Below are 143,325 nucleotides of genomic sequence, written 5' to 3'. Positions count from 1 at the left end.
CTACCCCCTTATGTATTAATAATAAGTGTATAATACATAGATTTTGGTGAAGCAATCTATGAAGTTGAATTTCTTCTTAAATCATATGCACGAAAGTATTTACTAACACCATACAACTTGTATCCTGCATCCTTTTAAAAAAAAGTTTTAAAAAGGTATATATTTTAGTATTTATTTTTCAAATGTTACAGTATTACAGAGAAAGGAATCCATGTGTGGTAAAATGACATTCCGTTTTAAAATTCAGCAAATTCTGTGTCAGGGACTGAATGCATTCCTGTTTGTAATTGTATTTGAGAACAATATTGAAGTCACTGTGGATCATCCAGACTAGCTGGACCGTGGATATACACTGTTTTATAGTGTTTTGTTTTTAGCCCATATTACTGTTGATAATTGATGTCTTTATTCATGTTATTTTTAAGTGTGATGTGATGAATGTAAAAGCGTGCCAGTGCCTGTCTCCCTCGTTACTAAGCTGTTGATATTGAATGTATTCTTCTTTATATGCAAGTGGTTTTATTTGCTTTTACAGTATTTGGCTGTCCCGTCCGAGCTATGGCAAGATCTTAACTAGGAGTTCCAATGTAATTATTCAGTATGTTTCTACTGTATTCCACAGCTGCTACTGTTTGAATCAAACAGTCTGTATTGCAAGCTTTAGATAGTTTGGTGTAAGCTTTTGATAATTATATAACAGCCAAATCCGTTCTGTAATACATTTTACCTATGAGTTAATATGCTAATTATGTAGATCCTATTTTTCTTACTGAAAATAAAACTCAAACCAATTCACAATTCTCTCCAAGAACACATTGATCAATAGGACCAGTGCACCATCAAACCACTCCATGGCCACACATGAAATACACATTCATCCACAAATGTGTTCCTGAATAGGGGGAAAGGAATAAACACAACCATTCTGATATATTTTTAATAAAAAAGTGTTTATAATAAATGAAACAACATATATTTTAGGGTTATAGGATGGCGAACATCGTATATGGCAGTAAAGTGATCAGATCAAGGCCGAAAGCCGAGGTCCATTTAATCCCTATGAGTCTCAATATAACCCACACACAGATGTTCAACGTCCTATAACTATTATATACTGCTTTATTATTAATACACAAGGTACAAATCCAGCTATATTTGATTTCTAATCATTGCCCACCTTTATTTTAATCCATTGTCCATTTCATTGAAAAGGGGGAAAAGGCTGAAGAGAACAGCATTAAGTTGGTGAGGTACTCGGCCCACTGTGACGTCACTGTTTTAAATGGACTTTGCTGTTGAATGAAATTCTGAGTGCAGCTTCAGGTATGTTTTTTTTTTTTTTAAAGCAGTTTACATCAGCTGTGCTGATATGAAGAATACAGCAGGGTAAAGAATGAAAGTGGCATGGCTGATGTCATGAATAGGGTTTCTCTGTGATGTGTCGTGGAATACAGAAGGCGAAACGTGTGCTCTGATTGGCTGAAAGGTCCTGAACATTCTCTAATAACAATTAAACCCAGAAAAGCTTATGATTGCTTCTGTTTGATATCAGTTGACATAATCCTACTGTACCCATAACCACACAGGTGGAATAACAGAGAGACTCAGGAACATCAGAGGAAGACTATATAAAAGAATAATAGGTAAGAAAACACCAGTGATGTTTCCCATTGCTAAAGTGAATAATCAAACACACAGCACCCAGACGAATAATGCCTTTTTTTGCAGTCATTTGCTGCCTTAGATTGAATACCACCTACTTGCAATTAGAACCAAGAAAACAGCAAATCTCCTAAATCATTATTATTGGCTTTCTTGTTCTTGATCATTTCCTTCTTCAGTGGCTGGAGGCAATAGAGTGTAATGAACTTTCAGGCATCGTGTGCTTCATAGAAAGTGGATCACAATGTAGGTGTTAAGAGATGCCAAACGGGTTATTGGATTATTCTGATTGAGAGCCCCCCACAGACCCTAACACTCAGATGAGGCCCGTTGCCATTGATTAGGCTGATTTCCCATGCCAATTGAAATAATTGAGGAAACAGCTGCTTGAATTCAGGCTGGTTATCGCGCTCCATTCAGATAAGCAGACAGATAACATCAATCGGCACAATGCAAGTAGTTGTTCCTTCAATGGTTTTAATTGGATTGGTAAATAAGGTATTTTTTGGAACCCCAACCTGGGTGTCCGTGCCTGTCTGCTGCGGTGAGAGTTTCGAAATCAACAAATAATGGATTTGTGCAGCTCTAAAATCAAGAAAACACCCAAATCAAAATGAGCTTGTCAAAAGATTTGCGATTCTCATCCACAACTCTGACATACAACCTAAATAAAGTACAATCATCATATGATTGTGCGTGAAGTGAACTGCAGTCAAGGCGTTTCAATCACACCTTATTATTAAAGGTACTGTGGATAAAGACTCAATTACATTTCAAAGGTACCTCCTTCCACAGTGCGGTCTGGATGATTTGCATCTCCAAAACCATGCTTTGAAAAATTGCAATACAAATTACACGTGCTGGACCTTCAAAGGAGTCAGAGCATTCCCATTCTAAAAGACTGCTAAATGAACATTTGAGTTTTAACAGCAGCAATTACAGTTGTATTGTAGGTTATCTCAGTTTTAAAATCAATAGAATCCGTATTATTACAGATAATGACCCCATCATGCACAGTGAAGCAGCTCTGCTATTCTCCCATATTCACTATATCATCTCCCATCCTCACGCAAACCTCTATTTAGAGTGTTGTATGACAAGTTTGAACACAACCCCGTCATGCAAAAAGCACTCTTCTTCACATGATGTTCAGAACATCATAATACGCATCATCTAAACAGGGATGGAAATAAGACTCCACTTGCAGAGCAGTTTGATCAATTTCTTGTTTTACTATGAGTTTAATAAGACATGCTTGTTATCTATACACTATGGCTAATCAAGCTTGTACTAAAACCTGGAATGGGTAAAACTGCATCATGAGATAAATCCTGTGAATCCATCATGACTATCAAATGTTACTTTGTGCAAAAAAAATAGACTTTCTTTCAATAAACTCAGTCTCATTTATTTAAATGGTTTCCCAGCTAGAGGGTCACAGGTGCATGGTTCCTATGGAGATGGTGGGCTTGTGAAAAAGAATGCAGATCAGAGTGTAATTATACATTAGAAATTGATGCTGTAAAATAGCCACAGTGTCAGGGATGGCTGTCAAAGTGGCTACAGTACACATTCTGCATATCCATTGGTCTTGAACCCTTAACATTCAACCAGGACCAGGCAACAACTTTTAATTACCATCAATCTGCAAAGCCTATCCAAGTTATTAGAGCTACTAGAGTATTTTTTGGTTGTTCGGATTGAGCTCCACATGTCATTGATTGGGTTCATTTACCATCACTTTTAAGTTATTAGTGTGGGCCAGTAGCCTATTTATGTGGGCATTTCTGCTACAGAAATTGCTACACTAAAATATAATCATAAGCCCTTTTTATCGACTGTATTAGATTAGACACAGGTTAATTTAATACATTGGGGGGGGGGGGGGGGGGGGGGGGGGGGGGTTGGTTGAGAGCAATATTTAATAAATCTATATTTATTTAGATTCAAGGAACATGTTATTCTTATACGTTCCCCAAATTATTTTCTATTTTTTCCATTACATTTTTTCATGTAGACTGTATTAAATTATTCTATCGAGTTCAGGTGAAGTAAATCTGCCATATAAATATTTTAAGAAAATAAGCCTTGCATTCTAGCTTCAACCAAACATGTTTTTCTCATGTTACCATAAAAATAAAATACAAATACTATAGCGCCACCTAGAGATTTGCATATTCCACTGGCATAAAAACCAATGATAATCCTGCATGGATAATATATACATATTTAATTCACAAAAGCCATTACTAATTCAAAGCTTAGGCTGTACAAATAGGATCTCTGCATTATTTAATAAGCAAGCAGGTCAGGCTGCAAAAAGACCAGTTGTCTAGTTTTACCTTTCATCTCCGTGTTTATTATTCCTTCATGGCCTGATGCACCTCACTTAAGTCAATAATATAATTTATGGGCAGTCTGTTCGATTATGATTGAAAGCTATGGGAAACCAAATATTGGTTTAGGCACTTGCTGATAGAGAAACTGAAATATTTACAATATAGCCAACAAAAAAAGTCATATTGACAGCTGCTTGAAAAATATTCTTCTATCTTTTTTTTTTAACAATTCAGATTGGAAGTTTATTAATTAACAGACCGAGACAATCATAGTATCTCGCTTTATAAATATATTCTTGAACTCCTAATAATCAAAGTTTGAGAAACCTATCAGGATCCCATTATAATAGTAGCAAAAAGACCTGAACAGAATCTTTTACAAACAGGTCTTGATATAGCAGTACTGTAATGCATTAGCATTCAGATCCTTTTGTGATACCATTTGTATGTGAAAATATGAAAAGGTTGATTGTGATATCATGCCATTTATCACTGCCCTTGTGATACAAACACTCCATTCCTATTGAAATTCCACTGCTGAAGATTTGATAGGGGTAGTGTTTCATAGGTCTATAAAATGGTGATGTATTTAACTTTGTCGCAATATGGATATTGTAGTACTGTAGAGCATTATAAATCTAGTGGCAGCAAGTCTCCCCCTAGTGGACATTTTACCTCATGCGCAGTCTATAACACTGTTATTAAAAGCCCTGCATATTGAAAGTTGTTGGTGTGGTTTTTTTTGTTTTTGTTTTTTGTTTTTTACAGTTGCCTTTAAGCTGTTGTACGTTATAGCAGACAATCTAAGGTGGGGGTTCAGAACAGTACATAGTTGGGAAAAAATGCTGCTAACATTTTGCCTGGTGGGGTATTACCTAGGGGTGTTGCCACCTGTTTTGGTTTTGACTGGATCGTTCTCTTTTTGAGGCAGCTGTCCTGGGAAATCTGTAAGACTTCCCAGGACATTAAATGTCATAAAAGTACGGTATGCGATTTTTTTTTTTTTTTTTTTTGTACGAAATTACTCTAGTGTCCTGTTTTTTGTAAATCAGAGGTGGGAACACTACTCCTACCATGTACTCCCCATATAACCTTGTGCTGTGATTCTATAAAAAACATACGGCAGTTCAGTTATATTAAAAAGGGGCTACAGGTAATTGTGCTGTCCTAGATAGGGTTGCCGCCTGTTCCTTTCCCAGGATCGCCCTGGTTTTGAGAAAGGTATCGCGGATTTCGCGGAAGACTAAGGTCTTTTTTTATTATTGTTATTATCACGTTTTTAATCTTATGCTTCAAGATCCATGAAGATAAGGTAACTACAGTAACACCGCAATGCCAGTCCCGTAAGTTGAGCACAACTTAAATAAATCAAGATAATACAACACAGACACACAGTATTAATTGGTTGCCAGCACTATAATATTAATATTAACAGTGTTACCTATTTCATTTCTATACGAATTCTAGAGTATTTGCAGCTACCCTTTGATCTTACTCAACTTGTGACCTGGGCTGTTGACAGCTGCGTTCATACTAATTTGACTGAAATGATATTCAACCATTATTTGTAAAATATATAGTTTTCTGATTTGGCAGGAGAAAGGATTCATGGGGTGTCGAGGCTTAAAAGTTTCCCATAGTGAAAGCATGGTAAAGTGCAAATTAGGGTTGTAAAGGTTAAAAAGACTTAAATGCTGCTTGAAGAGCTGGTTGAGCTGGTTTAAGCAAATCAGTTTCAGTAAATACATTGTTGTCAACACTCCTAAATAAATGTAGTTGCAGCTATTTTATATACCTCCTGGCTAATCAATAAGAAACTAGTAAACGTGAGTTCCATCCAAACTCTTCAGCTACGTTATAGTACTGCCAAAGAAAATGCAGTACTGTTTTAGCAGAACTGTGGGTTAAGTCGGCGCCAGTTATTTCAACCAAAAAACCTGTGTATTCGCATTTAACCGCACAATTCTCAGTAACCTAGTTCTCTATGACAAAAACAGTTTACTAAAAAGAATAGACGTTTTTCAGACGTTTCATTGAAGCTTGCATGTTTGCTTGCTGCTGTTTTAACTAACATTAGGTCAAGTTTCTTAGAAACAATGCCAAAACTACAAAGCAACAACCCCATCTACTGGATATAGACAGAAGTAAATAACAAACAAACAAACAAAAAAATGCTCTCTTGTCATGTGATTAGGGAATGCCTCGCCTTCTCCAATCAGCTTCAAGATCCTTCTTCCTGGTTCCGGTTCCAGGTTGTTGTTACAGTGATGGCGGCGGTGCCAGCTCAGTCGCTCCGGGTGTCGGAGATCAAGGACCTGGTGGCACTTTTTGAGAAGTACAGCACCGATGAGATCCGCGGGGTCGAGCGCAAGGTGCGGGGGGAGATTGAGCAGAAGAAAGAAGAGCTGCGGCAGATGGTCGGGGAGCGGTACCGGGATCTGATCGAGGCGGCGGACACGATAAGGGAGATGAGCCAGTGTTCGGAGAGTGTGGTGCAGTCGGTCCAGGATATGTACCGGTACTGTAACAAGCTGAAACAAAATAAAACCGGGCCTGCCATTGCCAACAAAGTGGAGGTAAGGAGATACAACATGTTTACACATGTAACGTGAATGTTATTGTTACCTGCTTTTAAAAGTGAACTCCGGAACTGCAAATATTCCAACAACTGTATGCAAAGGTATTAGTTTACCAAGTATCGTATTTGTTTAGTTAGTTACTTCAGTTTAAACGGAGCAAACACGATAAAGCAACAGACGATGGAAAAATATAGTACTGTATGAAAAATTAATCATTTTAAAAATCGCCAGTAATGTAGGGTCTATAGGGTGAACAGCTTTCTCAAATAGATCTATTACGCAGATATACCAACAGGAGGCAGTGCAGGATAAAGCCTGGGATTGAATTAGCTACTGTCCTGAAGTTTAGAAAGTACACTATTTAAATGTGCCATGTCTATTGTGGTACACTACAGTAATGTAAAACAAAAAAATACATATTATGTATTTTCCCTTTTTAAAAAAAATGGAATGTGTACACAAATGATTTACCATTGAGGACCACCTTTTGTATGAACTATTTAAAACTATAATTTAATTAGAAATTGTGCTTTGAGACATTCTGTATTATCACCATTGCTTAAAAAAATAAAATACTATGTACGGTGATTAGAATGCCACTTGCCTATAAGAATGTAGTTCATTTAGCTCCAGTTCCTGAAAGTCTGTGTCTTAAGTCTTTCCGTGCCCTCAGAGCCAGCGTCCCTCCCAGGAGAAGTTCTACAGCATGGCTGCTCAGATCAAGCTTCTTCTGGAAATCCCGGAGTGGATTTGGAGCTCCATGGAGTCGGCTCAGTACCTGCGGGCCACCCAGCTCTATCTGCTGTGCTGCCACCTGCACAGCCTGCTCCAGCTGGAGTCCAGTGGGTCCCACTACAGCCCAGTGCTCTCCCGCTTCCCCATACTGGTGCGGCAGGTTGCAGCCGCGGGGCACTTCAGGTACAGCCTCACACAGTTAGGGAAATAATTCATAACTAATCAAACAAATTACATTGTATGCCTGAGTACTTAAACAACAGAAACAACAGGGCTAAAACAGAACCGATATTCAAGATGAAATCCAAAAGCAAAGCAGATGTATTGATTTGGCAATGCTAATTATGAGGGATTGAACTCTGAATTGACTTGCATACTGCTGGGCCCACTCCCAGGTCGACCATCCTGCTGGAGAGTAAGTCCTTGCTGAAAGGCAGGGCGGTGTCAGACCAGGCCATCGCCGAGGCGCTCACGTCCATCATGCTGCTGGAGGACAGCTCCCCCCGACAGGCCCTCGCTGACTTCCTGTTGGCCAGGAAAGCCTCCATCCAGCAGCTTCTGAACCAGCCACACCACGGTAAGGCATGCAGTGGAAACAAAGGGACTGAACATTTGTGGTGGTTTGACTGCTTAGTTCTATTTGCTGTAGGTACAGGTTTTTATCTATTTAGTTACAATTACAATGAGATTCACTGTACTACAAAGCAGTTTTCCTGCTACTGTTGCATTTGCATTGCAGACAACTAGCAATCTGCATATATAGCCTGTTTTTAATAAATAACCATAGAGGACCTGCACAATGCTTTTCAGGTGTAGTGCAGTCCCTGTCCAGGAATGTTGAATATTACAAACTCAAGGAAGTATAAACCTGACATGGGTCTGACTCTCTTCTCTTCCCCAGGCTCTGGTATCAAGGCCCAGGTGTGCTCTCTGGTGGAGCTCTTGGCAACCACCCTTTACCAGGCCTACGCTGTGTTCTACACCCCCCCTGAGGGCCAGCTGCCAGACCCCGCCCTGACCATCGGCCTTCTCTTCACCACACTGGAGACTGGCACTGCTCCAGCAGGTACAAGGGGGAACATTTCTGACCTGGTGTAGCTGTGTATCACCTGCAGTATTTGAAATTCAGATAGAAGGCATGTAATGCATGATCCAGTTGATGGTGTTTGTATAGCCACTGCTCCCTCCCCCAATCCCCAGGTAAAGGCGTGAAGGTCCTGCACAATGAGGTGAAGTCTGGCAGCTGGTTTAAATATCTGCCGTCCTCCGTCACTGACTTCCAGCCAGTGCTGCGGACCCTCGCTCACCCCATTAACCAGGACCACCTGAGAGACACCCTGCTGCAGTGGATCAACATGTGAGTGGAATCTGACCGCACACAGAGGCCCTGCTGTGATCACAAGAAAGAAATGGGACTACCACAAAGTCCCTTTAGTTATTTCATTTACTTTAACACATAGACTGTAAACTATTCCGGCACATATCATTAATCATTTCAGTAAATATCATTGATCCAGGAAACATATTTTTCTTCATCCATAACTTTCCAAACTTAAACTTTACCTATTCATAAACAAATGGTTACATGTTGTATCACTTTTAAAGCAGCACAGGTAAATGTATGGAAATGCCAGCTGTGTAAAAACTTAAGTAACACTGCCCTCTTATGTCCACAGGTGTAAAGAGGATATCAAGTCGGGGATCTCAAGCCTGCTGGTGTATGTGAAGAGCCTGAAGGGGCTGGCGGCTATCCGGGATGCTGTGTGGGAGCTCCTGACCAGCGAGTCGCTCAGCCAGCACTGGAGCTTCGTGTGCCAGAGACTGCTGGAGCGCCCCCTGTCCTTCTGGGAGGACTTCCTACAGAAGCTCTTCCTTGACCGCCTGCAGGTAGGTATCTATGTAGGCTCAGTGGACAGCCGTCTTGTATCACAGAAACAGCATTCGCAGTCTCAGCTAGGGAGAAGCTAAACAAAATGCTACTTGGAACACCACACTGATGGTAAACATGGATCTCACTGTGGTAATGCTCAGCAAACTCTACTTACTGTTTCTGTCATATCTGTCTCAGGCGTGGCTAATGGTAAAACATAGCTCATTTGCTCAAGTGACACTAAAGGACCTAAGCTTTCGTTCAATAGAAAATATGACAAGCATGTCAGTTATCTATCGCTTTGTTTAATTCTTTTCCATACTGATTGTTCATTTTTCAACCCCAAGGCTCTGACTAAAGAAGGGCTGGATGAGATCTCAAGCAGCTCCAAGCAGCTGCTGGTTTCAGCCCTGCAGGAGCTGGCAGCCAGGCCAGTGCCGGGGGCGCAGGGTAGAGCAGTCCAGTTCGAGTATGACATCGCCTCGTTCCTGTGGTCCGAAGCCCCTGGCGACCTGCTGAGTGATGCCGCCTGGGTGAGCGTTTCCAACCGCAGCCACCTTCTCAAGAGCGGTCTGTCCATGAAGGCCCAGGCCCTGACGCCCTGCATCCAGAGCTTCTGTAGCTCCCTCGACTCCAAACTTAAAATCAAGCTGGACGACCTCCTGTCCTATTTGCCCCCTGAAAAAAACCTGAAAGAATCCGCCGACCCACCCACTGGCTCCCAGCTGAGAAACTCTGCCTTCGACCGCTACGCAGATGCCAATACTGTGGAGGAGTCTCTTCGGGAACACTGCCTCTCCTGTGTGCGCTATATCCTCTCCTGTGTCCAGTCGGAGCTGACAGCTGCCCAGGATAGGCTGCAGAGCTCCAGCAAGTACTCTCCGTTAGACAGCAGCCTCAATTCGGTCCTCTTCATGGCCCGGCTTTGTCAGTCCATGGGAGAACTCTGTCCCAACCTGAAGCAATGCATCATGGGGAAAGCGGGCGATCATGTGACCAGGGAGATCTCGCGTGTGGGGAAGAAGCTGGGGAAGGGCAGCAACAAAGCCCCTGAGGTGAACCCTGCCCAGGCCAGATGGCAGGAGGTGAGGGAGGAGCTTCTTAAACACTGCATGGAGGCCTATCGCATCTGGAGCATCACTGTATCCAAGGTCAGGCCCTGTAGTAAGGGGTGCATCTGCGTTTCTTTATATTTTTTTTATATGTCTTCTCAATCTCCTGCTGTATAGTGCGTCCATGTACACTATCAGGCTGAACAGTGAAAAGTGCATAACGTACATAGAAAAACCTCTTACAGTCTGATTTGTCATACTTGCCTTCATAACTTAGCTGAAAATCACAATGGTGTTCCTGCCAAGGTGTACATTGTGTGCACGTGATACAGACAAATCCCTTGGAGGTACTGTAACAGCTGTGAATGCTGAAGTGTTTTCTCTCCCTCTCTTGGCCTGCAGGCTCTGGTTCATCGCTTCACACTGACACTCCACTCAGACACTGCAGGCTCCATCCTGGCTACAGCCACGAACTGGGAGGAGTTAGAGATCCAGGAGGAGACAGAGACAGGGAACAGCGTCACTTCAAAGATCCGTCTGCCTGTGCAGGTGAGGAGTGGCAGGACCTGGTTAAAATTTACGCTGCGACAAGAGCTGTACAAATAGACAGAATTGTATTTGCATTTTTCACATGCAACCAGTTTCCCTGGCCCTTTTAAAAAAATTGCTTATACATTTGTTTTCCCCCAGCCATCTTGGTATGTACAGTCCCTGCTCTTTCATTTGTGCCAAGAGGTGAACCGGGTCGGAGGTCATGCCCTGCCAAAGTTAACCCTGCAGGAACTGCTCAAGGGCTTCCTGGATGAGCTGATCCCAGCATACAACGAACTGATTTCAAACAAGCACAACAAGGTTGGTGAATTCGTACTGCAGTGGATGAATTAGGAGTGTAGCATTGATGTTACAAAGATACAAAAGGTGGTCGGTAGAGATTGAGATTCTGAAGACACTCAATCTTGAGTTAAAGCTGTACTTACACAAGAAGCTGATTGTGGGTCTGTTTTATGGTGCATCTTACACTTTGTCCTCTGAGGGCTAAGTTTATATCCCCACTAATTTTACCGGGAACCTATTTCAACCCAGGGCTCTTGAGCTGGTTATTGAAAACTTGTGATAACAGTGGTCTTGATTTTGTAATCCTATATTTTGTGATCCAAATTACTAGCTAGCTGATTCCAATTGCAAGTTTCTCTCCTGTCCCCAGCAGGACAGTGCCTTCCCGATGACACAGAACCGCTCCCTGCAGCTTCTGTTTGACCTGCGCTACCTCGCCATGGTCCTGAGCGCACGGCAGGAGGAGGGCAAGACCTCCCGCACACAGCAAGACCCCAGGTACCGCTCAGCCCTCTCAAGTCAGGGCAGCTCCTCACTCGGCAATGTGTAGCCTAACCTCCATTCTGTCTGCTCTGTGTCAGAATCCAGCAGGTCATTGATGCCTTGGAGAGCCACATTGACCCCTTCGATCTGGATGTTTTCACTCCTCCCGTCAACAGCAACCTTCACCGCCTCTCTCAGAGAACTTCGGTGAGTTTTCTCACCAGCCAGCAGTTGCTCTTTATGGCTCTGCCTGATACTGCCTTATAAAATATACAGCAAAGTGTAACTGAAAGCAGATTGCATTCTGTACTAATCAGTTCCCTGCTTGAAAAATATTTAAATAGGAACTATTATTCTATTCTTAAGCATTGCACTTCATAAAAATGCCATTTCACTGTATTTACGGACGTATTTTGTTTTCAAAGAACTAGCAAGTAAAGGAGCAGTTCCATTATTTGTTTTTGTCAAATAAGTTATATACCAGTCCAATATTTATTATCCTCTTTTTGCACTTTCTTTTGGACCCTTAGTTCTGGTCATCTGAGTCACTATTCACTGTTAAAGCATAACTAGAATGCATGTGCAATCCAGTGCTTTTCAGTAGCACAGAAACTGTAGGTGGTACCAGTTCAAGCAGGTTCTAATATTTAGCCAAAATAATTGCTGTAAATTTACACGCAAAGAGCAAACAGCTAAGTTTGTGCACCTAGACTGAGCAATGAGTTTGTGTTCCTGTGTTTTGGGCAGGTTCTTCTGGGGCTGCTCACAGGCACGGAGAAGATGTTCACGAGCCGGAGCACCAACATCAACTCCCAGGAGCCTTACAACATCCTGCCCCTTTCCTCTAGCCAGATCCGGTGAGTGGGGAACCAGCTACCTCATGTACCTGAATTGGTACACAAAGGGGGGAAATCACAAAACCTTTTATTTTTTTCTTCAAAGAGAAACAACTTGAAATAAACAACTGGCTTTTTTATTGTGTCACTTCAATTGGCGTTTTTCTCCTTTCAGAGGGGGTTTAATGGTTCACTGGCACCCTTTGTGCTAAGGCTTTAGAAGGAAAGCTGTTTTTAAAAGCAGGTATTATTTGCAACTAGTATCAATGGATAGCAGGTTAGTTCAGCGTTTTTCTCTTAAGTCTGTATTGTAATGTTCTTTTTTCACATTAATGATCATGGCCTCGACCTTCTGACAAATCCACAAATGAGTCTGTGGCCAAAAAGCTTAAGAGGACCGCTGGGCTAGGAGGTACTGGGTTAAAGCACTAAAACGATTTCTCTCCCAGATTTGGACTCTTGCCGCTGAGCATGTCCAGCAGCTCCCAGAGAGCCAAATCAGCCACCAGGGGTTCAGAGGTCAAGAAGTCCCAGGTTAGTACCAGTTAAGAGTGGCTAGCAATGTGTTTGTGTGACTCACTACAGAGATTTGAGGAGGTGTATTGTTTCCAGATGTATTGTTTCTGGATTCAAGATAGTAATGTGTTGGTTCAGTTAAAAAAGACCACAATGTAAAGTGATCAAAGTCATAAGGTGTGACCTTTCAATTACCATTTTCAAGTTACGTCATGAGTATTTTGCCAGTGAAATGAGTGTGATCGCTTATGACTCTGCACTCTGTATTCAGTTTTTGCCTTCTGGGTCCTGTAGCCTGAACTTAGAGCACATACAACACAGTGGAATCTAAGTCTGTGTGTGAAAGAGAATATTCAATGCTGCTGTTTTCCTTTGCTTTGTTACATATCTGGTTGCAGCTCCATTGAGATGCCTCCTTGTGATCTGCCCTGGATTCTTATGTTGGTATGATGAGCTCTGTGCAGTGTGCTTACGGCATTGGGGGGCAGGGGGAGAGACCCTCTCGTGATTATGCACTCTTTGCATGAAGCTGTGGTTTTTTGCACTATACTGTGTGGTTTCTTTGCCTTTTAACCCTTTGCAGTCCATTTATTCAGCGCTTGTCAGGCACGTCAGGTCCAATTTATTTTCACACGCGCCGTTTATTTTATATGCACTGTTTTCATTTTTTTGTTTCAGAGTAAAACAGATTTTAAATGCATTGAAATGCAAAAGGACACTACTGTATCTACAGCCAAGCCCCACCCCTTGTTCGCTATATTTTTCACAGACCTCTTTATAGACATGCTTACTGATAAATCATCTCCTGATCACTCGTTTTATCACCAAACTCCTGCGATCCAAGTCATTATTTTATTACTATAACATCTCCAAAAAGCTCTGCAAATGTCTGTGATATTCTTTGAGTGCTGGATGCAGAAGGAGCTACCTCCTTTGATATTTCCGTGTTATCTCTGTAGTGGATGGTGCTATGAGATACGCCCCTTTTTTTTTTTTTTTTTTTTTTTCAGTTTCGTTTGGCTCCTATCGGTCTCACTCAGCCATTGAAAGGTTTTCTCTGTGCTCTCCGGAGAAAAAACGACTAGAGACCTGTGCTTTATGTCTTTTTGATGATGTCGGACAAGGTCCGACATTGGACTGGAAAGGGAAAATTGTAATGTCGGACCTGGTCCGACAAAGGACCGCAAAGGGTTAAAAGTTAGTCTTGGTCTTGTAGGAGCTGATAGATGCCATTCTAACGTAGTGAGTGCGGTAGCATTTTGTTAACAGCTGATGGAGCTATATAAACAGCTACTTGAGGAATTTACTCAAGAGAACAGTAAAGACGGTAGACTTGGGGACAGAGTTATGAAAGCACCGTGAGGATGTTTGTTTGATTATTTCAATCTGTACAAGAAGATTTTGGTTTTCGGTTCCGACTCTACTATGCTCCCTGTGTCAGGAAAGTAAAAAATAAATAAATAAATAAATAAATAATGGTTGTCCTTGCGTACAAAAAAGTCGCGTTTTATAGTAAGTCTCTGTGGATGTTTAGCTCTATAAAGTTGCTTGGCTGTAGTTTGTCCAAATAAGTCTGTAGTAAAACACAGACTGAAAGTCCCACCTTCAACTGGGGATGTATAAAGCAGTGACTGACTAGACTTTGTTGCTTCTAAGCTGTGTGATTCTTCTGTCTACTGATGTTGTAGCTCAGCCTTCCCCAGAGTCCTATGAAATTCATACTGACTAAACCGCAGCGAATCCTAACCCTTAAGTCACAAACCTTGCTCCCTAATGACCTCATCTGGAGAAGGCTGCTGTCCTGTTGTTGCTACACCATCATGCACACCCCCTTAATCTTGGGCAGTGCTACCTGGGAATTAAGTAACAACGTTATGTCTCTTCACAGAGGGCACCTGTATCTGCTCCCCGAGTCGAAGAAACATTCAGACCCGGAAACCTGTTCCGCCAGCTTGCATCCCAGGAAGAAGAGCCGGTCACGCCCTCCCTCTTTAAAATGGGCTGGCTCTCCAGCATGACCAAGTGAAGGGAAACGTTTCCAGTCCACCACGAAGGTTTTAATGAATGTACAAAGTGTCTAATAAAATGTTTATTAATTGCAGAGGTTTACCTTGTCTTTTTGTGTTTAGCATCGTTCCTGTCTGTGATAACCAAGACTAGACTATGCTTTCCCTCTGAAGAATGTAAACCAAAAAATCTAAGTGCAGAGATCAGGGTTGAGGTCGATTCTCAATTCCAATTCCTTAGAGACAATAAGAATTAATGTGATTGTTCAACTGCTTTCTTTTGAAGCCAATTTAATTGACTAACAGCGACTTCATGAAGTAATTTCTTCACATTGTAAGAAGCTCATTTTAAAAGAATGCTGCTAATTACAATTTTGATCAATGATATGTTGGAATTGATAAAAAGGGAATTGGAACTGGAATTGAAAAATAGTAATTGACCCACTCCTGGTAGAGATAATTTGTCACCAATAAAGCAGTCTTCAAAGAATATTTTTTGTTTAGGCACTTGCACTAACCAGATGTTTCAAATTCCTCTTGAATGTATCATGGAATTTGTCATGGTACATAATTTGTCTGACTTCCTTTACGTTCAGACAGTTATTATCCTTTGTTTCCTGACAGGAAAATGATATGAAAATAACAGTTCATGTCTATAAGGAATGTCACAGTAGTCTTCAATACATAAGTAGAAAAACATCATACACTTATGTAAACAATAAATACTAATTTTCATTTCCTACAGCCGAGGGTTAACAGTGTATATTTACAGAATTTAAAAAACTGATTACAATCTTCGAGAGTCATGTGCGTGAAAATGACACATGGTGGCTCGCCATACATTACGGTAACAGAAGCTACCTTCAGACCCCCCTTAGTCAATCAAGTAGAAGAAAATAAAACAGACTTGATCCAACCTCACTAATACTGTAAGTGCAAAGTACAGACAGACTATAAAAATTACATTGAAGGATGTAATCCTACTAAGAATAATTAAACAATGACTGAAATACATTCTGCCCTGCATAATCAATATTACATTTGTTTCATGCAAAAGTATTTATTTCTTCGAGTCTAACATATAAAAGCACTTCTGAACGGAACACACATGAATATACTGGACTTTATGCTTGGCATTGATTTGTAGCTACTTATTTGTATTTAGTTCTTTAATGGCCTTTACTAGGAATAAGTCCTTGAATGGTGGTAGTGGATCCCCAGTGTGTTGTGCATCAGCCAGCCTTGCCTTCCTCTGTGATGGTCTCCCAGGGACAGATCACCTCTTTCACTGTGTTCTTCTTCACAGAATTGGAACAGTCCTCCTCCTCGTCCCCAGAGTCAATGGGGTAGATTCTGCACTCGGATGGGGTGTCCACTTTGATCTGAAAGAAGCTGTGACCAGTAACAAGAAGATGTTAGTAGCCCAAAAAGTATTGGCTCACACATTGTAAGTTAGCTGATCAAACTTGACAATCAATAATTAGGTGGTCTGCTACCACTGTGCTGCAGTGTCAATATAGCACCGGGGTGCCTACTTTACCCCTGAAAAAAAACCTTGGAGTTACGAAGTTTAGAATCTAAGAACAATATTCAATATGAGGCTGTTTGGTCCTCATTTGGTTCCTAGTGGCCCAAAAACTCTAGTCAACATCATGACTTGCTAACCCATTCCATACCCTCACTGCTCTGTGTAAAGTGTCTCCTACACTCTGTCCTAGGTCTGTGGACGTTCTTATTGTATCATCGAAAGCAGCTATCAGGACTTACTTGTTAGTCTTCTTTGTTTTTTGTTGCCCTTGACGATGACGAGGATGATGATGATGTTGAGGCTGGTGTTGTGGCTCGCCATTCAGAGGCTGCACTCTGCCGCTGTTGACGGCTGGGCACTTGGGTGAGAGCGTGGCGAAGATGGGAGAGTTGGAACAGCCACGTTTCAGGAAACGGCTGAAGGAGAGAGCCACACGCGATTTGTGAGAGGGCTGCTTGGTTTCCTCCACCACGGCCGTGCTGGAATCCGAGCTGACCGACATCTCTGTGCTCTCGGCGATGGAGAGGAACCGAGTCGAGATGGAGCTGGGTTCAAACCTCCTCTCGGAGGCAGGGGTGCTCTCGATGGCCACGCAGATGGGCGAGGGGCAGGCAGTGCTGTTTGGCAGGGTCATGAGGCCAGGAGATGGGGGAGGGAAGTCGCACAAAGCGGTGCCAGTCGGAGAAGTCGGCTCACAGAAACCAGTATACACAGTAAGATGAGGAATAGGGGCGGTGAACTTGCACAGCTACAGGGGAGAGGGAAAGGGTCTAGTCAGGATACACAGAGAAGAAAGGATACTGGAACAGTTTTGTGCAGTATTTGTGCTTAAAAAAGGCTACTAATATGTATCCTGCTCTGGCTTGCTGATTGGTGGTGTTGGAGGAGTACTATGTTGGTATCTCTGCATCGATTATAGATTAAATACGTTCAAAGGGTTTAATAAGAAAGTTGTCTCCCAAGAACAGTGTAATCTGTTTTCTAGGACTGAAGAAGAGGGATCAGTTTCATTTGAGATAAATGGGCAATAAATGTTCTCCCTCCAGTTTTACCTTCCTAGAAAATAGATAACATTTCGGAGTACTTAATAAAACAATTTGTGTCAAAGTGTGTAGCAACAGAGGTAAAAACACAGATACAGCATGGAGACAGGGAAATAAAATGGCATAAAATCACAAGACCAGAGGACTGCTTTACAAAATGGGCTTTATTTGATGGATGGAAACAAAACAGGCTAATTGTTTCAGCAACACCAGTTTCATAAGCACAAGTGTAGGACACACAGTGTTACACAATGAAGACACAGCATACATACAGAAAGACAGCATACAAGCGAAACAGGTCTGGTGAGGATTTTCAATTATGACTGGAACAAATTGCATGCAGATGAAAAGAAAAAAAAAAAAAAAAGGCTGAAGCAAACCGAAGTCTGTCTCAGCCTGCATCCAGAAGTTATTTTCCCAGATGGGTTAACATTTGGATGCTCTGGATGAAACTGATATGCAATAAAACATATTCCCCGCTGATCCTATTAAAATGCATCAATAAAAAAAGCCATTTGTTGCATACTTTTTTTTTTTTTTAATAGCAGTATGCAGTGTTCAATTAATGAATATATTAATTAAAACAATGATTGCATACATGTAAATTATTTGACGACTGTGCTTTAACAGTCATCAAACTCTTTAATTTAAATATTTTTTATTATTTGTAAGCATTTTAACTACAAACATTGGAAAAACATTAAATTACCTTAAAAAATAGTGTATCAACAACCCCCCCCCCCCCCCCCCCCCCCCCCCCCCCCTTTTTGAGACAACAATTTCAGGAAAAAGCCTATAGGTCACACCAGTGTATAAGTCACGCCCTCCTTTTTAGGACCCCCTAAAATACTTAGAAAATAGACTTATACAAAGATTTTTAAAGTAATTAAATGAAACCATGTGGGTTAGCTTCTAAATCAATGGGAAAACCAGTTTGCATAGTTTTTTTTTCTTCTGAATATACTATACAATATATTAGCATATACCATAAAGACAAGCGATAAATATGTAATATAATTGAGCAATACTGTATATGTTATGCCTAGTATATTAATCTATCTTTTTTGTGATGTGTGACATATCTTACAGCACTAAAATTATTAGACAAGTTACATTCTTGTGGCCGGACAGGGCTGTTCCTCATGGGGAAGTGCTCACCCTTCTTTGAATAGACTGCAGTTACAAGAATGAACTGCTTATTTCTATGGAAAGCAGCACCCCCTACAGCCTCCAGATCTTAACTGCATATGAGAATTATAATACTGCCCCTTTAAAGCTGTGATACTATATAGTCTGAAGCGCCAGCAATTACATTAATAATCAGAAATGTATTAACAGGCTTTCAAATAATATTCCAATGGCTCGTATACAAAGCCGTACTGTGACCCAGTGAGAAATGTAATTAGAGCATTACTGCTTCAAATCAAAGTCACTCAAACTGTCAAGTATAACTAAATTAAATCTTATTAGAAGTCATTCAAATGTGTTATAGTTTGGATTTTTGGATAATCAAGTGGCAGCTATAAATAAATAAATACACTTAATTGACATACATATTTCACCTATATGTAGTTACACTGTAGTTACCATTTACTAATATGTACTGCATGTACTTTACACGCTCATATAATTTAGGTACATGTGGTCAATAACATAACAAACAGTGTAGTTAAAAGGTACCTGTATTTTGAAGTGCATCGAATAAACGCATTAAATAAATCAAATCAATAGGCCTGAGGCTTGTGAAAGGCCATGCCTGTACCTGTGTATCACCTGCCATTTCTCTGGATGACTTACAGCAACACAACCTTTAAAAAAATATATACTCTAAATATATTTATATATAGTCGCCTCCCACCCCACCCCGGAGGCCTGTCCCTAGACCAGGAGCTCTTATTTTTTCACAGGCTCCTGCTTGACCTGATTTCGGCGGTCGAGTTTGCTCATGACCTGGGTGATGTCGACGGGTCCTGTGGCGGCTGCCTTGGCTCTGGCCTCCTGTTCCAGCTGTCTCAGGATGACCGGGCTCGGACTGGACCTGCGGTGCCGTTTGTTGAATGGGAACTTGCTCTCACTGTGCACGGGAGGGAAAACAAAACATAGGGAGATGGGAGGAACGTCAGCAGCGAGTTGAAATAATACAGGCCACCTAGGTGACCCGCAAATCGATATTATAACCCGCAGACCCACGACAGTCACTGTAAAATTTATATGGAAGGTTTGTTTCATTTTGTCGCATCATGTCTGGTGTGTATCGACCTTTATCATCAAGGCTGTATATAAAGTATGCCAGTTACACCACCTCCTTATGTTTGCTTTGGACCTCAACTTGCTTACAGTCCCCCATTGAGAAACAAAGCAAAACAAACTTGTACACTCGATGTGCTCTGTAGTAATTGCTTTATTGTATCCTATGAGCTCCCCACTTCTGCTGTTTGTCCGTCTTACCTGATCTTGGTTGGCTCAGGAAGGATGGCCTTATTCAAGGTTTCTTTAAATATAGGGGACTTCAAATAACGACCGAAGGAATCCTGTAATCAAGAAACAACAGAAACACTGTGATATCTACAGAGCACGACTAACGCAAAAATCCAACTCCTCTCACTGACTTAAAAGGGTTTCCTTCCTAGCGACACCCTTTTCTAGTGAAACCACTGCTGCATATCAAAAGTTCTTTATCACTGCAAATCAAATACAGAATATTTTCAATCTTGCATTGAGGATTACAGCTCTGTGACGATTTCCTGGAAAAGCATCAAACTGAAATGAACGAAAGCAGTGTCACAAATACTAGAATCTTTTCAATCCGTATCTGCGGAAACCGGACTCCAGTCGGAACGGTATTTCACTGTCAAGTAAATATGGAAGCAGGGATTCTTGTTTAGCCCCCACATAGCGTCAAGTAAACGTAGTGACGGTAAAGCTACACAGCAACAGATATAAACTGAAACCTTCTTCATGAGCATGTAGATGTGAGACTGGGCGGCGTCTAGCACGTAGCGGTGAGGATGCTTGAGGCCCTTCACTGTGATGTCCATAGTCTTGCCATCGATGTTAATCCAACGCCTGGCCCCAGGAGCCAGAAAGGTCCTGAAACAGAATGCCAGGAATACGTTAGTCACACCGACTGGTGATGATGCAGATCTGAATGTTTTAAGAACCATATTCTTTTTTTCGGACTAAGACTGGGCCATCAGCAGCTGTAACCAAGTGAAAAGAGAGCTTACTTGTACACTTCTTCGGCTTTTTCTTTCACCTTTGACTGGTCGCCGTATTTTAAATCTTCACAGGCTTCCCAGAATGCCAAGTTCTCACCTTTAATCAAAAAAAGATAAAGGGACCCAATTGTGGTTTCATTCAAAGACTATCCTAGCAGCTGAGTAGTTGCCAGCAGACCTGGGGTAAATGCTAATTACAATTACAATTACAGAAGAATTATCTGCTGAAATTCCAATGCTATTCTGTTCAATTACAATTACAGTTACATCTATGCTGTAGCAATTACAGTAACACTAAAAAGTATGAACATGTTTACTCTAGTTATTCCAAATAACCCAGCAATAACCACAGGAAAGAATACAGAAACATACTAAAAAATACAATATAAATGAAACAAACAGGGTCACCAAAAGTGGTTGAAAATTCAAATATAATGATCGAATGACAAATCAATGCGTAACTGAACTGTAAATTGATCGATTATACAGTATAACCACCATTCCAATTACACAGGTGTGCCAAGGTTCAACTCCAGTTACAATTGCATTGTAATTGCAATGAATTCTGAATTGCACGATTGTAATTGAGCCCAGGTCCTGTTGCTGTCCCTCCACTTATACCCACCGCTGAATTCCTTCCGCAAGAAGAGCTGGAAGTCCTGCCGGCCTCGGGGGTCACTGAGGAGCTCCCTGAAGCTGAAGGTCCAGCGCTCCACACGCAGTTTCGTGGGGACCTCCGACCTGCAGATTTCAGAAAACTGCCATTATTCATCTTGACTCATTTCAATTGGAGCTTTCAATACAAACACAATTACACCACACATTCTAAAAGAAGTGTGCCTTTGACATTTAAATAGATTTAAATATATGTTGTCATAACAGCACACACATAAAGCAAGCTCATTAAATAAGTAAAAGTTGTATTTTAAGGGACATGCAAGTGCAATTATAACATTTTCGTTTTACAAAATTAAGCATGTTCATGCCTTACCATTAGAACAGTGTAAGGTATTGTACCTTTTCCATACTGTAACAGACATATAATATAGTACAGCACTGTGTACTGTATAATAAATGACATACAGCACAGAGACATTCTGTATATTTATTGTTTAGGACTTACAAGGGAGCATTCAAGTCCCAGAACTGTGTGTCATCAGTAAGCCAAGGATTGCTGGGTAGACAGCCTGTCATGATGGGGTCATGGTTGAAATACTGTTCACAGTACTTGACAATCCTTCAGGAACACAACATTAAACCAATCAGCTGCTACTCACAAAACAACTGCACACAGATACTATTAGTTCTGTTTAATATTTGCTGGATTTTAATATACCAGTATGAAAACATTAGATAGATGATCAAAAACAACTGTGGCCTACCCTCCCAGGGAGACCGAAGACTTGACTCTTGACTTCATCAGTGAATGCTGGTTGAAGATAATCTATAGACAGGACAAAGAAAGAAACTGAATTTTGTACAACCCGAAACCTGATAGCAGTTTTTAGACAGACATATAGAAAGGTTTTGTTTATTGTTTAGCAAAATTTTAATATTTCTCCTTTTGCTAGGAATAAACAATTTAGGTGGCAAGTACTGTATGTTTCTTTATGATAACCATAGTCTCCAATAAGAAAGAATACTCTAAAAAATAGGGTTAAGATAAATTGAATATTTTAACTTTGGCCAGCTGAACATTCTAGAAGCATGTTAATTAAATTGGTAAGGGCTGATCGATCACAACTTATAAGCAGCTCATTCTGCAACATTAATAATCATATTAATAGGCACATAGACTATAAAATAACTTAATCCATTGCTTCCATTTATTTAAAAATCTGTAGTTACCTCTCTTCGGTACACGTCAAAAGTTTTTTTCTGTAAAAAGGAAAAAACATGAAACTGTAGTTAAAACATTTCAGAGCCAGTTGGTTAAGCGACTTATCACTCCAGTTAAGTGCCCAAATAATGACTACACAGCTGGCTACTGCAGCACGAGTAATACAAGCATATTGATGGGACCCTTTCTGGACAAAAGTGAGAAGTAGAATATTATATTCAATGCTCCCGGATTATACTGGTCTTCAGCATGGTATGAAGAGAATCTCCACGACCGTGTTTGTGGCCCCAGACCCTGAAGGAGATGTAAGTGCAATTAGCATTGCATTGACTATGAAAATACTTGAGAGTGTCAGCCAAAAATAATGACGCCACAAGCTAACCCTTGCCTAGCAATCAATGGCCTGGAACCATCATGATGTTTGTAGACGGGAAAATCAAATTGCCATGCTACAAAACCCCCTTGAATCTTATCCCTTTTGGGTGCAAATGGAATTTTGGCAGACGATAACTCCCGATGTGTTCATCTACGTTGTTACCAAGGCATAAATCTGCTTGTGTCAGTACAAAAACAGGATTTCAAAACCAGCAACGCTGGTAAAGAAAAAAACTACAAGAGCAGCTCTCAAACCATTTGATCACTAATAAGAACCAGACACAATATCTTATGAATAAGTCATAACCACGCAGCACTATATTTTTTTTCTGTTTGAAGGACTGGAGTACTGTACTACAGTAGCTGCTGCTATTATACCTTGAAACATGCAATTGTGGCTAGAAAGCCTGAAGCTGTTCAAAATGAATGAGAACAATTGTTATTCTTTTTTTTTTTTTTTAATCTTTAGAAGACTCAGTAAAAAGACAGAAGGCCGAATTTGAACAGTACATAGGCAGAAAGCAGGTCTCCTGCATGGAGTGTTTCAATCTGCATGTGAAAACAGGAGACTGGACACATTTGTATGCTGCCATAAACCACTTGTGTCTCAGAAAAAAAGCACAGATTAAAACATGGCTTAGAATACTGTTATTTTAATAGATTTAGCAACAGATTCACCAAGATGTTTTTTTTCCCAGTGCTTAGATAAATAAATAATCTATCTATATATCTATCTATCTATCTATCTATCTATATATATTTATAGTAGCACTGGAACCATTTTTAAAGTGGGGTTGCTGAAGCCATTTAACAAAACTGTAACTCCTTGTCACAAAGACGGCTGTAGTTGGTGACGTCAGACCAGAAACAGCGACCAACAAAGAACAGCCAGAGATGTGGAGTTTGGTGAAGCTGAGCGCTTGGTTGCGCTCAGCATTTAATAATAAAACAGACAGAAAATAAAATAAAATAAAAACCCTGAGTGAGTGAAAACATGCTGTTTTTATGCAGCTGTACCGAGACTCGATTGCTAATCAATTATTCAATTGGAATCTCGGTACAACTGGACGTGAACTAATTAAGTGCAATTCCCCGTGCTCACATATTATTACATTTTACCTGCACATGAAGTGCTGTGCAATCCTTGTGCCTAAATACAAGTATGCATTTTAAACACTCGTGCTCATAACCCATATTATATCCCGTGTACCAGTGACTATACACCAACATTAACACACAACACGCAACATACAACACAAAAATACACACAGGGACAGGGCAACATTGCCACACCCCTGTATATGATGGAAGCCATGCTGCCGCACCCCCAGCACCCCTAGTTCCAGTGCCCGTGTGTGTATATATATATATATATATAGATATATCTATACACATATATATAGAGCCCAAAAGAAACATCTCACTTATATTTAGATGTACTGATTAACATGACTGATTGTTGACAAAGATGTTGCCCTACGTCATCAGGTCGGATGGTTGTAGTACAGCTACAAGCTGCTCTCGACTTGATAGACGTGGCTTTTTTTCTGTGATTTTCTTTATTGCTTTTATTCAAGCTTGCAATTCAACAGCTGAAATCACTCCAAATCCAGTGTCCAATCAACTGTCTCACTAATTAGGTGATTAAGTGCATGTGCTTCAGTCATAGTCACTCAAGCATATCATGGTCAAGGATGAATGACTGAGTGATTAAAAAGAAACCAAAAATATTTTGTCAGTGTCCATCATTTATATACCTTTTTTTTTTTTCAAAGATAAATGTTTTATAATAGTGATAAGTTTCTTTTAATGCTATATATATATATATATATATATATATATATATATATATATATATATATATATATATATATATATATATATCTTCTTGTCTCATTTTATGCATTTCATTCTATACTGTGAGGCAGGTGTTGCCAGAAAGCCATGTACAACCATTATAAACGCTCTTTGAAACAGACACAGAACCACATAGAGAAAAAAATACATTATTCCTTCTGTTAAATGCCATTCCTCTTGATGGGTGTTCAAATGAGAAGAAATAAAAGCTGGATGGAGAGAAAAGAAAAAGAAAGCAATGAGTGAAAGGAACAATGAATTAAACGTAGAACAGCTCATTAATTGATTATTTAATAAAGGTCTGAATGAAAATACATTTGCAGTAACAGCAATCTGTATTACTTTTTTTCCAGTTGGAATTGTCCATCACCAAGGTAAGAAAGTGGTCAATAAGCAGTATCTATGAAAGCCTGGGCAACATCAAAAAAAAAAAAGTATCTTTTCTCAACTGACTGTTCCAAAGTACTGACTATCAATCAACAATCGTGTTCTCCTTCCATAGACACAGCTAATATAATCACAGTATAAACAGATATCACTTACACTAGAGACAAAGCTATTGAACATACGAAGCATCGGAAGTTAGACGATAAGAACCATGAAAGTAGTATTGACTGCAAAGCTGGGAAAGTTGTCAAGCACTCACGTATATTAAAACACCTATCATTTTACACAGACTTCCAAGTGAACTTGTGTATTTTAATAATGCTTCCAGCTACACTCCCGTATCTGTTGGGATTCCTCAAAACAATATCAGAGCTGGGATTTGAACTAGGGTCCAGTGAGGAAGGTAGTTGTATCTATCCACTTAGACTACACATAACAATTACAATCCTCTTCATTCCATTTCAGTTGGCACTGTATTCAGCAGAGTGATTCATCTTGATTAGTGAGAGACAGAACCAAGGGGCACGCTTCACAGAAACTTCAACAGTAGTGAAGGCAGCACAGGCAGCCTCAGCCATCTGTTACACAGCATACTTCATACAACAACAAGACTTCATTCAGCATCCCAGCTTTCCACTATGTCAATGTTATCAATATCCCCCTAATGCAATAACTAAGAAATGGATCCTTAAAGCTGGCCTGACAAACTTTTAGAATGCTTCAGTGAGTTAAAAACGTTTATTGTTGACATCAATATCTCAAGCTGATTTTGTGTTGTTGTTGACAAGCCTGTTGAATGACAGCCAGCAGCTGTGCCAGCTCTTCATCCTAAAATCTAGCCCTCCGCCACTCTCTCTCTATCTCCCCTGGTCTCTGTGTGCACAGGTTTGAGTGAAGGAACAGCAGTTGTTCTTGGTCTGCTTCAGTAAACTCAATGTTCTCAGAAAGGAAAATGAGTTATGGTAGAAAGCAGAGCGTGAGAGTCTGAGTTTACAGATGATAAAAATGACAATAATGATTTGATTCTAATCTGATAACCCCATATATGCATGAGCACTACATGGATGCAGATAATGATGCATTGCTGTGCTCTAATAAAGGATATAGCAGTATATGGTAAGGCATAGAAGGCGTTTAGTGAAAGCTTGGTGAAAAGGATGGAAATAAGATTATAGGTAACAAGCTCAGGTGTGTCTTATTAAACATTGTAAAACCAGGAATGGCTCAAACTGCTATGCAATGGGAGTCTTATTTAGGAGTATAATTAAGACCAGGGAAAAGCTATTTGACATGATACTTCTTGCTCTTTAAAACCAAGATACTACCTGTCAGTGTGTTTGAAGTGCCTATTAATGACTACTGGTAGTAATCTGAACTATACTCACCCCATATTTTTCATGCTAATTGGAAGGGCTTGGTGTTTGCAGTCATTAGCAACAGAAACATTGCAGTTTTAGTCCCAGAAGCAGAAGAACTGCCTTCAGAAGACTGCTTGTAGCAAGACTATGGGGACACAAGCCAGCTCCATCTGCTGCATTGAACTAACTCTCATGTCTTGGCTCAGACTGTCTTTGATGAGTCCTGCAGGCATTGGCCGATAGATTCCCGCAGTATGGATGTTGTAGTGTACTGCAGTTAACTCCAAGAGTGCTGTTTCTGAATTACAAGGCTTCTTCATCCTCCAGCTCTAACACAGAGAGGGACTTGCTGTAACAGTTGACCCACCATGGCATAAGACTGTGTTTGCATTTTAACACCAGGTACTGAATTTAAAGCCATCAGCTGTGGAGCGAGTAAGAGAATTGGGGCACAAGAATGAAGCCCTTCATTAATTTTAGAAATGGCCTTGCTCGCTTATAATATATAATATAATATAATATAATAAAATATATTATATGAAGATCACAAGGGGAGCCTAAACTGAACAAAAATATATTTGTGTCTATCTGTGCCAAGTGCAATGTGTAGTAGTTTACTATAGATCATTCTTCATTATTTTAGTCTTCAAGGCAACAAAAACAACAACTCATTATTACCAAGATCTTATCCACTATACAAAAGAAGTGACTGCTTTAGATAACTGTTTCTAATGATAACAGGTATATTGTCAGAGCTGTCTACTTCAATCTATAAATTGCACCTATGTGAAAAGGCTTTAAGTATGTTGTAATACAAATTAGTATATCAGCCAGAAATATGTGTTGTACAACACTATGGATCATTCCCCAATATTCAATCTAACTACAGTGCTATCAGACCTAACTCTGACAGATCACTAAAGGGTTTGGTTAGAGACAAAGAAAAAAAATCAAACTTCAGTGGGCTGCCATTACCATTCCAAATGTCCGACAGCATGTCAGATAAATAATCACCCGATCAATCACTCGCATTGCACGATATTTCAGAAAGCCCCTTTCGAGGGGCCAAATGACGCATGGGGTCAAACAAAAAACACACAGCAGATTCCTTTTCTTTTTCAGTTTCCATGGCAACTGATACCCATGTGCAGACTGTTGCCAGTGGAGAAGTTGAAATATCTTACATTTGACCTAGTAGATTACCAAGAAGCCAAGTTTGATAGACAGTCTCTTCTCTGAGTATTAATTTACATGTTGAAATGACAGAACTTTATGACCAAAAGTTTTGCATCATTGAGACATACTTAAAAAATTGTCTATGAGCATAATTCAGAACATAAACTACAAATTGATATGGCAAATGTCTACTGTAATAGTAGTACAGTATTTTGTGTTAGATTTCGAAATGTCACATTCAATTTTTTGTTAAGTATATGGAAAAGCAGTATATAATTCAATATGTAAATGTAACATTATTCAATTCGACTATGTAGTAAAATTATTTAATTCTATACGATGATGCAAAACGTTTCGCCATAGCTGTATGTATAAAACCAGGGTTGACAGTCACCATGCTTTTAAATAAAAAATAAAAGTTATATACTATGATTGCAACTTTTTAAGCAATAATCAAATTCCCAAAAATGTCACTTGAGAGCAATGCTGAGGTGATGGGGATTAAAGGGCTGGAATCCTATTAAGAGATTTATAGACCGATGCCAGGGGGATCCAAGATATACCCTTCACCAGCAGTGAAAGCAAGGGACGTTCTAGAAAAGAAACTGGCTGCCTGAGAAATCCCTATCCCTCAAATAAACGAGCGAGCTGTGTATTTCTGGGAAATTGTTTGCGTGGGTTTTTGCTTTCTGAAAGAAACATGATGATAATGCCCGTTTCTACTCAACAGCCTCGGGTAATGGCATGTTTCTAACCACACTGAAAGGATCTAAAGCGTTGCAGTCAGCAGTACTTTCATGAGCGCTGTGATGATGCCCCTTTACTCCTCTCTGTGCTACCTGCTCTCTTACCTGTGTTACCTGATTTTCATTGGGATCTGAGAAGCGGTCCAGGCCGTAATCAATGACATTGGGAGCTCCCGGCTGTAAATGAACACAGAAAAGACAAATAAGCCTTGTTAGAGGATTTATCTATGCATTAGAACAACTCACATGCTACCCCCCCTCCCACCCAAGTGCACAATTTTAGACGTAAGTAACTTTACAAAAAGACAACCACACTATACATATATGATGCTTTAACACTGTCTTTGTTAAATTACTGACACTGAAGAGTTGTTTTGTATGACGTCCATGATCAAACTGGCCAGTGGGCCTAGAATACAGTTGAATACCAAATACAAAGCCAATATCACAAAGGTTTTCATAGTCTGGAAACCCCCAAAACCTGATAACCCGATATGGGAGTTAACCCGATATGGGAGATAAAAGTTTTATAACACTGAAAACGGTCAGCACCTCAAGTGATTTGTAATATAATCCTGACATCGAATACAATGCTAGAATCCCACAGCACACACACCTATCTAACTATGTGTGCAAGTATGGGGTTTTGAAGCTGGCTTTCTGGCATGATGCTATGAAGCACTGTTACTGCACTAATACGGACATCAACGGTCTACAGAACAAACAATGCTATCTCGTCAAATCTTTTTCCTCTCAAGATATTTGTCGTAGTGTACAGGCCTCGTCAGTCATAAACACAGCTAACAAAATCGATGTCTCCCTTATTGCATCATTACTGTCACTTGGAGCAGAACACTCACAGAGAAGTGCTTGCTGGGAGCTGTGCTTTGTGTCAAGCAGCTGAGCTGTGGGTTTGTACATTGGTTGGCCAAAAGAATTAGGGACTGTAAATCCAATTAGAAAATCCCTTAAGTCGGCAATGTAAGCAGATTGATGTAATCACATGACATGTCATGTGACCCGCCAGCCCAACAAAACATGAAGAGTCTCACAGAACTAGGAAGGCCTAAAAAAAAGTAAGAGTGTGTCAATGTGAGCAAGTTTTTATTACTGCAAGTGCTGGTCTTCAACATTACTTTTATAAGGGGGTGTCCCAGGTTCAAGAGCAGAGCAGAGAGTCTTGAACCAGAGAAGAGAATCCTAAGCTAGAGCAGATCCCTCAGACAGTACCGTTCCGTATCTCATACCCAATGGTGCAAAACTGCGCTGTGCAGAAGTACGTCATCGAAATGCGTGCGCTAAAAGAGACAAACTGGTTTGAACAGTGGACGCTGTAAGCGAAGGCTGTGTTAAAAACAAACCCGACAAAGTTGTTGCTTCGTGGGACGCAGAAGAAATTACAGCGCTCTTCAACATTCAGGCAGAAAACCACCACATTTAAGAGCAGCTGTCAGGCACAGTTAGAAATTTAAGTGTTTGACAAAATAGCGGAAATAATATGACAGCAGGGGATCGATCTGAGTGCTATTTAGTGTCAAGATGAAATTTAAAAAAAAATTGAAATCTGAATACAAGATTAAAAAAATAACAACTTGACAATAACAAAATAACACTACTACTTCCTCGGTCAGCTATACCTGACAAAATTACACTGGAACGCAGACAGCCATCTTTAACTACACCTCGCCTAACTTTATTAAAATGAAGCAGTGCATGTGTGACATACCTGTATATCTGAGAACTTGTGGGCAACTTAAGAGCGTCTGTGTGGGAGAGAGGCTGGAAGCAAGCTCAAATCACTATGGGCCAAATTAGCATTGTCTAGGAAATGTAGCACCACAGCCAAGAGCGTACGTGCGGGAGTTTATTAAAAATGCATTGCAATAGCGAGGGTGAGGAAGTCTACTGCAGAGACTGCTTTCATTTACTCATCCTGATGACCTTTGTTTTTTGCACAGTGTCTGAGATCATTACTGCAAATTGAGTCACTCCTGCTGTGATCATCAGGGGCAGCTTCTCTGCTCCAGCACGCCACACATATATTATTTATTGATTCAAATATTAACACGGGTGGAAAAACGTGAATACTGTCTGAACTAAGAGTAAGGTTTTCAAAATTTAATTTGTCAGTGCAAAGTATGTAGCCCCTTGAGTTACCAGTGTAAGTAATTGGGTTAAGAGGATTGGGATATTTGAAAGGCATCAGGCAATACTACAAAAAACCCCCAACACTGACTGCAGGTGAAGACCAGGACAGCGCACAGGGAGTTACTCAGGAATTTTATCTATTAGCAAGGACTTATAAACCATGCAAGAGTACTGTCCTTTATTACTGAAGTCTGTTAGTTACCCCCATTTATATTTTTTATTGTGCAGAGTCCCATTACTAGACAACTTCTAAAGAAATACACTGCATGTGAAAACTGCAGACCCAGGTTTGCAAGGTCTGTGCCTGCTGTGTAATAAATGGTTTGTATACTCTGCTTTGCCTACATAAAAAGTCATTTCGGGAATCTGTGACCAATAAGCAAAAGAGGCAATTAAAGTGATGTTAGCCAGAGCGCACTCCAAAATGAGTCACTGAATAGATGATGTGCCCACGCAGCGCCCTTCCATTTCACTGAGACACAAGTAACTGAGGGATTCGATAGAGAGCAGTAGTGTGAAAGGGAATAGCTCACCACCCTAAACTCTCACCCCCACCATAGGCAGGCACAGACACCCCCTGGTTTTAGCGCCTGTGTGTTTGCAAGGACAAAATCTGTGAAAACACAGCTGTGATTTAACAACCCACTTGGCTAGATTTTACTGAAATACATCTCCTTGCCCATTGCAGTACTTATAAATCAGGCATGACGTCAACAGAGCCTTAGTGAACCACGTAAAAAAAAAAAAAAAAAAACGGTCATGCATGAGAGCTGGCACCACTGGCACTTCATCAGACGAGGCAGGGCCTAAGCAGTGTAGCTGAGTGGGAACGAGCCATCGTTAGGAAGCACCCAGTGTACATTTCCATTCCCTCATCTGCAGCTTCCGTACAGATGAACTTCTGCCACTGTTTGGAATTTACCCAACCATTTGAAACAGGCTAGATGACCGGATTTAATCCGGAAGCCTTAAATTGCGACCTCTACTCCTGCTGTCTTGTCATTTGAGATGTAGGAAGCTGCTCAGTCAGCTGAGATGCCTGTTTTCAAGATTGCAAGGTAGGGTTCAAACCCGATTGCCTAGCCTGTGTAAATTCTATAATTTGTTACACTCATATGTGTGCAAACCTCAGGTGTCTTCAAGCTTAAAATGGCCACTGTAATGTGTCCCATATGCAGGGAGAAACTGGCCATGTGGATACCCCAGATGTCTATTTGCCTAAGTGTTAGCTGTGATATTGCATTACTGTGTATTCGCTCCTAAGCCATCTGCAGTATTGTTTATATCATAGGTGTGTAGGAGAAAGGAGCTGGATTTTTCATAAGAAAACCAGTTTCATTTTTTTTAAATGCTCATTTAACATCATGCCTATAAAAGATTATGGATCATATTACAATGCTGCGGAACTTACTGGTGGTCTGTGGACTAGCCAATAGGCTCTCTCCTGAAACTCAAAGACCACTCTGTCAGCCTTCTTTCGCTCTTTTCCTGCCCTGGAGAGAAACATATTAGAAGAGCTTCAAACACTGGAAATGGTGACAGACAAGCAGTAAGGATCAAAGTCCATCTCAACCTGACACAGCAGGAGGGGCACAAATCTTGGAAAGATGACAATTCAACAGAATGGAGCCCCTTGCCACCACTCAGGATACAGACAATTCCAATCTTAACCCAAACTGTTTCAGATATGCTTCTAGAACCAGTTAAACCTGTTCTGCATAATCCCGTTTTGCTTAGATTATGTGAAAATGTATCTACAGAAACTCTGTATTGTTTGATTGAACGTAGCCATATGGTATGTATTCCTGAAATACTGCAGAATGCAGGACTCGAATACAGACTGTCTGCACCCACTCACCTGTATTGCTCTTTAGCTTGCATTATGACAAAGTCCCACTTGTGATTTAATCTTATATTAAGTATATTGTAGTTTTCCTGTAAGACAGAAAAAGTATTATTATTATTATTATTATTATTATTATTATTATTATTATCTACAGTATTTTTTAAGAGGTTTTTAGTTATTTTTACAATTAAAATAATGATCATAATGGCAATTCCTTTTAAAACGAAATAAAAAATATTCTAGAAAGAGGCTTTGTTTCTGCCATCTCACCCCATTGACATGCCCATAAGAGCAGTAACAGTCTTGCATATCTGTCACATCTGAGTTTATTTGCTCAAGAGTACCTATTGACATTTTCTGATGCATACTTTTCATGCAAACTGCCCATCACTTATTTTGAAAAGGCAACTTCTCGCATTCAAGTGTTGCCTTCTCCTCTGGACATGCCTCTTATCAGTGAAACTGCAATTCAAAAGAAAGCAAGCTTTCCTCCCTGCATCCTCACAGTGCTGTCAATACACAGCAGCAAGCTCCTAACTGGTTTTCAATGGCAGGGCAGTTTGAAAGACAGCCCACTGATATGTGTTGGAATCATTCATTACACCTTCTGATGTTTTTTCCTATTTCTTTGTTTCAATTATGAATCGTTCCTCATCTCCCTATAACAGTGGGAAGAAGATACAGTACCCTGGCATTGTAAGAAATATTGCCACTTGAAAAAGACACGTGGCGAAACATTTGTCTTCCAGACTTGTCTCCACACACGTTGTCATTGTCATTTTGTCAGATGGGAATATATACTTTACCTTTTCATAGTCTTCCAGCACCCCCTTTTTTCGTATGTTTTTCTTTGCAAGGTAAATTGCTGAAAAGAAATTCCAATTAAAATGTGTGGCACACTGGTTGTACAAACTTGACTGCTATCTATCTATCTATCTATCTATCTATCTATCTATCTATCTATCTATCTATCTATCTATCTATCTAGCTATCCATCTGTACACACATTTGGCTCAAGGATTCTTACCATAATCTGTCTCTTCTGCTGGCCACTGCTGGGTGGGCCAAAAGTAAGGTGTCTGCACGAAAAGGAAAAGACACAAGTAGGTCGTACCCCAAATATACCCCAGCCTCAGGATGTATTGAATATCATTGTGACGATATAGGTGAAGTTCATTAACTCACCTGGAATCGGTACAAGCTGCCATCCGGTCTGAGAATGATGTTCTTTGGTTCCTGTAGGGGGTAGATGTAACCATACTGGACCACCAAATTGCCAATGTTCTGAGCCTCTGAAATCAAATAAGAAGGGAAGATTTGACTTTCTCATTCAAACTCTATATACGTAACATTGTACATGCATTGTACATAGGTGTGTGTGTTTTTTTTTTTTATTTATTCATATGGCTCATCATTTGAAAACTGTTTTATTCTCGTCTGACAAACAGAAAGGTAAAAGATCTGGAATCTGTAGCAATCCTGCACAAATTAAACCCTGAGTAATAGAATTATAAAAAGTGTATATTGAAATTGCACTACAATAGGTAAACATGCCATTAGAATTACAGGGGAACAATAGCGGCTTGACACACTTCTTACCTTCATCCAAAATCTGTAATCGATTTATAATCCATTCCAGTATATCGTGGCCTGCGGGCAGAACAAACACGATTCAGTGAATCTCTAGTATGGCCTTATTGTATGTTAACAACATAAAGTGCACTAAAATAAAAGCACAGTACAAACATGGTCAAGCTTAGGCAAGCACAATCAAGCAGAAGTATAGTGGTCCACAGCCCTTATTAGCAGGCTGAGACTTCTCTACTGCAGGCTCTGAATGGCTTATCTAAAAGGCCCTCTCTCCTGACACTCACGTGGCTATGCCTCAGTCCCAGTCTTCATCGGTGACCTTTTCCTTGGATTTGCATAGATTACTGCGTCTTTACTGCATCAAGCTGCAAGCAGCTTTCATCCAATTGAAGGCTGCCTTATATAGAGAATATTAGCAGATTACACTGCAAGCAGACTGCAAGCAGTGTAATCTGCTAATATTCTGCTGCGGGTGCTGGTGAGCTCAAAGTGCACACAGTTTATACATGTGCTTATTTAATTGGAGTCCTGCATTTTTTAATTGCCAATCTGGAATTGCTTGAATGACGTATTTCTACCACATAAATCTTTTTTGGCTCCTTACTGTTAAAATTTAACACAAAAGAAGGTGCAGAATGTGACAGAATCATTGAACTTATGATCTGTCTAACACAGCATTCATTTTTTGTCCTGGTCAGAAAACAGTTAATTGTTCAATTGGCCCAGTTTTTCTATTGCATTCACATTTTAAAGTACAAAACTGTAGCAGTGTGCTCAGCAAGTTAGGTTGTGTTAATGCCATTCAAAAACAAAATTAGCAATGTTATGGGTTATGTGTAATAATTAATATTCTGTTTAACATCCCGGACATTGTCTAGGTTTTACAAATGTTATCTTGCTCGTGCCACTAACCAAGTTAGCCTTTTTTAAGCAATTTTTATTTTTGGATATATATATAAAATAAAGGGGACAAAGCGCTCAGTGCAATGTTTACAACCCACATGTATGACAGCAATCTGGATTACTGAGTACTGAGTGAATGCCCACTTTCAGCAAGAAGCCATGCAGGGAAAAAAATAATTACTGACGAATATCCCTATGAAACTGCACTGGAAATAAATAATTCACCTTTAATCACTGCTTTCCCTCACTAATTACACCTAACTGCTCCAGCCTTATGTACAGCACAGTCACAGTTCATCTCCTTTGAATAATATTGTCCTAGGAAGTAGCCACTCAACCGTGCTTCCTAATAAAGTGGCCAGACCTAGGTCGCAGTTCAGTAGTTGCCATGACAATAGCAGCTTTGCCAGATGTATCCAAGGCATAAAAATGTATACTCTGCATGTCAGGACTATTTGTCACGCTTAAATCAATTTCAGCTGAGCGAAACCTGTGGTTTGCACTAATGGATTAGCTTCCCAACTCAATAGCTTCAGTGACTCCATCCAGAACACGGACATTTCAATAACTGTTGTTAGGCTGTCAATATTAATATTACTACAACTGAGCTCCCTGACTGTCTGCCGTAACCCAAACCACCCTGAAGGGAGCAGTATAAATCAGTAGGTTTACGGGTTTCGTTAAATTACATGGCTGGGAGAAAGCATCTGGATAAATGAAAAGCTTATTGCGATAAACAAAGGGGAATCAGTATTTATTACATTAACATACTGATCAATGGTATGTTATGTGAATACAAAATACTACTGCTTACTTAACCTTTTCACGCGTGACATATGAAAATAGCTGAAAAAAAGTAGTTTTGGCCATATTTTTCATTGGAAATTATTTCATTTTTTTCCATTGCTTTATATGGGGAAAACTGGCGTCCTCATATGAGCTCATCATGCATCTTCCATATGTCCCCATATAAAACTAGAAGAGAGTTTTTTAAAATCCGTCCCCATATGAGGTCACCCCTGGCATTGTCCTGACTTTTGACACCCCCCTAAAAGGACACATCCACTCCTTGAAATGAAGCTCCAGCTGTTCTGCAGAACTCTTACCAGTCATCGCATGAGGGATTGTGGTGATAACCAGCCTCTGAGTTTGTGTCTTGACTCCTGTGTCAGGATCCTGCATCTCCAGAACCAGCGCTTCAACCTTAATTATAGTAAAGAATGGTAAATCACTTCAAACTATGGTGCATGGTTTCCCATAATAAGCTTGATTACTTGTTTTAACCTACAGCTAAATATATTTTAAATATTGCTTCAGGGATTCTTAATTGGTCTTCATTTGGCTGGCACTTCCTTGGCAATGTCTCTGGCTGGCACAATGCGGCCAAGTGAATCAGACAGCATTACCATGTTTCAAACATCTAGGCAACTGACTGCTCATTTTGTACCCCCAAAGACTGTCAATTTATGTTCCCTTCTGTCGTATTCTTTTAATTTAATGTAATCTCTATGGGGTATGAGAAGTTGCCCTGACAAGATATTATAAAAGTAGAGTATATATACAGGAAACTTAACAGGACGCAATTACACATGCAGTGATCATAGGGGATATTTATGGTAACAATGTTCATCTCAACCAATGGAATAAAAGGTCACGTTCACAAAGACTTCACTCCTTCTTGTTAAAAAATACGTTCGGTTTTGTTTGTTTGTGTTTTATACATACTATGCAGTCTGATATTTGTTAAAATGACAAGGTTAATTTTTTTAAACAAATTGCACTTTGAAGCAAAAATCTTGCCCCATCAGTTTCAAGTAGCTAATATAAACCTTTAGTATAAAACTTTAAATGTATGCTATCTAGCTTTACAAATCAGAATTCTCAGACTCATAGACGGGTAAAACGGAACAGAATGCAGATATTTTGCTGCTGCTATTAAACATGGGAAGCAGTAGCACAAGCGCTTGAAAGACGCATGCAAACAGGATTCATTTACAGAGCATGTCTCTGACATTGTATTCTCCTTTACAAGAGCTCTGGGTTTCTCAGGCTTTTAAACCAGAAAACAAAAAGTCATTTAAACTGTAATCAGATTAACTGCACTCTGATGCAGTGTTTGCTGTATTCCTGTTTAATTTTATTTTTTAATTTTTTTTATTAGCTGCAGGCTCAAATTACATTTCAACTTAAAAGACAAGCAACCATCCTCTTGGCTTGGAGTCATGCCAGAAATACATTTCAGATAAGGCTTGAAAGAAACAAACCACAGCAAATAAGTCATTTTTAAAATGTTTAGCGATAACCAGGTTATTGACCTCATAATTCAGGTCATTCAGTATACAGGATATAAAATTAGGAAATTAGAAACATCTGCCGTTACTGTGACTGTTTAATGGCAAGTACAAAACCATAGAAACCAACTAAAGACATTGATATATTTACTGATAATCAACTGTAATGGCAAGTGAAGAACATCACACTGTGAAAATGACCTTGCAAGATACATTGTGGTTAAGACGCTTGCTTTCGGTGCGCCAGTATCACCGGTCACGCCCAATCTCCGCCCGGTTATACTAATTTACTTATACTGATTAACAATTTATTCATATTTATTTACTTATAGCTTTCTTTTTCATAATTTACAGTTTTTGGATTCTAACAGGTTTAGTTTTTGTGATTTACGGCATGATGCATCTGCGTTTTCAAAGCAATGTTGGTCTTAATGGAGAGGTCATTAAATAGAAGTTTAATATGTTTCGGACTGCAGATGATGTCCTTAATACTGAAAAGAGGGGTGGCCTTAATGCTCAGGGTGACTGCAGCAAAATGAAGAAAATCGAGACCGTATGAAACAGGAAAACGGCCTTAATTGTGAATCTTTATAATGAAGTGAAATTAATTTGAGGTTTTGCTGTAGTTTTCTAACAGTGATTTGATTTCTAATAAAGCAATCCCGTGGGTTCAATTTGTAGTTTTTATATCACTATGTCAGATGGTCCTCGTTAGTGGATTCTGTTCTGAACAACCACGTCAGCGTTCTTCACACACACACACACACACACACACACACACACACACACACACACAAAACATGCGACCCTCTTTTTTCTTTAAATGTTTTTCTGGTTAGCAGATACTTCAAATTAGAGGTTTCAGTCATATAACTAGTCTAGGCCACCCTGTATTGTAATAAACAATCCTGAAAGATAACCAAAACACAAACCCCAACCTTTCTAATATCAGCTTCTCTTTGACTACATATGAAAGACAAACAGTACCCTCTGTTCAGCGGTGCCCTTCTGTTATGGAAATTGAAGCAATCATCTTATAATAAAAGAGCTTGTTTTCTTTGTAATGATGTCTTCCACTCCACCATACAGAAGATTAGTTTTGGTTTACTTGCTGCCTTACTAGAATGTTATTTTCTATTGCTGGGGTTTTCATCTTCGAACTTTCTTTAAAATATAAAAACACATTCAAGTATCATTCTGTGTTCAAATTACATTGTGGAGATGTTTAAGGGTATAACTGGGTATGTTTTGAATTCCCCTAAGATTACTTATTGCTTTGGTATAATAAGACTAAACCAATTATATACCCATTACCTAAAACTAACTAGCATTTGTATCATGGGATTAGTTCTGGTTAAGCATGTCAAACAGCCCAATCTATCCCCATGCATGTGACTGTAACTGTGTTATTGCATGCAATTTAAATGTATCCAATCCTTGAATCAATTAATTGATTTCATCAACCTGCCCATCCATTGATTTAGAAGACTGGTTTGACTCATTATCATCAGATCAATGAGTGCGTGCCGATCTGTACATACACCCAATCCCCATAATTGCACTTGTGACCATGCTTGACTGTCAGTGAAATGTGTTCTTAAATACATGCATCTAAAAATATATCTCAAAATGGAGTATCTGGAAAAAAGCGCTATTCTGCGATTATAATTATAGAAAAAAACTGAACTATGAACTGATCTGCCTTATAAATATTCTAATTGGGTTTAGCTCTATAAATCGTCTTGTTTGGATTGAAGAGAGGCTCTGGGTGTCCCTGGGTTATTCGTCCTCCCTCACAGTCTCTTTCCCACAGCTGCTCAGAATAACAACACCATACTATAGCATACAGACACTCACCAATACAAAATGAGAGCATGACACACATTTATCCGATTCTCCTAGTCATATGAGAACCCCAAGCTCATAGCAGAGTGAGTTTAACATAACATGTGTCTAGTTTTCAATGCTTTTGTTTTTTTGTTTTTGTTTATCTTTCCCTTACACTGGATGATGTTTGCAGTCATTCTGAGTCGTTCCGAGCGCTGTTGCTGAATTTGAATAATTTACCCCTCAAGCTGTTTATTAACAACCACAGGGTTTAGCTAACTAGACTTCTGCATGCTCTCTCTCTCTCTCTCTCTCTCTCTCTCTCTCTCTCTCTCTCACACACACACACACACACACACACACACACACACTCTCTCTCTCTCTCTCTCTCTCTCTCTCTCTCTCTCTCTCACACACACACTCTCTCTCTCTCTCTCTCTCTCTCTCACACACACACACACACACACTCACTCACTCTCTCTCTCTCTCTCTCTCTCTCTCTCACACACACACACTCACTCTCTCTCTCTCTCTCTCTCTCACACACACACACTCACTCTCTCTCTCTCTCTCCCTCTCACACACACACACACACACACACACACACACACACACACACACACACACACACACTCTCTCTCTCTCTCTCTCTCTCTCTCTCTCTCTCTCTCTCTCTCTCTCATTGGAATAGGTTTCTGTACTTGTCAGTTTCAAAGCAATAACAGATGGGGAAAAAATATGAAGAGGAACAAATGGATCATGTGAAGCTACAGAAGTGTCAGGCTATTCAATACAAGATGTTCATTTAAGATTTCACTTGCACACTGTATTATGATTATGGTAGATGCAGTTATCAGTGCAATTTAAAACAGCAGTGCCCCACTAAAATACAGTTCCTGTGTGTCTGTTTCTAATATCCTGTTTCTAGAAAGCAGACCTTGTTGATAATCTAGTTTAATTACATTAAATCTCACCAAAAAATAGGCATGCTCCTATCACCACTTGCAGCAGTAACAGGTCATAAGTAACATTTCCTCTTTTATAGTTCACAAAGCAAAATGATTCAAACTGAATATTTTGTCATACTAATTTCAGTATGTCAGTCGAAATAAAAGAATCCTCCATCCAGTATGTTTTGATTTCTCTAGTAATCAAGAACGTTAATAAAGTATCTCTGCTATTTGTGATCCACCCCTGTTAATGCTGCTCTTGTTTATTATTGTTGTAATTGCATGTACACTGAATCTTGGGTCAAGGCACCACCTCAGAAGCTGATGGATTGCATCAAAGTGATGCAGCTTGTCTTTTAGATACAGCAGCTTTTGCTGAAGCTCCACTCCTCAGCCTTGATCTTTCCTAATTCGGGGTTATAATGGTGTCAGACTTGTTTCATCCTGCTTTGGGCACAGCCTGTCAGGGTGACCCAGACCTAATAGGATTTAAAAATGAGATCTTGTCATCCCCACCAGTGGAGTGAAATCCATAAAGCCTTCATTGTGCACGTTTTTTGGGGTTTTTTTGTAACTCAGGGATGGAAATAAGGCTCTTATTGCATAGCGCTTTCACCCATTCCAGGTTTTACTATGAGCTTGACTATCTGCAGTGTATAGGAAACAAGGTCAGGTGTGTCTTATTAAACTCATTGTAAAACCAGGAATGGACAAAACTCAAAACAAAATGCAAAGTTTACAGAAAAAGAAAGAAACCATTAAGTTGCACGGACAGGACTTTTAATCTGAGTTCTTTTTAGAAAACCTACACTAGCATTCATACCCTCCAAATCAACAGCAGTACTTATGGTAGAGAAACAGTCACAGATTCTGACCCCTTGCAAGTTTGATGCTGTTAACTGCTTGTGTTTCTACAACCTGGTAGGGGAGAGTGTTGCTGGTTCACACCAAAATACAACTGTACAGGTGCTTCAGAAAGACCGATTCCATTAAATAAGTTCGGCGAACAGTCTACTTTTACACTTAACGCTGTATAGCAGTTTTACACAAACAATTACAACAGTATCATCACAAAAGACTCATCAATTAAGTGCTTACAGTATCAGAAATATACCCACCACTGGAAGACAAATAAGCAGGCATTACCCAAGCAACTATATTACTTGCAGCAGTAATGGTTTATAAATGACAATGATGAATCTTTAAGCTTTGTTGTACATATTTATGGGTAATAGCCAAATATTTTCAAGAAAATGCAAACTGGAATCATATTTTTAATACAGGCTTAGGTAACTATGTATGTAAATAAGTAAACATGTTTTTTAAAACAGTTTTTTTTTCACAACTTTAAATGCGGTTTTAAGGGATGCTTAAGACTTTTTTTTGAAGAAGAAGAAGAAGAAGAATTAAATAGTGCTTTTTAAATTGATAATAAATGTAATCTCCTCTCTAACACGTTTCATAGGGGTTTCAATAACTGCAAACTTCACAAACAGCCCCTGAAACATTAATTCAATAGCCAGACATCCCTTTAACAGTCCTTGGTAACTACTCAACAACAGATAACACGGTATACCGTGTTATATAGTGTACTTTTAAAACATGCTCGTTTTAAATAGTAAAAAGATGCAAAGCTATGCCCTTAAGTAAAACGTTTAATTCTAATTCATGGTTCCCTTAGACAAGACAGATATTGTGCCTGGCAAAAAATAAATAAATACAATTTAAAAAAAAAATTCTCACACACACGCCAGTGTGCCGTTTATTCTAATCAGATGAAGAGAGTTTTTCTGAGGAGAACAGAAATGAAATTTCGAAGTTACATGATACAGTACTTGTAAATTTAAACAATGCTATATTGTACCGCCCCCCACCCTGCCAGACACACAAAAATTGTACATATAGTACACTCATATTATTATTATTATTATTATTATTATTATTATTATTATTATTATTATTATTATTATTTTATTTTTTTATTATTACATAAGTATAACTGTAACTATTGAAGGTGTAAACGTTTCGGCGTATGCTACGGCAACATACAGCATTTATGGTACACAAATCTATTCACAGGAAAAGTACTTTGCAGCACATGAAGTATCTGTTATGTAAACTAAATACTGTACTTTAAAATAAACTCGGTATCGCATTTAGTTTGGCATTTACTGCAACAACACAAAACAAATACTGTACATCTACCACATATATAAATGCTCATGCAGTCTAGTTCAAAGGTGCACAGCTGCGCTACCAAAAAGCATTGAGAACCGTAGTCTTTGTTTTTACCTTTTTTGTAAAAGCCATTCGAGGCCGATACTGCTGGCTATAATCACAGTGTCTGATTGTCATGTTTGCTCTCCTTTGTGTTTTTGATACCCTTGCTTAAAAAAGAAACAGTCTATTTAAAATAATAACAATATTATGTGTATAAAGCTATGCTTTCGATGTCTTTCCTTCACTGTGCAGAATAAAACAGTGCAAGAGCATGAAGAAAGCGCTGGGACAGCACAGCCAATCGAAACGCGCCTCCATCCTCTCACTCTGTCATCTCCTCCACCGGTAAGCAATGAAGTGTCATTATACGCTGAGAAACTGAAGGCGGCGCTGCAGAGGCACCCATAGCCTTAAAAATCTGTTCAGAATTGCTGCGTTCACATTAATATGAATTTTGAGGGTAATGAAGCAGACTATGTATATTTGTGTTGTCAGAAACAACATATAATTGATGCCAGTACCAATGCCAATTTTTTTTTCATTAGAATTATCACTATTTGTGTGACTTAATATACACAAAATAGGGCATTGAAGCAACCAGACTCCAAATATGATTTTTGCTGGTATAAAACTTAATCACTATCCAAAGCAAAGCAGCCTGTACTGATCAATCAACGTTCCGTACGCTGATGGTTTTTACATTTAAAAAGTGTACAACACTGACCCCAGGTGGGAATAATTGAAATTACAATTTTGTCAAACAGTGGTGTGTAGTGGTTTCCCAGTAGGTCATGCAGCAAGACTATGAATGTAACAGAAGTCGGCACTGGTACCCGAAAACTGTGTACCCGTCGGGTTTTAAATTACCCGACACGACCGGGGTCCAATTTTACTACCCGGGTATCCATAATGTATTGCGCACCAACCAAGGCAGGCAGGCTAGCCTTTCCACTGGGTCCTAGTGCTACGCAAAGTATTGACTTGTGGTATACGAATAAATTACAGCGATAAATAAATGAACAATCATTTGCACATTTTCTCAAATTAATAAATCATACCCGGGTTGTAAAAATGGGCCCTGGTCGTGTCGGGTAATTTAAAACCCAACGGGTACCCAGTTTTCAGGTACCAGTGCCGACTTCTATCTAATGTTACACTGCACGCTACTGAGATAACAACTTCTCTTTAGAACGCACTCTACTTCTCCTGTACTGGTGATGCAATGTCATATGTACTGCACTGTAGATAAGTCGTGAAAACCCCAAATTTACAAATGTATTATTCATTACAAATTTATTATGAAGCCTGATTCCCATGGTGTTGTGTGAGTCTGTTTTTCGTGGAGCTCGCATCTGTTGATCAAGGTGTTCCTCTCTGTGTTCCACGTAATTGGTGTCTGTTCTGTGATGACATCCACAGAAGTTAAAAGGCCTTTTGTGCTTCAGGCACTTGATCAAGCCAATAATAATTAATACATGAGAACATAAGAAAGGTAAGTTTAAAAAAAAGAAGAAAAAAAAGGTCATTAAGCATATCTTGCTCTCCCCAGAAATTCATCAAGCTGTTTCTTGCAGGATCCCAGTGACCCGGCAATCACAACGGCTTGACAGTTTGTTCCAGTCACCCATAAGTTATTGTGTACATTATTTATTCCTTGGCTTTTTAAAATGTTCTACACTGACACCTACCCTTAAGTAATAACATTTAACACCCCAGAAATTACCAGAAACATGTTGGTTTAAACTCTCCTTCAGTCCTGCTGTACTGCTGGTAAGCCGTCCATCATGTCTCCTTGGTATAGCTCTTAAATAACTGTCCAGTTTCCTGATTAACACAGATGCTACATTAATTTCAAATATTGTATCACAACATGTTGCATGTAACGAGGAAAGGTTTTTTTGTTGTTGTTTTCAAACAAAACCTTGAATAACACAAATGTGATTATCTACCTACACAATAAAACTCTGAGGTAACGATTTACAGCGTGTACCACACACAAATATTTGCCCTTTTTTTTGTTATAGTTCGGTCCAAGAGATCAAGTGTATTTTTTTTTTAAAGCACGAATTTGATATCAACAAAATGGATATAGCATAATCATATACGCTGGGTAACTGAATTTATTTTTATAAGTTGTTATTCAATTTATATATATATTTTTTTTCTTTTTATCACACGTTTACTCAAAACACAATGTAACGTAATGAGTAATTGAACTACTACGGTAACTTAAAAAAAGTACTTCATATTCTTATTGTACATAAATACAGTAACAATAACAATTACCAATTTATTCACAACAAAATAAATGTGTTGCTGTAGCTTTAAAATGTATGACATCACCCAATTAAAACCACGGCGTTGTTTTTTTTATTTTAGGTGTTCCACGCAGCCTGTCTATTTGAAGCTCGTAAGTTACGTAGCGCACCGTGCGCGTACACCTCTGTATCGTGCCCCGCCCGCGGCTTGGTGTCGGGAGCGCGCCCTTTCCCTCCCTGCTGTATAGATGAAGTTGTTTCAAAGATGGCGGATTTCCTGCCGTCCCGGTCCGTCTTATCGGTTTGTTTCCCGAACTGTTTGCTTAACAGCGTCGAGGCCGAACAAACCCGAATCTCCAAGGAGATCGACAAGTGCATTTCTCGGGATAAAACGTACGTAAAGCGGTTGGTAAAGATATTACTGCTCGGAGCCGGCGAGAGCGGCAAGTCGACTTTCCTCAAGCAGATGCGCATCATCCACGGGCAGGACTTCGATCTGAAGGCCAAGGAAGATTTCCGGGCTACCATTTACAGCAATATTATTAAAGGTAAAGTCGAGAAAGAAACGTCCTGAAATCTTGTGAACTTTGTGGTTATCATAAACGGAATCTTGTTTTAAAACTGCTAAACCTACTAACTTTTAGTTTAATTGGATCAAACTTTTGTAGACTAGGGCATCCCCTTATCGCTCTCCGTCTGAAGAAACGCCCATGTTATTTTTGGTATACTGTTAAGAATAGGAAGGGGGAGTCATTGGGCGCTAATTGGTTTTTAATGTATTTCATTCTTTAATTTGTTCTTATTTTATTCAAGCTGAACATGAATTGGTATTTGCTGATGTTTATTTTCTATAAAATCAAAGGCAAGCAGAAGAAAGTTAATTGTTCAACACGAAACAAAAAAAAAAAACCAAAAAAAAACACACGTAATAAATTCCGTCATGTTTGATATATATTGGTGTGTGTGTGTGTGTGTGTGTGTGTGGTTGTGTAATTTAAAACTATTGCAGTGAAGTTTGTCGTAAATAGCCAGCAATTCGATGGTTTTATTGAAGTGTAGTGATTTGAATGTATTCTGTAGAAATGGAACAAAGGTACTGTTTGGAGGTAAAGTGTGCGTTTTCAGATTTGCAGAACAGCTTTCGCGTGAGGTGGGCTTTTGTTTTTGTTGGTGTGGTGAAACGAGTGGTTTAAGTTACTGACTTCCTCAGAAACGGAAAAGGGTTCACTCTTTTTTTTTTTTTTTTTTTTTTTTTTTTTGTGGCAGAAAGACCCCGCAGCTGCGTTTTTATTTTGTTTGTACTTATTGAATCTTAGAAAATACAACTTTTAGGCATTGGATAATAAACGAAGCCTGTATAAAAGGTTTAGTAATCTGGTTAAAACTGAGATTTTGTAGTCTTGTGACCATGCTTTGCGTGACAGAATGACTAATATACTCAATTTAGTCCGCCTCCCACACACAGAGTGCAATGGGATTCTAAGACATAATATTGTATTCAAATTGTACACACTGTCAGTATGAAACAAAACCAACAGCTATGTAAACTTCCCTCATTCACATATGTTATAACAGTTTGACAGGAACATTTTTCCAGGGAATGTCATTTTGATTGTGTTAGTAACAGATAGGATTACAGTAATGCAAATGGATGGCGCCAAAAACTTAGTTATAATGCAATATAACACAACCGTAAAGTTGTTAGTTCTCTAGATATGATTCCATGGGGGATTGCCCCAGTTATTGAAAGTCATAAGGGGAGATTTCCAGACCTAGCAGGCAAGCACGCTAAGTTTGAGTGTGGAGAATCGTATCCGAGGGGTCATGTGTCAAAAACAGGAACCCTGATGACACATTTTATTCTTTTGCTTGACAGGCACAGTTTCAAAAGCACAATAACTTTTCTTTTGAGATTTTGCCAGCTACCGTTTTGGTTTTTCTCCCAAATTGAAACAAGCCAAGATTAAATTATTATTATTATTATTTTTAAATTAATTTTTTTTTGCTTACAAATGATCCTAATTTGGGTGACATTTAGAAAGTTTTTGTAATGAGGCAGCTTGTTTAATTTTGGGGAAGTTAACCCTTTGTTGCACTTTGTCATGGTGGTGGTCATGGTGATGGCACATGCCTCTGTTTGTACTGATCTAGTCTAAATTGTTACCAAGGCAAGGGACTGGTATCTTCTGTTCAGGGGTGTGGTACATTGCAGGATGTAAATGGAGGAAATGGAAGAATTGTATCATTCTTTGTGATTTAGAATTCAGATAATCTCCTGTGTATTTTAGCTCTATTTATTCTTTATTCTTTATATTAAATGTAAAATCTTCTCTGCATTTATATATATATATATAAATAAAAGCAGGCATTATAATTATGTAAGAATATGTTCCACAGTTTGAATATTATCATGTGTTTTACTTTCTTATGTGGTTTGTTTTTTTTGTTTGTTTGTTAAAATTCTATGTAGTCAGTGCATGTCCATGGAATTCTTGTTTGTCTCAAGTTACCTTTCCCAGAATTGTAGGTCCTTGACAAGTTCTTAGGATAGGTAAACACTGCACCTTATTTACTGAGAGTGCAATTTATAATGTACTTGTTGTTCAAGTCAAGTGTGTAATTTTATTCACTGGTTATGTAGTACCAATTCTTGGAAAATGTTATGAATGTTCGTTTTTACCTGTTGGAGCAGTTGCAAATAATTTGAAGCCTGAGCCATGTGGAAATCAGTTATTTTGGTTGTGATTTGTTTTCTCAGGTACTCTATGCCTGTATGTTATCAGTTAGTGATGGACTTCTGATGTATTGAGTGCTGGCGGTTATGGTTTGCTGTTGTGGTATGTGTGTTTTTCTGCGGACGGAGAGCACAATGTGTAATGTATAGTGTTTTGTTTTGTCATTTTAAGGGATTCGAGTACTGGTGGATGCCAGAGAAAAACTGCATATCCCCTGGGGTGACCCCTCTAACCAGACACATGGAGAGAAGATGATGGCGTTTGACACCAGGTCACGGATGGTAGCCCAGGGCCTGGTGGAAACCGAAGTCTTCATGAATTATCTGCCGTCCATCCGAGCCCTGTGGGGGGACACTGGGATACAGAATGCCTACGACAGGAGACGAGAGTTCCAGTTGGTAAGATGCAGATATTCATTTTTTTTAAATCCATAACTTTTTTTTTTTTTTTTTTTTTTTTTTAATACTCCCAAGTGGAGTAGTGAGTTTGGCTGTTTCTAGGACAGCACTGAAAAGCTATTTTCATTGAGGGGAGCTGCAGCTCTGGGTAGAGGATTGGTACTTCAGTAGGCAAATTCATGTATATAAATCATAGGCAACTTCATGTATATAAACATTAACAAGTGGTTTTTGGCTTGATAGGGCTTCTGATTTTCCATTCTTGGGAATGGCAAATTCTGTTTTTCAAAATGACCAGTTTCTTTTTTTTTTCTGTTCACAATTTTCATAAAATTAAATGAAATGCAATGTTCAGGACGCTTACCTCTCCCATCTGTAGTTTCGTCTGAAAAAACGCAGACTGGTTACTGTTCTTGATGTAAAACTGCTTGCATGTGTTTCTCTTATACCCTGGACAGATGGTTGCCTTAGTTAGAGCAGGGGTCTGTAACTAGTTTTTTTTAATTTAAGTGGTCCAGATCTGAAAAGTTAGGATTAGGTGCATTTAAGTAAGAATAAATATTACATAACTTAATGTTTATATATTGAACAAAACTTACAGGTAATTTTCTGTATATACAACTCCAAAATTTTCACAGAATAGAACTCCCAAAACAACTAGTTACTTTTTTAAACCACCAGACTCATACACAGCACACAGGCAGCGCCGCAACAGAGACAGACCGTCCATCGGCGTAACGCCCCCAAAACCACTTGTTTTCTCTATCCAGCAATCGAAGTAAACATACAAAAACATTTTATACAAGTGTCATCACTGGGCTTCTGGGTAGTGTAGTATTCAAAGCAATCCATTATTTTTTATAGGAGAATAACAGCAGTAAAAGGTGCAGCTGTATTTTGTTCCCAATGCCTAATTCCATGATTCCGTCCGTGATTCCACGATCGTGGAAAAATCAGTTGCCCTAGTTTGAAGCATAGTTCACGCCAGCCTTGCAGTGGGGAAGACTGTAAGGCTTGAATAGATTTTCTGTAAATCTCTGCCTTTCTTATCTCTATTGTAGGTACAAGTGTCTGTTGACTTTGCCCCTCAAACTCTGCACTCAATCTGGCCTTGCTCAGAATAGGTTTACTTATTTTTATAAACTCTTAAACTGGGAAACCTTCTGTTTTTAGATGAGCAAAAAATCTTTCTGAAGGCATTAAGACCATTAAAAATGGTTCTCCTATTCAAATAAATATTTTCATAATCTTAAAGTGGAATTGGAAATAAGACTGTCCATTTGTGACAGGTTCAGTTAACTACAATAGCTAAAAAAAATATTGAAGCCATTCCATGTATGCCATTATGGGATTGGCCTAAATAAATATCATGCAGAAAAGCACATTCCACACATACTGCTGCTATTCTTTCTGATTGTATCTCACGGCTCCTGTAAGTACAGTACACCCACATTCCGTGCCTTCCAAGAAAATAATTTTTTCACTGTGCAGATTGTATTTTTCAAGAAAACTCAGTTGGACTATCAAGTTTCAAGGATGGCTACAAATCTTGCTCAGCTGTAAGACAGGACTTGCCTTTTGACATGCATAGGAATTCCCTCTGGCTTCTTAGAAGGGACAGATTGCAATTGTAATGCCGGAGAATGCTTTGTTACGACGTGCAGGAAATCAAGCAATATTTAGTCAAAACAATACTGCCTATGCACTGTAGTTACAACAAACTTTTACTCCCATGTAAAACAGCTGTTGGTACTTTACAGAAAATCATGCATACATGGGTAAAATAAATTTGTGACTGTAAACTACTGTTTTGGTTCAGTGCCTAGTACAATGTGTTTATCATTTCTTGTAGCTTCTAAACATGAAATAGAGCAAAAGGACTGTGGGCTTCTGTTTAGAGTTAAAAACTGTGTGGACAAGTTGCCTTACTCAGAATGTGACCACTGGAATATAAACTTTCTTCTTGTGCCTAAGTAGGCCCATTTGAAAAAATAGTGTTGAATAGGTCACTGTGAAACACTAATCCCCGTTTGTTTCATGTTATACTAGCTCTGGGGATTAGGCTAAATTGAGAGAAGCATGCCTCTATAGCCGTAATGATGCATTGGACTTGGTTTTTACAGTGTTCTAAGAGAACACCTTTCATGATAGCCACTTGTGAGACTCTGTATACCTCTTTTGTGTTTGGTATATTTAGAGGTGGTGGTTTTGCCAGGGGTGATTGTTGGTTCTGTTTCTGCTTAGTCTATTGCTTTAAAGATATGCAAGTCAACTGTTACAGTTTACAGCATGTCAATACAAAGTTCTACTGTCAACACTTTATTTGTTTTTTTTTAAATTTCTGTAGATATTATTTAAACGAGTCAGGGATAGGTCTGTAGGATATCTGTAGCCTTTAATGGCAAGTAAAACAAAAAAGAGTCTTGCTGTGAAATTGACTCATGAGCTGCAAAAATATATAGTTGGAGTATCTTCCCTAAAAGTAACTTCCTCTACCTACTGAGAAATGATTCTGTTTTTGGCACATATTCCTGATTATGTTTGTATTTATAATTTAGATGAGTGTTAAATCCAATCGCAAATTGAACAGCCATTTGTGACGACAGAAGCTTTGCGCTGTAAAGCAATTAGGAAGTGCTTGGAGTTCTGCAATTTACTAACAGTGGCTATCTTTGGATGCGGCTGGAAATTGTTTCATACACATTAGTCAATTTGGTACTTGGGTATCCTTGGCTCCTTAACAGTAAATTTATTCATTCATTTATTTGAACTGCAGATTAATTATGATAAGGTCCTCTTTGACCTGGCACTGCTTATTGTGGATTAAGGTGTGTGACAGGGGGTTAATTGCATGTTAGTTTGTGGATGCCCCCCCCCACAATCCTGAGCTGAATTGTCTCGTCTGTTGTATTGATTTGCATGTTTAAAATGCTCTTTGCCTCTACATTTTGCACTGTTTAGTTTTTCATTTAATTCCGTTAACATTTGCAAATGGTACATCAACTTATTTTACAGTTAGGCAGAAGTCCACATTGTCCATCTCTCTCTCCCTTTTCTTTCTTTCTCTCTGTCTCCTCTCAGATATTTGCAACGATAGATGTACAGTAATAGTACTACATCAGATTGACCCTGAATCTCAATAGCTTAAAAGATTTGTCATTAAAGTATCTTTGTCGATTTAACAGAGTGGATTTTAGGTATTGAGGTCTAGAATGACATGAGCACTGACGCCTTTGTGGTCAAATTAGTCATGGCTGTGTCTTGCTGTTGGTGGATATACATCAATTAGATTGAAAATGCACAAGCTGATTCATGACATATACAATACCGCATGCATGTTTATCTTTTTCCATTGTGAGACTCTACCACATGCCTATTCCCCAGAGTCTTAAAATCACTACTTCAGGCATGGTGCTTTCTGAGCTGCAAAGATCAGGCAAATAGTGTTTACTATGGCAGTTCTTTCACTGACAGCATTTTGCTTGTCTGGCAGTGACATAAGCCAGTTGGTTGTGAAGTCACAGGTTAATTTTGTAGTTGAGTGTATTTAATGTAACTCTTACCACAGCCTGTTGATATTTGTCATTTGAGAAGTAAAATGATGTGGTCACATATTTGTGTGTTTATGAATATGGGGATTTTAACCTAGGGCTATTCAAAGTGATTTTTCAAAGTCATTTTGCATGCAAATGTTTATTTTAATTTCTGAATTTATTTGAATTTAAAGTTAATGGTTTAAGCTTGGTCACACACCCAGTCTCTTCTCGACTGCATTAAAAGGCTACTGCTACCCCAAGTAGTGTCAGGAAGGCACTTTATGGATTTAGTGTGCTGCTAGGAGCTCTGTGTGTTTTTGTTTTTGGGTGGTTGGAAGTCCTCAGTCCTCTGTACTGTAGGTGTACGTGCTAAATAAACCTGTAGTCCTGTACATAGTGATCATTGTAGACTAGTAAAACTTAGATGTAGTTTTACTTTGTACAGTTTCATGTAGGTGGAAATGCAACTGAACAATTTTTACAAAGCAGTTGAAGATCTTAAACAAGTTGTGGAAATAATGCATTTACATTATAGCCTAGTACAAGGTAACTATCCCTTTCAGTGCCTGGGGCCACAAAAAATAAACTACTTGATCAATGAACCTGTGACCCAACTTTTCACACATGTTTTGAAGCAGCAGTGTTTCCTACGATCTAGATAAGATGGAAACCCCAAGTGTTAACTTAGCAATGGCAGCTCGCCTATTAAAATAGAACTGAAAGTACAGTGCAGAAAGGCTGTCGTGTTTCAGTATGACTGGAGACCTGGTGGGTGGGGATGCTTACAAGTACAAGTGCAAGAACTTGTATTGTTTTTGATATTTTTTTGGTTTGGATGTTTGTAATCAGATTGTACCTTAACTTATTTTGGCAATTTCATGATTTGTAAGGCTACCACAAGAGAAGCAAGACTAGTTTTATTGAAAAATGAAAGCTGTTATTTCATTTTTATTTACAGATGAATTCTTCAAGCACTATTATACAGTGGCAAAACAACGCCTAAAGGGATTTCCCTCCCTTTTTCCTGCTAACAATTTTATAATATTGCAATGATCAATTTGGGCATAAGGTAGCAACTTTATAAGTAGGGATTGCTTTTTTTCGGGTTTCATTTATCACATGACGTCCCTTTAAACTTATTGTGCCGAATCTGTTTTCGAATTAAACTCTGAGCTGACTGACTGAGCCTGATTCTGTTTCGCTTGATTTTTCAGAGTGACAAATTACGTTAATTGCTCATCGCTGATCCTAATTGCATTTCAGTCTTGCAGTTGCCTAGTTTATCATTGTGCCTTTGTTTTCAGTCGTTTACAGAGCTGTCCTGACAGATTATTTTCGGCATAAAATACCAAGTATGGAGTGAACACATCAAGATAGCAAGTCCATCCTCGATTTGTAGCAAAGAGAAAATAAATGTTAAACCCAGTTAGTCATTTTGTCTTTTGTTAGGGTGCTGAGATAGCTTAACAACTACTAACTGACATTTAAAGGGAGGTAGAGATTTAGAAAATAAAAACCAAAAAGTTCAAGCCCTACTTGTGAGTAAACCATTGTGAACAGTGCTCGAAGTAGCGACAATTTTAGTCGCCATGGCATCCATTTTTTCTTTTGGCAGGCGATCACTTTGTGCTGTTTATGTCTGACAGCTGTTTGTTTTCAGGAGGTCCGAAGCTATGTGCGTGTGCACCAACTTACCCAGAGGTCGACACAAACCTATTAGATTAATAAAATGTTGTTGAACAGACAGCAAAAAACGCTGTCTTTTTTTTTTTTGTTTCAAAGACAAAGAAAGTTCCACCAAAAGCTCTAAGCAGCAGTTCAAATTTTGAACCCACAACTTCGGAGTCTTCTGAATGTTTTCAACAAAAAGTTCACATGAGATTTCAGCCATCATTGATGCCAACAGTTCAGCTGATTAGTTAACAAATCTGGGGTCGTGTATACTGCAGTTATTGTAAGCAAACCTAGTAACAACATTACTATTCACTACTACCTATTCTAAAGTGTGTTTTGGACTGCTTTTTTTTTTCTGTGCAGAAAAACAAATCTGCAAAAGTATTGCGTATGTAGGCTATGGAAATAAAACACTTAGATGCGCATTATTGTTTAAGTTTATGTATACATTAATATTATAATATTTTGAACAATAGTTTTTATTTATAGTTGTTAAACTTCAATGCAGTTATGGGCAACCATTTTCTTTTTCTGATGACCATAAAGAAAAAAAATAGGAGCCTGCTGGCGCCTAAAATATATAAAGCTTACTTCAAGCACTGATGAAATAGTCGACGCCACCTCTGGTGTGAGATAGAGAAATGTAAATCACACATGCACAGAGCCTGTGTGACTTCACATTTAACAGATGGTGTAGATAGGTAATTCTATTTAAAACCACAACTCCCATCTGCCCAGGCTTGTCTGGTTTTCAGTATGGTCTCAGTAGAAAGAAGCAGAAATGTTACACACTATTTACTGTGCATTTTAACCCTGTGATTTTTTTCTTAAAATAAATAAATATCCATCTGGTGTATAACGGCATCACTGTCGATTAACAGTACGTTAAGAAGACACACGAGTGTTCAGTATTGCTTAAAGGTGGTACCAAGGCTCAATGCAATAGCTCAACCACGATTTGGCCTTTTTTTAGAGCTGCATTTCTAAAGCCAGTATTTGCATATGTTTTTCATTGTGTGTGTTAAATGTGTGTCACCTTGGGGCATTTCAAAATATAACAGGCTAACTGGTTAAAAATGTGTAGTACCTCTTGCATTTAGCGCTGTATCTAGCGGTTAATAGAAGATAGCTGATTTCAGTTGGTGTGTAGAAGCATGGTTTGAGTACTTTCACAATCAGTGTAGAGATGATGGGGCATTGAAGGTACTGTTAGGTATAAATGTACCACCCCCCATGCTGTGTTTCTTTATCTTAAGTTCCTTTTAAAGATAGGCAGTGTGAAACTCGCAGATTTGTAAATACAGTAATGATCTGAAAGGCAATCGGGAAAGAAATGATACAGAGCACATGCAGGTCCATTTGAAACCGTGGCTTATAAATGAGCAGAGTGAAGAACATTGCACTGAATAAAACGTCCGTGTTTGCAGCGTCCTTTGTGGCAGCATGCAGGGCGGAGGCAGCTTTGTGAACGTTTGTTAGAAGCAAGAGTTGTGCTAAAGGCAGGGCAGCATGCTTCTATCAGGTTTTGACATCCGTTTGTACTAGATGGAGATGAGTACAGGAAGCACGGAGGGGAGGAAATGCGATAGTGTGCCTGTCTGTATTGATTTTAGAGATGTGTACTGACTCACTCCTTGGACGCACACTGGTTAACACTAGCACCGCTATAGCCACTTTTTGAATGGCTTTTGCAATTCAAATTTAATTCTCTGCGTATGTGAATATCTCGTGCATGTCCGTTCCACAGTGTTACTAAATATTTTAATTAAATACCCGTGGGTGTTTTAGCTGCAGAATTGTAAAAATGACTAAGTTATAAGCACTTGCTGCTTCAACTGCCAGACCTACAGTTTATGCGGCATATCGATATAGTCAATAATCAATACAATATAGTCAACAATTTAGTCTGGGGTTTGTAATTAAATCAAAGTCATTGTGAAAGAATGTATTGTAATCATGTTGAGTGCTTGAAACACTGATAAGTCATTCTACACATTATATATTATTTACAGTACATCTCTTGGGCAGAACGACTGCCACCCTGAGTGTGACGGTGCAAAAAAATTAAATGTGCCTATTCTAAGCTCTCTGCACAGATCAGTGACCATTGGGACTGATTCTAAACAAAAGTCAGAGTGTTGCATTTTACAATGCAACGAAGTACAGTATGGATATACTGGATCAAGTAAGATAGAAACCAATTCATATTGTCATCAGAATGTTTGTTTTTACCTGAGAAATCCATTCAATAAAGCGTACAGTTCCACAGCAAGCTGATAGCATGAGCGCTATGGTATGTCCTAAAACAGGATCAGCGATGAAAGTTGTTACTTGCGGCTGCTGTCTGGCAGGTTTCTGGTGAAAACTGATGTCTAGCACTGCAAAGTTTTTATGAAACTGTTCTTTTATGTTAGAGGTTCTGCCGATTGTGAATTTCGCAAATCGCTTTTATGAAACGGGGGCCCTTGGAATGTAATGTTTATATACCACCAAATAAGTTTACATAAAACTAATTCAGCAAGAAAATGAATAACGCCTTACAATAACATTTAATGCATGAAATAAAATTAATTCTTGGAAATGTGGTTACATTAATTGCCGCAACAACCATTTGATTATTCATTTTAAAGTCAATTACTTTGTCTAAATGGGCCTCTCTTAAAAGCCACTGAAAACTAATTGGCAAAGTGGATAACCTTTCTGTGGGCTTTAAGAATTGAGTTATTTTAATAACGTTTAACCAGTTGATCTGTACTCGTAAATATGTTAAATTACATATTTGATCCAACAGATGCATGAAGTCAAATTGTTCGACAGACATAGCATACACCAGTTTAATAATGCATTTTGTTTGTTCTCTGCAGGGTGAATCGGTAAAATATTTCTTGGACAATCTGGATAAGCTTGCAGAGCCGGTAAGTTGTGGTTTATTTTTATATTTAACGCGACAAGCATATTTTACATAAGAAGTATCCCTTGTAGTGATAAACAAACCCCCTGATTAAATTATTCCCAGGTCCAGGAAACCCTGTATAGTAACACAGTCTTGCCTTTTGGCTCGCTTCCTGTTTGCTTCAAGTTGTAGGATGTTTTTGGATATGAAAACAGAAGTGTATCTAACCAAGAGTTTAAAAAAAGACAGGTATATGAAATATGTGGATGTGCACTACTTGTACATTTTGTATTGAATTTATAACATTTATTGTTTTGTTAGTCAAATAAAGGTATCGCAACTCCTTCTCTTTTAAATAGAAACCTAATCCTTACCAGATTTGATCAGAATCCAACGATTGGCCCCAATGGGTATTGCCAAAAGTGGACAATTATGATTTAGGAACCATGTTGGCTGCCTTAAACCCGCAAGGCTGTATCATAATCCTAACCATTTGTCTTTTTTCTTGGATTATTCTACTTCTTATATTCTCTTGTTCATATCACCCCTGTCCTCAACTGATCCACGCTATAACAGGAGTGAAACAAATCTGTTTGGCTGGTTTTCATGGCTTGTCGGCAGAGCACTCAATTTCTTGTACATTTTATTTTTATTTATTTATTTTTTACTACTTCTATTGGGAGGGAGCATGTCTTTTACCGGTAGCAAAATAAAAATCTTGACCTCTTGGCTATCAAGTTCACTGCTCTTCGGTTAGCGAATGTTATCTATTCTGTGTTTATACTATACAATGGCTGCCTAGGTGTGGATTGTCATAGCTAAAGGGACCTGGCCCCATGCTTACAGATATAAAAATGTTTTAGGTAGTCAAGCTAAATGACTGTCCTGCTTAGAATTTGCCACTGTTGGGACACCCATTGTAGAGGGTTAATTGCTACAGTCTTCCCATTTTAAATTGATGCATATAAACTCTTTGAAAAACACATGGCTAATTACCACACCCACATATTTAGATTAGCCATGAGGTGGTGCAGGTATTTGCAAACAAACTATAGATCCCTTTTGCAGAATGGTGATACTGAGATAGTACATAAAATGTTGTAAAGCAAACCAACAATATAAATGATCATAACTAGTCAATAAATTAGCTGTATTGTATGGTAAAGCCAAAACTTTCTTCATATGGTTACAAAACCTGTGAAAGTGGCGAGTACTACACACAGCTTCTAGTTACTAGTTTTGAAACCCAAGAATCGTGACTATAGACGAAGCGAGGCAAGTTCTCATGGTATGAAAAAATTGTTTGCAAAAAGGTTGTTTGCTGTGTGTCTGATCCTGCCGAATTGTGATTAAACGCAGCAAAAGAACTATCGATTTAAGGCAAAAAAAATGTAATGTATGGGACACCTTTTTAATGTGTTGTGTGCACAGTACGTGCTTCATTCAGCCACATTGTTCCTCCTACCTCCTTGTCTAACTGCTTCAGGCTTAATAAAAACGTGTTTAGGAGCAGGAAATCAAAATAGAAACTACTTGCTGCCTGGTGATTAATTATAGGATGTATCACTGTGTGTGGTACTTAGGGGAAAACTTACTCATTGAGAATATGGGGAAAAAAAACTATTAGATAAAACCTAATCGTTATGAACAATCTTTATTTGTAAATGTATTCACGCCGTCTGACGTGTGTTGTGGTCAGTAGTTCAATGCTGCCAATTGAGCAATGCAGGTAGGTGAATTCTTGGAAATGTGTGCCCCAATTTCACAGCCCTCAGATTTGTTAGCAATTACCTTTTTTATTTTTTTTTTATTTTTTTTAATTGCTTAATAGGTTCTGTTGTATGTCGGATAAATGTCATCTTGCTCCACATTTTGATATTGCTGGCAGAGCAAATGGTTATCATTGTGGGCGAATCTGGAACCTTTTAAGGCACTGTAGCACTATGAATTCAGAGACTAAACGCATTTAAGTGCCCTTTTATTTGTGAAGGTTAATTATGAGCCCGCTTTGAGAGCACACCCATGTCAAAAGTAAACTGCGCATTCGGAGTTCTGTATATTCCCTTGGTGAATTGTTATCTGCATAACAATCTGAACGCCAAGGAGCATTGTTGGCACTAAATGGAAAATAACTGTCTTCAGACATCTGTGTGCATATAAAGGCAAGACTTTTCAATTGTGTAAATACTATTCTTAGCACACTAACAAAATCCTGATCTGAACTTCAGTGTACACATATTGCTGACACTGTAGAATGCTATGTCAGCAGCATAGTGTTTTAATGTGTATACTTAACATTATGTTATACTAAGCAATTTTAACTGAACCTAGTTCCTATGCATTTTTTGTAGATTTACTGATGTCAAATTTTAATAGTAAAAATGCTAATCATTTTTATAACTCCTCTGAGATAGTTACACACAATACAACTGCTTTAACCTGGTGATAATGTTTATAAGCAGATTTTCTTCCTTGAATTTATTATGTTTTTTTTTTTTCTTCTTCTGCAGTTCTTTTTTCAAAACATCTGTAAATCCCGTGACACTTAAATATAAACTTTCTACAAAGCCATTAATACAGGACTACTATACCAGTCTTTGTGAAGGTTAATGTGGTCCCGGAGTGGGCATCCTAAGTGAATGCAGAAGCTTGTAAATGCTTTTTTTTGCTTTTAGTTTTCCAATCACATATGTGGGGGTGTATTCAAACAGAGGCATGGTTGCATGAGGTAATGAAAAGCAAAGATTTCACAGAGCTGATCTCTTTTTTGTGGCCATTTTGTGGGGCTAAACACAAATGCTAATAGTGATCTCATTCTGGCACAGAAAAGGGGGTGAATCAAGGCTCAGATAGAGAAAGGAAGCATTCTTTCGCAATGGCTTTGATAAGGTGGAGGGTTGATTTGCTTTCTGTGCTCATCTGCATTTTGGGGGATGGGAGGGAACTTTCTGTTGTAAAAGACCTCTGTTACTGTGGCAGCAAAATGACTGCCTGTGGGATAATCCTAGCAAATGCATAGTGTGAAACGGAGCCTTGCACTCAAATGCCCACATTTCTGTATAGTGGGCAAAAAAGTAAGATGGAGAATGTTGTTGTTTTAAAAAACAAAACAAAAAAAAAACTGATAATTGGATTAGATGTAGTCTAGTTTTTATAAAGTGTATTGTACTCTGTGAGGGGGCTGTCTGAATTTACTCATTGAATGTGGGGGTTGGTTGGGGGGAGGGGGGGTGGTATTTTAGTGAGCTACTAAGTGAGTGTTGAGGTGTTTTAACCAAGCTTTTTCTAAACAAATCTGCTGTACAATGCCTAAATTTAGATTGTTTATTCATGTTGAATTTCATAAAACAGTTTTCTGTTTTAATCAAAACCAAATTAAGCCCACCTTACCATTAAGGTCAGTCATTTTTAAATGTGATGGTTTTCTTCTGTTAGGACGAGCTCCATTTTAAGATTTATTTTGCTCAGACTAATTTTGGTAACACTAATTGACTGTAGGTTTATATTCAGGGTTCTCCACTGGCCTTTTCAGGTGGGCGAGCTGCCCGCCAAAATGGCTGTCGCTGCCCGGCTGAAAAAACCTGATCCACCCGTCTTGCAGATGCTGCTGTGCCTTTTAAGAAGGATTGATTGTGCTTCTAGCAGACCAGATCAGATGTGTATTGCTGGGTGAACCACAAGACAGCTGTGTTACGTCTTGACGCAACATTTAACCAATCAGAGTTGAAGGTCCGGGTTTTCTGTGTAAAGCACTGAAAGGATAAAGCGTTAGTGATGTGTATATATATATATATATATATATATATATATATATATATATATATATATATATATATATATATATATATTAATTTTTTTTTTTCCAAAGCAAAAATAGTGACGAATGCAGGGGGTCAAAATAAGCCGGTGAACGGTGCAATCCACTGCCTAATACTATATTTGCACTGGCTACTTTATTAAAAAATATTGTGATTATTTTTGGGTATTTCATTCAGTTAATCTGTCGTACTGTAACGTGATATATAGTACATAATAGCTGTACATATGTACCAAAAAATGTATTCCTTTTGATGTGATATCATAACAATATGTACCCAGGTGCTTGTGAGATATTGTGGGTTCATTTATAGAGACTTTAAGAAGAAAGTTGTGATGGGATATCTGCTGTTAGCTAACAGACAAATGCTTAAGTGCAGAGGTGCTGGATTATTACACCGCAGTTTCATGCAACAGTTATGATGGTGACCAAATGTGTGTGAGTACTGTTAAAATGGTTAGAATGAACAATTGCATTTAAAAAAAAATAGAATAGCGAAAAACAGACAGATTTTACATTAACAAAATGTAACTTAAAACAATTTAAATGAAGCAATAAGCTCAATAATTAAGCTAAAAGGAAGTGAAAAGGTTACCTTTTGTTATGTGAACTCCAATAAACCTACGTTATCTTTCCCCAGTCAAATCGTATATTGTCTAAATAAGCACGGTAATTTACCATAATAAAACAGTAATGAAAAAGAAAACGTAGAACATAAAGCACAACCAGATATGATCAACCAAAGACAGCACGTTATTCAGATTGTCGTATTATATATTTAAGGTAAGGCAAGTCTTATTTTTCCATTAAAAGTGCTCCTGGCTATAATGTTCTGCCGCCGGGTGATACGGAATTCCTGTGGAGAACCCTGATATTGTATTACGAAGTAAGCATTTCTGCTTCCTGTTTACATTACAATCTCTAGTTCCATTTTAAAGCATAACAGAGCTTCTGAGGAATAGCACAGTATTGGAAAGCATTTTGTAATTCATACATTTGTTAGTTTTTAGTTTGCTTTGCTGCTCAGTCTGTGGAGAATGGTCTTTTTACTGTACAACACCAAGAGCTAGCAGAGTCCCTTTTACCAACTAAAATATATGGGGGACAAATTGAAGTCGGTCCTTAAATAGAGACATATTGGTATGTGAAGCCTTGTTTTCATGTGTTGGAATGCAAAGATGATTCATTCAAGTTGCCACAATGCAATTTTAAATACACAACAGGGCTCTTAATTTAGATTTTTAACTACTGGCCCCTCGGGCCACTGAGCTGGTGTTTTTACTTGCCCAGATGCAATTTTATCTGGCCCAATTTATATGTTTTTCATGATTGTTTTTATTTTCAGTATGTTTCTAACTGTGTATGGTAAGCAAAGAGTCCACGTCTGGAAAGTGGCTAAACAAACCCTTTCAGTATAGGTTACTTCAGCCTCTTAAGATGTAGTAAGTGCTAAAAGAAGTACGGTAATGCAAACTTGGGTAACATTGAAATTTAGAAAGGTAATTTAATGTTATGATGAATATAAAGACATACTAAATGTCAAGCACAACATTGCAGTGACTATAAGAAAAGGCAAGATAATTGTCGTTGGAAAGAATTTTTTTTTAAACTCTGGACTGCTGTTCAATCTAAAACATACACAGTTGACTTTGTGAATGGATGGAGTAATGGCAACATTTGCACTTGACCATTACAAGTACAACCAAGTATAATTGTTTTGAATTATTTACAGGTTATTGAGTAAACAATAACTTAGATTCATCTGATGTCAGTACTTGGTGGTTAGTTGTAATTAGTAATGTTAAACTATTGTAATGTTGGAATGTATTTTCTGTTTTGGCCAGGTTACAATATTTACACTTTGTTAAACAGATGTAGAATATTTAGGTTGCTATATGATAGGTGTTGTTTTATTATGAATACTCTACAGCAAAAATGATTTGGTGGTTTGCGCAATATTATGCTACTGTTGCTTTAATTGGAAGAGGTATGCGCTATAATGTTGCTGCTCATTGGGTTCTACGTAATTTTAATTCAGTAAACAAAAGAAAAAACTTGTGCCGAAGGAAATAGGGTACAGAGCGAAGAAATCTCGTCTTGGACGTTGTTTTAACACTTACACTGGTAACCGGCTTACACTGTTATGCAGTCTGCTTGTGCACACGCATTTGCCTTTTATCTTGGTAGTTTAAGTGACCAGAGTTTGGGTAATTTAATACACAAAAAGGTTGCACCCTCTGTATTCAAATAGGAAACTATTCGAAATTCCCGTTAAAGATATTCATAATACAAAATAAGAACAATCCTATTCGGAGCGTTGTCGCTATTGTGCAGCCTCTCCCAAGTTCACGCAATCTTGCTGAGTGATACCAACGAGTCCTGGAAAGATTGTGAATGGCATTTTTGACCTGAACACATCGGATTCCAAATAAGTTTGTCAATTCAATTGCGTATCTGGATATCCATCGGGACATCTTGCTGTGAGACTGGATATGATGTAAACGAAATGTTTAATTCACAACAAATAAAACTGCTGTTTTATCTGTAAGTCTGGGAAACTGACCCCAAACAAGGCAAAAGGTTCCTTTTTTTTTCTCTGTCATAATGAAGCCTCCACTCAATGTTCATCTTCATTTTTTTCATAATTAAATTCTTTATGATTTATTGATTTCAGCGCTTTCCTTTTGACTTATTGATTGCTTAGTTGCAGAAAACCTGATTGTAAAAGATTTGCTGCGGGAACGAGTACAAATGTCGTGAAACGTCGGTACTTATTTTCTCATTCTGACCACAACCAAATCACACTCGCGCGAGACTGGTGGATTTTTTACTGATAGCCGCTCTTTCAATCCTAAACAAATGGTTTGTAAATTAATTTCCAGTTTTTTGACACACTAACATTTTTCCTGGATTCATGAAACGGAAATCATATGTATCATATAAAGGACCTAAGTACTTTGCCTTTAGTATACTATATATTATATATATATATATATATATATATATATATATATAGTTAGTCGAACCTCACGCGAAGGATACAACAATCAGCTTGGAGTGCGCTTCCTATGTTTTATCATAAACGGCTTGTCAAACATGGTAGATTTATTTTTTTTTTTTTTTTTTTATATATATATATATATAATGATACTTATCATCTATCGTAGATTGATGCTGATCCATTGTTCCAACACTGTTATACAATATGATATGTTGACTTTTTGAATGAGTAGTTTAATTGTTTAGTTTCTCGCCTCTCGAGTGAGTCTTCACTTGCTAGGTTAAGTACATAACCACTGCGTTGTGGATATCATGGTTATCACTGGAGGAGGATGAACTATGTCGCTTTCACTGCTAGTAGGTGCTGATTTAAATGAAAAGTTGATCTGCTAGATGTAACCGAGAAACTTGAGTTAAACTAGAGCAGTGTGTTGGCTGATGCATTTCATTAACATAATGGTTAACTGTTGTAGTTGAATGTATCGCTGGTGAAGGAGTTGGCCAAACCCTTTAGATACTCGAGTAACAAGGATAACCAAATGTCAGATTTGTGGCTTATTGAAGTTAGAATATTAACTTTATTTCTTCTCATTAGCCATAATATTTTTTCTTTGGTTTGTAATGTGTGTTTTTCCGTTCCTTTCAGGACTATCTCCCAAGTCAGCAAGATATCCTGCTGGCGCGAAAACCCACCAAGGGAATCCACGAGTACGACTTTGAGATCAAGAACGTTCCCTTCGTAATGGTGGATGTGGGCGGGCAGCGGTCGGAGAGGAAGCGGTGGTTCGAGTGCTTCGACAGTGTCACCTCCATCCTGTTCCTCGTGTCATCCAGCGAGTTCGACCAGGTGCTGATGGAGGACCGGCAGACCAACCGCCTCACCGAGTCCCTAAACATTTTCGAGACGATAGTCAACAACCGCGTCTTCAGCAACGTCTCCATCATTCTCTTCCTAAACAAGACAGACTTGCTTGAGCAGAAAGTTCAAATCGTCGCCATCAAGGACTACTTCCCTGAGTACGAGGGGGAGCCCCACAATCTGGCTGACATCCAGAAATTCTTGGTGGAGTGTTTCCGCAACAAGCGCCGAGACCAGCAGCAGAAGCCGCTGTACCACCACTTCACCACCGCCATTAACACAGAGAACATTCGCCTGGTATTCCGCGACGTCAAGGACACCATCCTGCACGACAACCTCAAGCAGCTTATGCTACAGTGATGCTCACTGGGACTCCTCGGTTTTTTTTTTGTTTGTTTTTGTTTTGTTTTTTTTAAATTAATAACCTTTTAAAGCAAATTGTTTGTGGGGAGAGGAGAGGGGGTTGCAAGTCTGCAGCACATGACACCAGTTTGGGGAATAAACAGGATGCTATCGTACTCAATGCTGCAATAAGACCACCCCTATCTCTCTCCATTGCATGCTCTCTCACACAATTTTTATTTTCCTTTTGCAGTTTCATCATGTTAACACCAAGAATGAGTAATTTTGTTTTAATGACTAACCAACGTTAATTGAGAATTTTAGGAGGATGGTTAAGTATGTAGAGGGTGGGGTGGGTGCAAAGTGATGGCAGAGCACAGATCTATTTGTATGGGTTACCGAGACGATAACTGTTGAATCCTCAAATGGAATAGGAATGGCTGGAACATTATTTTTTATTTCGCTGTGTTCTGAGCCAAACTGTTTGCCAATCACAAGCCTGGCTATTTTTTTATTATTTTTATCTGTAACAGGATGCATCCAGCAAATTTTTGCTTAGATTTATTTTTTAAAGTGCAGTCTTTTATGGAAAGTTCTTAAGTTATGTTACAGGTTTAAAGTGCTTGCCTTTTTCTTTACTACTACTGCTGGATGTTTAAAAAGGTAAAGAACTAGGAGAGCACGCTGGCAAACACTCGCTTACATAATTTGATATGTTTGAATTTGTACAGTCGCCTGATGTGCAAAGCAGGATAGTTGCTGTGGTATATGGCATTATCTCAGGGGCTGACTTTAGACTACTTTAATTGCTTGCCTATAAAGTTATTGTCGGTGGTACCTTAATGAGAATCTACAAACTATGTAAGTCCAATGGTGGTATTAAATCTAAAGGCAGTGTTTTTTTTTTTTTTTTTTTTGTTTTTTTAAAGGTTGCCTCAATGTGTCCAGATGTTTAGTGCAGTGAAATTATATTTTAGGGGACAAAAAAAACCTAATTGATTTACAATTTCTTACTGGAATAGTTTTTTGTAACTGAACACCCATTAATTTTTATTTACATTTGTCTGTAGTAAACCTCTAATGGCCTCAAAAGCAGCCTTATCCAAAGTGCCAGTTTTTGACCTAAAGTTGTGTTTTTTTTTTTAAATTATTATATAATGTCTGTCAGGTTTTATTTTGGCTCAAGTTGATTGCATACAAAAGGGAGGGGGAGGGCTTACTGTGTAAAGAGATTTTTAAAAACATTCAAACTTGCCACTTTTTTCAATGGTTTATAAATATTGTAATGAATCTTGTACAGAAACAATTCTTAATTTTTCAAAATAGGTTTGATAAAGGCATTGTATATAAATCACAAATAGGTGTTTTAAAGGCTCAAGTTTATTTTTCATTGTAATAAATTGCGTGAGTATTTGATTTTGCCATCGCCCGTTTTTGTTTTAGATTTTATTTTAAAATCTCATCTTTTTTGCAGCATGCAAAAACACATTTATTTTTGCTGTGATGTAAAAATGCCTTTTTGAACAGTTTGATTTAAATGTAGTCTTTTTGCTGAATGGAAATCCCTGTAATAGGTGCTTCCCTGAATTCGCAAACCAGAAGCCTCACTGCTGTCCAGTTCAGTTGGTATTGAACTTTTAAAGCTTGATTTGTACCTTTTCTTTCACATGCCTAAACAAGTTTTTTTTTTAGTTTTTTTTGGGTTCTGTTTCATCTGTGAGCTCAAACTTAATGAAACTTCAGTATTATACATTTCAAAAGTCTATCTATGTTCTGAATAATGGAATTGGGGCTTTAGAAATATCATTCTGTTCCAGTTAATGTGATTTTCTAGAAACTGTTTAACATCAGGTACTGCACTATTACAATGGTGATTTTCCTACTTTGTGAAACTTTGTTTTAACAATGAGCTGTTCTGTGTTGTAGTTTTCCTTTTATTTTTTAACCACCCTGTGCTGCGGGGTTGCACTGTACGATGACCACTCTTGAAATTTTATTTGAACTCTTGTGATCTCTTTAGGAACGGTTTTAATGTTCAGGCAGATATCGTGCTGGCTCTCGATCAAAGCAACACACAGTTCTGGTCTGGCTTCAGGCTTTGATTCTGGATGTATGCTATTCCTTGCTCTGCATATTGGCTCAAGTGTCTGTATCTTTTAGCTCTGTATCTAGGACAATGAGACAGGGTGATGTCTGTCCCTCATCCTAGGCAGATTTTCAGTTACAATCAGCCTCTACATAGGAGCCTATGCTGTACAGGGTGCCCTGTAATGTGTCTTTTTGTGAATGTCTTCAAAGTGTTTTTCACTGGTTTCCTGGGAAGATATGCAATGGTGTGTTTTTTTTTTGTTTGTTTGTTTTGTTTTTGTGGGTTTTTTTGCAACCACAACATTTTTTTTTATAAATAAAGCATTTGTGAGTATTCCGCATGCTGACATCTAAATGGGAGTTCTGAACTATAGTACATGTGCATATGTCCTCTACTGTTAAAATACTAATCCAAATTGAGCACTTTTGAAATATGAGCCATCTTAAAAAAAAAAAAAAAAAAAAAAAAAAGAGGCTAATCCGAATACATGGCGGGAATCTTTTGAATGGCAATTTTTTGTAAACAAACTGTCTATTGTTGATCACATTATGTTATTCACATCCCCTGTATTTCAGAAGTGTCATTCCATCCCTAGTGTTAAGAGACAGGCTGTGTGGATATTGGAAGTGATTCATGCTTAAGCAAGTGCTGGACAAATGGGTGACTCTGGCCTTGTGATTTGAGTAAAAAAGAAAAGGCTGCCTAACTGACAACTTGTGTTCAATATTTAGGCACCGTCTCAACCTCAAGTTAGCATTGCATCTGTAACCATGCAAGATCAGGGCGCACACACACACATCACACCCAAGTAGTCCATTTTTCTAGTGTATTCCAGAAACCATTCCTGCTCTGTCAAGCCTCTTTATGCTGAAGTATTGCTCATGTATGAGACAAAAATAATCATGTGATGGTTTGAAGTAGAAGGTAGCATTTAAAAAAAAAAAAAAAAAAAAAAAAAAATTATATATGCAGCCCTTTTCTGTGTACTGTGTAACACAGTAGGCCAGAATCTCAAAGCGCTTTGCACTGTTTTCAAATTATGGAACTTGTATGACTAATTTTAAGGAATTCACTTCATTAGTGTATTTGTAACAGACAATTAAGAGCATGCAAAATATGCTTTAAAATTGAAGTGAAAATAACATATATGCAAAGTTACTTTGCAAAAAATACTTTACAGTGCCTGGTTCAAATGTCTTGACTTAAATCGTCAACTATGTTTACCATTGTTTTCACCTCCTGTTTAGAAACTAATTTTAGAGAATGGGTCTCATCAGTCTTTCAGGTTTTTCTCTTTGCCTTATTGTTATGCATCAGCCCCATTAGATGAAAACCAAACCTCAACAACTTGAAGCATTGCTAGATTGAACATATACTTTTTGAAGCAAAGCCTTTACACTATTAAAATGCCTTTGGGTGTGTCTCCTGCTTTATTAGGCATGGAAAAAACCACAGCCGTGTGTTTTTTGACCCTTTTTTTAATGTTGCATTAAACTGCTGTCACTTACATGCATTGTTCAGGTCATTCTCGGATTATATTTATTTGCTGAAATCTGAGAAATCATTTAATATTGGAAAGTAGAAGCCTTCATAACTTAAACTTGCCTGAAAATATGTTCTATGCAGAACATCTGAACTATTTGGCGGCGGGGGGGAGGCCACAGAAAGCGTGACATGTAAGGTTGTCAAATGTATTTCTTCAGCAAGATATTCATAATGGTTCAGCATTCAGCGAACTACTTCTCTGCTCTGTCTTACCCCTTTCCATCTTTCCAATAAAGACCAAGAAAAGAAAATGCTTGATGGCTTTTATTATTATTATTATTATTATTATTATTATTATTATTTCTTCATAGCTATTGCTGGTGGTTTTTGTTTTGTTTTTTTGGCAAGGTTTTAAAATATAACTTCTATGCAGATGGAATGCAGCATGTCTAAATGAAAGAAACTGTAAACATGTTGAATGACTTTGGGGTTTTCAGTTTTGACCTTTTGTTGAATGGCAAGGATGAAGTGTAAGAGTTTTGTGTACTGAAAGTCAGGAATCTGCTTTGTGATATGGCTTGTGGAGTGCCATTTTCATGTGGTTTTGTTTTGGCAGCAGAATGTTGTCCCAACACTGAATGCTAAATACTGGTGATTGTTGTTACTTCATGATAAATGGCCATTCTGGTTGTCAACTTGCACCAGTAAATTCTTGTTGCCTCTGGTTTGTTATAATAAAGGAAATAACAAATGTCAGATAATGGCAAGCAAGGTGTATGTTTAGATAAACAAACATGATGACTAAGTCATTTTGGTCTACATAATGCTTGCCAAATCCATGCAAAGGTGAACCTTTTCATTCATGATTTGTATCTCTAGCCTTTAGCTCCTGAGCACTTAGACCGAATTCCTTAGTGATTTTTTTTAAAAATAAATCCAGGGATTGAGCTATTTATTTAATACTGATATAATGCTGTTTTGTGACAACAAACCAAATCAAGTTCACCTACAAAGTGGTTACTCTGGTACTTCTAGGACTGGGTCATACAGGTGAGTCTAATTTGTATTCTAGCCTAAAAATTCAACCATGGTCTCGTGGCTGGAAATAAGACTTCCATTGCATAGCAATTTGATCTATTTTTGGTTTTTACTATGAATTTAGACACACCTGAACTTGTTATCCCTACACTGTAGCTAATCAAGCTCATACTAAAACCTGGGATGGGTGAAAATGATATGCATTGGAAGTCTTATTTCCATCCCTGGGTGTAATTCAGTGTTTTAAAGACTTTGTGGCTCTTTTGGTATATTTTAAAGTAAGCTGAAGAAGCATTTGGTGTATTTTGTTATGTAAGAATCTTATTGGGAACTTTTTGTTTAAAACAAATGTTAGCTGTGTTGGTTCAGTAAAGAAATGGCTGAAGTTTATAACTTAGTGGAAGGTTGAAAATAAACAAGTGGATTTGAAGTGTGGATTGTATTTTAAAAATGATTTTGAACTTTCTAAAAATTGATTTAAGTGTTACATTTTTGAAAAGTTATTTTTCTTTTTAAAATGTAATCTACACTTTTTCTTAAGTGGAAGCTTGTGTGTTCAGTGTTGGTTCAATAAAAGCTGTCGACTTCCAATATTTGAAACTAGTGTTTGCAATGCAGATTCCTTCTCAAATCATCGGACTGACAATGATCCATGCTGGCAAATTCAATGTCCAAAGCATTACTGTATGGTAAACTTTATTAGTCAGCACTCGGATATCTGTAACCCAGATACACGTCAATCAAGTTGTACTGCCCTTGTATTAAGAATAAAATCAATCCCCATTGTGTGTTATATATAATCTCACATGCGATTTCCGACTCGGTCGCCCATTTTCTGATACAAAGCACATCTCTTCAAGGTTTCAATTTATCTGAATATCTGTCACATCCTGCGTTTTATATTGAAAAAAAAAAATCTCTCTTGCTAAATCAGTCTGTCTTGTATTGTGCAGTTACATCACACTTCCTCCAGTTTCACCTGACAAATGCAGCCAAAACGAAGCGAACGAGACAATCTAAGGTACTGCAACAGTTAATCATTAAACAGTTTTAGATACTTTGTTTTTTGTTTTTTTTTCTCTGATCTTTTTGTGCATTTTCATTTGCAAGTGAACTGTTACATTCGGGCCTGATCAAGCACATATTCTGCAATTTTGAATACTGACTGGATACTGTTTTAATTCTGGAAACCTGTAATTTTTTTCTTTTGCCTTTGCTAAATTACATTCACATTTTACACAGTTCTGTGCATGGATAACATTTAGAATTAATTTTGCTGTTGGGTCGTTTAACCATCACTGAAGTCAAAATTTTCTAGGGTTGGATATGTGAGCGCTGACTGTATAGGACAAGTGGAATTTGCAATGAATCAAGCCCGTAACACAACTGTAAGGCTTATAGGATATGTACTAGAACTATTGGTAGCCTAGATCGGTTGAGGAAATCAAAGTTGTAGAGATGCAAAATCAATACTGTACAGCAATTTTTCTAAGGTCTAGTTTAGCCATGTACCAGGTGTTTGTGTTTGTTTTAAAAACAAAACAAAAAAATTGTGTGCTTGGTTGGTTGTAGTAAGTAGGTGTACAGTGTTAATGCTGTTACATTGCAGAGACTTTGCAACAAGGCCTTTTGAATGCCCTGGTGCAGTCTGGAGTCTCTTTTTTCACAGGAATTTCTTGTTTTCACTATAATCCAAATTTAAATCCTTGATGGAAAATGCAAAGCTTCACTTTTCGGAAACCAACTAGTTTTATCAATGATGTCACTAGTAGTTCACAACAAGCTTCCTTACCCCCTTGCGGCCCTATTTCTTGGGAAATGTTCTGTATTTGGGCTCACTCTTGATGTTTAGTAGTTTAATAGCGAGCTATTTTATAAATGAAAATCTACCCTGCTTTTGATGTCTTTGCTGTATGCCAGATACAAAAACCAACTTCATATTTTGCTATCGCAGAACTACAGAAGAGGTTTTGGAAACCACACAAATAAAGAACTGTCATCTGGGATAACAACCACTTGGGAAAAGAGCTGAAGGTATTCAATTAAAAGAAAGAAGCTTGAAACCAGGAATTTTAGAAGGGGTTAAATATGATGTCAGAAAAGGGTCCTAGACTTGTGTGTATGGAAACATCTACATAAAACATTAATATTCCAAAATGTTGGTATGAATATGTTTTTTCAATTAATGGGTACATGCTATACTTAAACTTGTACAATGACTAACCTTTTTTTGTATTTTCAGTTGTGTACGAAATGTGCCTCTTCTATGTGAGTACAGTACTTTTAAGCATTTCCATTTATTGCAATAAATGATGGATAGCAAAAGCACATCCTGGTAATTTTATATTTGCTGATTTTCTATTTCCATGATTGTTATTTTCAATTAAAGTGTGTGTTAATTTGCAATTTAATGGCAAGTCTTTATTTTCTTCATTTTAGTTGCCTTGGATAAATGCAACCAAGTAAACAAATAAACCTCTTGTGTATCCCTGAATTTACAAAAATCTAGAAAAATAAATGTGTGATAAGTGAGAAATAGTTTTTTAGCTAGTACCAAGCTTTGCATTTGATTTATAATCGGAGGTCTGTCGCTATGTGACAATGTAACGACAGTGCCTATAACATGTATTTAACACATCCCAATTATTGAATTCTGAAATTAGAAAAATGCAGCATTGGCGTTAAGCAAACATTCCTCTGAAACGTATTCTTTCCATTGACGTCCCTGGCCAATAACTGTTCCATCTGGAATTTGCATGTTTACCCTCTCTGTTGTGTGCCATGGCCTTGTTTTTGCATATTATGGAGACCTGCAGATCTGTTTACACTCCTGGACCCTCTCCAGTGTGGAACATGTGCAATGGAATAATGCCCAAGTCAGAGAACAAGAAATAACTGATCACTCAAGTGCCTGTATTGACACAGGATACAAAATCCATTGCGCTTCCTTTGTCGTCTCTAGTGATACAAATCAGCTGGGTCTTATTTCGTAGCCTTTATACCATATTTGTTACGCACTTCTCTTTCTTTTCAAGCCAGTGAACATGCAATACAGATTATTCACTTTGAAACACGTAATACCTTCTCAGCATCTTTTAAGTATTACTACATATTTCATAGTTATGGATCACTTTTAAGATACACTTTATACTGAGTGTTTATATTAATTTATTTATATGAAGCCCAAACCTGAAAAATGTAAATGTGTTTTAAAAACAAAAAACAAAACTGTGAATACAAATCTGCATAATTAATGCTATATAGAATGCCAGCAGAGGTATAGTACAGCATAATCAGTGTTTGGGAAGTTACTTTTAAAAAGTAATCAGATTACAGTTACAAGTTTAACAAAATTCTAGCTCGTTACAGTAACTTGTTACTTACAAATAGTTACTTTTCAGGTACAGTTTGTTTTACAGAGGTGCAGTTTTTCAGTTTGGTCAGGCTGCAGCTCTGTTTTCTTTAAATCTCCAGCTTTCAAACCCATTCGTTTCCTTCTCCGACGCCAATTTGTACCACGATGAGATGAAAAGAGAGTTCATGCGACTTGTAAGGTTTGACTTGCACTGTTGATGCACTTTCTGATTTCCATGTTATGAATTAACTTTTTTTTTTTTTTAATGTATGAAGAGACTTCTTTTTTCACCTGAATTATTGCTTTTTACCACATTTGGTTACCTGTATGAAAAAAGGAGCCATTAGTTACAAGTTACTGAAATGTATTCCAATTACAGTAATGCATTGTGTTACTTCCCAACACTATGTATAGTATAGTGCAGTACAGTATAACGGACAGAAAAGCAGAGGCTGATACATCTAGCGGCTCATCAGCATTTCCCTTTCCTGCATGCCCAGCAACATGGAAAGCTGTGTTGAGCTGCAAGTGCTTTTTTGAATATTGATTTAATATCACATGTGCTTCTGCTTGCAGTTAGTTTTGCAAACCAGTAGCAAAACAGAGTAATGAACTTTTTCACCTCAAGAAACATATACAGTAGAAGTGTTTGCTTTCTTGTTACTTTCTGCATAGTGCCAGTAGTTCAGATGCCACACTCCTGCATTAAACCACAGCCCTTCTTCCTGAAGTGATGTGATCAGCTCATAATGAATTATGCATACACGCTGTGGTCGGTAGCTTGGGTGATGTTAGCAGTTCAGTACACTGTTTCCGGAGTATATATTTTTTTTAAAACTGCACTTTCAGCACACTTGCAAGGCCTATAAACAACACCGGACCTGATTTAGAACTTTCTCATTATGCAACAGTACAGCCACAGAGAGTATGCAGTGCTGTTACATTCCTGACGTGGAGAGGATTATTGCAGGTGTACATCATTAAAGATGAGGAAAGTGCATTTTCAATTATTACCTTTGTTCTCTGTGGAGTGACAAGGCATCTGATGAGGAGGCCTTGGTACTTAAGTACAAGCTTTGTGTAGTCCCCTACAGGTTAAACCCCTATAGGTCTTTCAAACCGATGTGAAAAGGTGGTATAGAGATGCTAAACAGGGACTAGTGGTGCAGTATCAATTGTCAGTTTTGTATTGTTTTACCAGGATGGGATCCCACTGAAAACTACTGCACGTCTCTGTTTGAAGGGGGCACATCTCACTTACACGCTGTTACCACAACAAAGATCAACTGCAGCATTAGTTATGCACAATACAAAACCCTTAGAAAATCAACCTACTATTAATCTCCGCAAGCCACAGACCACCTGAGGTTAGCATACTAGGTATGTGGTAGCATTTTTCAACTGTTGGTTGATTTTCTAACTACAGTGTATCGTTAACAAGCCAATCGGTATCCGTAACAATGAAGAGGTGTCTTTAGTAATGCAGAGAAAGGGCTTTGTTCAATAACGCGACCAGTCCTGATAAATATTTGAAAAGTCCTTTCATTTGTTCAGATCATGCTTGGAAGACACCAAGCATTGTTTTTCTTATTTCTGTTTGAACAGAGACCACAGTATTAACATCTGAGAAACGGAGCACAAATTAGAGTATCTTGACAAAGGATTTCTGTTTAAAATACTATTGAGGATGAATCCAAATGATTGCATGGCAACAGTGCAGTAGCACAGCAATGACAATGCAATTTCTTTACAAACAGGCTATTGTAATAATTAATGGATACCGTGACACTATCAGAAATACTGCTCAATATCCTGTTCAGTGCAAAAAAAAAAAAAAAAAAAAAAAAAAAAAACTAACTTCCCATTGGCACACCTTAGATCTGCCAACAGACAGGTTGTCTGTCGCCGTGGTGTAACCTGACAGGTCGGTATGGTTACCAGAAGAGGGCTTCATTATGCAAAGGTTAATCTGGTACTAAAAAGTACTGAAAGGAAACAGACCGTTTTAATTAAAAAAGAGGTCAACCAAACCATGTGGTGTTATTTTGGTTGTCTTTTAGTTTCTACCCCTGTAATGAATTAACATGGGAAATGTTAAAATGTTTATTTCTATTACCAGTAGTTATCGTTGTAATGACTTGAATACAACATCATATCAACCAAAATCTAGAACATACGTGTGACCCTCCCAGTACGAAGATGAGAGCATGTGCTACACAGTTGTTCACACTGGATCGTTTGTGTTCACTTTACAAGAAGTTTCGTGTCAGTGAGGTCGGTATGTACAAAATAGCGGTAATTTGGTTTGCAATACGTCATATGCAAACATACCTACTTAGTTTTGTAAGAGACTGGCACCGGTTCAAAAACCAGCTGCTGCTTATGAGTATTGGGAAAACTGTTCCTTAACGTGTGTGACTTCCTATTTGTAAGGGTTCATCTCAGAACTTCATTTATTCACAAGAAACGTAGTAACGCGTTCAGTATGGGAAAAAAAAGTTCAATATTTTTGGGAATAACTTTACAATGTTCACAATTATTATTATTATTATTATTAGTGACAATCTGACATCATCGGCGTATTTCCCGAAGAATAATGATTTTCAGACGTTCCCTGATTTGACAGTCCGGCCCAGAAGCTGGATGTCTCTTAAACCAATAGAAATTTCTTTTTGTTAAGTGGGGTCGTACTTTTGTCGTTTTTCCAAGAGGCAGCGCACTCCAAGTAATTGTTTACTTTTTACTAAATAGTGTTTTTTGTGCATGCTAATAGTGCATATTTGAGAGAAGTGCATAGTCGACTGTTACTAAATAAATAACAACCGGTTTAGACCAGTTCACAAGTGCCTTTAGCACAGTTATGTGCTGCTGTGCAAAAAGGAGTTTAACGTGTTTATTTCTGCTTCACCTTTTGCCTTTTTCAGATTAGTCACTGTACTGTAGCGTTAAGTAAGCAAATCATTACCCGTACCAAAGAATACAGTACACAGATAAGTGTGGTATAATAGTTTTACTATGAGTTTAATAAGATGCAACTGAGCTTGTTAACGATACACTGTGGCGAATCAAGTTTGTATTAAAACCTGGAATGGATAAACGAACTATGCAATGGGAGTCTTATTCCCGTCCTTGCAGTGCTTTCTTTGTTCTTTGGTTTGTCTGGCAGATTAGGAACAGATGCTGTAACCAGAGCTACTGAGATCTCCCCACAAAGAACCATGACTAAGGAAACAGAGTGCTCCACTTGCTGTTGTATAGCAAACTATGTACCATATCGTGTTATCCTTTTAGAAGACTGCTTAGTCAATCTGGCACACATTTTTAGGAGCGTCATGAAGAACTTTAGGCGTGTTCCTTTTTGAAACGGCTAAACACCAGCATATAATTTCATATAAATCTATCTAGTTAAAATATTGGTTTATTGACTCTGATGACCCAAGCCCTGCCTCGGCTCTCCAGGGATGGTAATAAGACTCCTATTGCATAGCAGTTTTATCCATTCCAGGTTTTATTATGAGCTTCATTAGCCACAGTGGATAGATCACGAGCTGAGGTGTGTCCTATTAAACTTACAGTAAAACCAGGCTTGGATCAAGCTGCTATGCAGTGGGAGTCTTATTTCCATTCCTGCTCTCACTATTCCTGCCATGAGCTCCTCTGAAGGTGCTGTCCTTCATTACCTGAAGAATGGAAAGCCCAGAGTTGCCTTCTGCACTGTGGGGATCACTGTGATTGAGCTGTACCACAAAGACTCCTGGAACTTTGTCTTTGGACAAGCCTCCATAACTGAGGGTAGCAAGACAAGGTTTTCATTTAGTTGCTGGTTGTCTCATAAACAGACAAGTAATTGCTTTGCTACAAGGCAATAAGGACTGCCACATTGTTCTAACCTCCATATTAATGAGTAGACCCCATGCTTTGAGATAGTTCTCACATTTGGTACACAATGATTCTCCATTAAGTGCCATCACCGCTAAAAATTAACTGTTTGTAACATAATTTTATCATTTGCCCAAACCTATGTTGCAAATCCTTTTTCACATAGCCATTACATTATTTATACCATAGATGCCATTCCCCTTACATTATACACGGAAATGCTTTTATCCCCCGCCACTGACCGTCTGTTCAAGTTTAAGTAAGGCTCATCCCATTTAGCCAGTGGACACAAGCTCACATTATTTAGATTAAAAGGCTGAGTCCATGAAGAAATTCTTCCTTTTATCCTGTTGTCAGTGCAGTACCTCTTTTCCAACACTGGAGGGCACAGTCAATTCAAATTATTGGAATACGTGATTACAGGCATGTTAGGGTTAAGGTGGGCCTCAAAAATGTTGGGCTTCTGTTCTGAGATACTGTTTCATCAGCTAAAACCTGACCAGTTCTGCACTACCTTCCATCTACAGCAGGTGGGGCTGTTGTTTAACAAGTGTTTCTCTTGAAATACAGAAGAGGTGCTATTTGAAAGATTTCACAGATTATTATCTTTTTTGTGTGCCACTGTGGGGTTAATGCAATCCCACCAGTAGTCCATTGTGAAATTGGACAAGAGAACATAAGCAGCTTAAGCAGTGATAAAACAAACACCTGCCATAACACTGTCAATAATTATTGATCACTAATCAAGTACTGCCATCTCTAAATCATTTGTTTAGAGGGTAGTTAGAGTTGAAAACTGCAGCAAAGTCTGTTCTCCGGAATGTCTGAGGTAAATTAACTATCTTCTGTCTCTTTCTTTATATGGATGGGTGTCTTCAGTTTTGACAGATATGACAATAATTTCTACAGCAGAAACTACAAAAGCAGGCTTGCAGAACACCAAGAATTTGACTCCTGGATACTACTCCCTGTTCACTCACCCGCCCCATAACCAGCACACTGCTGTATCACTCCTGCATGGTGAGAGCCCTTCGCTGGGGTTTAAGGATTTAAAAATGCTTGTCTGGTTTCATAGTCCACGATTGGCACTAATCTTGATCTAGCTCATTAAACATTAGATAGTCTAAAATGAATGCTAATCATACTCTGGAAAACGGCCATAAAACCTATTACTGAAGTTCCCCTCAATCGTGTTTAATTAAATATCTGTGTTCTGTGTCCAAGTGCTGAGCTCCTATGGGCTTCCTCTGCTCTCTGTAGCAGCAACATTCACATGGGTCCCATATTGTTTTACTGTATGTTGTCCATTGTCTGATGATTCAGCTATGGTAAAATCAGAAGGGAAAACCTTGAACTTGCCTGGACATCCATCGGTCATGCAGAGGGTAAACCATGCGGTTCAGGGTTAGAAACAGGAATTGTCTCTCCTGCAGAGCTAGTGAAGACTTACTGATAAGTTTCACTTAAACCACAGACTTAACAAGAGTAAATGTCCTCTGTTACCTCATAGTTTTAAGTAACTACTCTTGTTTTTTAAGGAATACTAAGCAGTCTGATTGCTTCACTTTACAAAGAAGTTTACAAAAGTTCAAATCAATTACTTGTATTATTATTATTGTTGCTGTTGTTTTAAGGGCCAATTGAGAATTGCATCTGAAGTTTTAAGCTGTGATTCACTAGAATTATTGGGTCAGAAATGATTCTAGTTATTGAAATGTTTAAAAAATAGTCAAATATAGGTGTGTAGAACCAAGGATGATATAAATCCTCTGAAATGTTTAAGAAAGGGTTTTAATTTGTAGCAACACAACATTGTTATTCAGGACACTTGCGGTGAGTGAATTTCTCTCCCTCCTAGATGCTGACTCATGAGACTGGTCACATTTTTGGGCACAAGCACTGTCAGTGTCAATGTAAGGGTCCATCCACCACAAGGAATCGGACGTCAGGCATGTCGACCTCTGCCCTGTCTGTGTGCACAAGCTGCAGTCTGCCATCGGCTTCAGAATCGCAGAGATACCAGCTATGTATGAAACTGTGTGTGAGACAGGTTGCTTTCTATAATGTGTGTAAGGACATGCAGAAATGCTTTTCTTTTCTTTTTTTTAGACATGAAACTTTAGGCAGGCAACATTCTCTTTTGTCTGGCTCCATGCTATTTTAGAATCAATGTCTCATTAATACTACTAGACAGTATTACTGTCAGACAGCAGTAATGCGATTGGAAAGTTTTATGGATTTCAATTTATTCCCAGCAATCCTGGAGTCATCTGGGTTTCCATTCAGAAACACCATAAGGTCAAAACTTTTCAAAACGCATTACATGTTCATGTACTAATAACCAGGACAGAACTGTTTATTTGTTTTAAAATGTGTCACGTAAGAAGGCAGTGTTGTCTGAGGCTACAGGCACACCAATATAACCTGTGTTCGAAACCCCATCCAAGCTGTACAGCTGTCATTAAGCCCTTAGCTGTTTAACTACTGCAAAGTAACTTGGCATAGGTATGAAAAATCATAGTTATTGCAATTTTGATTCGCTTGGTGTATGATTTTCTGTTAGTTGGTGAACCAGCTGTACTTGGTTCACATGAGGACTTTTTATAAACTGTTTTCTCTTGCAGGCCCTGCTTCAATGGAGAGAAAGTGGTTTGTCTTCTGTAGAAACTAAGAAAAAGCCCCACAAGCCCACCAGAGCGTTTGAAGAAACCAGAAGTGTGCTTGAGGACGTTCTGATTTAACATGTGTTGGTTGTTGTAATGGGTGTCATATTTTTGTTGCATAATGTAGTATGAGATAAATAAATATTTTACCTAATGCATGGCTATTCTCCTTACTGTAGCACAAACCTATTTTCTTTTCTGTCCTTTCTCCTGAGTTATGCAGTAATAGCCACACAGGTTTAACTGAATGAACTGCCTTTAATTGTGCACAGTATATAAATGTTTACACCACTAGAAATGTAACTACTTTACTCTGCCTCTGTGAAAGGACTTTGAGTCACATTTGGATGTTAAGCAACATTTGTGGGAAATGGTCAGAAATATTTAGGAATGACCACATATACAGTATTTTCATACATGCAAGTGTTTTTTTTTTTTTTTTTTTTAAAGTAAATCATACAATTAAAACAGTTTTGATTTAGTTTATTCTTTCTCAGTAGATAACATTACAGCATTATTCCAAATCTGGGAATAGATTTTCTGTTTTACATTACTTTTACGTGAAAAAAAGAAAAGAAAAGAATGACATGTATCTACAGCTGCAAAATTCAGACTAATTCATTACACCGTTACTCACCAAATTACTTGCAACAATTCATCCTGAGACAAAAAATTGAGCAACAAGTCAATTTTTCTATATACCAGTAAACAAAAAACACTGAAACGGTACTAAAGTTTCAAATAAACTTTCAGTGGATTGACAACAGCTGATTTAAAAAAAGAAAGAAGCTGGAATAATTACAATTGTAAAAGAATAAATTAGCTACAATTTAGCAAGGTTTAAAATAAATATTCCAGTGAGACAAGCTGTACTACTGTCCAGTCAATGTGAAGGCAATGTAAACTAATATTTCCACAAGCCAACAGCAGGCTATAACTTGAGACTATATGGGTTCCAGATCATGTAAACTACTCTGGACAACCTTGAAGAACATGAAGATTAAAACTAGTCTCTGTCCCAACAGAAAATAGTCAAAAGGCAATCCCAAAAGGCAATTTTATTAATGGGGAAGTTTTATCTGCCAAAGTTCTGTTTCCTTGCTTTGGTCCATGCCCTCATTTTCCTTCGATTGCTTAAATACTCAGAAAATCCTCCTTTTTCTGTACCCAACTAAACTCGATACATAATAGAAATAAAAACTTATTTAGAAAACCCCTACATTCACTTAGGAGCTGTATTACTCTTGATACAGATTCCCTGTTTACATTTGTTAAAACTTTTTTTTTTTGTTTCCCTACTAAACGTTATACCTACTAACCTTGCTCATAGATAGTCATAGTACCTTTACCGACTATGGGCCACTACATAAGAACAAGAAAGCGGACTTAATCCAGCCCTGAAAATTTCAACTATTATTTGAATGCAACATATAACAGAAACCAGTTGTTTCACTGCGAATGGAACTGTGAATTTTCCCGCAACACAGCGTTAGGATTTCTTCTAATTTTTCTGATTAGTTACATATACACATCTGGTATGTAAACTATTAAAATTGAAGCCCTCATGGGAAAAAATATTTGACACTTCTAACACCAGATATGTCATGGTCTGCATGGCATAAAGGAACGGTGCAAAAATACCCTTAAATGCTTTTTGTTGTTTTGTTTGTTTTTTTAAATAAAAAAATAAAAATAAATCTATTCTGCAATTGTTATACAAACTGAACGTCAGCATTCAGAATTACTAGATTGTGCAACTTGTGTAAAAATGTCTTTTTTCGCACCTTTACATTTTCTTAAATAAGCAGGGTTAACTTAATAATTTACTTCTAGTACATTAGAAGCATGCAGAACATAAAGGCCAGTGCTTGTGATATCGGGCATTAGCTTCGTGGTGAGAGGTCTGTTTGTGTGTCCCTTTTTTCTCTCTCTTCAAATTGATCTCGCTCTGGCTGAGCTGTCTCCTGACTTGCTTTTGGAAAGGCTCTCTTCCGCAACAATGTCAAGGTCAAGGAAATCATCTGGAAGCTCCACAACAATTGTGTTGTCCTGAGTTAGATTTTCGCAGCTTGGAGCCTTGGAGCTCTGCTGCTGTTTCTTCCTTCTGTTACAAAGGCCAGTCTTTGCAGGTCGTACCAGAGCCAAGAAAATGGCTCCCACTCCCATTCCAGCAGCACAGGAATAGAAAGCAGCACCATAATCTACTGTGAGGTCTACCAAAAAACCTGAAAAACAAAGACAACATTAGCTGGGATTTTCATCCTCAAAACCTGACGATTCTCTTTCATATTTTAGACAAGGCAATGAAAAGCAACAGTAACAGAATCAATTATGTGTCGCCAGAACTATACACAAAACAAACAATCTGTTTTTTATAGCTGTGAAAATAATGAGCCACAACTAAATTAAAACAAGGGTAGGGTGATTCTTATTATTTTAGAAATGTGTGTTTTGGAAACGCGTGTAAAAATAGATAGAGAAAACTCAATTAAAGGCTGGAAAAATCCAGACTGGACAGACAGTAATAGTATAGTCTTTATCAATAAAAATGTGTGTTGGCTATTTTAAAATTACATTTAGTGCTGGGAAAAGGCAAAACACAGTTGTTAATTAATATATTCTGTAGTAAAACCAAGCCTTTCCCACTGCCTTTAGAAGAAAAGGAAATAGCATTGCATTTCTTCTTACCTCCCAGGGGTGGACCAGCCAACCCTGCAAAGCTCTGGATGAAGATATACACTCCCACTGCAGACGGCATCTTCTCAATTCCCACCACATCATCCTCTGCCAGCATGGGGATGTGTGAGGCGGCTACTGTGCCCAGCATGAAGCCATACAGCACACAGCAGACCATTAGCCCCCAGAACTCATAGACAAAGGGGAAGACTACCAGCACCAGGCAGAGCAGCAGGACACAGATCAGCTCAATGTAGATCTTCCGGATGGGCTTCTTGTTGAGCAACCAGCCTATCGAGATCCTGCCAAAGATCTCCGCCACAGCCATGGCAGACAACACGTAGGCTGCCTGATCCTTCCCAATGCCCAAACTGATGCTGAGAGGGATAACGTACAGCTGGGGCGCAAAGAATCCCAGTGCGGCAAACAGCCCGAACAGTGCGTAACAAATAAAACTGCAGTTCTTGAGCACTGAGAAATCCAGCAGCTTGTTTCTCAGAGGTGGGGCTGAGGGCTCTTCCTTCTCCACCGAGGCTCCGGGAAGCATTCCCGTCTCCTCTTCCTTCTTTTCCATTTCCATCTCCTCCTCTTTGCTGTGTCCAGCAATGTTGGTGCATGAGGTCGATAAAGACTGAACACCTGAGTCTACCGAGTCGATCGATGTGCGCGTCTGCTCATTGTCAAGCATGTATTTGGTCTCTATCTGTTTAATCAGAGTTTTATGCACCACTTCTTGCTTGGTCTGGATGACTATTGGCCGGAGTAGAGCTCCACAGAGAATGATTGTGGACTGAAGCACTCCCATCACTATGAGACAGCATCTCCAGCCACTGTAATCCTTCAGCGCAGTAAAGGCTTAAAGAAAATAGTTGATTGTAACACTTATACTTATCTCCCTACTACTGGATGTGCTGTATTCTACAACGGTCAATTTCTCTGTTATTATATAGTTACATTTCTTTCACACACAAACTCCTGTTTTAAAAGTTTTGCTTAAATACATTTTTGGGGTGCATTTAGTTACAGTGAAGTGATGTACCTAGATGAGGCTAGTACTAATTGGCAGTTTTTAGTTCACCAAGATCTTTACAACAATTAACCAAAAATAACCATCAACTTTAAATGTTAAATTCTTTGGAAGAGTTAAGTTTATAACACATTACCTTCATGTTGGGTGAATAACTCAGCGTCCCACTTTAAGTGTTTTTAGTTACAAAACAATATAACATGTCTTTAATATAATTTATTCAGTATGTGCTTATGAATCTTTTTGTTTTACCTCGTTCTCTGTTGTAGGCTCAAGCAAACACAATGTCTGTGACAACAAGGTTTCACTTTGATAGTGTTACATAATGTGCAATAGCTCTATCATTCACGACTAGTAAATCACGGTTGCCAGTTAGTCTTACCTGGTGCAAAAACAAAAACCAAGAAGCATTCTCCAGTAGAGGCGATAGCGGCGACGAGGGATCGGCGCTTTTGGAAGTATTGGGAGAGGATGGTGACAGTAGGCAGGAAGGCGAAGCAGTATCCCAGGCCTGTGAACAAACAGGAGAGAGGAACGTGACAGCCACTGCGCCCAGGAAGCAGTGCCTTTACTTTCTATCTTTAACATTTCTTTACAAACGCAGATCTCATTTTCATGTTGCGCTACTGCTCCACGTTACGATGTCCTGCCCTCAACGACAACTGGTGGAACCCTGCAAGAGAACTCTATTAAGAAAGAAAACAGAAAGAAAAGAGAGGTTCTAGTGTTAGTTGGCTGAAAAGAAAAACACTTGTCAGTCATTAAATCTAGCATCCAGTGCATTAACCGTTGGTAATTTAGCTGATAATTGTCCCAGGAACTTCACTGATCAACAGGACATGGCACCAAGCACGCCTAGAATTTGTACAATGTGATTATGTTAATAAATGTATTTGTTAATAACATGTTACACAATTCTTATGAATTATTTAAATACCCTCTCGCCTTTCAGTAGACCAACATGCTCCTTTGAGTTAACATGGTTATTTTTTTTTTTTATGCCTGGAGAAAACAGATTTTAGTTTTTCACCAGTGGTGCTGTAGGAAAGTATTTCTAGAGAATTGTGTTCTTAGAGGCCTTAAAAAACAGAAGTTGTAAGTTATTTCAAAAGGCTGTTGGGGAGGAGGTGGGGGTTATACTAAAAAGGCCATATCTGTTGCTTATACGACATTTTATAAATAACATATACACTTTGTTTTATAAAACCTTGCCAATATTCTTCTAACACAGTTGTGAATGTTGGTGTTTAATCAATTAACACCTCTTTAGCATGGAATTAGTACCTGAAACGACTCCCACAGTGATGTACATTTGCTCAATCGAGTTTACGAATGCAGATGAAATCATTCCAAGACTTATCAGTGCTCCTCCCACCATGACGACAGGGCGATGACCAAAACGGGTGCTTGACACTGAAGACAGGGGAGCTGCAAACAGAGAACAGGAGGAGTCAGTCTTAACATTGGAGACACTTTTCTCTCCTGCGAAAGTAGTTCATTTTCAATTAAAAACAAAGTATGCAATTTAGGGTTTATTTCATATTTGATATTCATTTCCAATTCTAGTATTAAAAACAGTGCTGTACAATCTATCGAGATTGTATACATGCTTTTGAGTTGAGTTTATAAATAAAAGCTGCAAGTCTGTTCAAGTTATATATATATATATATATATATATATATATATATATATATATATATATATATATATATATATATATACATATATATATATATATATATATATATACACACACACACACACACACACACACACACACACACACACACACACACACACACATATATATATATGTTTCCAAGCTGCCATGACCTCATGGGCTCATTTAGAAAACTGTGAAAAAGACACCAACAGATAAGTGTGTACAGTCCATGGCAGTGCTATCAGAAACAATACCATTAATCTGCTAAAAAAAAGTAATTTAAACTGGAAGCTGCAATCATGGGCCAGGAAGATGAAATGCTCACCCACTCCTTAATAACCATGGTTACAACCGCAAGCAGCAGTGTGTATCAACAACTACTGACAACTGTGAAACAGCAGTTTTACCTCACGGATGAACATACAATACAACATCCCTAAATAATAACAATAACAATAATAATAATAATAATATCTTTATTTTTATATAGTGTCTTTCATAGTGGAACACCATCACAAAGCGCTTTACAGAGGTAGGCTGTGAACTGTGCATTACAGTACCATGAAAAAGTATTTGCCCCATGTCTGATTTTCTGCATTTTTGCATATTTTTAACACTAAATGTTATCAGATCTTCAACCAAAATCTAATATTAGATAAAAGGGACCCTGAATGAACAAATAACACAAAATTGTGATACTTATTTCATTATTTATTAAAGTTATACAACACCCAATGCCCCCATGTGAAAAAGTAATTGCCCCCTTAGACTCAATAACTGGTTACGCCACCTTTAGCAGCAATAACTGCAACCAAACACTTCTCTCTCAGTGCCCTGGAGGAATTTTGGCCCACTGCTTTATGCAGAACTGCTTCAACTGAGTGATATTTGTGGGTTTTCGAGCATAAACTGCTTGTTTCAGGTCCTGCCACAACATCTCAATGGGGTTTAGGTCTGGACTTTGACTAGGCCATTCCAAAACTTTAATTTTCTTGTTCTTCAACCATTCTGATGTAGACTTGTTTGTGTGTTTCGGATCACTGCAAGACCCAGCTGCGCTTCAGCTTCAGCTCACAGAAGGATGGCCTGACATTCTCCTGTAGAATTCTCTGATATAGAGCAGAATTCATGGTTCCTTCAATGATGGCAAGTTGTCCAGGTCCAGATGCAGCAAAGCATCCCCAAATCATGACGCTACCACCACCATGCTTGACCGTTGGTATGAGGTTCTTACTGTGGAATGCAGTGTTTGGTTTTCACCAGACATAACAGGGCCCATGTTGGCCAAAAAGTTCCACTTTTGACTCATCTGTCCATAGAACATTGTTCCAGAACTCTTGAGGATCATGCAGGTGCTTTTTGGCAAACTTGAGACGAGCATTCATGTTCTTCTTAGTGAGCAGTGGTTTCCGCCTTGCTATTCTGTCATGAATCCCATTTTTGTCCAGTGTCTTTCTGATGGTGGAGTCATGAACACTGACCTTAGCCGAGGCGAGAGATGCCTGCAGATCCCTGGATTTTGTTCTAGGGTTCTTTGTGACTTCCTGGACGAGTTTACTCCTTGCTGTTGGAGTGATTTTGGCAGGATGGCCACTCCTGGGAAGATTCAGTACATCCCAAACTTTCTCCATTTGGACAATATGGCTCTGACTGTGGTTTTGTGGAGCCCCAGAGCCTTAGAAATGGCTTTGTAACCCTTTCCAGACTGATAGGCATCAACAACATTTTTTTCCCCAGAGGTCTTCAGGAATTTCTTTTGACCGTGGCATGATGTGCCTCTTTTTTTCTCTCAGACTCCCTCTATATACCACTACAACCCACAAAAAAATCTGACCAAATTCAATGTGAAAAATGTGCAAAAATGCAGAAAATCAGACAGGGGCAAATACTAATTCATGGTACTGTATATGCAGAGTCACTTACAATGGGACATTGATTTAACATCTCATGGCATATTCCCATGGGTTGAAACTTTTTTTTTTCAAAAAGGGGTAAATCATTTGTAGATATCCATATGCCAGTAGAATTTAAAAAAAAAAAAAGCCATATTTAAATTTACATTAATGAACATATTCAAAAAGGGACGAATCAGTAGATTTCCATTTAGAAAAAAAAAAAAAAGCCATATTTAAATTTACATTAATAAACACGACTAACCACATTTAATATATAATTTTGAAAAAAAAAAAAAAAAAAACAGTAGCCATATTTAAATTCTCAATAAAGATGACTGACAAGGTATATCCCATCACATATGTAACTGAGATGGATTTAGTGAGCTTTTTTCTATTTTGTTAATTAAAACATGTATTAATATTTTAACTTAAAAAAAAAAAATTTTTTAGTTGACCCATTTTATAAGTACAATAAGGCACTTCAGGGTGTAGGATATACTCTAATATCCACACGCCCAGGGCAGTTAAAGACACTCGGCTTTGCCTCATGACTTATACACACCGGGGCGTGCAGATATTAGAGTATATCCCATGCCCTGTCGTGCCTTATTGCTTACAAATCCAGTAGCATACTGCTGCGCAGTACAAAACAGAGTACCAAATATTCATTTTTGCTGTAGAGTATATATAATCAAATAACACTTATCATACAGCAACCTAAATATTCTACATCTGTTTAATTCAAACAAATAATAATATGCATAAAATAATCTGAATAGTGCAAATATTGTAACCTGGCCAAAACAATAGAAAATACATTCCAACACTGCCACCAGATGAATCCAAGTCAAGTTACTTTGTTTATTCAATACCCTGTAAATAATTAAAAACAAGGAACATACCTGGTTGTACTTTTAATGGTCAGTGCAAATGTTGATGTTACTCCATCCACTCAAAGAAAGTCAACAGATGTTTTACATTGAACTGCAGTCCAGAGTTAAAAAAAAGTACTCCTTTCCATGTATCTTCTTATTAGTCACTGCGTTGTTCTGCTTAACATTTAGTATGTCTTATGTTAATCATAAAGTTAAATTACCTTTCTAATTCCAATGTTACCCCATGCTTATATACCTTTATTTTATTTCAGTTTACACAATTAAAGTTCACCGATTCCACGCTCCAGTTAGTGGCTACACGACTGCTTATTAACAGCTCAGAAGCTGCTGTGCGCAGTCATTGCTGGGGAACAAGCAGGGCTCTGTTAACATTAGCTAAACAAAAGGCAACAATATCGGCAAAAGTTTAAAACAGAATACGTTTACTGTAGAATTTTGCTGTTACAAGCTTTGCATATTTAATTAGGGTCCTTATGTTTAATATGAAATAAAAACTGATGTGATGTTGCTGCTTCAACTCTTCGCGTGGAGTTAACTGATCTGTACATACAGCCAACAGGCAAACCAAGGAGAGGTAGAACTATAAAGTGAATACCGTGTGTATTTCATACCTGTTTTTACAAAAGTATGAATACCTATATGGTGCCACTAAGTGGCTTTCTTTTCATGTGACTTACAATTGTTGGTACTTTAATGCCTTAACATATCTGTCTTATTGCTGGAAAACAGTCAACCACAAAACTAAAACAATGAGATACTTATTTATTTGTTTCTAATTTGCATGGTTAATGATGACCCTGAAATTCCAGATCATTTAGCTTGGCTCCAATTGCTAGGAACAGGATTTTAAAAACAGATTTTAAAGTAGTAAGTGTAAAACATTGCCAGGATGTTAACAATGAAAAGAAAAATTACAATAGTTGTAGCAACACGTGGGGATGTGTAATGGGGATGTGTAATGCTATATTTTTCAGAACCCTGCTACTTACTCTTTAAGCTTACTAAGTGGTAATGCTTAAATTAGATACACTTAAAAAGATAATGTGAGAGTTACACCATATACTGCTGATTCAATAATCAATTAACAAGCTAACGTATAATCTCATTCCTGGTAGTTGCTAAACAGATGGAACAGATTTTAGTGGTGCACGGACAGAAATTTCACAGACACCTACTACAGTAACACTACGGGTTCTTACCTGTAAAAGTCATGACAAAGACGCAGATGGAGATTATCCAGGACACTCTGCTGTTGGACTCATTGAAATGGATCATCAGGTCCTGGAAGAATATCCCAAAGCTCTTGATTATTCCGTATGTGAATACTTCCACAAAGAAGAAGGCCAGTGCTACAACCCAGCCCCAGCCCCCGTCTGGCACTTCTGTGTAGACATTGGCTCTGAGGCAGCCCTTTGCCCAGGCTACAGACCCCATCTTCTCTGTTCTGGTTCCTGCAAAACACAAACAATAAAAAGGTATTAAAGCAGGGTTCGGGAAAAGAAGAACTGCTCTTAATACCAGTGGATTCATATTTTTTTTTTCTCTAAGCCACATTAAACGCTTAGCTGTGTAATTCCCATTGCGTAAAATAGGGGCCACGAGACCCCTCAATAGCGGATTTTTAAAGTGATAAGTGACTGATACAAATTGTTGTACTTTTTCGTGAATAATTTGACTGTACTGATCTTGGGAATCACATTTGCACACTAAATGCTTATAAAAACAGCAACTTTCACACCTTACATGTTTTCACATATGGAGACCCTAGCTTGGCCATGTCCTTTTAGATTACTTCTGTCACATCCACACGCCATCCTTTCTTTTCATTAAATGTACACTGCAGCATTAATTTAAACTACCATTAAAACTAGGGTTATATAAACTGCAATGCAAAGGGAGTTTTTTTCCCCCCATTCCTATGGTTCTCGACCTTTTTGCTTCTACAAAAAAAAAAAAACACACACACACACATCAGGGATGGACAAAAGACTCCTATTACATAGCAGTTTCAGCCATTCCAGGTTTTACAACGAGCTTGATTAGCCCCAGTGTGAACAAGTTCAGGTTTGTCTTATTAAATTTATACTACTAAAATCAAGTACGGATCAAACAGCTATGCAATGGGAGTTTATTACATATATACACATATATATATATATATATATATATATATATAATATATATATATATATATATATATATATAATTATTTTTGTTTTACTTACTCAATGTGAAACTTGTTGCTGGTGCTGAGTAACAAATCGGTCAATATGTGGAGATCTCTTCACCAAGCACATGAGCATGTCATGGTCAATGTTCATCCATTCTTGTACTTTGTTTTCATCTATGCCATGGCTGAAAATCTGGTTTCGAATGGGACCACCACTTTCAGTGCTGCAGAAAAAGCAGTGCTGTATTCATCTGTGTTCAGAACACTGAGAACATCTGGTTCAATATCTTTCCCAGAAGGCGCCTCTTGGTGCAAAAAGCAATGCACCCAAATTGTGTGAGGTGCAACATCATGCTTTCTGGTCATTGCTGCGGCTCCATCAGTGCAGACCCCAGTGCAATTAGTCCAGCTGATTTCTGCTGAAGTCATAAAATCATCTAACATTTTGAAAATATCATCTGACTTTGTTGTTGTCTTGAGCTCCTTGTGAAACAAAAAGTCTTCCGTTATTCCCTTTCCACACATACCAAACATCGGCCAGTAATTGGGACATTTTACAAATGTCTGTGGATTCATCAGGTTGTATAACATAATCATTGTCACGCAGCCGATCAATGCACTTCGAAACTGTGTCTTCTGATATAAAAGCGATCCGGCGTTTGACAATGTAATTTCGCATTACGATGCTGAAGTTGGCTTCTTATTCGTTAGCTTCTTATTCGGCCACCTTCTTATTCACATTCCAGTTTCTTATTCGGATTTCAGCTTCTTATTCGCATACCGCAAATGTAACACAAATTGAATAAGTAAATGGGGTATTTCGGGGGTTAAATTGCCCTGGGCCACTTATTGTAAAGTTGATTCTCACAGAGGGGGAACCCCTCTACATCTCCCATATGTATTTATCCAAGCCCAGAACGGATTTTGATACGAGAACAGTGGGCAAACATGGCGCAGATTGCAAGTTGGCATGTTAGCCAATAACAAAAATTGAATAAGTAACTGGGGTATTTCAGGGGTTAAATCGTTTTGGGCCACTTATTATAAAGTTGATTCTCACAGAGGGGGAACCCTTCTATGTCACCCATCTGCATTTATCCAGGCTTAAAACGGATTTTGATACGAAAACCGTTGGCAAACATGGCTCATACAACAAGTTGGCATGTTGGCCAATAACGTAAATTAAGTAACTGGGGTATTTCAAGGGTTAAATCGTTTTGGGCCACTTACATCACACTTATGTAGTTATTTACATAATAAATATACAATCTACTCCAAAACACAAAAATAGCCTGTTTGGATTCTCCACGTGTCTCTATACTGGAGCTTCAACACATCCCTACCATACCCAAGGTGATGAAAACCTGTTAGCACAGGTCTTACACAACATTACAGCCTATCCCTTCACCTAACCATTTAAAGCATTGATCATAATAAACCTTGTTCAAAACTGAAACAAACCGAAATGTAGGCATCCAGCTCTCTGCCATACCTTTTACAGTGCTTTTTTTAAATATAAAAACAACCTGAGATATCTTGTACACAGACAAAAGAGAGTACACAATTATGATTTAAAGCTATTTCTTTAAATCTCTGGAACGACTACAAAGAACCATTTTAATGACGTATTTCACTGAATACATAACGCAGTCTATATTCCTAGACTAATTTACTACAGAAACCAGCTTTCTGTACTCTGTGCTGTCAAAGCTCATCGCTGCTCTTGTCATGTGTCGTTCATTCACTTCAGCAGATCTCGATTTGTTCAATAAGGTATCAAGATGCCCACATGCTTAACGGCATTTACAGTATATCTGCAATGCAGTACGCTACAAGGGCATGGTGTGGTGTAACATTTTAAATAATATCAATAACCATTATTATTATTATTATTATTATTATTATTATTATTATTATTATGAATAACCAGAACCGAGAAAAAAATAGATATCCCTTTTTTTCTATTAATACAATAAAATAATAACATATTTTTACAGTCAGTATCTAACCTCTCAACGTTCCTCAGTGTAGACATTTCACTTACCTCCTCAGAAAGTGAAACGCTGCTACGAATAGCGCAGTAATATTGGACACAAAACACAAAAACTTGTATTTTAGACCTCTAAAACCTCTACATGCTACCGGAAGCCTTTTCTGTTTCTCACTCTCTCTCTCTCTGATTAAATTCTAACTCGGTTAAAAAGGAGCGCAACATTCAACAAATAATACATTTTACAAAAATAAACAAATTCATGAACAAAAAAAAAAAAAGAAAACAACAACAGGGTTCCTGCCCTGTATATACACTGTAATTGTACTCCTAACCTCCCCTGAAGTCTCCTTCAAGCTGTCTGTTTTTTCCACTGCGGTTTGTGTGTATATTACTATATTCTGGCTCAAGCCGGTCAGACTCGCGGGAGCGCGCGCATTCTCTGCTGCGGGACGCGCGCAACCCCATTGCAGCACTTCGATGCAAGGCAGGGTGGAAGCTGCAAGGCGTGCTCGCAAAAATACAGATGCACTGTAGTATTTTAAAATAGCAACAACAAAAGAAAACATGTAATAATACTATAACTGCATTATAAATGTAATACTATTTATTATTATTATTGTTTATAATAATGTGACATTTTTCAGCAAGTACAAACAATAATAATGATTCCAAACAGGACTGTGCAACAGATGTGTTCTCTTTCGTGGCACTGCCGTGCACGCGTAAAGTGATCGCGCAAACCCCATATCACCTTTGCTTTGTGAACACACGAGGCTGCGAGCTGTACTGTACCGGGTAGAACAGGTTTTTACTAGTTTTACTGACTCAGCAGTGACATAGAATGATAGAAAGTGTGTATTGTGCCGTATATTTTGTATTATGGTATATATGACCTATGGTATGAAACGAATGTATTATTGAAACGCTGTGTTCGTGCAAAAGTAAGCGAATTTTCTGTGCGAGACAAAACAAATGTTGCATCACCAGGTTAGATGAGTTCAGCTTTAACATAAACACTGCGCACACTGAACAAAGCAGTCGGGTTTCAACTGGAATGTGGAAGCAGAACATTTCATACTGCTTTATAAATAAAAAATCAAACAATTAAGTATTCTATGAAATTGACTGAGGCTTTAGTGGCTAATTTAAACACTTTTTGAAATAGTTACCAATTTTTTAGGTTGGCAAAGTAAAAAAATGAATTAAACACATAGCTAATGTTTATGCCTTCAGCATTGCCTACCATGTATGTGTTGTGTTATATGTTTATGTATAACATTTTTTTGCTCCGGAGTCGTCAGTGAACATGATTTGAAACAGCGACGGAGAGCATGCTTCCCAAAATACATTGATGTAAAATCTGTGACATTCATTTCTTGTAAGTAATATGCATTCTCACCTCTCAGACTGAGACTAGAAGATAGATAGCACCTGAGACACAGAAAGTGCTTCCAACACTGTAGACTCAGTAGGTAAAGCTAAATTGTTAAAGCTGTTCTTGATACATGAGATAGACTTCTTCTTTTGATGACGACATTGTGCTCTAAATGTGAGCGTATCAATGCATATCTACTGATATCTATAAAACAAAAACGCTATCTTCAGCAAGTGTCAGTGTGACATTGCAGGCTGTTCCATCGCTGGAGTTTCAGGATCAGCACAAGGGGTTCAACCCATGACTGTACAAAACATGATTGACATTGTTTCTGGTATCCCAAAGATTGCATGTCCTTCACTGGAGATGTCCCATATTAGGCTATGTTTCATTTAAGGAATTTAGAGAAGGTTTTATCAGGTAGAATTCATGATGTGGAGACAGACTGAAATGGTGCAATGGTGTCTGAAAATATATATACACACACACACACACACACACATATATATGGGCTTGCTTCAAGATTTATTCTTAAATTTTCAAGCAGAAAAGAAAAGATGCACACTCACACATTTATATTGCATTTTCACGAGGTCCAATGTGCATAAGATATAGATATGCAGTAATGATGACTGTAATGGAGTAATGGTCACTGGCCTTGTCACACCCTCTTCAGCTTTGTGTACTTTACTTTGACCCTTTCCACTGAAAAAATCAGTCATGTCGTCATATCAAATGTACTGGTTACAAACATGAAACAAGCAAAACAAAGTTATTTTGCTTATTTTAACAAAATTAGGTAATCTTACTGAGCCAGTGATTTTTTGGTTGTTTTTATTTATTTCATTTGTTTTCCAGAATTTACAATTGAGCCTTCGAAATATGAACCTCAGTCATGATAAGTGGTTTTGAAGATGGAGGGATGCTCAGTATCCCTGATTCTGCCAGCTGCTTTGTTCACTGGATTTCTGTACTATTCGGCCAACCTCCGAACAGTAGTCGACACAAATCATTTGCAGAAACCAAATGTTATTATCACCCTGGCTGATGATATCGGATGGGGAAACCTGGGGCAAAACTGGCCAAGAACAAGAAGTGTTTTTTTTCCTCTCTGAAAGCTTGTACCAGGAAATAGCATTTACAATTATTTATTTATTTTATATGTGAAATTAGCCTTGCTGATGCCAGCAATGTTTGACTAAGGGTTTATCTGAATTCAATGAACATGTGAAAGGAAAGCAGTTAAGGAGATAATGAACGATTGTAAAAATATTACTGAAAAAAAAAATATTAGTATTACAATGCTTTAGGAAAGATGATTATTTCTTAATTCATAGCAGTTTGAGTGGTAATAGTTGTAGATTATTCCTGCAGTGCAGCAGAGCTCCAGTGACTATGCTGGTTGATCTATACATCATATCATATTCTGCAAACCCCACATTGCACACTGTAAACCCGTGGATATCCTCATGCTGTCAATGTTACTGTCAGATTTGCAGATTTCCAGATTTCCGTGTGGTTGCTCCAACATGCTCCCTATCCAGAGTCTTCCTGCTGACCGTCAGGCTGGGGTTACAGAACGGAGTGACCTGGAACTTTGCTGTTGGTTCCGTAGGGGGTCTCCCACTCAACAAGTCTACACTTGCAGAGATATTGATGGGGGGCGATACTACACTGCCATGATAGGTGAGACCACGGACACCCTTCTGCTGTTTTACCATTTGTATTTCACGATACACTGTAACCAGCTAGTTAATATTTCGTATTTCCTACAGAATGCTTACTGTAGATTAAATCAGTCAGCAGATGAATTAAGTGTACCAGTGATTAATAAATTGTATATATATATATATATATATATATATATATATATATATTATATATATATATATATATTATTATATATTGTTATATATTGTTATATATTGTTATATATTGTTATATGCAGATAAATGGCATCTGAAACACCATGGCTTGTATCACCGTAACAAGTTTGTGCTGGTAGGTACTGTTTTTACATGTGGCCCTCTTTGTGTGCATAACTTAAAGTAAACACTGCTTTCCTGTGCAGTGTACCATTAACTATATCATATCTGATGTACCATACCGTGTCAGTATGCTGCTTTAAGTAGACTGACAGTCTACTTGTGTAAATAGTATAGCTCAACTTTGTAGTAGAGGGGTTGTATGTTGTATACACTGGTGCACATTCATGTCCCCCAGTCTCCAGCCGGGCGCTTTGTAAACACGACTCACCAAGGTGTATATGGAGCCAGCCTCAGGGAAATGGACAGCCTTATCAGCTTGATAAAGAACACGTCTGACAACACAGATAAAGAAAACCCTATCATCGGGTTTACTGGTGTGTATACAATATATAATTCACTACTCTCTGCTCCAACAGTAAAATCTACAGTAACACCAACATATAGCTTTCATATCCCCAGAAAGCCCTAATGTCTTTTTAATTTGAATATTGTTTTATCTTGGATTATTTCTGGCTGTGACAGCCACTCTGAAAGGAAAATTACTAAAGCTGTAAAAACTTAGCTATGGAAGTGCTGGTCTACCCATTAAAGCAGAAGTCACATTTGAAGACTTGTTTCTCTTTACAAAAACATTTGTACAGTTTAAACAGGTTTGACGTGGAACAAATGTATTTACCCTGATGATGTTTATAGGGATGTAGTTGTTCCCTGTGCTGTACATGTCTATTGTTTCACCAGGCAATGCTAGTGGGTGAAACAAGAAATACCTTTGAAGTGATCAGTAGAGTAACATCGGGTTTACAATAGGTTATTACATTTTCCCCTGCTAAACTTGAAGCCTGACTTGCAGAACCTGAAGGACAGCCTGTAATAGTAGCATGGGCCCATTCCAGGGGGAATATGTAATAAGTGCGCTGTGTCTGGTGGAAAGATAAAACAATAAGCTTAGCGTTATTAGGTTGATTTCCAAACACCAGTGGAAAGAAGTTGTGATTTGGAAGATTAGCGTTATTAGGTTGATTTCCTAACACCAGTGGAAAGAAGTTGTGATTTGGAAGATGAACCTAGCCTGGTTCTCATCCCTGTTTGGATAGTGTCTGGGGTTGTATTTTTTTTTTTTTTTTAATACACTGGAAATAGCGGATTGTATTCATGTGAAGATATTGTCGCATAACTGCTTGTGACGGAAAGATGAGTTCTGGTGATGAATCTTCCTTCCGACCTGTGAGGGCGCTAAAGAACGGGAGGAGAAGTATCTGGAAGGGCTGGCCTGACAGTTCGTTTCCAGGTCAGGGAAGTGGGTCAGCTTGGAGAGAAGCGCGACTCTGTTGTAAGACCGTATTGATTTGAAAGGTAAACGAGAGGCAGCTGCAAGTAATAAGGCAGCTGCAACCATTAACTCGATATTATGCGGGATTACATATAGGGGCCAGGGTAACGCTGATCTTCTCCTTCGTTTGGGTTAACGTTAGGAGAGAAGGACTGAGAGAGGAGCTCTCAGAGTATTTGTGAAGAGTGTTGTACGTGCTGTGTGTTATTTTCTGTCTGTCTGTAATTGTCTGTCTTTGTCGCACTAATAGACAGTTAACGCACATCTCCGGAGCTGTCGAAAGGAGAGCACTATCCGGAGCACCACTGCACTGAGCACCTGCACGTTTTCGATCACCCAGGACTGGTGACCATACCGTTGTTTTTGTTCGGGACTGTGCCCTTGTTTTCAGTATCCCCGTGCTTTACACATTGTTGTGTATTGCCGGGGATTTATTATTTTTGACGGTCGTCAGACCTGGAAAAGAGCAATAAAGCACTTATTCACTGAATCACTGTTGTCTGCTTATCAATCCTGCACCGCATCACCGCGACATCTGTTCCCCTTACCAACCACTTTGCCACACTGCTACGCAATGGGAGTCTTATTCCCAACCCTGGAATCAAACCTTTAGTAAACAAGAAGGTGTGCAATATTTTAAATGCTTTCCCAGAAGACTGTGTTATGTCGCGTGACGTGTGAAATATGTCAGGTATTCATTTTTACTTTCATAGTAAGTCATTTCAAGTTACTCCGGCTGCAGGTGGGTGCAGTATATACTCTCTCTCTCTCAGAACCTGTATTTCCATTAATAAGTGGTGTTTCTATTTGTTCTTTGAAAAATACTTCAAAATGTTCTAAGTATGTGTCTTCTGTATGTGCTGAAACTCTCTTGCAATGTAGACTGGAGCTGCTTTGCACAGATTACATTTCCACCGGCCATTTCTATTGTGTTTCTGTCTCTCAAGAGAGTAACAATCTAGAAGAAGCTGCCTTGAAGCCAAGCTACTGAAAAGTATCTAGTGGTATCCTGCTGTGCATCGATCCAGTTTTAAAAAATAGTGTCTGACCTCCAGTGCCTGGGTTTTTCACTCAGGATCTGTAGGCCATTACACTTTTTATAGACATGGTGAGGACGGTCACTTGAGGTCGAAACATGTCCGTTTTTACTTTTAACCTCCACAATTCTGACATCATCTGAGTTTTTATTCATGAGTGCGGACAGTAGAACAAAATGTTTAACGATACATTTCACCTTTTTCTGCTGCCCAGATAAGTGGCAACTGATTGCAAGATTATCTACCATCCTCCTTGTCTAGAGAATAAGAAAAAAAAAAAAGGTGCAGCTAAAGCGTCCTGTCATTGCCATTTCACCAATCAATGCTGCTGTGATTGTAATTCTAATTTTAAGTGACCCCAGGTTGGATCCCATGATGTACAGAAGGTTGAGAGATTGTTTCAGTAAATGTTTTTTTTGAGGAGAGGGCAGTGTGGTTAGACCCACGCGGAGCACTGTTCTCTCTTTGTATAACGCTTAAATCAAAATGCATGCCATGCCCTTTCTTAATGAAGAAAACACACATACACAGAAATGCTTTGCATATATATTTATTTCTACTGTAGCTCTACTAAAATAAAAAGTATAACTTACTTTTTTTTTTTTTGGTTTTGTGCAACTTCTTTGCAAAACACTGTTGCATGGTTACATAATATTATAGGCACATACAAAAATCTGTCAATAAGTTGGACTGGACCATTAATAGCGCACACACAAGTACACATGGAAGAAAAACATGGAGCGTAAGAACTGCAAAGATTAAAACTCATTGAGATTACATACATCTAAAGTATCTACGAATTAAGAACAATGGTTCAAGTAACTGTTTACATGTGATTACAACTCAGTTCTTGTTAGTTCAATCATGCACCTACTAATATAACACACCCGTCTCATGTTGAGCCGATTGGCCAAATCCCAGTCAGATAAAGACTTGAGTGTTTTTTTGTTTTTTTTTTCAAATAGAGCACCCTGGAATGTTTTTTTTCTGGCTCAAGCATACCCACTCTTCAGACTTCAGGCTTAAACCCCCGTTGCCCAGTGACTGACGCCAACGTTCCTTTAACCTCACGTCCTCCTCCCCTGTCCACTCCGACTCCTGCCACGGCACGAATTTATCTACCAAAACCAAAACACAGCTTTATTGTTCCTGGAGCCTCAACAAAGGGTGTGTTATAAACAGATTAGCGCACGTTACTGAACAACAACCTAGTAGGACACTCTGCTGTACTTTCCAGTCTTGTAATCAGCCCGAGCCGTTATCAAGAAAGATCGGAGCTTGCAAGCTTGAACCTGGGTTTACCAACCAGACCGAACACTCCTTTCATTGTTCACATGGGAGGTTCAGGCTGCCACTCATAACAATCACTGTGGGAGATATCTTACTAAGTAATGGTAATGTCATCACTAGCCAACAGGCCACTATACAAACCATGAATGTCAGACGCCTTGCCTTGAAGTTGTGAATTCCTGGTGCTTGCCACTGTTTAGTTTTATGAATCAGAACACAAGTTGTCCTCTCATAAAGCTAGACCAATTTTCACTCCAGTGAGTTTAATTGAAAAGATGGCGAAGTTAACACCATTAAATCATCTGCGTGCCACAGCACCTCCTGGTGTGTTTAAACAAATACTGCATTCATTACTGAGCAGGAAAAGTCATGCACTACTGCTTGTCTCAGCAGATTCAAAGAAATCTCTCTGAAAGTGTGCGGTCACAATGGCAGTTATTAATAAGAAACAAAATCAATATGTAGAATTTAAATAATCTTTATAAAGTAGTATTATTAAGAAACCTTTCAGTACCAGCTATGGTCTTTTGTCCCTTTTGTTTGATGAGTAAGCAACTAAATGTAAAGCATTCACACCCTCACTTGAATATTTTCATTTTAGAAAACGTTTTCTTTAATAATCCTTCACTATTCCAAAGGAATGAAAGATACTGCTGTCAACTTTCAGAAATTTTCAGACATACAAGTCAGTAATATAGCAATACCTTACCATTAAAGAAAATAGGATTGATGTTATAATAGTTAATTATGAAACAGCAAATTATGAATTAAAAAGATGGGGTTATATTTTAATTTCAGAAACACTGCTGTAGGTCCATATCGTGTCAGCGTTATTGTAAATTGAAAAGAAAGCCATCTTGGGGATCTGCAAGGTTGTTTTAGGTGATGAAAGTAGTAATGCTGCCATCTGCTGGATGAATGTGATGTTGCTTTTCCCTTTTTATGCCGCATAGAGGAAACAGCGACCATTCAGGGGATATGAATACACTTGTTTGTCTCACGATAGATGAAAATTGAAATGAAAAATAATCTATTGCCCCTTCCAAGTTTCCTTTTTTTTTCAGAAAACTATTTTGAAGCGGTACCTTGACGACAGCTATCTAGACTTGGCATAGCGTTAGTGAACACGCAAAATCACAAGAACTTTAAAGATCCTTGTTTTTAGACCCTTTCATGTCCCAAGTACTTGCATTCAGATCCTAAAAATCTACAGCAGCACAATGGGTATACAGAATATCAATCTAAACACTTCTTAAACTAATTACTGTAAGTTAATCCTCTGAAGGTGAAGATCACTCTACAAGCAATCACATTTTGACATTTAGTCACAAAGAAACTGGCATTTTCACATTTTGACTCCCTCATAAAGGTGCTAATTGTTGGCTAGCAAGATGGCTCTTTAAAGATGGACCAACAGTGACACCTCTACTGCATATCTTATTTTAGTTTGATTTTAACTTTAAACAAGACAAACAAAAAAATGTTATTCTACAATGTATACACAGACTCCACTCTGTTTTGTAATACCCTTGCTCTGCAAGATTCCTGGGAAATGTAGTTTCCCCAATGCCTTTACTTTACTTCACTTCTCATGCTGGACTACATTACGGAGAGATGCTACTGATTGGGGCAACTTTGAAATGTAGGTTCTTTGGATTTATATTTAGTTTGAAACATAACAATATTTAAATGACCAACGGCAGAGAGTTGTAGAAAGACAGACCAAGCAAATTAACAGCAGACTAACTCAGGGAATTCAGAATGGGCAGTTTCAAAGTTCCAAACTCAAGAATCATACCAGTCGTGTTCTTGAGCCCTGATATACAGGACCATGTATTATTTAGCCTGGCCTGCCTTTCTACACCAGGTTAAACAATAAATTATTGTTGTTTACAACTTAATTCCACCTCAGCCATTTATAACCCATAATATACTACTTGGTGTTAATCAACTACAAAAATAGCTAGCGACCATATTAAAACTATGTAATATTGATATTAATACATACAAATAAAAACAACATGAATTATTACTGGCCAATGAACTACACAGGCTGACTAAAACATTATTGAAGATGTGCAAAAAGATTGTCAATTATTGCCAAAATGACTTTCCCATGGGTGCTTTTTAAAATCTTTGATTGGAATTTGGATTATTTTTTTTAAGCAGGTGGCCCTGGATATTGCAAGTTTCTTTCGTTCTTAAAAGGGAAAGTCAAATGTGGTTTTCTGCACATCTCCAGAATCTAAGATCCTATCGAGAAGAGGCACTGCTGTGTAGCTCCAGTGCCTGCCCCACGCCGAGGGCCCCTGAGCACCAGATTCCTGCCCCCCCCAGCCTCTCACTCTCCCAGGGGAGACGGATCGAGGGGGTCTGGGCTCAGTCACACACAGACCGTGCGGCTCGCTGGGTTAGTTATTCGGAATGCTCACTGGAGGGAACTCATTCTCGTCATCCAGACACACAGGGCTGGCTGCGAATTCATGTTCTGGAATCACCTCGCCTTTCTTCGTTCCTCCATCCTCCGAATAACCTGGAACAACATCACCCACAAGTGAAAAGCAATGGTAGAATATGTGGTCATAATAAAAGATGCTCTGACAAACATTTTAGTTTTACTACATAACCTAGAAGAACATCACTATTAATATTACTGCTACTGCTACTATCAAGAATACGTTAGGAAATCATCTCCATATGTTACAAATTTCCAGTGCAGGTTTGACCCACTTTTTTACAATCTTAATTTAACTACTCCCGTCTGTGAGTTTTTAGGCTCAAAACCACCCTGCCTTCTGGTACAGTAATAGACATGCAAGGCAATGTGGGGAAGCTCATAATGCCACTGCTAGTGTGATCTGAACAAAGCACTTTTGTCCAAAAGCTGCCAGTCCCAAAAATGAAACATAAACATCAAGGAAGTGGCTAAGAGTGTTCTTACCAGTCACCGCTGAAGAGGAAGGCATGGTAGTGGGCATGGCCACAGTGGCAGCGTATGACTGGCTGACCAGGGCAGCGGTCATTTCGCTCTCTGAAGCATCCTCTTCCTCCTCGTCTGAGCCAAACAACCTGAGTTCCAAGAAAATAAATATACTGATCCACAAATAAACCATGTGCAGCCATTTTAGTTTCCTTTAATCCACATTAAAATCAAGTACAGATTATGTCCCATATCTAGCATCACTTATTACTCTATTGCACAGCTTTGCTTTCACTGCTTGTATGTTTTATGTGTCACAACAAAAGCGGAAGGCTGATTAAACATACCCCCCTGCTGTAACCCTTTATAAAGCACAGCACCATGTTGGTTACCTGTGCTTCTTCACCAGCACACACTCGCCCCCATCCTGCGGGTCCACGTTGTAGATGTAGAGGTATCCGTCCGCAGAGGCAACCAGCAGGCGGGGCAGCTTCTGAATCCTAGACACCAAACCAAAGAGCAGTGCAGAACCGTGACGCACAGGAGACGGGCAGACTAGCATTCCTCACACTGAAGACCACTTTCTGTTTTATCTCAGCACAGACTCCAATCTGCCGCCTTCAATATTCCAATAGTGTTTCTTACATGTTTTACAGTGCCTAATAAGAGACACCTTACCCACGACTTATTAACTTACTATAATCATACAAACACAAATACTATTATATATACAATTTCGTTTTAGCTTTTTAGCTTAGAATCTTCCATGTACAGGTTGACCTCTGTACACAAGATGAGCAGTACTGGAATTTCGATAAATCCTAAAGCTGACTGGTTGATTTCACATACATGATTTATATATTTTTTTATATTGTCTAGAACAGTTTTTTTTTTAGTACATTCCAATACAGCGAATGTGAAATTCAACAGTTAATGTTTCATTGAATAATATATAGGGTATGGCTGGCACAAGGCTCAGGACTGGACTGCACTGGGAGAGGCGGCAGGGAGCAGCACTAGTCAGCAGGCCCCCTGGGTGCAGCGCGTGGAAGGGGACTCACGTGGAGATAGCGCAGACGTTCTTCTGTCCAAAAACGTTGAGCCGCACTGTGGCAAAGGCGCGGTCCTGGTTCATCATGTCTGACACCTGCGCTGGGAGGTAGCTACTGGCAGCGGAAAACACCTTCCCTACATAGGCAGACCAGGTGGGAGATTCCTCATCACGACTGCTGACCGAGAGAGAGAGTGGGTGGGTGACAGTGCTTGAATTTCAGGTGTTTTGAAGAAAATGCACAGTGATTTATTAACCTAAACGTCAAGAACGTTATTTAACAAATCCTTTCTCGGTAGTGCTAGAGACTCCAGCCTTGTAGAGCAAGTCTCTTGAGGAGTACCCAGTGAAGCGAAGGCACTGCAGCGAGCGCTCCTACCTGTGGCTGTGCTGTTCCAGTTTGAAGATGTGCACAGTCTCCGTGTTGCTGGAGGCGCACAGGAACTGAGCGTCCATGCTGAACGAGAGAGAGCTGATGCTGACATACCTGGCAAATAAAAAGAACGGATCAGTGGACATGCATTTACAAGCTTTCCCAATCGCAATACATATTGCTTGATTTCAGTTCCTTTTACTGTTATATTCATTTAAAAAAAAAAGCCATCTTGTTTGAATTGTGTTATGAAGTCTCACTTGTTAGCGATATGTAAATCCTATTTGACATTTATGACACCAATAAAATCAATGTGCACACCACAGACAGCATGTTTTATTGGGTAATGACAGTGTGCATAAGTTACAGTGGTGTCACAGAGACAAGTGTGCAGTATTATGCAAGTTAATTCCATTTCCTTTTTAAAATCAATTCTATATTCCAATTTCAATTCACTTTCCCTTTAAATCAATTACAACACACCATTGATCAAAACTGCAATTAGAAGCATTGTGTTAAAATGAGCGTCTCACAGTGGCAACAAATGACTTGAAGTCAATGTTAGTCAAATGAAAGCACTTGAACAAATCAGCAGTTATTAGGTCTTAAAAATATCAATTCCAGTGCCTTCAACTGAGCTGGAATTGGAAATGGATTTTAAACAGGGATTAGAAATACAAATGGAATTGATCCCAACTCTGCTAACAACAGACCAGCATTTCCCTCTCCTCAGCCCGCACACCCACCTCTTCATCCCTCTGCGGAACTCGAAGAGCTTCAGGCCCTCTGGAACGGAGAAGACTCGGATGACTGTGCCCTGCGAGAGAAACACACTCTCAATCGTTCCCTGTGTCAGGGGTGTTCGATCCGGGACTGGTCTTCAATGAGCATTTCAAAAGCTGCACTGCTTTCCTGTGAGTTCAGGCTGCACACGTTTCATTTATTAGCAAACGTCTAAACCACTGAAGTGTTCTGCTTGCTCAATGTTTAAATCATAGTTTAAGTAAATTAATGAATCATGTATAAACTAGAGAGCTGTTCTGAAGTGATACTGCAGTCAACGAGATTGTAGAAAGTGGTGTGGTTTGTACAGGAGAACACACACAGAGCGCTTCACTCCTAGTGCTCTGGCTGTTACTGCACTGCCGGCACTCACCCTCTCGGAAGCGCTGGACAATTTAGTTCCTGAAGAGCTGAAGGTTATAGCAGCGAGAGGGCTGTCATGGGCTGGAATCATCGTCACTGTGCTCTGTGGATCAGAAGACAGGACAATAACCAGTAGAGCAGGGCTGACATGGGGTGTTGTGGGTTACCTAGTGGAAGCAGCGTGCTGAATTCTGGTAATGGCACAGAATACAGATTCATGGATAGATTGAGGGAGGGATTGATTGATTATAATACAAACTGACTTACCAAGTTATTAGCATCGTACACTATAATCTCCCCGATAGCTGAGCTGCCAGGGTAAGCCAGGTACGAGTTGGAATGGTTAATGGAAAGTGCACACAAGCCTGAAGGTAGACAAACACAGCAGCAGTCAAAAGAACTAATCCACACTGGACAGCTTTTGAGTTTCCAAGAAATACTAATACACCAAGCATACACTCACTCATTTAAAAACCAGGTTTTCTAATGATCAGTTAAATGCGTTTTTGTTGTTACCTGTAGGGTTTATTGGCGTATTGAGGAGAGTTTTCAATAGCTTCATGTCCTTTATATTGTGTATGTAGATGGATTCCTCCAGACAGACTATCAGTCTCTGCCAAGCAAAAGAAAAAGACAATCTCCTTTCAGTCTGGTGACACATACATATATTCATATACATTCACAGGGGTTGGCCAAAAAGCGCGTTTTCCAGAGCAACGTAAACACTTTGTAGACTCACATCAAATCAGTGCCATCCCAACTGACAGTGTTACGACAGGTGTAAATATATACCACATTGCTGAAGGCGTTTTTCAGAGTGCTCAGTACAAACAGCTGATTGTTCCATACAGGCCGTATTTAAGATATTGTACTGTCCATCGACCAAACTTAAAAACCTGCAAGGGATCCAGCCGCGGCTTTGTAAATTCACCCTTGTGTTCGAAGTTCCCCAGCTAAGCTGCTCGACAGGGATCAGGTGACCACGACTGTGACAGTGCTGTGATGCCTGGCTATTGTCCTGTTTCCTCAGTTACTACAAAAAGGTCCCACTGCAAATCAAAGGACCGACTCAACATAAATTTTGTAATGAAAAAATGTAAACTGTTTGTAGACGGTACTGAAGATTGAAGGTCGAATGAATGCAATAACTATGATGAACAGTACCACTGAAAGTTAATGCAGCAAGTAAACTGGAGTCAAATTATTCCTTTCAGCTGTGTCAGGTTGAGGAAAACTCAAAACTGTAAATGAGGTCAATGTAAGTGTAATTTAGTCAATGATTAAGAGGGGTTAGAACTTGATAATAAATATATTTTATTTACAGACTACAAGGTATTTACCAGTTTAGGAAGGTGACCTTCAAATACTGAGCAGTGAAACAGTGAGCTCAAAGGCACAATACTGTCAACAGTTAGTGGCTCCTCTGTACAGGATATGACATTTGCAGTAGGACATGATGTTGTTTTGTAACTGTGTTGCTGTGACCTGTTTCAAAACACAGGTGCTATATATGTTTTCTAATCATTGGCAACCTTTATTTAATCCATTGTGAATTTCACTGAAAAGAGGGAAAAGGTTGATAGAGAGATACAGTTAAGTGGCTGATGTACGCGGCCCATTGTGATGTCACCATTTTAAATAGACTTTGCAGTTGAATGGAATTCCGAGGGGAGGCTCAGGTGTGACATTTTAAAAGGTGGCATGGAGAATACAGCACAGTAAATGACACGGCTGATGTCATGAATAGGGCTTCCCAATGATGAGTCACGGAATACAGAAGGTGAAACCTGCCTTCTGATTCTCTGATAGCTCCACATAATTTGCTTTTCACTTAGAGACACTTACTTACATGAGCTCAACAGACAAAATTATTGTTTGGTTGGCATTGTACAGGTATAATTAAACCACTTTAACCTGAAAACCATAGGATAATGAAAACTGTCCCTGTTTTACTGTGCAGAGAATATTTACATCTTCACATTTCTTTTACGTTAAAACAGGAGCAATTACTTCAAGTACAACACAACAGAAGCTGCTGCATCCTGGTACCTTTGCTGTAGGTCACACAGTTAGCGAGACCCTTGAAGTCATTTTGAAATGCAACACATAATTGGGTATGAGGAAGCAGAAGCAACTTGTCAGCTACAGTACAGCGTTGTACTTGAGATCTGCGTCTTCCAAATTGAAGTACAGAATACAAGTGAAGTGCTAAAAGATCTTCAGCAGAATTAAAGGATAATGGGGCCCTAGCCACTAAACTTAAACCGTTTTTTCAGGTGTTTTAGAAAGGGGTTAAAAAGCTCTGTTAATCCTCAGAGAACGTTTGAAAAAAAAATAAAAAAAACATTCCTAATAAAAAACAGTTCTTAAAGTGTTATGAATAGGGCCAGTGTATTGCAAGTGCTAATAAGAGAGAGCTCCTACCTGGCGGTTCAAACGCACAGCCAGGATGTTGTTGGAGTAGCTGTAGTTGCATATCTCTGTCCCTTTCTTGAAGTGGTACACGTTCATACGGCGAGGCATGGAGAGGCTGACCACCACCACCAGACTGCTGGAGAAGAGCCTCTCCACGATGTACACATCTGGGCTTTCTGCTGGCCGGGAACAAGGCAGCGGCAGTCAGTGCCCAGCATACTTTTCAAGTTTAAAAAGGATCAGTTTAATGAAACCAGAATTCATTATACAACACTAATGATGTCAGCCACTGGCAGCCAGTCTGCCTCACAGGATCAAGTAAGAAGAGGAGAGAGCAATGCCTTATACCAAAGGGCAAGGTAGCAGAAAGTAGGCTGTATCACGGGCATACCAACACATTTGCTCACCACCTCGCCAGTACATACAAGGTAGAAATGAACATGCCTTCTCGCAAAGGGAACAAAAGGTTGATGAGAGGTTAAAAAGAGAGAAGCAGAGAGCTGGAAGAAGGGAAGAGGAGGAGGAGGGAGCAACACTAGGAATTAAGACAGTGATGTCATTGGTAAGAGAGGGGTTAATTGCCTGGCTGGACATTAGGAAGCAAAAAATGCACTCAAAGTGTTGGGACCGAGACTTTTAGGAATGAGCTTTCCAGCTTTCTCCTCATAACCATACCCAATATGGATAGCTCTTTCTTTGTTGTGCAAAATACTGCTGCCTGAAATATCCAAACAAGACGATAGACCTAAAAGGCAATTTCAATAGATATAAACTGGCCCTTGTACTACCAAAATCAAGGATCTGGATGATGCATAAATAGCAGCCTTAATCTTGTATTTTTGATTAGTTTCTTTATAAAACTGGGACTCTGCTTGTAAACGTTGGAAAGAGGAAGTCCTGTTAAAAATGAGTCATCGTTCACTAGACTGGTTAAAGAGCGAATACGATTTGCATAGTGTAACCAGGGCTCGCCTTGTTTAAATTTGCATGAAACTACAGACAAAACAAGGAAACATCTGAATTTTTACCAAAACAGAAGGACATACACAGAGTTCATTTTGAAGAGCTGAACAGGATATTAGATAGAATCTGCAACCTTAAGGTTTCAATCATAAATTGCACTGCAGAGAAATGTTTAATCTGATACCTCGGTGCTTTCATCAGTGCCACACATGTTGCACACATCGTTTCAATAAGGCAAAGTTCAAGGTGTCACTGTTTCCTTTACTTCTCATCAGTTATCAGAACTGACATTGCCATAGTGTGCATTATCCCAATTGTAACTGTAGTATTGGTGTGTATTTAAATAAACAGATCAGGTTTGTGTCTTTATTATAACTGTGTATTGTGTGGGCTTCTTGACAGTGGCAACAAACTGCATTGTACAAGGGCTCTGAGATGGAACTGCCTATTCAGTGATGAGAAGGAGAATCATATCTTAGTACAGCAGCAGTTGTCAAAAATACGATTTTTTTTTTTTTTTTTTTTTAAAAAGATAGAAAGAAGACTCTCGTTTGAATGTCCATACTTGCCAAAGGCTTTTTCAAAATGGTGTCCGTGCAGGGGGCTGTGTGTGCATCAGTTCTGGGTGTCGTCTGCCCCCTAGTGTCCTTTTCGTCAACTGCTAGGAAATGAACTGCTGCCGAAAATAGAACAGTTGGTCTAAAAGCCAATCATGACAATATTTTTTTTTTCTTCTTCTTATATACCCCTTGCAAAAGATAATGCCTTGTTTTCTAGTGTTTTCCACCTCCTGAGCGGTCATCTACACTGTATTTTGTTAATAGACCCCAGGATCTTTACCATCTGTCAGATTCAGCAGGACTGAGAGGGAGAAGCCACAGGGCTCCAAGAAGAAGCACATGTACTTACTGCTTTCATGGACGCGGTCCAGTCTGTCTACTGAAGTCACAGAAAACAACCTGTAGCCATTTTTTGTACCAACTGCGAGGGATCTAAAACAGAAAAGGTAGAATAGGTCTGTGCACAGGACACAAAACATGACTAAGCACCCATGCAAAGTGCCCTCCACTTTTTAAAACTGCATATTTTCCCAAACTGTAAATAGTTTCATGTGAGTTTTTTTTATTAACGTCTTCATTCTAAAGTGGAGAAAACTTGTATTTCATGGATCCAAGCAGGGGACCAAATACTAAACTGTATTCAAAAGCACCTGTGACAAAATGGTAGCTTATCGTGACTTATTTTGACCAATCTGACATGCTTAGATCAAAAACTTAAGTCAGTCAGTAGTTGCGGTTTATAAGTGGGCTTTTCTTGTTTAAAACAGGTCATTCCTGACATGTCCAGAAACACTTTCTGATGCATGAAACAACAGACCAAGCCAAAAATAAGAGAAACTAGGTCACAACCGTAACTCTTCGCTCTTTCATTTCCCACGGAAGTCTGGGATGTGTATGTTCACTTTGAAGTATGCTGGATCTTTTCAGGGTCAATATTTGGAGCTCGGATAGCTAATTTGTGTTTTTAGAAGCGTTTGTACCACCTTTGTTGACACCCACTGGGTATTTTGCATTAGTGTTGTTTACTTTGGCTCTCAATTGAAGTAGCTTTCCGTTCTCTTTCTGAGCTAACAGGTAAATGCCAGGGTAATTGAGCAACAGAAATTATGCTTACTCCAGGAGAACACGTTGTTCAATTTAAATGAACAAAATGAAACGGTAATTTAACATAATAGAGCTATGCTTGGTTTGTTTACTATAATTTTTTTTTTTTTTTTTTTTTTTTTTTTGAATACCTATGACTGCATATACAAATTCCTGGCCCGTTAGTTTGGCTGGTTTGATTGCTGAGCTGAAATATTTATAAATGGATGCCCAGCCCCTGAGTCTTACCACATATTATTTGTGCGTAACTGACAAAAACCAAGGGAATATAGAGTGTTCTAGCAGGAACAGGCATCTCTCCTTTTCATTACTGTCTTTTGATAGACTATATTACTATGGTAATCTTTTAAAATAATAGCCGCAAATGCATAATAAACTCCGCCTGAACACCACAGGAATAACACCTGCATATCTTAGACACTTCCTCTAATTTCAGAAGTAGTTCGTTCTGAATCCAGGCCTGTTTTAGCCCCCCCACCCCCTGAATACTTATTTCCATGTTTGTTTATGCTACTATGAATTATTCAACACTATAATCACGACTTTACAATCGGAATTTTATCGATAGTGGCTGGTAGCTTACGTTGTATCTTGGTTGAAAGAGGCGCAGATCAGTCCGCCCTGACCGCCCGGTCCCCCGGATCCTTCGGCTTCCTCAACAGTCTCCATGCCGATCCCCAGCGCCCACCCTGCCTCCTCTATTCGGAGGACTGGGATCGGCTCTCACTTTGCTCAACCAGGGATCCCCGATGATCAGTCGTAGATTCGTTTTTTATTATTATTATTTATTCTCGTTTGTTCACTTTCCGATCTAGATATGCAGGCACAAATCGATCTTTTTTTTTTTTTTTTTTCTTACGGGACACAACAACACCAACAAACAAACAAAAAAAAAAACTGCAGAAAAACAAAAACAGCTGACAGCGCGTGCCGTCATACAAGGCGCCCTCATTGGCTTGACGGAAGGCGTGCCCAGAAGCCCTGTGTCTTTCTGATTGGCCACATTTCCTCCAGCTTTATCCCGATTGGCAAAGTCAAGTTTATGGAAGCAAAATGTGGGGTGAGCAGAATGGTCCGCCCATTCCAGCAGGGCTGATTTTGATTTGCGGAGGATGACTTCAGTCTTTCCACGAGGCTTTGTTTTGGTTGACTGTGAATCATTGACCGCTTCAAAGTAATGTTGGTTAAACTACAGTATTTATATATTTTTTTTTACTTAAAACAAAGGATTACAACGTTGCTTTTTGGGAAGTGGGAGCGAGATAACTATTGAAATGGCTCTAAACAAGACTTTCTTGTAAACTAGGTAGTAAAGCACAGGGTAGTGTTGTGCTAATGATATTTCCGTTAACGTGTTTGATTTGAATGCGATGTTCCAGTAAGTTACGTTATCTAAGGCAGGCCCTGTTTACTGTCAGACAACAAACATTTGCCGTACTGTCTGTGATTGTATTTTCTCACTGCAGAAAATTAGAAAAAGAGACACTCAAATCACATTTTATAATTTTACAATATAGCCCTATTTTGAAGTAAGTGCAGATGTAAAATATCACACCAGGAATAACTGAACTGCATCTAGTTTTAAATTAAAAAAAAACAAATGCTTTGAATCTACCTTTAAACACACTAGAAACAAAGAAACAGGCAGCAGTCATTTCTCTATTTAGAACAAGATTAGAATGTTGTCAGTTCAGATTTTGACAACGATAATGCACTCAGTAACATTGTTCAGTCTTTAATTCAAGACAGTGCATGTACACATACACTGTAGCTTCTGTGGTTGGTAACTAGCTGATGGACAAAAGATAAATGGACACAAGCTAAAACCTGTGTCTGTGGCTTTGTAATTGCCTGGCTTTAACAAACAAACAAGAAATGGAGTGGATATCACAATTTTTAAAAACAAGGGATTTGTAATATTTGACTCTCTGTAGCACATTCAGGAAGAATTCAACACCAAAGAGTAAACCAATCCTTTCTGAAGGTTCAAGTCTTCTGTTATTTTTTTCACTTTTAATGCTGAGAGAAAAAAAAAAAAAAAGGTTTTAGATTTAATAATCAGATCTGAACCCCCCAACCGTATGATCTTCAATGGTAAAACAACAGTTCTGCCACAGTGGCACAAATGGAACAGGTAGAATGGAATTCAACATATCATTAGTACAAACCTATATACTGGTCATCTCTTCCAGTACCATGGTATACCAGTGGCAGATTTCAAATCTTACACCTGAATTTAATGAAGCCTTTTTATTAATAGGATATCTGGTGAAAAGTATTTTATCTGAAAGTTTTAATAAAGCAACATTCAGCGTTTACACAAGTTTGCCTTTTTGCTGAACTAGCTTTTAGCTAATTTATTTCTTATCATAATCCCACACGGTAACCTTGTTCTTTGATTCCCTTTTTTATTTAACAATTAATACAATTTGGTAATTTGTCCACCTACAAAGAAAGTTTTCCATAATAATATAATTAAATGTACCTTGAAATCCTAGATGACCATGTCTCCATCTAGCCCAACACTGCTGAATTTGGTCACCTTCGATCGATCCCCTTCAACAATGCACAGCTGACTAAAATGGAGAAAAAAAAAGAAAAACTAAAATAATTGAAAATTAGCAATACTGCTGTACTACAATATTTCGATACTAGACACTGGTAAATCTCCTTAAAAAAGACTGGTAAGCAGAAGGTCACCAGTTCAAATCCCACCTCTGCCACAGACTGGCTCACTCTGTGACCCTGAGCAAGTCACTTATCCTCCTTGTGCTCCATCCTGCGGATGAGATGTTAAATCAATGTCCTATTGTAAGTGACTCTGCATATAATGTACAGTCACAGTCTACCTCTGTAAAGCACTTTGTGATGGTGGTCCACTATGAAAGATGCTATATAATAAATATATATATATATATATATATATATATATATATATATATATATATATATATATATATATATATATATATATATATACACACACACACACTACCACATTATTGCTGATTTCCACAAATTTTTGTATATGTGTTTGCACTATGTTTTTTTTTCACTGTGCACTGATGTCCTGTTCATTGTCAGTCTGGTAATAAATGTATATGCTTCAGTAAGTCCTGTATGTATTTTAGCTATTAGTGTGCATGTCCATTCAGATTTCTTTTTTAACACGTACCCTTTCAAAAATATGTACAGTTCACTTTAAACATATATTTTTAATCAGCCTAGTTACAAAGCCAGATCAGACCTCATGGCTAAGTACTGTATACTCCTTAATTGTAGCAACCCTTGAGCTGCTTTTACTTGATGCACCTCTGCGATCTAGTGGATTGTAGATTGTTACTTCATTACTGGCCCTCTCTCATCCCATCTGATGCTGTTCTGATGCAGATTCTCCAGGTCTGTGTTCTCATTCTCTGTTGTTGCCCTCTTGTCCAGATTGCAGAAATGCTGCATGGCTGACATGCTCACTTTGGAGTTATGCTTGCGAAGGTCGATTTTGTCGATGTGCTTGAGGGAGTCTGGGCCAGTGTACGAGAACTGATAGGGACAGCAGTCGTGACCCTGGGGAAAATACAAGCACATAAAAGGGCTTTATAATCAGCTGTTAGCCAGGCAGTGTTTCCTACAAGACTCTACAGGAAAGCCAGCTTTACCGCAGCCACAATTTCGGTCTCGTTGAGATACAGCACAGCAAGAAGAGGGAGATACTCAGTCTTCAGCTGGGTCACACTGCAAGACATTGCAAAGAACAAACCTGCGCTTCAGTTTTGAAAATATTTCTGCACTTGCTGTTTGCTTGTGCTATTGCTCAACTCGTTTTTTTTATTGGCAGCATCAGTGACGCAGATAGTGCTGCTGTGACTGACCCAGGCCAGGCTATTTCCAGATGGGGAGAACCAGACGCTGTGGACCCAGCCTCCATCATCCCCCTGCTCCAGCAGCATCTCCCCGAATGGCATCTTGGAGCCCCAGGCTGTGGGCCCAGGCTTCTCCTCGATATCCTTGATGTAGCCTGAGAACACTCTAGCACAGCAGCACATAGAAAACAACCATTAGCCGTGCTTAAATGACCAGCCGGTATGTACTACTTCACAGCATTTACAGCATTGTTGCAGTAAATACATAATCCGTTAATGCAATACTTTGGACACATTCGTTTTTTTTTAACATTCAAATTACTTCATGCAAATACAGCAGTACTTTTTTTGTAAGGCCTGTATTAAATGGGATTGTTTTTTATTAGATTTTAGATTATTCTTTTTTTTTTTATTTTGCATTCTGTTAAAACTAATTATGCAAATTTGTCTGAATAAATAAATGTTATCCTGAAGTAATTATAAGCCTTGGCAATGTCACTGCACCATCCCATTTACTGTATTCACGTTGCACAATTTTGCACACAACATTGAGATGTTATTATGCAAGACATAGTAAGGCTATTATTATTATTATTATTATTATTATTATGGTAAGACAGAAGATTGCAGTGCAGAGACAGTGGCTCCGTCATCAGTATTAAATCCGTGTTTAAAGGTGAGAGGAGCGTATGACACCCATACCTGCACTGGAAATCTGAACTGCCAGCCGCCAGTAGAATGTTGTTCAGGTGCCAGTCCAGACTCAGCACAGTCGAGTGGATTGGCTTCTTAATGTGCTTGCTCAGCCACCTGCAAACCGACGTGCAGAAGCATGACTTCAATTGAACAAAAAATGATGGACAAGTAAACCTCACAGACCGTGTATGAAGTCACCTGCCTGGATTACTGTGCATCCACTTACATGCTGATGCCTAGAACCTCTTGCAACCCATCAGTTCTGTACAAGAGATTTAGTCTCTTACCAGTCATTCTCCTTCTCAAATTAGCACACAGAGATTATCCTAGCCCCGCTGCCCAGAGCTAACTTATTCTCCAGGGGTGAGTATTTGATGCAGGTGGCAGCACGGTTGATCCTCAGCAGGACCAGGGTGGGCTTCCACATCCTGTCCTTCAGGGTCCACACATAGGCGTTTCTGTCTGATGCATACGTCACAATGCCGTTCGAGATCGGGGCCCAGTCAGCACTTGAGGAGCAACAAAGAAAACAGCACCACAGATGCTGTTAGAGCACATCAATAAATACAGAGAATCCCGCTTCATAGCCTATGCTTGAGGTCCTTTATTCTTTTCTGATCTTCACCCAAAATGTGTCCCACTCAAGCATTTAACAGTGATTGATACCAAGAAAATCCATGACATTATATTAGGTAGATAGATTGATGGAAATAATGAATTAGTATATAAAACAATATAAGGTCGTCCAGACGTAACAGGATACAGGATCCAAGCCAAAGCTGTACATCGGCATGGCTGAACACACAGGACTGGGGATGTGTTCAAACCGGTCTCCGCTCCTAGTAATGTTAACACACAGTAACACAGTAAATATTAGCACATCAACAGGCTAGCACTGATTACCCAACTCTGAACAGCCTTTTGCATAGATAACACTAGGAAAACAATCATTCAAAGAAGTGATATATCATTTTAAAGCCTGTGGTGCATGTGAATTTATGTATAACCATTCACAGCTGCTAAGGTAAAACTGTTAAGCCATATCACAGATTCATGAGTTATGTAAAATTGTGTTTGGAAAGCTTGTTACTTGTTAACATGTTCTAGATTGCTGCTGACTTATTTTAAAGTGCCCATTATGGTTTTTCAAACCTGTTTTAAATACAGTACTTCACACAGGGTCCCACGTCAGTCCAGTAGAGCTAGACACATGTTTACAAGAGACCTGATAAGGCATCACAGTATAGACTGAAGAAAATACTCAATCGAAATGCAAATACATTTGTTCACTTTAAAATTAACCAACACCAAATGAAATAAAAACAAACAGACACTAACTCAAAGCCATGGACAATGTACGCCAAGCTTAGTTGACAAGGATTTGAGGTGATTGTCAACAATTCTTCATTTGTGCTGAAGAAAGGACTGGTAAACTCCTTACCTTGGCAATGTAGTTGCTGGGTGATGTTCGTGGACTCTGGGCGCTATGAGGCACATAAATTTATCATTTCCTGTTTCCTACCTTCTGTTCTGAACTTTATTTAACTTTACTTCCATGTGTGCACCCTCGTCTTACTATGTGTGCTAAGTTTGAGTTTACATGTATAATCGTATAACCACTCCACTTAGCCATCTTCCTTAATAACCACATGTCATTCCAAATTATAATTTCCAAAATGACAACTAAAAAGTGCATTCAACTGTGCACATTGTCAGGATATTGAATACCTACAAACAAGCATTTAGCTTCATGGACCAACTGAAACCTGGCATTTAATGGAAAACAAATTCAAATTTGTGATTTTAAATTACAATCCTTTGTTGCACATGGTGCACATTTCTCTTTAATTGACTGTTTTAGGGAAGGGATGTTGTGAACTAGAATAAGTAATGCAAATGTAAAAATGAAAAGATCCTTAGATATCATAATTTCCACTGAAATACCAATACCCTAACTACATTATAAAATGTGAATCACTCAGTACATTACCTACCACCCTTAGTCAATGGGTAGGACGATTCTGTTTGGTTAGTAGAACACATGAAGAGAACCACTCTCTTCAGAGGCTGGCCAGGCAGTTAGGGAGGGTAAAGAGAGATTACAAAAATAGAAGGTTAATTCAACACATACTGATCTATACTTTAAACGATGTAAGTTATTCTGAATGAATGCTGACGACACTGTCTAGCTTACTGCAATAATGCTCTAGGCATGCTTTGAAAATAACAAACAAAACCAACTTGATAAGGAACACTGAGTGCAATTGGGGGTTGGGCTGTGATGGAATGCTGGATGATTCCCTTGCTTCTGACATCACGAATTCCCTCAAACGTGCCCTTTAAGGTTGTCAAGGGTTACGACTTTCGTCTCAGAACGAGGCCAATTGACGTCACGCCGCTCTGTGATTGGTCCGTACCGTGTTTCCGGTGGGGCAACCATCCAAGGACTGGGGAAAAAAGAAGCGGAGAGTTTCAGTCAGTGCCAGTAGAAAAAAAAAAACCCAAAGAAAAACAAGCAGCGAACAAGCGTTATACGGTCCGGGTAGGTTATCGGACAAGTTTTACAATGTATTTTTGTAAAATGCCAGTGTTTATAGAAAATGAATCGAGGGAAACCGCTGCTTGTGCCTTGTCCGTCTCGTGTTTGTTATTGTAGGTTTCCAAGATGGCGTCACTAGGAAGAGAGAGCTCTGCGACCCTCGTACTGTTCACTTCAATTCAAACTTCAAATTAACCTCAAGCACGTACACTTTATTGACTCATATTGATTGTATACATTGCATGTTGTATTCCAATGTGTTATTTTCCAGGTGCATGACCGCGTTAATTTTAATGGGTGTTCTGACATGAAGGTAGCTAGCTGTCAATATTTCTTTGCTATCTTTGGGAAATGAACCAGTCGATAATTAAAGTTAGTATATGTTTTGTTTTATGTAATGATATTGTGTAGTGGAGGGATTTACCACAAGAGAGTAATTATTTGCCTAGACTGCAAACCTTTTGCAAAGGTGTTTTGTTTTTGTTTTTAATGATTCTGTACGTTCTTACTGTAACCATCAAAAAGGCATTTTCCCACAAATGTCGAAGGTCGAATAACAGAAAAGACTTGTTCCGCTCAGTTTCAGTCGTCAGCTGGAGGGCGGGGAGAGCAAGACCTCAGATTTTTGCTAATCAATTTGTTTAACGAATATAACTTTCATGTTTACTTCCAGCATACCCGCCAGACTTTGTTTTTACAGTATATTCTATCATAATAAAATGTGTTTAGCGAATAACTTTTTGAATGTACCGTTAAGTTTGGGTGTCAGTACATGTTTGTAAGTGTAATTCTGGTCCTTCGATCAGGATCGGAAGAAAACTTGAACAATTAAGCATATTAATGCTGGTTTTGGAAATATACCTAATTAAGTAATTGCTTATGTAAGTCGTGATTTGGATTATTGTTGTAATTTGTAAACTGAGGTTTGTTTAAATGAATAAAGACAGTTATTTTTTGCCTTCTCATTGTATGTGATTATTTTTGTTTTGTTTTTAATTAACATATTCTAATTATTATTGAATGCAGTTGTACATTGGCTACGTCATTCAAAGTCGCTGAGTGTGTTTATCATCTCCCACATAGCTGGAGCTATAGGTTGGATAACAGCTGTCTAAGCAATACTCCAAAAAAGTGTTTATATTGGCAATTGCCTTATCCATTACCTAGCTTTTCGTTGGTAAATATACTTTATGTCCCACAGATGTTATATTATAGCATTCAAACTAGTATTAGATCTGGAATAAACATTTTATAAACAAAGTGTATTGCTTCCTCCTTTTGATTATTTAAAAACAGAATGACTGAAAATATTACTAGTGAAGTGTGTTATCTGTCAAAATTCCATTGTTTATATGTGACTAAGTTAGATTAATGCTTTGTATCCAATATAGAGGGAGATCATCTTTTGGGGAAACAAAGGGTTTTATTTATATTGCTACAGCCTATTAATATGTGGCTGCTGGAATATATATGGCTGTAAACGTTCAGTAATATACCAGGCACTGTGCTGTATTTACTTCAGTGAGAGTTGAGTTGGACATTTCTTATTTTTTGTTCAGATTTTCAGGTAAAAATGGCATCAGGCAGTACCAGCAGTGATGAGGAGAGAAGTCTGCGGGAGTGTGAGCTGTATGTCCAGAAACACAACATCCAGCAGCTTCTCAAGGACTGCATTGTCCAGCTGTGCACGTCGAGACCAGAAAGGCCAATGGCATTTCTCAGAGAGCTCTTTGAGAGACTGGAGAAGGTGAGCCACCACAATCTGTTTAAACTTTTTCCCATGGAATATCCTTTTTTTTTCTCTTGGGTGCCTTTTTTTTTTTTTTTTTTTAAACTTGGGGGAATTTAACACAATTTCCAAATCAGAAAAACAGTTGTCTCACCTGTTTCTGATCCATTAACATTTCTGATCTTTGTTTATGAAAATAACCCGAAGAAGATAATCAAAAATTCACTTGTCTTGTAAGTGCATTTACAGTGATCCATTTACCTCCCAATCATTGGTAATGATTAGTTTCTTTTTAGTTCTATCTATCTATTTATCTATCACCTGTAGTTTCTAATCACCTTCTAAAACCAGTTAATTTTTTTGCATTCATTAGGAGGAGGCCAAGCAAATTCTGATCCAGCAGAAGTCAAACTCTCGCTCGGACTCACGGGAGGATGAGATCTCTCCACCCCCACCCATGAACCCTGTGGTGAAGGGGCGGCGGCGGCGTGGAGCCATCAGTGCTGAGGTCTACACTGAAGAAGATGCTGCCTCCTATGTCCGAAAGGTATAGAAGTAAACTTGAAGGGACATCCTTTTCATTGTAATAGTTAGGACCTAAATGTGTACCAGATGAATTCTTTATTTTTGTTTGTAGGTTATTCCTAAGGACTACAAGACAATGGCTGCTCTGGCTAAAGCTATTGAAAAGAATGTTCTGTTTGCACATCTTGATGACAATGAGAGGAGGTAACATTTTTAGTTTTGTGATTCATAAAGTGTAAAAAACAATTGCCTTTCATCTACAAAATTTGATTTTTAAACACTTTTCTATTGATTTGTTTTTCAGTGACATATTTGATGCCATGTTTTCTGTCACTTACATTGCTGGCGAGAGAGTTATACAGCAAGGTCAGGACATTTTATCTTTTAACATTTGAAGTTGCACTCTTCTGGGTCTGAACCCGCTAGTTGAAATGAATTGAGAGTTTCTTTAAGATTTAACAGTTAACCAAAAATACTAGTGGCTGAAAAAAAACGGTTAAAAATGAGTTAGACTCAGTGGTTCTGTGGAGGCAGAGGCAATGCAACCCAGGAGATTATAAACCATTAAACTATTTTTCATTTTAACATTTAAAAATAGGTTATTATGTTAACTAGTTTCTCACATTTCACAAATGTATCACACTGATAATGAACCATACATTCTCAAAATAGAAATTTGATAAGGGTGTGCCTGTATTTAAAGGCAGACATTACATTCACAAGTGGCTGCTTACAACAGGCTGTTTAAACTTACCTGTGGTGAGAGAGATATGAACATACATATGAAAATAGTTTTGTGTTTTGTTACCTAGGTGATGAAGGTGATAACTTCTATGTGATCGACCAAGGTGATATGGATGTAAGTTTTACATATTTTACAGAAAGAAATGGAATAAGATTTTAAAGGCTATCGAAAAACACATGCACTATATTGTGAATGTTCTTGGTATACATTTTCTTTTTGTAATGGTTTTATTTTATCATTTTTCAGGTGTATGTAAACAACGAATGGGTGACCAGTATTGGAGAGGGTGGTAGTTTTGGAGAGCTCGCCTTGATTTATGGTACTCCCAGAGCAGCCACTGTGAAAGCAAAAACCAATGTGAAACTATGGGGCATTGACAGAGACAGCTACAGGAGAATATTAATGGTACATATATTTTTGCTTTCTTATTATGTAAGCTACTCAGTCAAGTTCCTTATTTTAGCAAGAAAAATCCAGGTGTTATATTAACTGCCGGTGAAAAATATATTTGTTTATTTTATGGTAAAAGACCCTGAAACCATTTCATTAGTTATACTAAGTTAGTCTTTATGTAAGGGTACTTGATGCTGAGAGTTAACAAAAAAAATGTTGTGAGCTCTGTGATTGGTACGAGTGTCTGTTTATTTTAGCCCATAAACTCAGTAAATCCTGTATCTGACTTGCTAACTCAAATACTTGTCATGTAGGGAAGTACCCTGAGAAAGAGGAAGATGTATGAAGAATTCCTTACCAAAGTGTCAATCTTAGGTAAGCAAATGTTTATTTAAAAAATTGTAAATGTACAGTACTTTTTTAAACCAGGTCCACTCTTCTATGGGTTTGCTTACTTTGGAAGCTATAAACCATAATAAAACTTTAATAGATCTGCTACAAAGCAAGGATCTTAATCCTGCAATACACCTACTGGCTTTTGCCACTGTTTAAATTGAATTCTTGTTTATTCTATTGCAGTGATCTGCACAGTGTGATTCTGTCTTTTCCTCCAACAGAGTCTTTGGATAAATGGGAGCGCTTGACAGTGGCTGATGCCCTGGAACCTGTACAGTTTGAGGATGGGCAGAAGATTGTGGTGCAGGGAGAACCTGGGGATGAATTCTTCATTATTCTAGAGGTACATTCTGTTTTACTGGCTTTCAATTTTCTTCTATTTACAAAAAAGGGTGTGGTATGGGGGAAGTGAACCGTCAAGTTTTTTAGCAGCAGTTTCTTGGTATGTCAGCATGTGCCGGAACAGTTGTTTGGAATTACAACTTGTTTATAACAGCTTGTTTACAGCACTGTTTTTTCCATCCAGCTGAAGAAGGATGTGTAGTCTGAAATATCCTGATACAATAGATTTTTCCTTTTGGTACATAGCAGTTTTCCTTCTTCAAATGAGATTGGCTTTTGTATTCTAGGGATCAGCTGCTGTGTTGCAGCGCAGGTCAGAGCATGAAGAGTTTGTGGAGGTTGGAAGACTGGGGCCATCGGATTATTTTGGTAAGATTTGTCTTGGTGGGACGTGGCAGGGGGCGGACGGGCGGGGGGCGGACGGACGACAACAAACACAGTACCCAACTTTTTTTTTTTGTTTGTTTACAGAATCATATATCTGCTGGCTGTGCAGACCTCATTTTTGTTTTTAAAGAAATATGCTGGTTGTCATTTTCATAGTTTGTTTGAAGATTAATATTCCTTTTAACTTCCTTAGTTGTGTAATAATTTAAAGTGATTTATAGTGCGATTAGAAAGTCAATGATATGGTGCGTTGATGTGGTAAACTTACTTTCTAATCACTGTATATTAAAACTATGAACAGGGCTTCTGGTTCAGTTTCAGATCTGGTTGTGGCTAATTTTATTATTTCCTTTTTTTTTTTTTTTTTTTTTTTTTTTAAAGGTGAAATCGCCCTGTTAATGAATCGTCCACGTGCTGCCACTGTTGTAGCTCGTGGCCCCTTGAAGTGTGTGAAGCTTGACCGACCTCGATTTGAACGTGTCCTGGGTCCATGTTCAGATATTCTCAAACGAAACATCCAGCAATACAACAGCTTTGTCTCGCTGTCTGTCTGAGGGTTTTTAGTCCACCCCGTCTCTTAATGCAGGGTCCACAAATGCAATCTGCTTTGTTTTTCACATTTACACCCACCTGTCCACCAGCATCACTGCTTCCTTTGTCTGTCTGTCTGTTTGTCTTTATATGTACCCAGTGCAACGTCTTCTATGCATAAGCTTTGTGTCCTTTCTATAATGCAGCATTTCTAGTATTCTTTAAAAAAAAAAATTGATGAACGAGGTTTCCACTGTCACATCATGTGTGCAGATAAGAATCGTGTCAAAACTGTTTGACTGACTTTTCAAAGATTGCAATTGCTGTATGAAGCTTCGTTAGCAAAGGTAGAAATAGAACAAGAATAACAGCAGAAAATATGAAAATGTTGTGTTTCAAGGCTAAAAACCTTTACGATCCTTTTGAATACAAAAAAATGCAGTTTTTTAGTATTTTAATATTTGGCATCTGTAACTGAAAATAAGTGATCTGCTGTATTGCATGTTTTGATGGTTCATTTCAAGAGTACTTAAATAGTGTCACCAGTAGGACCTTGGTGAGATTTCTGTTATGTTTTTAATAGTTGCATATATATTGGATTTTAAGTTACCCTACTGGATTTGTTGCACAGTTCCAGTGGTTTTAAAAAAAAAAACAAAAAAAAACCCGTAAACAATGTTACTTTGCACCTGTTGGTTTTCATGGCTGCATTGCGCTTCAATATTGTATTTCTGAAATTTGATCTGTCAATTCTTTAGGCACGAAACTGAAAATATTTTTAAGCCTCCTATTCTTTAAAAAAGAACTGCTATACTATAATATTTGTTTATAGTATTGGCCCTCTTAAAAAAAAAAAAAAAAAAAAAAAAGCACTTTGTGATACGATTCAATTGGGGGGATCCTTTCTTAAAAAAAAAAAAAAAGAGAAATTTAGTGAGACATAACAGATTACAGAATGTTGTAGTTTTCTGTAAAAATATTTAGCTACCAAGCTAGTGCCAAATATTAAATGATGGTTCTTAGCAACAATACAAGGCAGAATCTAAAACAGGGACATTATATACTTTTGTGCTTATTTGTAACAGCAGAAGTACAGTTAATTTTGTTGCGTTACATCTACAGTACTCGGATATTATCTGTATTTGTACTATTTTGATGCTTGGTAAATTTTAAAGATGTTGAATTGGCTGGCCGCACTTGTCATCACATTTTAAACTTTGTAATTTTTAATTACTTTTAAAGTTAACACTGCAGTTTACTTAAAATGCATAGCAGTTTTATAATTGTGCTGTTGTGAATTATAAATAAAGGGGCACAGGAACTTTGAAAAAAAGAATCAAAGTGTGTATTGCTACCAAAAAGATGTCGTAAATGCAGTGGTAAAGATCAGAAATTGTAGCGATAAAATATAAATAAATTAGTTAATGAGGTAGTCATAAAATTATAATATTAATTACTATAAGGTATGCACAGCTCCCTTTTTTTAAATGTTAGACTTAATCAGATTTTATTGCAGCTGTGACAAGGTGGCTTCACCCCACTATTACCTGAAAGAAGGAAAAAGTCATTGAGTCTTAAATGTATTTCAGTATTTACCAGCTTTGTGTTGCATTACTACATATGCACCAGTGATATTGTGCAGTTTTTACAAAATTCCACGGTTCGAAATGTATGTAATCTAAATATATCCTTTATTATTATGTATAGAGTATGCTAGAGTAGGATTGTAGTTAGGAGTGAAGGCAAGCTCTAAATAAGTCTGTAAAAAAATATTCCAGAAATCTCTTATTTCATATTAGATGCAAGGTGCCATGATTCTACTCATTAACATTGTCAATTGTCAGCAAGGGTATGTCTGTCAGGGTTGTCATAGGTCAAATGGTGAATTTGTTAAAAAAAGAGTTGGCAATTAAATATAGTTAATTGTACAACAGTTGAAGTTAATCTTTCTGATAACTCTTTACAGATTGAACCTGTGAAGAATCTGTATATTCCACAAACCAGTGGGAGGGTGTCTTAATTCTTTTGAAAAGCATCATCCAAGAATTTCAACCTCTGAAATTCTGTTGTCAGTAGTATATCAGTCCCCCGGGAAAACAAATGTTGCTATCTGTGCTGATAACTTGATATACTACTTCATTATCAGTATTGTTCAAGCTGGGTGCTCTCTCAGATTAAACAGTTGATGTATTTAGTTGCAGAACTATATTTTTGTAACTACTGTAAAATTCATTTAAAAAAAAAAAAAAAAAAAAAAAAAAAATTGTAAAGAGACTACATTTCAATTGACTGAACCATGACAAAAATAGTTAAAAAAAAAAAAAAAAATTAATATATATATATATATATATATATATATATATATATATATATATATATATATATATATATATATATATATATATAATATTTTTTTTTTTTTAAAGCTAAAAACATTTTTTCCCCCATAGTGTGGAAAACATTAATATTTATTTTTTGGCTTGCTATTCACTCCCAGTATCCTTTATTATTATTATGATTATTATTATTTACAAAATTTATGATAAGGCAGTGGATAATTCTCAGTTAAATATTAATTGCAGTTATAGCGTTACCAGTGTGTGCAATCCAAGTATGTATGTACAAAAACACAATCGACATAGTTTGCCTTAGCTAATGTAATCGGGCTTTTGAAATTCCTTCTGCTAGCCCATCCTTTAGCAAGTTTGTGATGTCTGCAGCCCCTAAAAAGCTGTGGCTGACCAGAGGACCATTTTTTCTATTGTTATCCAATGACTGTGTAAGGTTTGATTTATTGTATGTGCTAAAATTATAATCCTTTTGGTATAGATTGTCCTAATGGCAGGTCAAGCAATAAAAAGATTTAAATTCTTATACCTAGCCAGTCTTATTTTTTGCCATTTTTTATTTATTTTTTTTATTTTTTTTGAGGCATGATTGTGGTTTAAGGGTTGTATACAAAAATAGAAGCATCTGCTGTAGCACTTTCTCCATAGAGAGTTACAAGACCAAACCTCAAATAAATACTGCATCAAACTTCTTCAGAGAGGGTGAGAATGTGTGTTTTGGCTTCATAGATTTGATTTTGGGATGCAATTTGCATGCATTTTGGAAACAGCCCATTTATGCCAATTTGTGAGTTATAATTTGCTGATCTTTTTAGCTTCAAAACCCATGTGACGTGTTGCACGGTCTCTGAATCAGCCTGTACAGTGTCATTCCGGTTGTATGTGTTTAATTTGTAATCGCTTTATGTGCTATGAAGAGTGTGTTGTCTGAGAATCAAAAATGCCACCAAAAGTACCACCCTTTTATGAAAAACTGATAGTGCTTAGTCCTTGGTGGCGAGTTGCAAGCCAGTTGTGTTTACACTGCAAGCTAAAGGATGGCACGATCAGTCCAGTAGATGGCGCTACAATTCAAATGTTCAGTGCCAAATTTGCATGGAAAACTTGCAGTTTAATCATTGGACCTCGATTTTAATTTTTTTACTGAAAAAATCTCAATGTGTAATTTTTTGGTTGTCCTGTTTATGTGAGAAATTGGTAAATGAAGAATTAATAAATATAAAAATATATATTCCGATACACACACTTACAACATCTTGATTTTACACATTATCCTAGTAGCCTAATTTGTACTTGTGCATGTGCCTCTGTTTTACTGTCAATTATAGGACATAATCATAAACAAAAAAATATTTGTGACTGGTAACACCATTGTCGACAGTAAGAAGTCTTTAAATTAAATGTCTGACTAGTTAATTTTGGTTCTGTACACCTCAGAGGCAATTGAATGGCAAGTCAACCCTGCATTAAAAGTGTACTTTATGTTTATGGGAGAGGGACAAAATCCAGCACCATTCAAAAGTTGCAACCCAGTCAATTTATTAAGAAAACATTCACAATCTAGACATTTTTTCTTTTTTTATTATTTGAACAACTGTAAATTTGAATAGCATTTATTAAATAAAAAAGGCAAAACATAAGGCTCACAAAACTTCAAGTTTTCAGAAAAAGATTTCTGGGGACATTATCTTTTGTGAATGATAACTCAGAAGTAACATTTTTCAGTGCAGTTTAGAGGGCGCCAATAGTGTTCTAGTAAAATAACATTTGTTTAGCAGAGCTTTCAGGTTACGTATTAAGGAGGTAGGGGGTCAGGAACCCGTTTTACAATAAATATGAAATGAATTTGCAATGCGCTGGGGTTTAAGCATTACAATCCTTGTGATGTGTTTGGAAAGGTTGGGTTGCCATAGACTCCCATATTCACTGGAACAGTTCAGGCTTTTTACCTCACACCCCAATGCATTCTGGTAAGTGTAGTCCTCTCTTAAAGAAAAGAAACAAGTGAAACATACTAGAATGTATTGCGATGAGAATTGAAAAGCCTGAACTGTCCCAGTGAACATGGAGTCATATGGTAGCCCTATTTGCAGGCGAGTCTAATAAGGATAAGGATAAGAAATTGATTGCAACCACTAAACTGCACCTTTGCCTAAAAGTCAAAATACAGATTATTTAAATTATCCAGTGCTTTTCTTTTCCTGCCATCTTCAAGAGTTTCCTCCTGCTCCTCCTCGTGTGCTACCTCGCAGTTGCGTGTCTGTGTTGCTGTGTCTCAGTGATGTCCTCGGCCACCACATGGGGCTCGCCGTACTTCTTGACGCACTTCTGCACGGCCTTGAGGATGCGCTGCAGCCGGCGGTCGAGCGCGAGAAGGTGCGGCTCTGTCAGCACGTGGGGGAGGGTGTCGCGGAGCAGGGACTCCCGCATCACGTCACTCAGCCTGAACTCAGCCTGGGACAGCAGCTTCAAGCGCAACAGCGTCGACCGCTTCACTCTGCCAGGAGATCAACAGTAGGAGTGTCAATAACAGTCCTTCCAGTCCAGGTCCTCATTGTTTAAATAGAACCAATTAAACAATGGGAGTTGCCCACCCCTGGTCACAATAGCAATAAATGTGTAGTTTTGCCTGTAAAGTAATTTCCATTCAAAGGTGCAATAACCAAACAGACTTCTGTGTCACTCCAAAGCCAGGTTACCGCCCACCGTAGGATGCCCGGGCCTCCTTTACCTCCAAACCTTCCATCTAGTCCACAAGGGGTAATTTTCACACCCTTTAAATATTACCATTGATTTATTTTGGCAGTGCTCTTTATAGTTTAAATATATCCGCCTCTAAAGACAATACTTACATGCAGCACTGAGTCAGAGGGGCAAGGATAGAGATTTCGTCTCGGGAATGCCTCCCGAACCTGAAATACATTTTAACAGTTCCCATTTAGGAAAGGATGTCTTAACATTTTCTATAGCTTCCACTTTGACAGCCAGACTTTACAAACACACTGTCTTACCCTCGTGCATTATCAAAATGAAGCAAAAACCCATCATCCCCAAACTTGGTGAAGATCTCGTAATGATGTCGGTCCATGTTTCCTAAAAGAAAGACCAATTGAGTCATTGCTGGAGAATAAGCACTGCTATTATAAAGGAATTACATAACATGCCTCCAGAAGAGGTCTTGGCTATAGTGATGTAATACAGTGGATTCAATCTAGAGTAGGAAGGAACAACAAAATCTTTCACATCACTATTTACCTATTAAGAAGTCAAATATGGCCATGTCAATGATATTCAGCAGTCTGTTGCCAGAGTTGTAAGGGTAGAGCTGTTTGACAGTGTCACAGTAGTGTGGGTTCACTTCCCATCTGAAGAAGAAGAATACAGATGCAGTCTTTGCTTACTGCCAGAACTTTATTCATTTCGGCTTTGAACGTTGCACAAAGTCTGATGGATAGTTTTTTTTAAATGAAATGCTCAAACTCATAATAAAATGAATGGAAACATTGGTGGTTGTCCATAACCTACAGTTATTTAAAAAAAAAAAAAAAAAAAATGTTATAGCAATTTTCTAGTATCCTGGGTCAACAAATCCAAACTAGACCAATGTACAAGTTTTTTTTTTTTTTTTTCTCCTCGTTAACACAGGGCCACCTGACTAACTTCTTGACTAACAGTGTATGTTAATTGTGTGTTGTGCAAGTTCTTACTCCTCTTTCTTCTCAAAGGTGTATGACCTAATCCAGGGGTTGGGGATGGAGAAGCGTGGAGCGAGGGTCAGCCCTGGCACGTAGGCGGACAGGGAGCCCTCCAGCATATCAGGGTTTCCACACACGGCATACTCGGTCTTGCACATGTACAGACACTTTGCAAAGAAACAGACATTGTTCGCTGTGAGGAGAAAGGGAGAAAGCAGTTCAGTTAAAGACAGCACACTGACAGAAATCTTTAATAGGCCGATCAATGCACATTAAAGCTAAATAAGTCTACATATACACTTTGCTTTGTCATCTCTGTCTGTACTACTGTGTATACCTTACTGTGTACATTTTTGTTTACTGTATCTGTATATTACATTTCCATGTAGTGGTATTTTAGAAATATAATTATACATTTAGAGTTATTCTGCAACAAAATCTGATTAAGTTCAATGATTCAGTAGCCCCTCAGATAGACATTTTTTCACAGGGATTTTTTGGAATGTATGTCAGCAATGTCCTTCATACCTGGGGATGTGAAGAATACACTTTTCAAGTCTTCATTTCTTGTGGTGTCGAGAATTTCTTTGGTAACATTGATAAACCTCCCAACCACAGGGGGCACTCTGCGGAAGTCTAGGATTCTTCAAGGAAAAAACAAACAAATTAGCGAAGGAAGAAAGCTCCCCTCCATCACTTCATTCTTCTCCAATGTATTTTGATACCTGCTGGTTCAAGGGCAATTTTAGACCCATGTTTTATACTTAATCCAAGATTAGTCTGAGGATGTATTTTCTTGTCCAGCAGGTGGCGGTGATGTATATATGTTTTAGTGTTAGTGGATTAAAAATACTGGTATGTACGTAGTAAAGTAGTTGGTAGGTGGCCTAAAGAACTCGAATGGAAATTCCTGTTTTGGAAAGTATTTGATTACTTTCTCTTATGAATGCCGATTTTAAGGCTGTGTACAGTATGCACTTAACATAGTACTTTGAGCATGATTTTTAGAAACATATTGAGAATGATATCTACTTTTGTCATAGTTTTGTCTTTTCCAGAACAATTATATGCAGACAAAACTCCCCATAGATCTCTATCCAACTAAAAAGTTGAAGTTAACAGTTACGAGTATGTATAAAAAGTTACATTCTTAAGGTAGACTGTGTTGTTCATTAGTAATAGCTTTTGCATTGTAAAAAAAATAACATTATTATCCAAGATGCTGGACTGTATTTGTTGGCATTCACTTTGTAATAATAAAAAAAGAATCTGCTACCAGAAGAAGTGCCTACAGTACAGTATCACATGTCCTGCTGAAGTGACATGTACTTACTTCCTACATTAATAGCAAAATGATTGTCAAATAGGCAAAATGTCCTACAGGTCTCAATAGAACCCATTTTTTCAATTAGCAGAGGCTCTACTGAAAAGACTAACAGTGTCAGTAGGAGGGCAGGTTTGTTTCCAAAGGCGAAATGAAAACAGTAAAACAAAATAATGGAAATCCAATAAAAGAAAACATAGAGGGGACTTGTAATTGACACTGCAGTAAAACACAATGACAGGAAGGAATCGCGAAGCAAAAATATGCAAGAGGGCTGTGGAAACAAACGTGAAAGCCGCCTTATTTTGTGCACTGACTAAGGATTCTGTAAACTCTGTGGGTACGCTTTAGCAGTCTACTATTCCTCTAGACCACCCAATTACATGCTGGCTGCAATAAGGACACTAATCTTTATCCCAAATGCAATTATTCCAACCGCAAGCGACTACTTATTCAATATAAGGACTTTGGTTTTCCTGTTTGTTTTCTCCAAGACTGTATCGCATCTTCGTAAAGAAAATGTTTGTATGACTATGAATGAATCATACAGTTTAGAGGTGTTCATAGTCTTGTGTTAATCATTTAACATTAAGAAATATGCCATTCAAAAATAGCTGCTGGCCTTAGTTAATAGTACATGTAGTCAGTTTAAAGCTAATTTAAGCTATATTTAATATTTAATTCAGAACTGACACAGGCATTGATACACCTGTTATAAGGTGGCCCATTATATCACTGGTATAAATAGAACTCTTAACTACGACTCCCGACTAAAGCATTATAAAGGGAAGCACTATAGTCATGCAAATGTGAAAGTCATTTATAACAAAATTGATAAAGATGATCGATTGTCTCTATAGTGCTACTATATATCTTACAATGTAGAAAAGGACGCAACCCTGATAGACAGATGAAAGCACAGCAAACCATGGTTTTAAACACTTTAGCTAAACCAAGTCTTTACCTGTCCAAATGGAAAGCTGCTATTTCAGCGTTGTGTCTTTGGAAGTCGATAAAATAGAAAAAGTCTTCTGGTGTTTCTTCATCTCTTTCTTGTCTGGGGAAAAAAAAATGGTCTATGTAAAAATGTCTTAGAGTGAGGATATTCAAGCTAACAGAAAATGTATCTTATACTTTCAAAGTGTAGGAATATAATTGCACATACAGCATTTCTCAAGGATGTGCTTTTATTCCAAGCATTCTTTTTGAATTGTGTTCATGCATTGCAATGGAATATGGCGCTAATAACCTCAAAACATTGACAGACCCAATGATAGCACCCAAGAAAGCAGGAAGAACCTACAAACTCACCTCATGGGTTTGAACATGGCCTTGCCAAAGTCCTGGAACTTCAGAGATAGCTTCAGGTGATGCCCACTGGGCTTTACAACTTGCAGGGACCAAAATAAATGAGAGCTCACAGTCAGTCCATGCAATACTGGGTCAATATTTTTCACTTTGTTTTCTTAATACTTGACAAATGTTTCTCCAATAAGTCTTTCTGTGTCTTTAATGTTGAAATTAGATTTGTATCACATTCCCTTACCTCTGGGTTTGGTTTCTAACCTCAGGTGATAATAACCTGTATAGGTGTGACTAGATCAATTATCATCACTAAGGTCTGTTTGTCACATACCCAGAGAGGGGGATATGTAGTAAAGTTAGAAAATGTGTCAGCCTGTGAAATGAAGTGTAAAAATGTTATGAGTAAGAGAAGGGTAGAAGAGAAGAAAGAGGTAACAGTGAGTTAGAGAAAGAGTAAAGTTGAATAAGATGTGTGCATTGCTGATGATCACTGGAAGAAATATTTTTTAGTACGATGGTGTTATTTTGTTTATTCCAGAATTGCTGTTTTGTATACAGTATATTTTCAGATATAGGGTACTGGGCCTACTTACCTCCAGGACTTGTTAACTACTGTAACTACATGTCCAGCCACTCTGAGAAACCCAAGGCTGACTTCTGTACCTACATTTCCAGTCACTCTCTGAGATACACAAGGCTGCTTCTTGAAAGTTCATGCAAGGCCCTCAGTTTGTTATGCTCCCTGTTTATGGAATCCCTGTCAACATCAGGAATGCTAACATCTTTAAATCTTTTAAGTCTTGATTGAAGACAGATTTTGTGTGTTTTTTGTAGCTGGATTTGATTTAATCACCAGCTCTTTTAATATTTATGAAGTCATAAAAGTTGTGCATAAAGAGTGCCATATAAAAGTGGATATAGTTAACAAACAATACATTCCTTTATGAAAAGTTATATGCATTTACACATGGAGATGTATACTGAACTGCAATGCATTCTGGGGTACCAATAGCATTCTAACCTTACAGCGGGGAGATTAACAGTAAAACAATATTTAGGGAACTGTACTTATTTTAAATTGAGAGGGCTTTAGTTTGTATAGCTGCTTATTATAAAGGACACATTATTATGAAGGTCAAAGCTTCACCAGTCAAAAAGTAAAAAGTGCAACTGGAAAGGAAAGCCACAGGCGTCAGATTTGAGCTGTCTCTAATAGATTTGTCACCTCAGCTTTTTACCAGCTCATTGGTTTTCATAGAATATTTGAGGGGAACATCAAAAGCACCAAAATAAAATCCAAATGACTCATATGGCTGATCAGTGGTTAAAGCTGTTTTGCAAAACAACAAAAAAACAGTCCACAAATGTGCCAGATTTTATAATCTGGTGTGACAGTTGTTGAGGTTTCGCCAGGCTGAACTGATATACTTGGAAGATCTTTGCATGCTTCATTCTCATAACTATGCTGCCAATGTTGCAGTGGGGGGTGTTTTTGTATAATGCATGTTCATAGGCTGATGAGTGGGCTCAGAGATCATGGAAAAGTCTTCTTTACAATGCCAGGAGGGACATGCACCAGACCAAACTCACTGGAAAAAAACATGAGGCTGTATTGTCTACCAAACTAATCAAAACAGTCTTATTTTTGGAGGACTTAATATACTTAAAAGAAGGTCTAATTATTTGTTTTTAATGAAATGTCTTTACTTATGATTTAAAGACAAATGATCCCATTACAACTAATCAAGGTGTATTTGTGTATATGAAAACGTGTAAATGAATTCCCCAAACAGCTTTAAGATAATGAGTATTATTTACAATAAAGAAATGTCATTACCTTGAGTGCAGTCACATATCCCTTTCAGAATTTTCTCATCCTGGGTGTAATCTGCAAAAGAAAGCAGTCCTACTTTACTTTCTAAAGCTAAACGTGACTGCGCTGCTATGAATCAAATGCATTTTCTTACTAGATAATAGCCGTGTCTTTTATACTATCTGCTACTAGCTGGTTTTGGTCTCAGACGTGTATCACACACACACACACAAATCAAGTTACAAAACAGATCAGAGATGAAGGGGGTTCCTTGAAAATGTGATATACCACTCTTTTGGATTCAACTCATTTTACATAATTTGATCAAGCAAATAACCATTATAAGGATTAAACTGCAGTTAAGAGTTTGAACACTTGTATGGGGAGGAGTTTGGTTGACTGTCTTACCTGCATTTATTATATCTATTTTCCCCATGTCCTTTAGCAGCTGATCGATGCTGGCATCATCCCTGGAGTACAGTGCATAGCGGTTTATACCCATGTGGAACTTTATCCAGCTAGACTCAGGTTCTAAAGAGACCACTTGTGCTGTAGACGAAATATTGGCTGCCATGTTGTAGTATCTCTGATGTCTGTAAAAAATGTAAAATAAAATGATGTATTTATTTAAATGGGTGTAACAAGGCTTTAAAATCAATTAGCACGAGAAATATTTTCATTAGCTGAAGATATATGCTTCCTGTGCTACAAACTCTTTCCAAACAGCTGCCAGTGATTGAAAGTGTTCAAAACAGATTCAAAATAGCAAGAAAAGTTTCTGCCTGGCATTCATTACATCAAATCATTTACAACTTCCCTGTGAAAGTTTCAGTGCCACCATCTAATACATGAACAGCTTTTTTTTTTTCTTGGAAAACTTGCTAAAATGTTTTGTAAGAGTCAGGGATATATATGACAGAATAATATATGTTGTTTTAAATTCATTTCTTTTTAGCATTGTGTGTCAAACTCTGTAGGATTTTGTCACTGATGCTAGCCTGGTCCTAGATCTGTTATCAATCAAAATCAGAGAATCAGGCTTTCCGCTAATCAGAACCTGAAAATGTGCTTCTGTGGGCGGAGTGTAAGTGACATAATGCCTGTGTCAGCCTATGGTGTTGCTAATTCCTGCAAAATGGCACCTTGTCCAATACATCCTGGAAATGTACTTTTTAGTTTATTTGATATGAAAAAACAAATAATCCCCAAGAGAGTAGATAAGTTTATCCTTTCTGAATGCTTCCTTTATTTCGACATTCAAAAGGAATACAGTACCGTATTGAGACACACATCTTATTCCAGTAAGTAGCTGACACAATGTTGCATTCTTTAGTTGTGGTATTAGACTGTAGGTTACAGCAAGTCTAGGCAGCAAATGGGATTACATATTGACAGGACCCAATACCACAGACTGCATGAAATCCAATTCCACTGCAACACGTTTATTATTGAATCCAATTAAGAGACATGCAATGAGTCAAACAATGATTAGGTGGTGCCACTTCAACACGTTTTCACAAGCAGGAATGCTGTTTGTGTGCCCAGTTTTATACAGGGCCAACTGTCAGAAAAGACAAGGGTTCCGTGGCGTCAGAGAGAGTAACGCCTACGCCACTTCCAACCCACCTTCTTAAATTAAAAATAAAGATTGTGTTTATACCGTCAGTACCTTGGTGTAATTGCTATAATCACACCAATTACAGAGGACCCACCAAGACAAATATCCATGTTTAAGCTATATATAAGCATCTATGTTGTCTGGTGACTTGCTACAGATCTTGTCGTCATAGCTTAACTGGTTAAAGTAGTTGCAACATCCCAGACAGGCAGTAGATTCGGAAGGTTTGATACACTTCAAAATATAGGTATGCCTACATAAAGTTACAATTTACTACATGTAGTTTTTATGCATATCTGTGATTGTGAGGGGGGAGCTCTCTACATTCGCAACATGCTTTTAACAAAGTTATTTTTCCCTAATTGTAACAGAAGGCTGGGTGCAAACCAACACAACGCGAGCAAGCTTCTTAACCACAATGCAAAAGAGCTGGGCGCGTCTGTATTTGTGGTTTTAACCTCACCTCATCTTACCAATGAGGGACAGAATCCGTACAGGGCATCACGCAACACTGCCTGTTACACTATCATATCATTTTTTATAAGAACAAACATGAAATAATGGCACAAATATGTAAGGGCAGTATAATGTACCTGCATTTTGAAGCGAAACTTTTTGGAAAAGAGAACTTTCTAATATAACAACCTAACTTTATTTATTGTCCCTTTGACATGAAAATGCTGGGCGTTGCTAGATATTCTGGTTGCTGTGTGAACCTCTCAGAATGGCAAATTGATCTGGTTCTGCCTGGAGGGAAATCTGGCTTGTATGTGCGAAAATTTTCCATGGTTTCTAGACCCTTAAACAAGTTTCAATTGCTTCTCTGTGAAATGGTTTAGTGCCAGCGAGCACTACAGAAAAACAAAACAAAAAAAACAAGCCAACAAAACTGTGTTGTCCTTGTTTCTCTCAGAGCTCTAAGGCAATTACTGTAAAAGGGCCTGAGGTCAGATTTTATGGCCAGGAGTCAACAGGCCTCATTAACTTCTGGTTGCAGTATTACACTGGCAAAAAAACAAAACAAAACAACAACATGCTGTTCGAGCCCAGTGTCCTGGGACCAATGGAGATTTACTCCCCGCACCTCTATCACCAACGAGAGGCACTCTTGTATGAAAACAAATACCTTGTTTACCCCACAATCCCTGAAGGAAAGACAGCCCTCCCCAAATGATCTTCAATGGCAATGCAGTGGAGCGCAGTGCTCCACTGAGGGACAATGGTATGAAAACTCATATTACAGGGATCAAACGGCTTTCATTCACATTCCATTAGAACCCGTTTTGTTCACACATATTGTATTGAACACACAGTGCAAACATTGTCCTATTTTGAAATACCAATACACACTGGTCACCCATTGTAGTCCCACAGCATCATAGCAGTATCAGTGAGCAACCAAATGCAATATGTATTACTGGTGTTCCCATTACTAGTAAGGCTGTGGTCTACAAAGGTTTCTTCAAAGTAATGCCCTGGGATTATAATGTTGCTTGATAACTGGTAGCTCAAATGAGACATTGTGGTCTGCCACTTTGAAAGCAGCATAACATACTAGTGTTCATAACATGTTGTCAGAACATTTGTCACAAACCAAGTCAGAGACATGAATACCTTTTCTGTTACTGAAATATATTAAAATATATATACTCCCTTTTGTAAAATATCTCGTAATCCTTTTTTTTTTTTTTTCCAGCTAATTTGGCAAATGATTTGAAACGGGAGATATCTGGGTTGCATCATCCCAGAAGGTGCACATACTGTACATTATGTTCCTTTCAGCTGTATATTATTACAACCAGAAAATGTTATTGAAGATTTCAAATGATAAAATGACACAGTACACCTCCTCAAGAATCACAGGAATCTGCCTGAATGTGTGTTGTGACCCTGGATACAGTTTCTGAGGGTGTCTGATTTATCCCTGGGTGATAGACTGAGACCCCAGCACATCCATTAGACCAGAACTGTGTAACATTTTTGGTTAAAAGAGCCATTCTTATCACCAGAGAGTGGGAGTTCTTCAAGTGCCATGCAAAAATATATATATATACATATGTTACTAACAGGAAATAAAAAAGACTAACATGAAAAAAAGTTTAGTTTACTAAAATAAAATAGCTGACTGAATAGTAGTAAAGGAATTGAAAAAAACGAGCTGAGCTTATTCTATACACGAAACCACTTACCCCCCCCCCCCCCCCCCCCCAGTTATCTGGCTTAAAAACTAGATGAAGCAATTTCTGACTGTTTGCCAGCAATGTCGAACTTTGTCCACTGTGTCATTGATTCATTGGGCATGCATGCTAACATTGTGGAATTAAACATTTTTCTAATAGTTTCCACTTTTCTGATGAATGATAATCCGCTGATTAATGCAGCAAATATTGAAATACTACTGTCAGTAAGGCCATCCATCATCTCTATCATCTGCCCTGAAATGCACCAGCACTATCTGGCTAGCATTCTTATTCGGCTATGATTTGAAGCCAGCATTTGCAAAATTTCCTCAAGTCTGGGAAAAGTATATTTCTCATATTCCCCCCCCACACACACGCACACGGAAATAAAAAGAAAATGCCACATAGGTATTCATATTTTGACTTATAAAGGTTTTTTTACCAGCAGTTCTCAGTTGCTGAGCAATTTAAGAGGAACTGTTAATGAAGATTTGTTGGCTAGTATGGGATTAATAGAGCAAGTTTAAGAGGGGCACATTACTCACATATTACTGCCAACAAGCCCTTGACATAAGAAATGCACTAAAGTCCTCGAATCTACTGAATGTGTAGAAATCTTAGAAAAATGGAACAATAACTCCTACCTGTTCCATCTTGAGACTTTCCTTATATAATAGTTCAGAGTTTCCTCTCTCTGAAGCAAATACTCTTCAGGTCTTGGATTTGGAGTCTGTATATTATACAGAGGGTGGGAGAAAAGCTTTTGAAGTTGTGATCCAGTAGCTCCAGTTTGTCTTTGAGCGGACAGCAGAGTTCCAGCTTCACTCGCAATGGGAAGGCTGGTGTCAGTGGACGAGTTCTGCCAGTAATCCCTGTTGCTGCTGTTCCTCTCACCAGTGGTCTTGGAGTCCTGACAAGTGCAGTTGTATTTAAAATACTTCTCTTGCACTTTGGGGAGGATGTTAAAGTAGAGATCGGCAATGAAAACCGTAGCTAGGATCAGAGTCACAACAAGCCTGTCCCTTCTCATCCACATGATTCCAGGAGACTGCTGCTGGAGGCTCCGGGTCCTCCCTTTACAGCATTGCTGTCCTGCCTGGCAAAAGCAACAGCAGTTTCTTTCTCCTAGGCAACATTCCAGCTGCACCTTCCCATTTTCAGATAGCCGCAGCCCCCAGTGACATCAGCAAACTCAATCAATGAAGTAACAGTAAAATCTGGGAGGGATCTAGTTGTGTTAGAAAAGCAAAACAAAAAACAAAACAAAGGGGGTATATTCATTGTGTTTTTCTTCACATTAATCAAATACAGTTCTAGTTTAAGGTCTCCTATTCAGTACTTTTTGAAAGGGGTTCATTTTATCATACTAAAACTTTCCTTCTTCTAATGCTATATTTGTTGTTTTCACTGCTTTTCTTTCTGTTTTTTTTATTATTTTAGGCTCAGTTAAGAGAAGCTTCTTGAAATTTTTGCAACCTTAAATCACTAGACTTGCTGCAAACCGAGCTGTGTTCATTTTATCTCTGATTTATTCAAATAGTAATAAAATCATGTTTTTAAATCAAGAATATATAATAGCGTACTAACTTTCATGAGCCTCACGTTTTTTGTTGCCGTGAAACATAAAAGAACAACTTTGATGCATTTTTAAAATAAGACTGGAAATATCCAAGATGAATCTGTAATCATTCTATAATCTGCAGTTGTTTTGAGGATTGGATGGAAAACCAGAGAAGATCGTGAACCGATTACAGGTTCAATGTCTGGAATGTTTCACGGACCTTCTGAGTTCATTTGGGCTGAATTAATACTTTCATTGTTAAAGCTGTTGACAGGTTCATTCACTTTGTCCTTTTCTTCTACAAAGGCTATTGACTTTCCAGGTCAGAGGCCAATAACAGGTGTCCTCTGAAATTCAGTGTTGCTGCCTGGTTTTGATCCTGTTCACCGAGTCCCAGACCAAACCTGAAACTTTGCTTGTTACTACGCTCCCATTAGTTAACACTACTTAAAGTTTAAGGTGACTGTTTTGTTGTATATTAAATGGTCTTTAGACTATATTTGAAATCTTACCTCCATCCCTGGGTTAGAATTATCTTTAGCTTATCCAGGACATTTTAAATTCAGGGAGAAAGATCTATTTTTCAAGGCTGTACAAGTTGCTAAAACCTATGAAATACATTTATATTCAACATCTACACATATACATAAGCAATACAAAAAAGAAATGGCCTGAATTAAAGTACACCTGAATAATTGACTTTTTACCTCCCCCTGTTCAGTGTTCACCAAAGTCAGATAAAGGGTTTCCACGAGCAATGGCAATACTTGCCCACCAGGTGGTGCCAAATGCTACATTACTTTTTTTTTTTTTTTTATCTGAAGAATTTGGTACTCTGAATATTGCTAGCCCAATTTCCACTCCCAATGGGGGTTCTGTCAATGACGAGGACAGGACAGATGATGCAGAAGAAGCCATTTTGCAAGTAACCCGGAGTTACTACAGAGCCCAGTTCCAAACCTGCAAACTTCTGGCCTTGAGCCTAGTGAAGAGATGATGAGTATGTATCTGACAGAGTCTAACTTACTGCCGTCAGCAAGGGATTAGACTGTCAGGTTTGGAGACAGAATACAGCTACTCTCTGTGGGTCAAGTATGTGAATTGAATATCTAATTTTTCAATTTCACTAATTGCTCATCTTTTCAAGTAGGATCAAGTTGGCTCAAAGACTGGGCATCTTGTTTCTGTTGCATGGCATAGCCTGCCTATTTCTTCCTAACAAAAAGTTTATACAGTGTTATTTTGTATTTGCTTACACTTTGAACCTGTAAAATATAAAGCCCTTGAGGCTGCATATAGATTAACATTTTAAAGACGACACTGCTTTCATTGTAGCAGCTTTTCACAAGTGCTAATTAATAAAAACTAAAATAAGAGTACAATTATTTAATGTTAACACTGCACAAAATGTCAATCCCATTTGAATTCTGTTTGTTAATGCTACACCCATAACAGCGCTACAATTAAAAGTTAATAATAGAGCTAGAAAGGGATTATTAAGAATCCCACAGTGCACATCTAAAAAGCAGTAGTTTGTCTGCTTGAATTCTTACAGTTTTTGTAGTTTTTCTGTAGTTTCTGTACTTTTCATCTTTGTGTGTGTGTGGTTAACCAACATATTTCCAGGACATTTAAACGCGCAGTTGACTCGACTAGAATAATAAGCTGGTAACTTTACACGTCAGAAATGTATTCTTTTTAGCCTTCCGAAAAACACAAACATTTGCTGACAAAATAAAAATAAAAAACTAGGTTGTGTGGTATTGCCCCTGGCTATGCTTTCCTTGCAAGGAAACAGTACACCCTCATTAAAACACTGAGAGCAGCATATCCTCCTCCCTAAGCAAAACATGCAGTTATCAAAGGCTTGCACTGTTAAAATGGCCATAACATCTGTCATCTTTTCATCTAACTCATTTAACTATCAGAGAAAAAAAGCCGACCAGCTGTAGTTCCTATGGGTGTGTACACAGTGGAGGTCGTAATGTACATGCTGAACTTCCACAGAAGATTTCCCTTTAAAACGATTACTGGTGTACCATCAAAACTGGCTTCCCCGTTGAAGAAATGCTCCTTCATCTATTGAGCAGGTGACGCAGAACCTCTTATAAATCGATCCACCCATTAGATTTACTAACCTCAGTGAAATCACTTAAATAAATAAGTGTGGTGAGATATAACATTTTTAATTACACTTTTATTTTATTTAGTAGGCCCAGTCATTTTACCCCCAATTCAGAGTGTCCAATTATTTTTTCTCCCACCGCAGCAATTCCCCACATAGCTCACGCGGGCGTCATCTGAACCCACGACCAAGCCAGCTTCCTCGTTTATACCCAGGAACTCAAGTGCAGATGTCAGCGAGCTACTGGCCTCTGGAGGTCAAAGGCCAGCCCTGCAGGTGTCCACTCTGAGCGAAAACATCTTTAAACTGGTTAGATTAAACAATGCAATTTCTTTGAATACATGACATTCTACAGCAGTTTTAAGCACAAAACTCCAATATGATATGAAATGTATTCCCACAGATAAGGAAACATTACAAGTTTATAGTCGCACCATATCCTGTACTGTTTACAAACTTTAATCATGTACCGGACCGAAAACTATTTACCTGACCTGACCCAATGTAAATTCTTATTATTAGACCCGGATCCGACCCGGCCCAAAAAAAATGGAACACCTTTCCTTTTCCCTGCTTAGTATATACACTGACTAGACACGGTATTAAAGCAGTGTTTTTTTTCCAGTCAACCTGGAAAACCTGGCTGAACTACAGACAGTGTTTATTCCATCATGAATCTACACAGAGGACTGTCAAATTAAATATATAATATGTTTGTGTAAAAGACACAAAGGTAAATACATTACCTGAAAATCAAATGGACTGAAGTACGATCTCGTAAATGTGTAATTTTATTACAAACTTAACACAACAGCAAAAGGAATTGAGATGTAAAATTTGTGTTTCGCAAAACGTATTTTCCTTCTTTGTCCACAATAACAACAAATGATTCTCTTCACAATGCCAAGAAAATGGAATTGGTAAGACCACTCTATATTAAAACGATTTGAAACAGTAGCATTGGAGAACCAGCACTTTATCAGATGACCACGTTTCACAAGGTGGAAAGTATTTTGTGTCTGTTGCAAAAAAAACGTATTCCAAAAGAAGAAAACAACAGAAGTAATAGATTTACGATTGGGATAAAAGCCAGCACACAAACTGCAATTATAGTCTATTCTGCCAAACAAGCTTTTGGGTAGGCTTTTGGAGTTTAAATAATACTAGAATCAAGGTGGTAAGAGAGAGAGAGGGAAGATGGAGAGGGAGAGGGTAAGAGTCACTGTTTTATATAGACTGTATATAATAAACATCCTTTCCCCTTAGGCAACAGTGTACACAGGTGTGGAATAGATACATTTAAACTTTGTTCACAAAGCTTCTGAAGTTTATAGAACCAGAATATATTTTGGGAATTTGACCAAATACTTTAAGGTATTCTCCTAAACACAGAAGGATGTATTGATACCACCTGCCTTTGTGACTATTGTGAATCTCGTATTCCAGGGTCATGCACTATATCAAACAGTAGGGTTACTGCGGAAGATCAGATATAAAACAATGTGAAATCTCTATTCAGTATCCCATGGCAGTGCCATTATGTTTAGATGATAATGTGCTCCATTGTATAACACACAGCTGAGTGGTAAGACTCTGATTTGATTACCCCTGTAAATACAGTATAATATATTGGATAATAATATGCTCTAGTTAGTACATGTTCCTATATAAAGACTGTTTTGTTATACACCCATAAAATATTGAAAGATCTTACTGAGTTACAGTTCATATAAGGAAATAGGTCAATTTTCAAATAATTTCATTAGGCCCTAATCTATGGATTTCACATGACTGGGAATACAGATATGCATCTGTTGGTCACAGATACCTTAAAAAAAAAAAGGTAGGGGTGTGGATCAGAAAATCAGTCAGTATCTGGTGTGACCACCATTTGCCTCATGCAGCGAAAGACACATCTCCTTCGCATAGAGTTGATCAGGCTGTTGATTGTGGCCTGTGGAATGTTGTCCCACTCCTCTTCAATGGCTATGTGAAGTTGCTGGATATTGGTGGGAACTGGAACACACTGTCGTACACGTCAATCCAGAGCATCCCAAATATGCTCAATGGGTGATATGTCTGGTGAGTATGCAGGCCATGGAAGAACTGGGACATTTTCAGCTTCCAGGAATTGTGTACAGATCCTTGCAACATGGGGCCGTGCATTATCATGCTGAAACATGAGGTGATGGCGGTGGATGAATGGCATGACAATGGGCCTCAGGATCTCGTCACGGTATCTCTGTGCGTTCAAATTGCCATCGATAAAATACAATTGTGTTTGTTGTTCATAGCTTATGCCTGCCCATACCATAACCCCACCACCACCATGGGACATTCTGTTCACAACGCTGACATCAGCAAACTGCTCGCCCACACAACGCCATACACGCTGTCTGCCATCTGCCCGGTACAGTTGAAACCGGGATTCATCTGTGAAGAGCACACTTCTCCAGCATGCCAGTGGCCATCGAAGGTGAGTATTTCAAGACACTGGTGAAGTTGGTGAAGTTGGTGAAGTTGGTTCAAGACACTGGTGAGGACGACGAGCACGCAGATTAGCTTCTCTGAGACGGTTTCTGACAGTTTGTGCAGAAATTCTTCGGTTGAGCAAACCCACAGTTTTATCAGCTGTCCAGGGGGCTGGTCTCAGACGATCCCGCAGGTGAAGAAGCTAGATGTGGAGGTCCTGGGCTGGCATGGTTACATGTGGTCTGCAGTTGTGAGGCCGTTTGGACATACTGCCAAATTCTGTAAAACGACGTAGCAGGCGGCTTATGGTGGAGAAATGAACAATCAATTCTCTGGCAACAGCTCTGGTGGACATTCCTGCAGTCAGCATGCCAATTGCACGCTCCCTCAAATCTTGAGGTATTTGTGGCATTGTGTTGTGTGACAAAACTGCACATTTTAGAGTGGCCTTTTATTGTCCCCAGCACAAGGTGCACCTGTGTAATGATCATGCTGTTTAATCAGCTTCTTGATATGCCACACCTGTCAGGTGGATGGATTATCTTGGCAAAGGAGAAAATTTGAGAGAAATAAGCTTTTTGTGCATATGGAAAATTTCTGGGATCTTTTATTTCAGCTCATGAAACATGGGACCAACACTTTACATGTTGCGTTTATATTTTTGTTCAGTGCATATATATAATGTATTGTAAATGCATTCTAGTCCTGTTTACTTGCTTTGCTAATCCAGTTCATATTCAGAATCTATGCTTTTTTTCAGCCAAATATACAATTAAAATTTGACCCCATTTAAAAAACAATTCAAGCAGAAAGAAGAGCCTGCTTGTTTGTTTGTCATGCCATTTACAATGATATTTCACAGCAGTAGACATGGCAGCTAAAAGGAATTGTGTGGTTTTCTATTGTGTGGGTGGGCAACAGAAAAGTTCCAGTTTAGTGACAGTTGATGTCAATAATACTGAGCTTTAAATAAACAATGTGAGCTGAGTTGAGAAGAAAGCTGACCTCAATTAACATGCAAACCCACAAGAGAAGGTTGCTCTGGTAATGGCTCTGGGTCTTGTGGGTGGGGGATATTCAAAAGCTCACATGGTGTGGATTTTTAGTGAGGCGCAGCTGTGGAAGGAGTCTGGAAAAAGCAGCTAGGGCAGGTAACTGTAAAATAAATCAATATAAATCATGACGCTGCCCGAAAGCAGGATTCTTCAAGAAGGGGTTCCTGCAGGCTTCTAGAACGGGGTTTTACTGTTTGGAGTGGCTGAGAATGGCAGTTACTTTCAGGACAGAGGCTTCCTTAACCCAAGCTCTTCAGCACTATCTCAGTCAGAAACAAAGACGTGGTGGAAAAGAGGACAGAATATGAACCTTCATAGAGTACTGTAGGCATTCCAGGCTTTTCAACTCACACCCCAATTCATTCTGGTACAATTAACCTGTCTCAGGTACCTTTCACAGCAGGACTACACTTACCGGAATGCATTGGGGTGTGAGTTGAAAAACCTGAACCGTCCCAAACTGTCTTAGTGGAAATGGAGTCATGTGGTAACCCTACAAATAACCAACACATCACCAAAGGGGTTGAGTGTGTTGTTTATGGCTATCCTCCGTAAAATAAACCCCTCTATGAGCGTTCATGGAGTATTCGGTTTATAGAACGACTCTTATGCATAGAAAAGAAAGTTTAAACCAATATTTAACAGCTGAATTTGAAGGTCTGCTTAGCAAGCAAGAATTTAAGGAAATGAAGCAGCCTATGTCTGATTCCTCCTTACAAAGACAAAACAGGGACGATATGAAGTTACTGACATGCATCACAGTTAGGCTGGAAATACATATATTTTTCTTTGGTTACCTAACACTGCTGTGTTATCAGGCTGACCTTGAGTCATCAGACAAGGCACAGAACAAACAAACAGAGACAAACATATATTTTGAATATGTTGCAGACCTATAATGTAGCACATTTAATAAATATATTCGACAAAATATTTTTCAACTTAAAAATTGAATATTTAATATACTGTGGTACATTTTACTCCAGGATGTCTTTAAAATATTACAGTACTAAATTGTAGCAGTATTAAAGCTCAAAATACAATAACAATAGTGCACCCAGCTCAGTGTTCAACTGCACTATGGGCTTGTATTGTGCCCTATCAAAAAAACAGCTACTACGACAACTACTGTGAGTGAGGATCTAGTTTTAACTCACTGGAGTAGCTTGAGAGGGTGTGCACATGTTACCAAATCTGATGAGTTTGTTGTCGTCTGTCACCAAACACGCACCGCCTCTCCTGTCAGGCGGCCATTTTTCTTGAGAGGCCTTGCTCCTCCTGCCCTCCCAGGTGACTGTGAGGAAAACAGCAACAAAAAATGGAGGTCGACATTCAACAACATGTTTGCATGACAATGATATATGATTGCTGTTGCCGGGGTACTTTGTCAAAAAGCAACGCTATTAATAAAAGCTTAATGCACACGAAAAATAAATTCAAAGTCTTTTACACCTGTTTTGAAAACTGTTTGAAAAATCCACATTTAAAGATCTGTTACTCGCTGTTGATAACAGATCCTTAAAACTACTGTTTCCTTGCTTTACCCACCTTTAACAGTTTGTAATTACTATCCGGTG

At 38.4% G+C, this 143,325-nt stretch overlaps 7 protein-coding genes and 1 pseudogene across 28 annotated transcripts; 3 read left to right on the top strand and 5 right to left on the bottom strand.

The window, feature by feature from the left end:
- The first annotated feature begins 6,250 nt into the window (after positions 1-6,250).
- cog1 (component of oligomeric golgi complex 1) lies at positions 6,251-15,007 on the top strand. 3 transcript variants are annotated; one of them, XM_041220204.1, is made up of 15 exons: positions 6,251-6,577; positions 7,254-7,498; positions 7,711-7,892; positions 8,217-8,381; positions 8,516-8,672; positions 8,992-9,202; positions 9,533-10,336; positions 10,640-10,786; positions 10,928-11,089; positions 11,442-11,569; positions 11,653-11,761; positions 12,302-12,411; positions 12,840-12,924; positions 13,305-13,350; positions 14,795-14,882. In XM_041220204.1, the coding sequence occupies exons 1-14, from the start codon at positions 6,269-6,271 to the stop codon at positions 13,311-13,313; spliced, it is 2,823 nt and encodes a 940-aa protein (XP_041076138.1). In that variant the 5' UTR covers positions 6,251-6,268; the 3' UTR covers positions 13,314-13,350; positions 14,795-14,882. The 3 variants fall into 3 exon arrangements, with proteins under 3 accessions (XP_041076138.1, XP_041076137.1, XP_041076136.1); XM_041220203.1 differs by lacking the exon at positions 13,305-13,350 and having other exon boundaries at positions 11,445-11,569; positions 14,795-15,007; XM_041220202.1 differs by lacking the exon at positions 13,305-13,350 and having other exon boundaries at positions 14,795-15,007.
- A 79-nt stretch (positions 15,008-15,086) lies between these two features.
- On the bottom strand, positions 15,087-42,512 carry LOC121295507 (regulator of G-protein signaling 9-like). 2 transcript variants are annotated; one of them, XM_041220205.1, is made up of 19 exons: positions 42,288-42,512; positions 36,034-36,130; positions 34,034-34,084; positions 33,620-33,726; positions 33,462-33,513; positions 33,241-33,299; positions 32,447-32,523; positions 32,000-32,081; positions 28,546-28,617; positions 22,550-22,579; positions 22,084-22,145; positions 21,825-21,938; positions 21,327-21,442; positions 20,711-20,798; positions 20,435-20,573; positions 19,932-20,014; positions 19,434-19,557; positions 16,680-17,188; positions 15,087-16,304 (listed from the first exon to the last, which is right to left on the bottom strand). In XM_041220205.1, exons 1-19 carry the CDS (start codon positions 42,348-42,350, stop codon positions 16,145-16,147), a joined length of 2,085 nt encoding a protein of 694 aa, XP_041076139.1. In that variant the 5' UTR covers positions 42,351-42,512; the 3' UTR covers positions 15,087-16,144. The 2 variants fall into 2 exon arrangements, with proteins under 2 accessions (XP_041076139.1, XP_041076140.1); XM_041220206.1 differs by having other exon boundaries at positions 28,555-28,617.
- Positions 42,513-44,696: 2,184 nt separating this feature from the next.
- LOC121295594 (guanine nucleotide-binding protein subunit alpha-13) lies at positions 44,697-78,844 on the top strand. Of its 9 annotated transcripts, XM_041220442.1 has the most exons (11): positions 44,697-45,021; positions 47,380-47,606; positions 55,681-55,731; positions 63,173-68,351; positions 69,293-69,360; positions 70,294-70,373; positions 70,582-70,607; positions 71,814-71,888; positions 76,453-76,593; positions 77,432-77,642; positions 78,198-78,844. In XM_041220442.1, exons 1-4 carry the CDS (start codon positions 44,739-44,741, stop codon positions 63,743-63,745), a joined length of 1,134 nt encoding a protein of 377 aa, XP_041076376.1. In that variant the 5' UTR covers positions 44,697-44,738; the 3' UTR covers positions 63,746-68,351; positions 69,293-69,360; positions 70,294-70,373; positions 70,582-70,607; positions 71,814-71,888; positions 76,453-76,593; positions 77,432-77,642; positions 78,198-78,844. The 9 variants fall into 9 exon arrangements, with proteins under 9 accessions (XP_041076376.1, XP_041076382.1, XP_041076375.1 ...); XM_041220448.1 differs by lacking the exon at positions 71,814-71,888 and having other exon boundaries at positions 76,483-76,593; XM_041220441.1 differs by lacking the exon at positions 71,814-71,888.
- On the bottom strand, positions 78,705-90,918 carry LOC121295593 (monocarboxylate transporter 7-like). 4 transcript variants are annotated; one of them, XM_041220437.1, is made up of 7 exons: positions 90,609-90,918; positions 88,620-89,047; positions 87,594-87,845; positions 83,224-83,367; positions 82,322-82,450; positions 80,925-81,767; positions 78,705-80,461 (listed from the first exon to the last, which is right to left on the bottom strand). In XM_041220437.1, exons 3-7 carry the CDS (start codon positions 87,826-87,828, stop codon positions 80,169-80,171), a joined length of 1,644 nt encoding a protein of 547 aa, XP_041076371.1. In that variant the 5' UTR covers positions 87,829-87,845; positions 88,620-89,047; positions 90,609-90,918; the 3' UTR covers positions 78,705-80,168. The 4 variants fall into 4 exon arrangements, with proteins under 4 accessions (XP_041076371.1, XP_041076372.1, XP_041076370.1 ...); XM_041220438.1 differs by having other exon boundaries at positions 88,620-88,788; XM_041220436.1 differs by lacking the exon at positions 88,620-89,047.
- Positions 90,919-97,147: 6,229 nt separating this feature from the next.
- wipi1 (WD repeat domain, phosphoinositide interacting 1) lies at positions 97,148-110,682 on the bottom strand. Of its 8 annotated transcripts, none has more exons than XM_041220263.1 (15): positions 110,595-110,682; positions 108,693-110,128; positions 107,355-107,437; positions 107,011-107,121; positions 105,492-105,661; positions 103,584-103,680; positions 103,335-103,432; positions 103,078-103,170; positions 102,668-102,738; positions 101,928-102,035; positions 101,559-101,726; positions 100,890-100,997; positions 100,519-100,646; positions 100,010-100,110; positions 97,148-97,405 (listed from the first exon to the last, which is right to left on the bottom strand). In XM_041220263.1, exons 2-15 carry the CDS (start codon positions 108,776-108,778, stop codon positions 97,355-97,357), a joined length of 1,473 nt encoding a protein of 490 aa, XP_041076197.1. In that variant the 5' UTR covers positions 108,779-110,128; positions 110,595-110,682; the 3' UTR covers positions 97,148-97,354. The 8 variants fall into 8 exon arrangements, with proteins under 8 accessions (XP_041076197.1, XP_041076198.1, XP_041076199.1 ...); XM_041220264.1 differs by having other exon boundaries at positions 101,559-101,723; XM_041220265.1 differs by having other exon boundaries at positions 105,492-105,658.
- On the bottom strand, positions 109,727-113,458 carry LOC121295457 (annotated as a pseudogene).
- Positions 113,459-115,091: 1,633 nt separating this feature from the next.
- On the top strand, positions 115,092-121,151 carry LOC121295532 (cAMP-dependent protein kinase type I-alpha regulatory subunit-like). The gene is made up of 11 exons (XM_041220271.1): positions 115,092-115,207; positions 116,764-116,951; positions 117,307-117,480; positions 117,571-117,662; positions 117,763-117,824; positions 118,271-118,317; positions 118,450-118,608; positions 118,911-118,971; positions 119,214-119,335; positions 119,622-119,703; positions 120,103-121,151. The coding sequence occupies exons 2-11, from the start codon at positions 116,778-116,780 to the stop codon at positions 120,273-120,275; spliced, it is 1,146 nt and encodes a 381-aa protein (XP_041076205.1). The 5' UTR covers positions 115,092-115,207; positions 116,764-116,777; the 3' UTR covers positions 120,276-121,151.
- Positions 121,152-124,122: 2,971 nt separating this feature from the next.
- Positions 124,123-135,649, bottom strand: LOC121295599 (pseudokinase FAM20A-like). Its single transcript, XM_041220452.1, has 11 exons — positions 135,180-135,649; positions 131,146-131,330; positions 130,762-130,812; positions 128,931-129,009; positions 128,584-128,676; positions 126,824-126,939; positions 126,308-126,488; positions 125,856-125,965; positions 125,612-125,693; positions 125,453-125,512; positions 124,123-125,097 (listed from the first exon to the last, which is right to left on the bottom strand). The coding sequence occupies exons 1-11, from the start codon at positions 135,569-135,571 to the stop codon at positions 124,842-124,844; spliced, it is 1,605 nt and encodes a 534-aa protein (XP_041076386.1). The 5' UTR covers positions 135,572-135,649; the 3' UTR covers positions 124,123-124,841.
- Positions 135,650-143,325: the final 7,676 nt, after the last annotated feature.

This window comes from Polyodon spathula, chromosome 20 (assembly GCF_017654505.1).
Source record: "Polyodon spathula isolate WHYD16114869_AA chromosome 20, ASM1765450v1, whole genome shotgun sequence".
Classification (NCBI taxonomy): Eukaryota; Metazoa; Chordata; class Actinopteri; order Acipenseriformes; family Polyodontidae; genus Polyodon; species Polyodon spathula.
This window is presented reverse-complemented; position numbering and strand designations above follow the sequence as displayed.

What these genes read in the sequence shown, in the direction of transcription:
- cog1 (XM_041220202.1), top strand. Translation starts at nt 6,269, where the DNA reads ATGGCGGCGGTGCCAGCTCAGTCGCTCCGGGTGTCGGAGATCAAGGAC. An exon ending in GCCTCTCTCAGAGAACTTCG is followed by an intron (nt 11,762 to 12,301) that starts GTGAGTTTTCTC and finishes TGTTTTGGGCAG; the next exon opens with GTTCTTCTGGGGCTGCTCAC. An exon ending in CTTTCCTCTAGCCAGATCCG is followed by an intron (nt 12,412 to 12,839) that starts GTGAGTGGGGAA and finishes TTTCTCTCCCAG; the next exon opens with ATTTGGACTCTTGCCGCTGA.
- LOC121295507 (XM_041220205.1), bottom strand. Translation starts at nt 42,350, where the DNA reads ATGACAATCAGACACTGTGATTATAGCCAGCAGTATCGGCCTCGAATG. An exon ending in AGCAGAAGAGACAGATTATG is followed by an intron (nt 33,300 to 33,461) that starts GTAAGAATCCTT and finishes ATTTCTTTTCAG; the next exon opens with CAATTTACCTTGCAAAGAAA. An exon ending in TCTACATGCTCATGAAGAAG is followed by an intron (nt 20,015 to 20,434) that starts GTTTCAGTTTAT and finishes TCTTGATTACAG; the next exon opens with GATTCCTTCGGTCGTTATTT.
- LOC121295594 (XM_041220443.1), top strand. Translation starts at nt 44,739, where the DNA reads ATGGCGGATTTCCTGCCGTCCCGGTCCGTCTTATCGGTTTGTTTCCCG. An exon ending in TTACAGCAATATTATTAAAG is followed by an intron (nt 45,022 to 47,379) that starts GTAAAGTCGAGA and finishes TGTCATTTTAAG; the next exon opens with GGATTCGAGTACTGGTGGAT. An exon ending in TGGATAAGCTTGCAGAGCCG is followed by an intron (nt 55,732 to 63,172) that starts GTAAGTTGTGGT and finishes CGTTCCTTTCAG; the next exon opens with GACTATCTCCCAAGTCAGCA.
- LOC121295593 (XM_041220437.1), bottom strand. Translation starts at nt 87,828, where the DNA reads ATGGGGTCTGTAGCCTGGGCAAAGGGCTGCCTCAGAGCCAATGTCTAC. An exon ending in CACTGTGGGAGTCGTTTCAG is followed by an intron (nt 82,451 to 83,223) that starts GTACTAATTCCA and finishes GTTTGTTCACAG; the next exon opens with GCCTGGGATACTGCTTCGCC. An exon ending in GGTTTTTGTTTTTGCACCAG is followed by an intron (nt 81,768 to 82,321) that starts GTAAGACTAACT and finishes ATTTTCTTTAAG; the next exon opens with CCTTTACTGCGCTGAAGGAT.
- wipi1 (XM_041220263.1), bottom strand. Translation starts at nt 108,778, where the DNA reads ATGGAGACTGTTGAGGAAGCCGAAGGATCCGGGGGACCGGGCGGTCAG. An exon ending in CTGGAACAGCACAGCCACAG is followed by an intron (nt 101,727 to 101,927) that starts GTAGGAGCGCTC and finishes TCTCTCGGTCAG; the next exon opens with CAGTCGTGATGAGGAATCTC. An exon ending in ACGAGAATGAGTTCCCTCCA is followed by an intron (nt 97,406 to 100,009) that starts GTGAGCATTCCG and finishes TGGTTTTGGTAG; the next exon opens with ATAAATTCGTGCCGTGGCAG.
- LOC121295532 (XM_041220271.1), top strand. Translation starts at nt 116,778, where the DNA reads ATGGCATCAGGCAGTACCAGCAGTGATGAGGAGAGAAGTCTGCGGGAG. An exon ending in CGAGAGAGTTATACAGCAAG is followed by an intron (nt 117,825 to 118,270) that starts GTCAGGACATTT and finishes TTTGTTACCTAG; the next exon opens with GTGATGAAGGTGATAACTTC. An exon ending in GGGGCCATCGGATTATTTTG is followed by an intron (nt 119,704 to 120,102) that starts GTAAGATTTGTC and finishes TTTTTTTTAAAG; the next exon opens with GTGAAATCGCCCTGTTAATG.
- LOC121295599 (XM_041220452.1), bottom strand. Translation starts at nt 135,571, where the DNA reads ATGTGGATGAGAAGGGACAGGCTTGTTGTGACTCTGATCCTAGCTACG. An exon ending in AATAGATATAATAAATGCAG is followed by an intron (nt 130,813 to 131,145) that starts GTAAGACAGTCA and finishes TTTCTTTTGCAG; the next exon opens with ATTACACCCAGGATGAGAAA. An exon ending in ACCTTTGAGAAGAAAGAGGA is followed by an intron (nt 125,966 to 126,307) that starts GTAAGAACTTGC and finishes CTTCTTCTTCAG; the next exon opens with ATGGGAAGTGAACCCACACT.